This window comes from Bombus fervidus, chromosome 19 (assembly GCF_041682495.2).
Source record: "Bombus fervidus isolate BK054 chromosome 19, iyBomFerv1, whole genome shotgun sequence".
NCBI classification, from domain to species: domain Eukaryota; kingdom Metazoa; phylum Arthropoda; class Insecta; order Hymenoptera; family Apidae; genus Bombus; species Bombus fervidus.
Window position 1 is genome coordinate 2,597,430 of NC_091535.2, and position 108,868 is coordinate 2,706,297.

General features: G+C 37.2%; 1 protein-coding gene and 2 long non-coding RNA genes across 3 annotated transcripts; 2 read left to right on the top strand and 1 right to left on the bottom strand.

Annotated features, from left to right (window-relative positions):
* Positions 1-3,940: 3,940 nt before the first annotated feature.
* LOC139996870 (uncharacterized) lies at positions 3,941-4,947 on the bottom strand. The gene is made up of 2 exons (XR_011802430.1): positions 4,529-4,947; positions 3,941-4,318 (listed from the first exon to the last, which is right to left on the bottom strand). It is a non-coding gene; the product is annotated as an uncharacterized lncRNA (long non-coding RNA).
* Positions 4,948-22,453: 17,506 nt separating this feature from the next.
* Positions 22,454-24,779, top strand: LOC139996919 (uncharacterized). Its single transcript, XR_011802447.1, has 3 exons — positions 22,454-22,676; positions 23,743-24,296; positions 24,594-24,779. It is a non-coding gene; the product is annotated as an uncharacterized lncRNA (long non-coding RNA).
* Positions 24,780-30,753: 5,974 nt separating this feature from the next.
* LOC139996864 (uncharacterized) lies at positions 30,754-105,802 on the top strand. The gene is made up of 3 exons (XM_072021374.1): positions 30,754-32,033; positions 101,384-101,526; positions 101,619-105,802. Exons 1-3 carry the CDS (start codon positions 31,505-31,507, stop codon positions 103,494-103,496), a joined length of 2,550 nt encoding a protein of 849 aa, XP_071877475.1. The 5' UTR covers positions 30,754-31,504; the 3' UTR covers positions 103,497-105,802.
* Positions 105,803-108,868: the final 3,066 nt, after the last annotated feature.

Below are 108,868 nucleotides of genomic sequence, written 5' to 3' on the forward strand. Positions count from 1 at the left end.
AAGTTTTCAAAGATATGAGAGATCTGCAGAATTTCTCGTTTCATTGTTAAATGCATTGATACTTTGTGAGATTGTTGGAATAACTTTCCTCGTTACAAAGGAAATGTTGAAGTAATTGCTTCAAGAAAAGCTATACATCTTTTTCTTTTGTATTGCAGGGACCTGAAGATCGCTGTTATGAAGAGAACAGAATTTAGTGTTACAAGAATTCAAAACAAGCAGAGGTTCATATTATTGTGGCCTTGAAGGTAAATATTGTTTTGGGCTACAAGGTGTAGGAACAAAACAGCTATAAGTAGATTTCTATTGTTGTTTCTTGTAGTCCTCAGCTAGAGTTACACACCAAGATTAACATTTTGCTAATGTGCTTTGCTATAAATATATAAACAAGCTACCTATTCCATTCTTTTGTATTGCAACACTGAAAGAGTGATGATGTAGGTATAGTCATAAATTATACCTGTACTTATATCAATATATTTTTCTATTACAAATTCATCCTCTTGTTCCTCTATCAGTCAACCTCAACAATATCATGTATTAAATTAATAAATAATGATAACAATTTATTTAATTTTGACCTCATACATTATGTCTGTACTTATACTTATTTCAATATATTTTTATATTACAAATTCATCCATTGATTCCTCTATCAGTCAACCTCAACAATATCACACATTAAATTAATAAATAATGATAACAATTTATTTGATTTTGACCTCATACACTATACTTGTACTTGTACTTATTTTAATATATTTTTCTATACAAATTCATCCACTGGTTCCTTTATTAGTCAACCTCAACAATATCATATATTAAATTAATAAATAATGATAACAATTTACTTGATTTTGGCCTCATACTCTATAACTGTACTTTTACTTATTTAAATATATTTTTCTATTACAAATTAATCCACTGGTTCCTCTATTAGTCAACCTCAACAATATCATGTATTAAATTAATAAATAATGATAACAATTTATTTGATTTTGACCTCATACACTATACCTGTACTTTTACTTATTTCAATATATTTTTCTATACAAATTCATCCACTGGTTCCTCTATTAGTCAACCTCAACAATATCATATATTAAATTAATAAATAATGATAACAATTTACTTGATTTTGGTCTCATACTCTATAACCGTACTTTTACTTATTTCAATATATTTTTCTATTGCAAATTCATCCACTGGTTCCTCCATCAGCCAACCTCACCAGGAGACAATAGTAACGTAAGTCAATGCACTGTCATTTCTCAGAAAATAATATCCTGCTTTTAGAATAATATTAGGTTGTCCCAAAAGTTTCTTTCGTTTCATAAGTGAAATAATAGATGCACAACATTTTTTATTTTATATTATTTTATGGATTTATGTGTGATCCATTTTGTAGTAATAGAATAAAGTGAATTAAACGTAATTGAATAAAATAATATAAAACAAAGAACGTTGTGCATCTACTATTTCCTTATAAAACGAAAGGAACTTTTGGGATAACCTAATTTATAAAAATTCATTGCATTTCGTTGGAATCATGAAAACGTATCAAGCTAAAAAATAAAGAAATGTAACTTAAGTAAATATGGAACAATACTTTTGACTTGTACTATTATAACTACCAGCTCGTTATAAATTTATGCATCCGAAAAAAAGGACTGAAAATTCCTATAATCGCATATATGTATCAATGGAAAGAATTTTTTCTCTTTAATAGAGAAGATAATGTACTTTGACCTCGAAGAAACGAACGCCCTTAAAAGTCCTTTAATCATAGATGTCTATCAAGAACCACCTAATTCCCTTCTAACCAATAAAACGTCCTTTATCTTCCTAATATCCAGCCAAACGCATTATCATTATCCTATTAATTTCAAACCGAATTAATCACTAGTACCATACCAGTGGAGAATCAACTTTCGTTGCCGTAGAAAATTAAAAGCATCGATAAGAACAGGCGATAACGGTAGGGAACAAGGTGACACCCATTTTGCTATCGAGCCGGAATCGAGGAAAAATTTGTCGATTTGGCGATTAGGCGCGATCGTTAACACCGACGAACGACATTTTCGACGATCTTGACGCGAGAAATAGGGTGGAAAAAGGGGGGGCGAGTGGGAAGGCGAGTCGGAAGCGGTGTCCTTAAAGCTCCACCGCGAGAAAAGAAGCGCGTGCACACGCGAAAGCGCACTTAGCGTCACGAATTGATATCGAGTCGCGGGTCACGTGACTGGAAACATCAAAGCTGCACGCCGTGTATACTTTGTATCGGGGTTGCCTCTGAAAGCCGATTGGTCGAGCCGGCGATTCGCGTAGCGTATCACGTGGCACGCCTTCTGGTCACGCGAGTCGTCTTTGTTTCAACTTGGAAAGGGGGTAAAAAGTTTCGCGCGAGCCAAGCTACGTCCCACACCCCTACTCTCGAAGCATGGTTACACGGGGTGGGCGATCGATTTACCCTCCAACTTGACAATTATTGAATTTCAAAATTCATTTGAAAATTGGGCAACATGGTTTCCTACTTTTCTCTTTTTCATAAGATATTTCAAATGTTTTCATCATTCTGAATCGAACACAGGGTTCTATTGGTCTATTTTTTCACAATAAGCAACTCTCTTGGAGGGAGTCAATTTTCAAAAATTATTGGAAATTATCAAGCATTGGGCAATGAAATAAGAAATGACGAATGCTCGTTAACACTTTGACTGCCACGTGGGTCATATATGAACCGCCATGATTCTCTTGTGACGTCACAGTGGTCATTGGTGACCGGAGCGCTTCAAATTGAATTAAAGTTTACAATTAGGGCATTTTGAATATAACCGATGAATAGAAGATACTTTGAAATAAAAAAGTGTCCCATTGAACAATTAAACGTTTTTATTAGAACACCAATAAAAAAAGATGATAACAAATCTTGCATCTAACGGTGCACTGTGTTTGCATCCATATCTTTGATGGGTAATCTACGAATATTATTATAAACACACCTTAGAAAATAATTGCGAATGCTGCTTTATAATCATATAATTGAGGTTAGAAGTATGAACATACTTTATTGTTATATATAGAATGAACAAATACTGTTTACTAATACCTTCTACACGTTTCAACAATATATTCTGCACGTTTTGCTTGCGACGAAACAACGAATGCGAATGGTTTGTTGAAATAAACGAAGCCTTGTCATAATATGTCGCTATCAGCTGTTACCAAGGCGCCACGGTGGTCATCCATGGCCACCAATAAGATAAACGGTCCATTGGGGAAGAATGGTGTCTTACATCATCAATTTATTATTATTTTGCCATTATATGCTTTGAATAATAAAAATACTTCCGTGGCGTCCTCACCGAAACATGTGATTTCAGTGTTAAATTATTTCGATTGCTACTGAAGGTTTTGAAAAGTTACTGACGCTACATACGACGTCATTGCAAAGTTATCTTCAATTCGTCTTGATGTCGCTTAAGACATCATATACATAACATAAGAAATAGATATTGACAAGCAAAACTGAATTGATGGCCTTGAAATTATCTTCAAGGTATTCTCACAGATACTTTGTAGGTAAGTCAGATGCTGAATTTAAGCAAAACCCGGTATATCAATACGTGAACAAGACAAGCATAATATTGTCTAAGATCAGAGCAACCGATAATTACTAAAGCAGTACGTTTGTCCTTTTATATCCGCTTACCTCAAATCCTTTTCATAAATCACGAAAGCACATTGCTTCGTACAAAATCGATGCGGAAATCCAAATACAATTGGTAGGCGATTTTCACATTTACTGCAGTCAAAGTGTTAAATGAAACGATGCAACTCTATTCTTCTCTGGTCTGATCTCTCTGTATGAACTTCGACGCCTAAGATTCCTAACCTCAAAGAAATTACAGAATTCTGGAAAGTGACATAGTCGTCACTATGAATGGATACCTTTGAATAAACATTTATTTGGAAAAGTATAAGAATTACAGAAATGCTACTATACTAATTATTCCAATACCTTCAAGTCCCTCTTGTTATATTTATTTATATTGCGAAGATCACACCTACCTGAAGATTATAAATGTAACAATAAACAGTAATTTAAACTATCGTTTTTCCAACCATTCAGGCACCTTCGATATCCTAACGGTAGGGAAGATACCAATGCCAAACAAACCTTTCACGCGGAAACACTGACTAAACTGAATTATACAAGCCATTGCAATTAATTAGCCTTAACAAGATTTATAGGAAGAATCGCAATTGTAAGAGACGTTAGCTGCACCGACCAAGGGTGTAATTTTCTTCCTGCTCCCTGCAGCAAAAGAAAAAGGAATAAAAAACAGAAAGTCCAAAATGTTAAGAAAATTCGTTGAAAAATTCGGTAGAACGTTGTAAAAAAAAAAAAAAAGAAGCATCGTGTTTGTATTTCTAGTGGCAATTGTATCGTGTCCGAGTGCCTTAAAAATATTCCTTCGCCGCCTCTTTCAACGACTGTAACGTATTCGACGAATATTCGACGAACCTTGTTATTAGCTGATATCGCAATCTCGTGATCGAGTGTGCGTCGGTTGGTCCTCGATGGGCTGAAATTGCTCGAATAACAAGCAGCGTAGCTCGTTTCCGTGGCCGAATGGGCTTCCACATATAAAACAAGCCTGGGACGATAGACGCGTAATTATATAGCGACCAACGTCCCACCCCGTCGTATGTATTACGCGTGCGATTCCGAAAAACAGATATTAGAAAAACGGCTGGCTCGCGATTCTAGATAGCCGGCCAGCACCGTTGACAGCTCGACTTTGTTTCACCCGATATATCTAGCTTCTCATTATCGAGCTTCTTCCATTTTGATATTGATATCTAAAATTTCCTTGTTTCATTCAACGATAATACAATTTTCTGTTTATTAAATTTGTCCATTTGAAGATCATAGGAAGAAAACACGATTAGCACATTTTTGTAGATTTAGTTTAATGTCACCTTGTAGTTGAGCAACGTTAAAAGATGTAAGTTTTTTAAAGGTAGCTGACAAGTTGGTGAAGCTTCGTGTAACGTTATAACGAGGCAAAAATGTATTTGAATATTGAGAATTTTGGATCTTAATAGCCGAAATAATGGTATAGGAACACTAAATTTACACTTAGAATTTATATCACGATAGTTATATATTTATTTGATAAACGATTTCAAAGATATTCATCGATACACACTTGCACGCGCCTAACCTTCTTCCATACCGGACCGTTAACTGAACAGTTTACACTTTGTTTTCGAGATGCTACGCACACACATACTCCCATACACTACCACTATACATACAAGTATCACTACCGCGCAGCTAACCTAGTCACATAAAATTCTACATATCTCAATATTGAAACTTTGAAGGGAATGAAAAGACACATGTTCAGCTTCAAAATCAAATATAAAGACAATTTTACTAACGTTGCATTGGTTGATGATATACAGAATCTTAAAACCGTTTGCTTCTAAAAAAAATAGAAAATGTGACTTATCGTGTTCTTTCCTCGTAGCCTACATTTATCACAGATTTACATTTAAACGGGGAGAGATAATAGTTAATCGATGGTGGAGTTTTCTTGGAAACATATTAATTCAAAGAGTAGCTATATCATAAATGATAATGCATGAAAAGATATACAGGTGAATTTAAATGGAAGAAAATATTGCATCGTGTCACGCTTGAACTGTGAGACTTGCATCTGCTTGCAATTTTTTCTGCAGAACCCGTGCTTAAGCAGTCGATTTATGCAGGGTTGGATGCTTTCAACGTGGCCGTGCTCCGGACGGCTCTCATCAGGGCAGATGTCTTCATTTTTCTGGCCAAAGGCTATTCTTATATCGACGTTATAATCACGAATTTCGTCGCTGAACGACGCTGAACTTTTAATGTGCGCATCTGCCCTCTTGATTGTATAATCACCTGGTTATAAATCGGCCGCGAGCACGTATCATCACAATTTCAGGCTGCGTGTAACTCAAAAACATTACGACGAATTTATTCCCCTTTATAATCTTTGGGGTTGAGAAACCTTCAAATTGATATTTCTTCCAAGAACAATGATTTTCAATTACACGTCAATAGAATTCTGAACTCCTAGACAACACCAAACCTATGAATTTTAAATAAATGTTGTTCAATTGTCGAAGAGATTCAAGGTTTTACAAATTAAAATAAGAATTTGCAAGTGTCAACAACGACTCTTTCATATGTTTCTCAGACATAACAAACTTTTTTAGGTTAGAAAAACACCCAAAGAATGCGTTACAATTAGAAAAGAAAGTCCCATAGAAGACAAATCTTCCCCTCAAATTTAAAGAAAAATATCGCACGAGATCTATCCAAGAAACTCTTTGATATTTAAAATTCCTTCCAAAGACACTTAAATTTCTTAACGATAGGAAACCACCTGTTTTATTTCCCATAAAAAGAATTTCCTAAATCTACATTTTTCTACACTCTGTCCAAACCACCTGCAAATAGAATCAGAAATAATAGCAAAAATTGGTGAAAAAAGGTCAATCAGAGACACAAAGAGCAGAGAAAATTCCGTTAGCCTGGAGCAAGGACGATAACACGGAGGCGGCTGACGGGGATGGTCGGTGAAAAATACTGAAACCGTTTGGAAACGATACGTTTCTCGTGCACAGCGCTCGTACGGCCAAAGTAGAACTTATCTTTCCGCGGGCTAATAGAATAGCGAGCAGTGTACCTTTTGCAAGGGGTGGGATCGACGCGTTCTCGCGGCAAGGCGAGCACCGGCTGGGGCTTCTTCGCCGCGGTTTCCCGTCCCCGTTTTGTGGCATTCGAATTGCAAATACCAGAATGTTTGCATGTTGTTGTCACCGCATCGGTACCCGGAGGGGACACGGAGAGAAGCGGCATACAGAAAGAGGAGGGTAGGAGGAGGAAGAAGAAGAAGAGGGAGGCTGAGAAGGAGGAAGAACTCCTCAAGAGGAAATGGAGAGGAACCGACTCAAGTCTCAGATAAAGACGAATAAAAATAGGCGAGTGAGCGGAGAGATAGAGGGTGCAGGATGGAGACGGTGTTTCCTGCCCGAGGAACATTAGCGCCCTCGATACTCACCCCCCAAACTCTCCCTCTCCGTTCCGCCACCCACGCCCGCAGGACCAAGCTCCTCTGCCCAACCGTGTGCCTCTCTTTTCGTCCGCTTGACAGATGCACGGCCATCCTCTCGATCCTTAGATTGTTCTATTTATTTCTCTACCTTCTTCTGTATTTTATTTCTGTATATTTGTTTTCTCTCGGTAATGAAGAAGCTGCACTTGTTTCTTTTAGTATTTCTTTTTTTCCGAAGGATGTAGAGTCGCAGGATTTAACTGTGATTTTAAGTACGTTCGTTTGCGGTAGATCAGAGAACAGACGATAGTAGGAGAAATAAGTAACATTGTTTTAGATTGAGGTTAGGTTGTTTAGGTTAAGTTTCTTTCGTTTTGGAAGGTGATAATAGATGAACAATTTCTGTTTTGTATTATTTTATCCAATTTGTTATATTTTTATTATTATGCTCGTGCATAATTCAATAAACTAAAACAAGAAACATTGTGCGTCTATTATTTGCTTTAGAACGAAAGAAACTTTTCGGACAATCTAGTGATTGATAAATACGAATGTTTATGTAGATTTGTGATTTTATCGAAATGATTCAAACGAATGGATTGACACGTAAATAGAGAATATTTCATATAGTTTTCAATGTTATGTTCAGTATTTATTCTGCAGCCATAAATAAATAATCATCCAATAATTTATTCATTAATATTTGTTGGAAAGAGTGATTTACCATAACGAGGATCTTTGAAAATTATCACACGGCTCTGGTATAGAAATAAATATACTTTTGATTGATAGAGACACTTCCATAGTAGTTTGAAAGTATTTGGTATCCATTTTTCTAAAATACACAATACCGTAATGTACACGTATTTTTCAGTGATTTAGGCTGCTTGTTTGAAGCTCCATTGATAAAAAAAAAAAAAAAAAAAATATAAAACAATAATTTTATATTTTTATCTTCCCTTGAAAATTGGAGTATTTCCTTCGAATTTCTTTTTTCACCCAACAACAGTTCATCGTGTTTGGCTGAATGAAATATTTGTGCAATGTCTTTACTTATCTCGGCTATAGTGAAATCGCCTGTCATTACTGGAGAATCGATAGAGAGGAAGCTAGTTTTTAGCGAACTTAGCCATCGCTAAGTAGAAACGAAACCATGTTACAACCTCTAAACACCAAAGTCACTAAACACCAAAAATCTTCACTTTTTATCACTGAAGAATCCATAGACTCTTTTTTAGAAATCGTAAATATGAACGATAGTAAATATAACATTTCTGAAAACCATAAATTTTATGCTTTCTCGTTTGACGAATACCAGAGAAAGAGAGAGAGAGAGAGAGAGAGAGAGAGAGAGAGAGAGAGAGAGAGAGAGAACAGTGGAGGGTGTCGGCCAAGGAAACCGGATGTCTCGCGAGATCCAGTCGCACGATTTGTTTCGCTGTTGCTCGTAGCCAAGTTATAAAGTTCCCCCTATCTGCCAGAGAAGATACGTCTTTCCTCTTTGCCTGGGGAGCGTTTATCGCGCGATTCCATATTGAAAAGCGCGGATACGGCAGGAAGGATCTCGCACCAAGTCTCTTTGAACTTCTTCGCGACTACTTATTGGGAGATCTAGATGTCGTATTTGAACAGACTCGTGCTCGTTTTTTACGAGATTCGCCGTATGTTCCTCTTCTCTGTATATAAATAAAAATATATATGTGTATATATATGTGTGTGTGTGTGTGCGTGTGTATTTCAGAAATATTCTCTCCATTCTTGAATAAATCATTATATACAAAACTACGTGATACAAAAAGACAGCATTCTTTGTTTCTTTGATCCTTTTTGTTTAGGTTAGGTGGGGTTTGATCCTTTGTTATTACGATGTTCGTACAGACAGCTGAGAATATTGGGAAATATTTTCTCTATGCTTGGAACCATTACGCATAAAAATGCTACGTGATAAAAGACATTTTTTGCCTCTTTCGACCTTTTGTTATCGCGATATGAAATAAAACAGTCAGGAACCTTAAGTCCCCATCGCATGAACTCACAAACAGACCTATCAAAGCAAAAGTTGGCCGATTAAACGAAGCGAGTATACGAGGCACGGAATTCTTTCTAAAATTTCAGTAAAATTCCCGGTCGTGGCACGATAATCGCACGGACAGGATGCTGCGAGGTAAACGCCGGATATCTGGCGTCTGTCCCTATTATGGCAGCCATTTCGCTGGCCCCGGACATGCTGGTCGCCGCATTACAGTAATACAGCCTAATAATAGAGTGGCTAAGAAACGAGAAAGATGGAAACAGGGGAAAAAGAGAGAGAGTGGAACTATGTCGTGAAAGAAGAGAGGCCCCGATTGGATGCCCCAGGCCCGTAATTGCGGCCGTACGATGATTATTGGTGGCGGAGGGGCTCCGATCACGATCGAGAGACTCCGCAAGCTTGGATCTCGGCCGATCGTTCCTTCCAACCGTCCCTTTCCAAACGTGCACGACCGGCTAAACACACCCATTACACTGAAAATGCGACTTTGATGATTGGGTGCGAGCCTCTCCTTCGCGTGTTCCCTTCATGGCGGACGCTTTATCGCCGATTCAAACCGGCGATCGCTGTCGTTCACTGTTACTCTTTTGGTACCGTGTTGATGATTCCTCGGTGGACGTGGGAGGGCTCTCGGTGAATTGTTTCACCACCATGGTGGTATGGCATTTTTCTTAATGCTTTTTACCTCGTGACGTAATCGGTGGATCATTGACTGGCAGAGGGAGCCAGAGGATCGCGTTTGTTCGACGAGTGCTACGTCTGTTTGATGAGCTCGCTAGATAGTAGAAATTACACAGCTTCGGGGGAAAATGCGTGGAATGGGTTTGTAGACTTTTCTCCGAGTCGCCGCTTTTTCTACTTTGTGACGTAACTGTTGTGGTATTAGGTAGTAGGAGGAACGATTGAGTCATAATTCGGTGGAACGATCGTTATTATGGAGAATCAATTTTTTATGTTCTTCCATAGAATATAGAAAGATACATTGAATAGAAGTTTCTTTCTTTAGGATATTTAAAACTTTAACCGGCGTTCTAACGTACACGCGATTTCGCTCTGCCATTTGTTGCCGGTCGTCCTCGCGTTTACGTCATTTTAGCTTTTTTTCTTTCAATTTACTTGACGCTTAAGCGTTTCACGTTCTATTGAAGTGAAACGATTTACAAATACAGTGAAAAGACCGGCAATTTGTGAATCTAAAGGTGAGTCAATGGTGAAGAAATGATCATAATCCTGATTTCTGCAACTGTATAGGGCAATCAGAAGATAAATAAATAAATTCATATCATGCATAAGCTGTTGAGGAAAATATTAGGTTGGTATGATCACTAGTTCCTACATGCAAAGTTGGTACGACTTCTAACGACGCTTTTTTGTTTTGGTGTCCGCCACATGTTAATTATCTGAGAGTATTCGGTATATTCATATGGCTGTACATGATGGTGAAATACAGAATCTACAAAACTAGATCTGTGTGAATCAATTAAATATCGAACTTCAAAACCTATTTAATAACATAAGCGTACAAAATAAATTAGAATAATATGATAAAGATATAATAGTTGTGGTGGATACAATGCAATTTTGCCAAAAAGTGTATCGTAATTATAAAATAATAGACTGAGTGAAAAGTGCTTATGAGTTATAATTATAACAAATACTATTTATAAACCTAAATTTTAATTTTAGGAATTACACTAATGTGTTTTCATCAAACTTCAAAATTATTGAATGCTATAAATTTCCAGCAAAAATGCCACTTACCTTGGTGACGCTGAGGGTCAGTTACCTTTCGGTTTTCGTCGCCTTAACGTTATTTTAACATTTGTCCGCACAACAGGCCAGTTGCTGCAAGTTCTTGCTTTTATTACAGGTCACACGGAAGCGCGCGGTCAACCTGCAATTAATTTCAATTATAAAAATATCATTGCCTTTTATGACAGTGGCAGGTGCTTAGCGGTCAGAGGTTAGCTTTTTGCTTGAACCGTTCTCATGGTTTCCGTGTGTCTTTGCCGAAATCACGCTCGAGAACTCGTTCTCGTTGCTGAGATTAATTTCGCACGGGTTGTTCCCAGAAAAGACGACTACTTTCCCAGTAAGTTTGCTTTTTCTCGAAAATATTTCACTGGGAAATCCTTATGTTTTATTGATAATAAGAAAATTTCTAGATCGTGTTGGCTGACATTTCGAGGGAGATTCTGAACACGTTACGATAATTGTTAAGATAAGAGAAAATTGATGGATTAAGGCAAAACGTATTTTACATTTACATTTTATGCTTACAATTCATATTTTCATACAATATTTATATCTTGTACATAATATAATTTATATTCAAAATTACATTTAGTTATTGTACTAAAAGTTTCTTTTGTTTTATAAGGAAATAATAGATGTACAACATTTTTTGTTTTGTATTATTTTATTGAATTGTGTATGATCCTTTTTGTTCCAATAGAACTTTAATCACTCACCAATACAATAAAATGGATCATATATTATTCAATAAAATAATAGAAAACAAAGAATGTTGTGCATCTATTATTTCCTCATAAAACAAAAAAGAAACTTTTGGGACAACCTAATGTGTTCTGTGTATATTACAATTCACAGAACAACTGTTTACGTTTTCTAAATGAAAGTTACATTTTTCTAGAATTTCAATGAATTTCTAAAGTGAAAATATTTGTTAATGCTCGATTGAGGTTAGGTTAAATAAATTTCACGTTCGGATGTGAACTGATTATTTTAATGAGAAATCGTAGCCAGGGAGAAGAAGGAACGAATTGCTATTAAGACGAACTCCAGATACCTGAACTAATTATCCTCATTCCACTATAATTAATACAGTTCTGCAGTTATTTCTGTATTCTAAATATCGCCAACATGCTTGGAAGAAAATTAAATTACGAATCTCCGCCACTTTTTACACCCTCGTCCTTTCAACCCCTTCGCAACGATGCTTTAAACCAATCTACACCTCGGATCGTAGTCAGCAGTACACTCCCTAACTGAAACTCGGTGAACAGTTACTTTTTCCTGGCTTTCAAAGCGAAACAGACGAAAGCAAGACGGCAAATTAACCGCTTAAAGTCCGTTTGCTACAATCGCTTGGGGGTTTCCAGTGAACTGGCGTTACATCGATCCCATTGTCGTCGAAAGACGGCCCTCACCGGCAAGAAAAAGGCTCCATTGTTCCGCCGCTAATAGTCCGTTAATTCCCGGCGTACATTGTGCGCGATATTCCTCGGCGGCTCTGGGGATCGGTTAAATCGAATCATAAAAGAATCATAATTAACCGGTCTTTTGTTGCCGCGGTAGAGACGCCGAGACGAGAAACCGCTTCGCGTTGCCGCTCTCTCTCCTCTTCTTCGTCCGCCAAATTGCCACTTCCGACTTTCGCTGGCCCGCTAATTTTGAATAATATCTCGCGCGGTCACCCGTACCGGATGTAGATTTATAATCATAAGCGGCTGATCTGCGGTTGGACTACGACGGAATTGATGGACACCTTACGACAATCTTTTCATCTTTGTTTCTTACTTGTACTCCATATTCGCCTTCTCATGTTCTGTAACCTTATTTCGATATTCCTAACCTATATCTTCTATCCTGATTGCCATAACCTGTATCTCCATTTTACATCTAACACTTGAAAATTCCATGTTCCTTATCCAATATTCATTATCTGTTAGCACTGGAGCTACCACGTCAGTCAAATTAACTGGTGTTACCATTTTACTTTAAAGTTCCTACTTTATGTTATATTTTTTTCCGCAATGATGTAATGACTTTCGCATAACTAAAAGAATAATATAATGGATTTTATGTTGTTTTTTATGTATTCAAACTGAAAATAATTTTGTGTCAAGGTTACTTATACCAATACTAGTCAAAATGATTGGTCCTACAATTTTATAAATGTGGCAACCCTCGTTCAGTGATGATGATCCTAGATGGATCAATAATACCAGAAATGTATTACATAACATTCTAGTAACGTTCTAGTGTTAGACTATAATGGGTGAATTTGAAGAAATTTTCCATCGTAAAAGAACTAACAAATTCACAACTAGTTCACGTCATTTCCAATTTCCTCTGATTTCTCCAACTATTTATTTACGTAATTATTTATTAACGAATCTTTCCATGAAACTTTTATAAATGATCCGAAGAAGGCAAAATGAACGACCACGCATTCTATTCGAAGAATATTCTGTCCAAATAACGGTATATATTTTCTTACTTCCGCAGCAGCACTGGAAAGCAACTGCGTACAAAACTGCGCTCTAAAAAGAACGAACAGAGAGAGAGAGAGAGAAAGAGATAGAACGAGGCTGATCGAAATAAATCCGAGGCACGTATCGTTGAACCCGCAGCGTCTGTACTTTAAAACAACTAAAAGAGGAAAGCGGTCGCGAAGCTCCGGGGCCCATTTAAATCTGTTGAATGGCTGGAAGGAGCAGAGCAACCTTCTCTTTCAGCGCGGGGATTCGGCAACAAAGGCAGAGGTTTTACTTTTAAATTTAGTACACGCCTGGCTTCCTCCGCCCCTCCGCGGCGCTCGCTGCTCCACCGTAGCCTTGCGACCGGTTGGTAAGTAAAATAGGGATTTAGATCCTGCTCGAGTTTATTACTCGAACTTAGTCTGCCGGTTGAATACGATAAATCAGCTTTCGGTAAATTGTCCGCCATGATCCAGGCATGAATCACGATCAGCCTTGTCATTGTTTTTAACCTGAAGATCAACAAATTATGCGTACCCTACGGAAAAATAACGAGATAAATAGCCTACACCTTCTTATTTTTCAAGAATTAATTAAATAATTAGTGAAGTATTAAGGGTTCATTTTGGTATGGTGTGTACAAAGATCTGGTTTTATATTGGAAAATTTGGTGTTGTTTTACGCAAAGTTTTTTCGCAAGGAATGGAACTAGTGTCTCTTTGATTTCAATTTCGTATCTGTAAATTTCATCTGTTAAATTTAATTAACGAGAACACTACAATTGGAATTTTGTAGGTTACAGTACAGAAATCTGTACATTTCATATACAGTGGGTACAAAATGTATTTGTACATAGTCTTATTTCCAATGAGACATCCTTCCATCAAGTTCTTTTCATTTTCATGGCAACAAATTTTTGTAGTGATATAAAAGTACTGCTAAATGATGCAGGATTTAATATACGTGAATGTATATTAATTAAAATTAGTATGTGGATGCTATAGTAAATATGATGATATGCAAATACATTTTGCAATCACTATATGTGTAATTTTTATGTTTCAACTACATGTGTATATAACAATACCAGTGACACTGATAAATGGGAAAAGTTAATTAACAAGAATACTACAATGGGAATTTTGTAAGTTTTGATTTAAAAATTGAGAAATAATAATTACTAGAAATATATTTCTCTACTGACACAATGATAAGTAAATAAACTAAAAATTGACCACATACACTATACCTGTACTTATACTTATACCTATACCTATTTCAATATATCCTTTTATTACAAATTCATCCACTGGTTCCTCTATCAGTCAACCTCAACAATATCATGTACTAAATTAATAAATAATGATAAGAATTTATTTGATTTTGGCCTCATACACTATTTCTGCACTATACTTATACCTATACTTGTTTCAATATATTTTTCTCTTACAAATTCATCCACTGGTTCCTCCATCAGTCAATCTTAACAATATCATGTATTAAATTAACAAATAATGATAACAATTTATTTAATTTTGACCTCATCCATTATGTCTGTACTTATACCTATACCTATTTCAATATATTTTTCTATACAAATTCTTCCACTGGTTTCTCCATCAGTTAACCTTAACAATATCATGTATTAAATTAACAAATAATGATAACAATTTATTTAATTTTGACCTCATCCATTATGTCTGTACTTATACTTATACCTATACCTATTTCAATATATTTTTCTATACAAATTATTCCACTGGTTCCTCCATCAGTCAACCTTAACAATATCATGTATTAAATTAACAAATAATGATAACAATTTACTTGACTTTGACCTCATACACTATATCTGTACTTATACCTATACCTATTTCAATATATTTTTGTGTACAAATTCATCCACTGGTTCCTCCATCAGTCAACCTTAACAATATCATGTATTAAATTAATAAATAATGATAACAATTTCTTTGATTTTGACCTCATACACTGTACCTGTACTTATACCTATACCTATTTCAATATATCTTTCTGTTACAAATTCATCCACTGGTTCCTCTATCAGTTAACCTCAAGAATATCATGTATTAAATTAATAAATAATGATAACAACTTATTTGATTTTGATCTCATACACTATATCTTCACTTATACCTATACTTATTTCAATATATTTTTCTATTACAAATTAATCCACTGGTTCCTCTATCAGTCAACCTCAACAGAATATGAAACTAATACTGACTAATCTTTGAGCAACTTCAAGAAGCTAAATGTAAACTTCAGTGCGTTGCACGATACAAGAATGGATCCTAAGATTATGTTAAACAACACATCCTTGTCCTTGACGAAACAGAGCAGGGTTTATCCTAAATGTGGCCCCAAATACATTATCCTAATGAATTAGAAGCCGGCCGGGCCGATTCGAGCTACGGCCGAAGTTCAATTAACTTTAAGAATCAGGTGACATATTTAATTTCCTCGGAATAATGAGAGTGGATTCGGGAAGGGTGAGCAGGCGAGATAGAGCGAACAGGAGTGCCGGAAGGAGACGCCCGGTCCTTCATGCCGCTGTGTTGGCTGGAAAGAGAACAGCTGGAAACTTATCGTCGTGCAGGAAGAAACCCTGCGAGACTTATTTAGAAAATGGGAAACGCTCCTGTTAATCGGGCCGCCGTTGTTACTTCGTCAAACCGACCAGTCGTTCAATGCGAGAATTTGTAGATTAAAATGGAGCTCGAGATCAGTTGAAAAATATTATAGACAATTATAAAGAATTGTTTCCGGAAACGTTCACTGTGCACAGGTGGTTTTGAAATTTTCATTAGGACTAAAACTGAAATTAAAAATAAGTTTTGCAAGCTTTTTCGAATGATTAAATATTGCACTAAAATAAAATTCTTTGTAAATTAATATTTATAAATTTGCTCATAAAAGTCTTCTTATATATCATAAAAAAATCATTTTCGTTCGCATAAAATGATGCAGAATTTGACTGCTAAGTTAGTGCATTCTATTGGGTTGGCAGCTAAGTGATTGCGGACTTTGTCAATACCACTTAATGGCAAAATCCGCAATCACTTAGTTGCCAAGCCAATATTTCAAGACGATCAAAAGCAGCTGCATTCTGTCTTTATGTGTCAAGAAAAAAATACAGTGCTTAGAAAGTCTTACACCTGCTTTATTTGAACTAAAATGACCTCTTTACAAGATATGGCAAAGACTTTCGTGTTTCACTGTATATACACGTCCACGATTTACCTAACCTGAATTAAAATTTCAGTCTGCGTAACTTCAGTCTAAAATACTATCTTTTAAACATTCTATAATTCCCTATTCACAATACACTAGAGAGAAAAGGGCAATTTGACCAGTTGAAACTCCCGGCGGAAAGTCAGAGCTGTTTTTGTTCCAGATGGAAGTTCGAGTCGTAAACTTTTTTGCGGGACGATTAGTCGCGGGAGAGAAGCAACACGGTCGGGACGGCGGGATCCGCTGTCACAGCAGGATTTTGTCAGGAAGCTTTTATCCCTTCGCAAGGAGTAAATCGTGCGGTCGCCGCGTACATCTATTTGTCACTTGGCCCGCCTCGTGGACGTCACGACGTGGAAGACGGCAGTGGCGAGGGCCAAACACCACGTAACCTTCCTCTAGGAGGCTCGCCCTCACCCCCTGGGACCACTCCATCTTTCCTCCTCCGGTTCGATCCTCCAGCAAGAGGAATTGGTAACCTTTCGTTAAAGAGGTAATTTGTGCCAACGTCGATCGACCGTCTTCACCAAACTTTTGTACACCTTCGTTCTACCTTGTTTCTCGTCCAAGACGTTACCTGGTCAGTGACTGGCTGTGTATCCAAATTATTTATACAAATCCATTTTGTTTATGAATATGAATTTTATATGCAGGAAGATGTGAAGGTATGAAAATGCACGTAATATGTAAAAATTTGTAAGAATAGTACTTTCTGTATGTCTTTTGGTTTATATATTTTATTAATTAATAATAAAGTATATGTATTTGAATGATTAATTTTTAGGTTAAATTCAGTAAAGTTTAATTTTATTTTAGTAATTAGTTTTAAGTTAATAATATTTATGTTTCTGGTAATATTCTGGTAATATAAATAATAAATATTTGATTAATCGATTTTATTATTTAATATTGTTATTTTTAATATCAATAACTTTTTCCTTTTTAAGACCTAATTAACTTTATTATTAGGACGAGACGGTTTAGCTTTAATTTCTTATTGTTTAATTATTTATTATGAAAAAGTAAAGTCATTTAATTCTGGAATATTAATAGTTATTTTAAATCCATTGGGAGATTCAAGTTTATTAACAATTATTTCTCTTATAATAATTTTTGCTAGATGAAATCTCATATCTATCAGATAAAGTTTCTATCTAGATTTCATCTTTTTAATTATGCGCATGAAAATATGAATTTGCATAAATATCCATACTCTGTTTATCAACGTAAAAAGCGTGTTAAATGTAATAAAGAGTATTCCACTTTGGACAACTTGTATTGTAGGCTTTCTACGTGCTTTGTTTCAGAAACTAGCCATAAAACCACTCGTTAAACTTCATTCTATGTGCAAACGATGGTTAAATATATGTAAATCTTAATCCTTTTACATGAATTGCCCCAGCTTTCATTTACATTCTTTTTTTTTTTATTTGCATTTATTTATTACATTTACATTCTCTGTCTATCTTTATTTATTCTTTACTCTTGTCACTTATTTATATCAATTTTATTCCATCGTGCAATCCACTTGGCGAAATCTCAAATTGAACAGTGCAAGATTAACAATAGGAAAGTACATTCTACAATTGACGATTTTATTTTCCAAAGCATAGACAAATGGACCTGTGAATCGGGTGAACAACGTGAACGCGTGGACCAAGGGGCGATATATCGACGCCACCCTGATGCCAAGTCACGAGCGTGCAAGTCACCAAGCTCCATGAAGGGATGATGAGACGACTAAAGTAGAGCCGCACTGCTGGGGCCGCTCATGGATAACTTGATACACCTAAACGCGCCAACACGATCATGATTGCGTGTATCTGACAATCGATTTGGAAAACGACTGTTCGAGGGTGGCCAACTGTGATGGACGAAAGCAAAGAAGAAATCTAATATTTTGGATTTTATTTTTTTGGAAGAATTTTATAATCAATTCTCATTAAGAATTATAAGCAAATTATTCTGGCGTGGTACTATGATAATAAATGAATAATAAATAATTATCGTATGTTTGGTTCTAGCTGAATCTAGTGTTTAAATCTATAGGGTGATGTCTCTTTAGCCTGCGGATCTGATCCGTCGTGTCATGTAATTGAGTAATTAGTGGATTTTCGTGTTTGTTAATTCTTATGTTATATTTATCGCTGAATTTGGATATTTCTTCTTTAACTGTGGGTATCTTAAGGTCGCGATGTATTGTTTCGTTGGTAACATACCAAGGTGCATCTATTGAGGATCTTATAGTTTTTTATTGGAGAATTTGGTTGGAATTGAAGAATTTCTATGTTGGTATTACTCGCTGTTCCCCATAGTTGACTGTGGATTCTTGTTCGATAAGTAAACAATTTTTTATCTAAGTGTCTTTGGTAATAATAAACAGTAATTTGGTAGTATTAAGAGGAATTTACACTTTTGTTAATATCACGTCAGGTAATATATATCAGGTAGTCACGTCTTTGTTCTATGTCATAACTTACTTCAAAATTTTATGATAGTTACATTCTTTGTTATTTTTCTTTCAATGGTCTTATTAACTTTATGGTTCTCTTAAAAACTTTCAATGATCAACAACTTTGTAATTACGTACAATATCCCTTCGTGGACGAGTGTTGGTAAATAGCCGCCCAAGTCTTTTTACCGTTGCGGACGAAATTTGTTTACAGTTGAGCACGTTTATTATGAGGCGACTGACCTACGTCTATTTTTTTGAGCGATAATCTTATGCGTGTTTATTTATATTATTTATAGTAATCTAAACAATATTATGTTTCTGATGAAAGAGAATTGGAGATCTTTAGCGAAGAAGTCTTATTTTACGTTTAACCTAAACTCTACTGATGGTGGAGCCAGAACCAAGTTCAGTCTTTCAATGACACTACCAGACGAATCAGCAAGCTTTTACATTTTACATACACATACATTTACATTACATAGCTTTTATATTTTATATATTTTTTGTAATACTTTAAACACGATGCCTAAAAGATGCAAAAAATACATGTTAGATAGCGATAGTATTGTCGACGAATATTATTTTGAATCTATTGGGTTGGCAACTAATAATCCAATACCACCTATTGACAAAATTCGCACTCACTCAGTTACCAACCCAATAACAAGATAGAAGACCAGACCAGTGTACGGCTACATACTGTTTTATGCGAAAGTGGCAAAACTGGTGGAGAAAATTATTTGTTTGGGACTTGGAAATATCAACCATATGTTCTTACCTATTGTATAACGCAAACCAGGAGAAACAGAATAAAAAGAAAATAACGCATTTAGCATCGTTTAGTTGATCAATTAGTTGGAGATTTTATATCTCCATCAATTTTTGAAACAGTAGAAAGGCTTCTACACATTGAGATGATACAGAAAGGATAAAGACTGTGTGGTATGTTGCAATCGAAAAATCAAATGTGAAAGAAGCTGATCAACGTACCACTGTGCTACACGTTCGGTTAAACCGGCCTTGCAAATAGACGACTGTTTCGAGAGATACCACACGATGCAGGAATATAAAACGAATCGTACATTCACTTTATCGAAACTAAATACGTTTTCTTGGATATTTTTTTAGTATTTGTAATATATACATACACGCTTTCTAATCCTTTCTGATCTTCAATGAAGCATGACTCTCTAAAAATTGGTCATTTCATATGCTACAACCTAAAATTTGCAATTCTAGCCGTTGATTGCAAAGGAAATTGGCTAGTGTCCCGCAGAACGCGAAATGCATTTCCATGGAAGGATCATGCAAGCCAAGTGCGGGTTGGTTCAGTCGCGGCATAAAGGATTCATTGGATTCGAGGAACGGATTATCGAGGCCACAGCGAGTCCCGCGGGCTGAATATACAAATTTCCACAATTATTCGTCGACTTACGACGTCATTATATTGCAATCTGGGAACACCAACGTGGATAGACCGGCGAGTGATTTCGCCTAATATCAAGCAGCCCCCACCGCACTTTCTGATACCCCGGTATACCACTTCCATTCGTGGCTCGAACAGCACGTTGCAATCGACGGAACTTGCTAATCGTACTGCTTCGAACTATGCTTGCATGAATTCTTAAATAACCTGCGAACTATTCTGAGCGTTAGTTGAAATTTTCTCAAAATGCAGAAATTGTCGTACATCGTCGTCAATTTTCAGAGACATTATTGTCATCATCAGAGATTCTATGCAAAGTAATCTATTAGGTTGTCCGAAAAGTGTCTTTCTTTCGCAAACGTGTCTTTTACAACAGTGCACCTTCGTACAAACGTGAAACCAAGTCTGTGAAATATCGCGGTGTTTATCTCAATAGGAAATGAATCGTAGCGTAATTCGACAAAATAATATAAAAGAAAAAACATTGTGCGTCTATTATGCACCATCCCTATTTGTCAAGTCATTATGACAGTAAGGTTATGTTATGTTTCGGAACGTAACGATTTCTATACTGCAATGTATCTTGAATAAATGTGTTTTCTGTCAGAATCGAATCGAAGACTTTGTTAATTGTATCGTTGATTTATTTTCAATGAATTGTTCAACTGATAGAAGTGAGAAAAATTCGTTTTTGAAAAATTAATTAATTAAGATTGTTGGGTTGGTAGTTGGTAGTTTCTTTGTTTTCTTTTTTCTTCATATTGGGTTGGCAACTAAGTGATTGCGGATTTTGTCATTGGGTGGTATTGACAAAATCCACAATCACTTAGTTGCCAACCCAATACGAAGAAAAAAGAAAACAAAGGAACAATTGCGAAGAATAAATACAAAACGGTATTGAATCGAAACCATTAATTACCCTTGCTCATCACCGGCTATCGAGTTCCATTAGCCGGTGCCTGGTCGACGTAATCGCTCGCAATTTATTTAATCGAATAAAGAAGGGTTTCTCGGGTTCTCGAGTTCCGGGAATGCGACACGGTATTCGCATTACGCAACACCAGCCTCCGGCCACGTTCCTTCGAGCGACAAGTGCGCGCACGTTACGGTTAAGGTGGCCGGTTAAGGACAAAAGGGTTTCGAGGGATTCAGTGACCACTGAAGAACGGGTTGAAAACTGTACAGAGGGTTGAGTAGCAAGGAAACATTCTGCAATCTCGTGACAGCATTTGCTTCTGAATAAGTTCAATTTTGCAAACGTTTTATCTTCATTCTTAATTTGTTAATTAAGTGAATTCGTTATTTTGATTATCTTAATTCGAATTTCTGTAAATGTTAATGCAAGTGAGAGAAAATTGAAACTTTTCACGAAGGAAAATAGAAATTTAATTGGATAGAATTAACTTGCAGTGTAAATTAAATTCACATCGAATAGGATAAAACTTAATTAGAAGAAAATTTTTGAAAATTGAACTATCAATTACGTCTTATAAGGTAAATCATCGAATCTAAATACGAATAATACAATTCCATCTCACCCTTCGACCGCTTCTCAATAAGTACCGACAACCAGAACCCCTACATTAATCTCGTGCAATAAAAGTGATTCGGGCAAATTGAAGATGGAGCTGGAAACACCATCATCGATGTCTCATCAGCGTGCATGTAGCACTTATGAGGAACTAGCTGGTCACAGTTAGAAACGAACGAGGCGACACGCGCGGCGTGGCAAGAGAAATACCAAAAAGGTTTCGGGATGTGCGGCGTGTCGAGGGTTTACGAGAGGAACGCGGCCACCGCAACACACGCGGTGGCCGAGAGCAAACCAAACCAAAGATTAATGCACTACACTTACTGGGGCAATTTGCGCCAAGTGTCGGCCCTAGACCTGCCCTGTATACCTCCGGGGTAGATTTGTTCCAGGGTGGCGTTCTCGCGGGGAGATCCCTCTCTCTTTTGTAACAGTCACCCCTGAGAAGATTCTCCGATGGACCGTTTCTTTCTTTCCAATGAGGAACCACGAGACTTGCTGAATCGATCACTATATCGTCGATCGAAAATGTTTACAAGAATGTTAGTGTAGTGGCACATGAGTCAATGGAAGATTCGAGTCGCGAGAGACTCGTATTGTTGTGCTTTGGAGTGGCAACGTTGTTTTGGTTTGCTGGATTCAAAGGTAAACGAACTCCGGACAAAATATTATCGCCGTTTTTATGATACCATCGATCGATACAAATATTGGGTTGGCAATTAAGTGTTTGCGGATTTTGTCATTAGGTGGTATTGCTAAAACCCGTAATCACTTAGTTGTCAACCTAATATTTCGCAGATTTTCAGCGTAGACGATTGAAAGAACGTTTGTTTAGAAATGAGGAAAGTGAAATAATATATTTGACGAAGATTATAGTTAAAGTGTAGATGTCCATATATTTATTCACTAGAATTCAATATAAACGTAGCGTTTTTCTGGAACAATGTCGTTTCTTGAATATTGGGTTGACAACTAAGTGATTGCGGAGTTTGTCATTAGGTGGTATTGACAAAACCTGCAATCACTTAGTTGCCAACCTAATAAATGTACGTGCTCTGTAGTACAATCAGTATAGCGAGTCATACAGTCGAACAGTAGCATTGAGCGAGCGACGATTACGACGTATACTATCTTTGTACTTGTACTGAAAGTGATTTTAATATAATCGTCTATTACTTTATTATTATTTTATAACTGGTGTCTTTAATAAACCAACACGTATAATTAACCACTTCATTAATATGACAATTTATTTGGGAGTGGTAATTACGTGGATAATATAAGTAGATTGCTGATATTTATGCGATTATGAGAAATTGAAATATACGAAATGTGTATAATAATGAAAATATATAAAGTGAAATATTAACCTGTAACATTCAGAGGATGAAACGAATTTCTATTTGTATTCTATCGTTTCAGTTACATTTATGAAAATATTTATGATATATTAGAATTTTAAAAATATTACAATTTATAAAAATATATTGCAGGATTAAACATTATATTAATTCATGTTCAATAAAATATTTCACAAGCAAAGATTTTTGTAAATATTCTGTATTAATTTGAAATAAGAATTCTAACAATCTTGAACAAATATATTCTGCATTAGAATCAAGTTAACCTCATGTCACTAAATCAAAGCTTCTAGACAGCATTGTAAACGAGGCTGCTAACGTCACCAACCAACCGTTTTTCTCAATTTCAGCTTGGAAATCGAAGCTCGTATACCCAATCGACGAAGTCTGGCATGGAAAAGAGAGGAAAACACGTGATGGAAGGACGAAGACGAGGGACAGAAAGACAGAGGAGGACCCCGGTTGAACGGGAGTGGCAGTTCTTGCGATTAGCGAGCGACTAGGGGAAGCTCGGTGCCAGAGTCTGAGGTTTTAATTAAGCATTCACTGCGGATGATATCGCATGCCTCTTTATACTTCATAGCGGCCAGATGTTGCTACGAGGACCTTCCTCGCCTTAGGTCCTCCGTGCCCCGCCGCCGCGCCACGCAAGGAACGTCGCTATTTCGTTTTAATTATGCATGTTTAATTTGCTTATATCCTGGCCGCCGCTGATACGCGGCGCGACTAGACGTTTCTGCCCGAGTTTCGCCACAGTTTCTCCTTGCAACCCTACTGACAAAGATTTCTCGTGACCTGATGATTCATGGTAGCTGCTCCACGTTGCACCGTATTTTAGGAAAATTTGCAATCGAAATTTCTAGGCAATTACATGGAAAATTACGTTGTATAATTTATTATTGATGTGAGTACTTTCCAAATTGTTTAATATAATTTACTATTGCTACGTTATAGATACTTTTTAATTTTATACTATTAGACATATTTTTTTTAATATTTTAATGATGACCAGATTACGAACGTTTTCGAAAGCGGAGAAATATACAAATTTCGTGTAATATGCAAAAATATATATAATATTCATATTGATGTATCATATCGATGAACACATATATGCGTTCTCACACAACCATTCAATTTAGGTTATGCACGCATATATACATTCTCACATAACCTAACATTTTTATCATAACAATTTTAGGCTAAAAGTGGCGTGATAAAAGGGACGTATGGATTCTGACATTCTGATGATTTCGTTGAAACGAAAAAAATTAATTATCAAACCAAAGCGAAAAGCAAAGTGTGTAGTGGACTACGATGCCTTGACGAGCGCAGTTGATAAAATCGATGCGATTTTGACTTCACTTCGCTGCGTTCGAAGAAGCGCAAAACGGTATAAAATATATTTTTTCCACCTCTTAGACCTCGCTATATATAAAGCACATATTCTTTACAAACGCGCTAATAATAAAACTGGAACATTAGAAAATTTTCATCTGCTTCTCGTAAAAAATATTTTGCAGAAATACCCATCGCGCAGAGTGGAGGCTAAAGGAGGAAGGGTTCATTCGGACGACCTTCCATTTCGGTTAACGGAGAGGCATTTCCCTACATCCTGCGTAACTAAAGAAAATAATAAACGTTCTCCACGGCGAAGATGCGTTGTTTGCACTAAACATAATCGCAGAACTGACTCGCGTTACCAACGCAAAAAATGTAACATTGGCTTATGTATGGAACTCTGCTTTGAGATTTACCATACAATAGGGAATTATTAAGTTTTCAATTTAAAAGATATAATTTCAAACTTTGATATTGTTCATGTTATTATTGCTTAATGAAGTAAATGGTTATTAAGGCTTCTAAGGTCAATATATAATTCATTTTAGTTACAATCAATATATTTTGCAATGAAAATTCAGTCTGCTCAACTTGCTCAACGGTGTGCTTCTTTGTAAAGAGTGGAGCGTCCATGGCGCACGCTTAACGTCGGACAACGCAGCGCTCAAAGGGTTAAGGTCTGTTGTTTCAGTCGTATACTAATTACAATTTTCAAAATGTTATTCATTGACGATAAAAATCATATAATTTTAGAAAGTGAAGTGGAGAAGAAACATGAAATACGATTCTATTTCATTTGAACGTTTTTAACGCTTATTCACAAGCTCACATAGGATAACTAAAACACATTGGCCGTGCACCCTGAAAGGGAAAGGAATGACAATTCCACGAAGTTCGGACGTGGAGAGCAACTGAAACGTTTGCTGCGGCCTGCGAGCGAGAAAGGAGGGGTAGAGAAAAAAGGACGATTTTATTTGGAGTCTTTAACGAGTTCGCTTTTACCTCGAATGTCGAAGAGGAAAAAGTTAGAAAGGATGGCGGGGTGTCGTGTTTCGTGAACGAAGGGCGAAAGTTTCCCTTGCGAAGAGGACTCGTTTCAGCGATCCGGTGATTGACAGATCGAACCCCGCTGGCAGACCATGCTAAAATGGCGACGAAAGATGGTTTATTTTTAATGGCGGATGTGAACCACATTGAAAACTGTCTTTTAAGACCGGCGATTGTGATGCCGACTAAGTCGAAACAAAGCATCCAATTCTGTCCTTAATAATTCCTAATTAATTAATTAATTGTCGTAAAGAAAGAAATAGTTCAAAATTAAAATTGTAAATTTAATAGATATAATAACTAAACACTCAAATAAATAAAATAATATTAATAATCTAAATTCAAAACATTCTTAAATTTCAAATATTCAAGCTTCTCAGAAAGAATTTTGTAGCAAAAGTAAACTAAAATATCAATCACTAAAAAATCAGTTCTTTAGGAAACGAGTTGGATAAATTCAAAAGTGTGTAGATAAAGGAAACAAAACCGAAATGAAATTCCATGTACACAAAATAGTTTGTAAGTCGAAGCACAGCATCCGATTCTGTCCTTAATAATTCCTAATTAATTAATTAATTGTCGTAAAGAAAGAAATAATTTAAAATTAGAATTGGCAATTTAATAGATATAATAAATAAACACTCGAATAATTAAAATAATATTAATAATCTAAATTCAAAACATTCTTAAATTTCAAATATTCAAGCTTCTCAGAAAGAATTTTGTAGCAAAAGTAAACTAAAATATCAATCACTAAAAAATCAGTTCTTTAGGAAACGAGTTGGAAAAATTCAAAAGTGTGTAGATAAAGGAAAGATCGAAATGAAATTCCATGTACGCAAAATAGTTTCAGAGTACAAGGTTTTCACTAGGCAAACCCACTGAAAGAGCTGCTTGAACATAGTACATGGGTCTCTTTATGCCACTCGATAGCCTATATATTAGGCGTCTTGGCGGAAGGTATGGCGGTGTCAATATATATGCAAACGCCGACATAACGATCTATCGGTACGTAAATATATAAGGGGTGCGAGGAGCAGAGTGGAAGAGGTAGGGAAAAAAGAGGGGCGAAGGGGGTGAGCGAGCGCGAGAGCCGAGAAAGGGAGAAGACGAAGGAAGGAAAAGGGAAGAAGAAAGAGGAAAGTCGAAGCTTAATATAAAACTTCATTTCGCAATCGGTGGCAGCCGGAGGAAACGGAGAGAACTGACAGACAGAAATTCCAGTACCGTAAAAAGGGGCCTCGCTTGGAATCTCCCATTTTTCTAGTATTAAGCTTGCCCGAGATAAGATAAGCGCGAACGTTCGTGGATTCGAGCACGCGGCGTAACTGCGAAAAAAGAGGAAATTTCTCAGCTGAAATAGAATGGCGGAACGGTGTCGATGAAAATTCTTTTCGATCTACGTTTTCGAAAAAAAAAGAAGCCTGGCAATAAGATGAACCTTGAATCTCGGTAAAAAATATTCGCAATTATTCCACTATCTAAGAATTTGTTTAATTCTACGTCTATTTTTCATACTACTCTAATACACGGTTTGCAATAAAATTTTAAAATATTACATATAAATTTAAGACAAACACTCACAATCTACCTACCATAACCTACCACTATGCCTCGATATTATATGGCAAGGGATTAAAAGGGATATAAATATAAAGCCATAGAAAACAGGATAATTGAAATAAAAAAGGACATTCATCAGCTACTACCTCCAAAAAGCAATAAAATATGATACGTAGTTTAAAAATGCAATTTAAAATATAAAGGCGAAGCACCGTTTTACGAAGCGAGATATCGACGCACGTAAGGAATCGAAGTTTCGAATCGATCGCAAGAAGAAAGATCCTCAGAGTGCCGGGAGACTCGGAGATCTGCCACCCCTTGCATCCTCCGTATTTCTCCTTTGGAGAACTTTTCGTTCGTATATTTCGAGCATCCTTGCTATATTCTTTCGGTGCGCAGCAGAAAGAAGGGGTCGAAACGGAGCGGCACGGTGCGCGCGATGAAACTTTTAATAAATGGCGGAGTCGATATGAAGTATAGGACTTTGACATATCGTGTGTCTGTAATGTATAGTTAAATCTGGCGGCAGATGTGGCGGCTGCTCGCCTCCCTCTCTCTCTCGCGCTCTCTCGCTCTCCTTCTCCGCTCTGAGCCATCCGCGCCCTCGTTCGCGTTACGACTCGGCTGTCGCCCTTTCAATCTCACTCTTTCTCGCTCTCTCCGTGGCGAAAATTCCCGATTCTAACCCGCTGCTGCATACGTCTCGATACATATTCAAAGCATACGTTTCATAGGTCAGCCTTTCCGAGTACACAAGCATCAATTTTCTGGACAACTGCTTATTTACAATAAATAAATATAAATATAAATTTATGTTGTTATTTCTATATTCAGAGGTAGGATCACAATAGTTATTACTATATTGTACGGATAAATCTAACACACCGTTCTAAGCCGAAAAACCTTTATTGAACACACTTACATGAACTAGGGGAAAAAAGAGAAATAAAAGGACATCTTAAAACTATCGATCGAGTCTATCGATTGTATCTAGAACGATCTTCTAGTTACTGTTTTTTTGTAACTAGTGCATCTGCATATGGAAAGCGAGCACGAATTCACGTTGTCATTTTCAACAATTTACAATCTACCGATAAAATGAAATTTCTCTGATATCTAGAAGATTAATTGGAAGGGTAAATTTTACTGGAATTCGAATATTCATTTACCAGACGTTTCGTTTAGAAAGTTTGATCACACAGTCGTGAAATTAGGTTAGGAAGAGTAGAAACGAAAATAATTTCCTTTGCTATCATCTATCATTTTTTTTCCCCACGTAATAAAAGATTTCTGTAGCTACCTGAATTTACAGTATGTTCTGCTCCACCCTGAGAAAACGCTTATTATTCCATGGTATCTTCAACGCAACAGAAGCAGAGAAAAAAAGGAAGTGGCAAGCAATTCATCTGCATCGTGCAACGAGGGTAGTGGCACGAATTTTTTGTTCCTGCAAAACGGTGGCAAAGTTTTCGATCAAACCGGCTGTCTAAATGAGAGCTTCTCCACAAAGCGGATCAGGGTAATCTGTCATCAAAACTGCCCCATGGCAAGTCGCCGTAACACCAGCCGGTGCCCCCAGCGGCCGGAAACCGTGGCGACAACGTCGAATCTACACCGTTCCATCCCTCAATCTACTATCGAATTTACTACCCTCGTAAAATTCTCAACGATTTTCTCGTCACTTTTAGCGATTGCAGCAATGTTTTCACAGTGTTAAACGTCAGACGATCGCATTCCAAATTCTCGATCGACTGTTCTGCATAGGGTCTTTCCCTATGATTATTTACCATTCAAATAATACCATTGCGAGATAGAATTCATTATTGTTGTACGAGAATTGGTTCAAACGAATTATCACACGTCCTTGTTTCGGAAAATACAAAGACAGGCAAGTAAAAAATTAGACTTGTTGAAACCCATTTTGCGAAAAGCCGCTGGTTGTTTGGGTTATTTATCAAAGCAATTAACGTTACAGGCGAATGAAGAAATACGTGATGTTAAGCACATCACTAGGTGGTCAGAGATGCAGGGGAAGGGAGAAAAAGTAATTAGTGAAAGCACGCTTGATGGAAAGAGGACATAATGAAAACAAAAGTAGGGTACTACAGGTAGCGACGGATGCTGAAAACCAGGAACAAATACACGGCACTTGCGGCCAATCAGTGGAACATTACAGAAGTAATAAAGCGATAAACCTCTGCGTTTAAGAAAAGAAAAAATGTTTGAAACCAAGCAAATGTGTTTACAATACAAACGGCCGTCGTATGTTTAGGTAAGGTTAAGTGAGGTTAGGTTAGGCGAAAGCCTCGACGGATTTCCAACTTTATTGCCGCAATAGCACAGTTACCTCTGCACGAGTTCACGAAACAATTTTACCGCTACTAATTATGTCGTATGAAACGTACAAACTGGAAAGAAAGTAAAAAGCTCATAGCTGATAATTAACTTCCATGAAAATAGGCCGATCGTTGGATTCTTGCGATGGAGGTTAGAAAATCGACTGTGGAAAAATCATATGGAATTCTTTCGGAGAAACATATTGCAAAACGTTCCACAAGCTTTACCACTCACAATACTCATCCGCATGCCAAGAATCCATTTCACGGAACGAAGAGCCGATGGCCATCCTTCGACAGTCGGATCTTTACCTTCTCCTCGGCCGTTCCCCCGAAGGAAGTGGAACCGCGTGGTCGAGCACGTGATAATTTCCCCTCCACGTCGCGTGTCGACGGAAGTGGCGCGCTCGCGCGTCCCGCCCACAGTTGCGCCGGAATCCATGACCGCCCAAGTCGGCCTCGTGGTCGTGGCAGCGAACAGCGGAGAGTCGTTCGGCCACACTGCCGCGTCGAGGCGAGCAGAGAGGTACAGCTACGCAGTGTCTGTTCGTTGTACCCTGGCGGTTCCGTGCCCTCGGACCTCGATACGGCCAGCCCGCCTACGACGCCGGAGGGCTGTGCCTCCGCCGCTGCGATACCGCCATCCCATTGGTCGATCCGTTCTACTGGCACCCGGTCACGTGTCTCTCCCACAAGCACGGTGGCACACAGCGGCGAGAAAGAGTCGACGCTCGACGACGCGAAGAACCCTTGGGCCACCAACCGCCGAGGCCCCCTGCTCCACGGAGGAAACGAGACAGCAGTAACAACAGAGACACGCCACGGAGAACATTGGAGAAGCGAAAAAGGCCGCGGTGGAATTCGTCAGGGTGCTAGCCTCGAGTGGAAGTCACCGAGAGAGTCGCAATCTCCCCCCGTCCCCTCTACACCCCTCGTGTACCCTTTGCTTCCGCCACCATCGAACTCGATCCTCCAAGGCGACTCCTACCCATCCTTTTTCTCCCTCCATTTCGCTCTCTCTTCAGTTCTCCCTCTCCCCCTCCCTCCTTCGCTCTCTACCTTCTCTGTCGGCTACGGTTCACCTCTCCGGCGTTGCCCTTCTCGAACCCCTCCACCTCCGCTTCTTTCTCCTCCTCCATCACGTCACTCGGCAAGTGTACATTGCGCTCGCTGGCTCGCCTGCCTAGCCAGCTAGCCAGCCTGCCTGCCTGCCTGCCTGCCTGCCTGCCTGCTTGCCTGGGTTCCGGGCGATCGGAACGCTCCTGGCAGCCGTAGTGTCTGCGATCGAGTGCGCGCCAGTCTCAGTGCTGCCGATTTAGCGTAACGTCTGTTTATCGATGCAGCGATTTCCTCTGTGAAAGTGTGCTTTCGCGTTATGTGGTTCAGCCGCACGGACCAGGTTATGTGATGCTACGAGGTGTGATAGCTACGGGGTGAGTTTTCGCGGACATGCGAGTGTTCTGTGTGCCGTCGTGCTTCGATCTGCAGTGAACTCGACCGAGGAATGGGCCCGTGAATGCACCGAGTGGGAGCAGCTGTCGTGAACGACGGGTTGGACCTGGCCAGGGTCCTTCTGTTTCCATCACCGGCGATATATTGCTCGTGCTAAGTGAACGCGCGATTATCACTCGTGGTGTATGCTGAAACTGCAGTGCGAAGGATTCTTTCAGGATGTAATATCATTCTCGTGTTTCTGATGGCACAGCTCGACCAAGCTCGTCAGTTACAGTGAAGATACAGACAATAAAAGATATAGCTCAACCAGACTGCCCCATTGTCCTTACGCAAGCAAGGAAGAACATAAAAACAAAGTGCATCCTCGTCTATGCAAGGCAAACAACAATTGTCGTCGCGTGAGCAAGAGAACTGCGAGGATCCAACGCAGCTGGACGGTTGCGGCAGCGTGCAGCCAGCCGGAAGGCAGCTCGAGGCGTTGGTCCACGCGGGCAAGGAGATCGCGAGCGTGAAGACGAGGCCGACGACACCCGTCCTGGCGAACGACGGAGGGGGTGGCTTCTGGCTGGCCACGGTGGCCGCGGGGGCAGGTGCCCCGGCCGGGCTGCCCCCGCACGGGACACATCACCCAGCCATGGATCCGACATGCGGCTCCGCGGAGACAGGCTTCATCAACAGCCAACCCTCCATGGCGGAGTTCATGACCGCGTTGCCCCAGCTGGCTGGCGACGCGAGCCTTCAACACTCTCCAGGAACCGGAGGATCCATCAGCCCTGGATCCCATCATCCTGGCTACCACGCTATGATGGACCCTCATGGGGTCGCCGATCCGTCCGTCAACGTGCCCGAGTACCCGTGGATGAAAGAGAAGAAGACTACGAGGAAAAGCAACCAACAAGGTAAGCAAGTGAGAATGGTGAAAATTGGAAATGGTCTTGGAAAATGGCGGACTTTTGTCATCACGAGATTTTCGAGCTTCTCGTCAGAAACAGTTGAAAAGCAGGAGCATAGGCTTGTAATTCGATCGTAAGAGTATTTCATTGCGTAGGTGTTGTTACAGTAGTCCTGACTTATTTCATGGAAAGAGATTCAGAACAGAGACGTATATTGGTAATTCGATAGTATCTAGAGGATAAAGTAGAGCAGAGTTCAATTCTAAATGAGTGCCACATGATGATACAATGTTGCACGTTGAGATGAATGGACCTAAAAGGCACCCCACTTGTAATTCGACAGACACGATTACTGTGTACCATGTAAGTTACAGTATCAATTACGAGGGTCCTACAGGACGTTTCAGGGGATCGTTTGGTCCAAGTGTCGTAGCGGAGAATCGATGAACGTTCGAGTCAATTAACGCGAGCCCATAGGATTACCATTCTTACTGCACGCGGCTTTGCAACCCCAGAAATCCCTCATTTGTGACCCAAAGAGCCTTACAATTATCCTTAATATTCCTCCACTTTCCCATCGTTATTACAACTGTTATATATTAATCTTGAATCAGACCACTGGAACATAAAACCACCCCTTTTTATACATTAACGAACGTGTCATTGTTCAGCACGAACGTTCATTGAAGAAAGATCAGCGACTCGTCATTCGTCAACAGCTATCAACCTTCTGTTCACTTCGGACAGGACATTTAATGGTGTGCAGTTGTAGGGTTAAATCAATTACAGAAGAGAGCTCGTAAACACAAGTGGAAATAGTCTTCTAGATCCTGCGTTCGCTACCCCTAACAGACCTCCGATCGGACCGAAAGCTACTCCATTTAACCGGGCAATTACCAACACCCACAAACGTCACCATAACAGTTCATGGGGTAATTGAACCATCGACCAGGCAACGATGAATATACCGCGAATGTTCATGCACTTTTAGGAAACTTAGGAGTACGAATATAGTCAGTGGAAGTATAGTCAATATTTATAGTAAATAGATTATTTATTAAAAATTTATTTTTGTTACATTAAATAATAAGTAATATTTAATGAAACTTCCTTAGTATCTGTCCGCTAATTTCTCCACCCAACTGTATATAAAGTGTGTTGAACAGGGAATTAATAGCAATTAGTAGAAACGAATTTCTATTCGGATATCATTTTTTTTAATTACATTGGTGAAAATATAAAATTGCATAAATATCCGCAGTCCACTGATGAAGCTACCGCACTGCCAGTCAATTAACGCCATGATTCCTGTAGCGCATGTATGTGGAACGTCTGTCCGGCGACACGTTGCGGCTCACCACGGGGTGCCCGTTGTCCGACGGCTAATGACAGCCAGCAGCCACTCCTTTTCTCGACGGGACGGCATCTGGACCTCGTCACGTGCGAAAACCGCGCGTTTCCCAAGCATTCGTAAACATTCGCCGGCAAATTATGATGTATCGTTGGGCGAAACGTGAGCCTGCCGCACAGACAATCGATAGACCGATGGCTAACACATGCGGGCCTTCTGAAAACTCTTTCAATTGAGGGTGAATTATTGCCTTCCGGAACGAGAATCCACATGCTGCGCAGAATTTCGAATCTTCGACCACTGTGTCATTCGTTCTGGTTTGCTGGATCTTTCGGTCCAGGTCGAGGCATTAGCATTTTCATCTGGTTGTCTTCAACATTTGTCGATGGTTTGATGATAATGAAGTGTGGTGTACCTTGGTCACGGTTGTTAAATTTCTTACAAAGTTAGCATGTGTTTTTTGTTGGGTCTAACTGCTGCGTGTTGATTAGCATCTTTGTTCGAAAGGTTTAAAACCTGAGGAAAAATTGTTATCGAGGTCGTTGTATTTGAGGTTAACGCAATTTCCTGTGTTGTTAGCAATCGTCGTCTTCAAATTGTGCAACAGGAAACGCTGTAATTCCGAAGGATCGTGTTACGAATGAGCATCGATAGCGGTGTAATTGACTTATTGTTTGTGCCAGCCTGACCTTCTGGTTAATTAATGGAATTGCGAAACGTGCGATTTTTGATCGCACGATTCCGTGAACTTTCTTCTCGAAACATCGAAAAAGTTGTTAAAGTCTGTGCTTTCTTCAAATTCTTCGGACGAAATTATAGCAAATATGAAAGATAAACGCTGCTTTGGATGGTCAATCTTCACTATTATTCCCAATAAACTTCAATTATTTGAAATTATTAATATCTCAAAATATAGCAATATTTTTAAAAAATCCCAGGTGCCTCCCATCTCCGTGAAATACACGTAAAATGCACCTAATTATACGTACCATATCAGAACATGTTCTGATTTCCAAGAGTCGTAAGAAACAACATAACAACAGTAATTTCTTTGTGGTACAAAATTGATAGAATTGAACAATGCAGGTTGTCGCGGAAGAAATCTCGAATTCTTATCACAAGAATATAACAACAATCACTGTTTCGCAATTGCAACATGTGCTTGATAGAATTGAATAACGTGAATTGATTTAAAGTAACATTTCGTCCAGTTGACGTAATATCAACATCCTGATTTCCCAGATTCATAAGAAACAACATAACAACAGTAATTTCTTCGTGGTACAAAATTGATAGAATTGAACAATGCAGGTTGGCCCGGAAGAAATTTCGAATTCTTATCACAAGAACATAACAACAATCACTGCTTCACAATCGCAACATGTGATTAATAGAATTGAATAATGTGAATTGATTTAGTAATTGATTTGTTAAAATTTCATCCAGTTGACGTAATATTAACATCCTGATTTCTAAAATTCATAAGAAACAACATAACAACAGTGACTTCTTTGCGGTACAAAATTGATAGAATTGAACAATGCAGGTTGTCGCGGAAGAAATCTCGAATTCTTATCACAAGAATATAACAACAATCACTGTTTCGCAATTGCAACACGTGCTTGATAGAATTGAATAATAAAAATTAATTAAAGAGGTTCTTATTTAGTGAAAGTAAAATTTCATCCAGTTGACGTAGTATCAACGTCCTGATTTCTAAGATTCATAAGAAACAACATAACAACAGTGACTCCTTTGCGGTACAAAATTGATAGAATTGAACAATGCAGGTTGTCGCGGAAGAAATCTCGAATTCTTATCACAAGAATATAACAACAATCACTGTTTCGCAATTGCAACACGTGCTTGATAGAATTGAATAATAAAAATTGATTAAAGAGGTTCTTATTTAGTGAAAGTAAAATTTCACCCAGTTGACGTAGTATCAACATCTTGATTTCTAAAATTCATAAGAAACAACATAACAACAGTAATTTCTTCGTGGTACAAAATTGATAGAATTGAACAGTGCAGGTTGTCCCGAAAGAAATATCAAATTCATATCACAAGAATATAACAACAATCACTGCTTCACAATCGCAACATGTGCTTAATAGAATTGAATAATGTGAATTGATTTAGTAACTGATTTGTTAAAATTTCATCCAGTTGACGTAATATTAACATCCTGATTTCTAAGATTCATAAGAAACAACATAACAACAGTAATTTCTTCGTGGTACAAAATTGATAGAATTGAACAGTGCAGGTTGTCCCTGAAGGAATTTCAAATTCTTATCACAAGAACATAACAACAATCACTGCTTCACAATCGCAACATGTGCTTAATAGAATTGAATAATGTGAATTGATTTAGTAACTGATTTGTTAAAATTTCATCCAGTTGACGTAATATTAACATCCTGATTTCTAAAATTCATAAGAAACAACATAACAACAGTAATTTCTTCGTGGTACAAAATTGATAGAATTGAACAATGCAGGTTGTCCCTGAAGGAATTTCAAATTCTTATAACAAGAACATAACAACAATCACTGCTTCACAATTGCAACATGTGCTTGATAGAATTGAATAACGTAAATTGATTTAGTACAAGTAAAATTTTGTCCAGTTGACGTAGCATCAACGTAAACAGGAGGCAGAGTAGGACCACGATCCATTTTCCAGCAACTTGTTGGCTATTGTCGTCCCATCGAGGACCAATAAATCTACGCCGGAGGACCCCGACGCGGTCGTTCGACGCAAGGTCGCGCACCGCCACCGCGATCAAAGGGGTGGCCAGTAGTTTATGGGCCAAACGGAGCCAAAACAGGCACCGTGTTCTGTTTCCATTTATCTCGAGGCCATTGCTCTGTCGTCGGCTCGGTTATCCGTGGAAAGTCGCGGGCCGATTCGGTCGCGGGACACGTCGGAAGATTAAGTGTTCGGCAGGAAGGTTAACCAGTCGTTGGCCAGGCGGTAACACGCGGAATCATCTGTAAATTGAGCCCAGGGCCAACGGGAGAGAGCGTCGGGACGGCCATAACTCACGGGGCCTGCTCTCTGCCACCGATCCTCTCTTCGTCGTCTCTATCTACCTCTTCTCCCTTTCTCTGTCACTCTATTTGCCTCCCCCTGGTCGCGTTTTGCCTTCCAACCCTCTCTTGCTGGACCTTATCGTTACGCTGGACGACACCCCTTCGCGATGACCCGACCTTCTATGTGGAAATTTTAAGATGTAAAATGTTTGGCACAGAGACGAAGTCGATTACAAGCGGGCTACTGGTTCTTACGCGTTTGTGGGAAATTCAGGTGTAGAAAAGTGTGAAGAATACTCGCAAGATGTAAAAATGTACAAAATGTCCAGGGTAGTGTATTTGTTGTAATATCGTTAGAGGATTGGATTTCTCTTACCTGATGTAGTTTCTTTTTTTATTAATAATTTGATTACAAAATACTGTTAAATTATGTTTTATGATACTCTGTTTATTGTAAGTTTTAGGTAGAATATTGTTGGAGGATTGGGTTTCTCTTACCTGATGTAGTTCTTTATTAATAATTTGATCACAAGATACTGTTAAAGAATTTTTATGACACTCTGTTTATTGCAAGTTCTAGGTAGAATATTGTTAGAGGATTGGGTTTCTCTTCCCTGATGTAATTCTTTATTAATAATTTGATCACAAGATAGTGTTAAAAAATTTTTATGACACTCTCTTCATTGTAAGTTTTAGGTAGAATATTGTTAGAGTTTTCCCTTACCTGATGTAGTTCTTTATTAATAATTTGATCACAAGATACTGTTAAAGAATTTTTATGACACTCTGTTTATTGCAAGTTTTAGGTAGAATATTGTTAGAGGATTGGGTTTCTCTTCCCTGATGTAATTCTTTATTAATAATTTGATCACAAGACTCTGCAAAATGATTTTTATGACACTCTGCTTATTATAAGTTTTAGGTAAAATATTGTTAGAGTTTTCTTTTACCTGATGTAGTTTTTTATTAATAATTTGATCATAAGACACTAGAAAGTAATTTTTATGACACTCTCTTCATTGTAAGTTTCAGATAGAATTTTGTTAGAGCATTTCTCTTACCTGACATAATTTTTTATTAATAATTTGATCAGAAGATACTGCAAAATAATATTTATAACACTCTCTTCATTGTAAATTTCGGATAGAATTTTGTTAGAGCATTTCTCTTACCTGACATAATTTTTTATTAATAATTTGTTCACAAGATACTGTTGAAGAATTTTTATGACATTCTCTTCATTGCAAGTTTCAGATAGAATTTTGTTAGAGCATTTCTCTTACCTGACATAATTCTTTATTAATAATTTGATCACAAGACTCTGCAAAATGATTTTTATGACACTCTGCTTATTATAAGTTTTAGGTAAAATATTGTTAGAGTTTTCTTTTACCTGATGTAGTTTTTTATTAATAATTTGATCATAAGACACTAGAAAGTAATTTTTATGACACTCTCTTCATTGTAAGTTTCAGATAGAATTTTGTTAGAGCATTTCTCTTACCTGACATAATTTTTTATTAATAATTGGATCACAAGACACTGTTAAATAATTTTTATGACATTCTCATCATTGTAAGTTTCAGATACAATTTTGTTAGAGCATTTCTCTTACCTGACATAATTTTTTATTAATAATTTGTTCACAAGACACTGTTAAATAATTTTTTATGACATTCTTTTCATTGTAAGTTTCAAATAGAATTTTGTTAGAGCATTTCTCTTACCTGACATAATATTTTATTAATAATTTGATCAGAAGATACTGCAAAATAATATTTATAACACTCTCTTCATTGTGAGTTTCAGATAGCATTTTGTTAGAGCATTTCTCTTACCTGATGTAATTTTTTATTAATAATTGGATCACAACAACATTGGCTATTTCTTCTATTCGATCAAAGAAAAAATATTTTGAATACTACGACGCAGATTCCATTTGATATCTCACACTATAACTATCAGATAGTCTTAATATTATTTTACGAACAAAATGAATCTCAGGTTAGGTTAGTTTCATTTAGAAGAATCAAAGGAGTGGCCAATGGTTTACGAACGAAACAGAATCAGGTAGGTTAGATCAGTTAGGTTAGTTACATTTGAAAATTCGTTAATTACTGACCCAGTAGAGAAAAATTGTGAAATAAGATGAAATAAGTTTGTTAGGATTTTATAATAAAAACTAATAAATAATAATAAAATGGGTTTTATAATAGTTGAATCGAAAAAGATTTGTTATTTCTGTATAGGGGAAAGGCTCTCTGTTTGATCCTTTCAGAGAGGCTCATTTGATTCTGCACTTTCCCGTTTCTTTCTGCCAGACTTTCCCTCGTTAGTACATTTTCATTGTTTCTATGTACTTCATTGTCATGGACTTTGTAATTAGGCAACAAAGTTAGATCGTGAAGATGCGATGAAATGTCAAGCAATGCGTTTATGGCTCCTAACAACCTGGAAATCTAACTAAAGAATTATACCCAGTTTCTTCGCGTTTTTTCCGTTGTTAATCGGATCACAATTTCGATCGCCGTTCATTTAATTAGACTTTTGAAAATTCACACTTCGTAAAAAATTTCACTTCAAATAATAATAAATAGTAAAAACTTGTATCTAAACAATTTACGAATGTTAAACAATTGTGGAAAATTTGAGGACTCAAAATTGCACAGAATGCGTGTAAAACAATATGCAATGCAACATGAAACACATCTCTGTTGAAGCTTTCTTCAATTTCTTCAATTTCTTCAACTTCTTCAATTTCTTCAATTTCTTCAATTTCTTCAATTTCTTCAATTTCTTCAACTTCTTCAATTTCTTCAATTATTTCTTCAATTTCTTCAACTTCTTCAATTATTTCTTCAACTTCTTCAATTATTTCTTCAATTTCTTCAACTTCTTCAATTATTTCTTCAACTTCTTCAATTATTTCTTCAACTTCTTCAACTTCTTCAATTATTTCTTCAACTTCTTCAATTATTTCTTCAATTTTTTCGACTTCTTCAATTATTTCTTCAACTTCTTCAATTATTTCTTCAATTTCTTCAACTTCTTCAATTATTTCTTCACTTCTGCTCATAGATTTACCGATATCATTTAAAATAGAAGATTTCATCAGCATCATTAATCATCGTTTCTCATAACTATTATATACATTTCATAGGAAAACTAACCGAACATACGCACATTCATCAAAATCCACTGCTTCCAAAAGCATCTCCTGAACCTCGCCACTAGCTGTCAAATTCTTCTTCGAAGAGATTCTTCGAACTATCACACGACACTCGAATAGGCCTCTCGGAACAATCGCGAGAACACGGCGAGTATCGCGACGATATTAATTGCAAAGGGGTGACGACGAGTGGCTTGTCTGTTTGCCACGAAGACAACATCTCCGTCGGCGTAGGAGGAAGATACCGTGTCTCATCGGCGGGGTGGCACATCCTTGCAAGGAGATAGCAAGGAGGGTAATGATAATCCAGCCTCTAGCCTAGTCGTATCCCGGGGGATGCAGGGATTAATTGACACATCGGCGTTTCGAAGGAGAGTCTTGTGGGCTGGCGCCTCCGCTTTGCTAGCCGGCGACGTGACTGATGAGACGCCTCGAACAAGCCATCGTGAAAAACACCGTTGGATCCGTGGCCTTTTTTGCCAGCCATGGATCCGGCAAGAATTACCGAGCAAAGCATCATCGGTTGGCTGCTCCTCTCGCGCCCCCAGCCGAATAACTCGTCTAATCAGACGTCGTCCACCCTTCCCATTTTCTTCGAACGTAGCCTGAAGCGTGGAAACGAACGCACGTCGATGTTACAGATTGGAATTTAATGCGAGCACAGTGACGCACACCGAAAGCAAACTAGGGTTGTCTTTAGAAGAGAACGTGTCTTCAGGAAGAGTCCTCCAGGAACAGCCGGCGAGGCTTCTAATTGAAATTTTCCGATGAAGATTTGCAGGCGGATGAGTTGGTGTTAGGATATTCGGTTGGGGGTTGTGGTGGTTGACGATGCCACGGAGGCAGATCTTTTTTTTGTAAATTTCAAATGCCTGGAAGGGAGAACAGATGTCCATTCGCAGCTGGGATTGTGGGTTTAGTTTTTAGATTTCAGATGGAAAACGAGGAAGGATGTTGCTATGATTATGTACGATTGAAGGAAATTTGAGATTGAAAAGGAAGAAGGATATTTGGAATTGTCTGTTTTAATGTTTAAATCTTGCGTACGGTTATTGAGGAATTTTCTTAAATCTGAGATCAGAAAGGAAGTCAGACGTTTGGGATCGGTGCTGTTATATTGGGTTGGCAACTATGTGATTGTGGATTTTGTCGTTAGGTGGTATTGACAAATTCCGCAGTCACTTAGTTGCCAAGTAATAGTTTGAGTATTTAGATCTTAGAAGTATCGAGTGTTACTTTTGAATGTGATATCGAAGAGAAAGAGAGAGCTGCTCTGATTGTCGTTTCAGAGTCTGAATTTTACGTATGGTGAATATTTCTGGAAGATTTAAAATCGAATAAGGAAGGATACTTACAACTACTATTACGGTCTTATTGTCAGTGTATTGAAATTTTAAGAAAGTAAAAATTCTTTTCTTCTTTTTGGATTGGTGAAGATAAAAATGTTCATCAACAAAATTTTATTGAAAGTCACATGCAAAATAAATATGTTAGGAGACTGACAGTGCACTGTATGTAACCAGAAAAGTTATAGGGAAATTGACATCAAAATGAGTAGAAATTATTTTCTTCTTTTAGAAATGATGAAGATAAAAATGTTCATCAACAAAATTTTATTGAAAATCACGTACAAAATAAATATGTTAAGATACTGACAGTGCACTGTACGTAACTAGTAGACATACAGGGAAATCAGCATCGCAATAAGAAGAAATTCTTTTCTTCTTTTAGAAATGATGAAAATAAATATGTTCATCAACAATATTTTGTTGAAAGTCACATGCAAAATAAATATGTTAAGAGACTGTACGTAATGAGTAGACTTACACGGAAATCAGTATTAAAATAAGTAGAAATTCTTTTCTTCTTTTTGGATCAATGAAGATAAAAATATTCATCAACAAAATTTTGTTGAAAATCATATACAAAATAAATATGTTAAGATACTGACAGTGCACTGTACGTAACTAGTAGACATACAGGGAAATCAGCATCGCAATAAGAAGAAATTCTTTTCTTCTTTTAGAAATGATGAAAATAAATATGTTCATCAACAATATTTTGTTGAAAGTCACATGCAAATTAAATATGTTAGGAGACTGACAGTGCACTGTACGTAACCAGAAAACTTATAGGGAAATTGACATCAAAATGAGTAGAAATTATTTTCTTCTTTTAGAAATGATGAAGATAAAAATGTTCATCAACAAAATTTTGTTGAAAATCACATACAAAATAAATATGTTAGGAGACTAACAGTGCACTGTATGTAACCAATAAACTTATAGGGAAATCAGCATCGAAATAAGAAGAAATTCTTTTCTTCTTTTTTGAAATAATGAAAATAAATATGTTCATCAACAAAATTTTGTTGAAAATCATATACAAAATAAATATGTTAGGAGACTGACAGTGTACTGTATGTAACCAGAAAAGTTATAGGGAAATTGACATCAAAATGAGTAGAAATTATTTTCTTCTTTTAGAAATGATGAAGATAAAAATGTTCATCAACAATATTTTGTTGAAAGTCACATGCAAAATAAATATGTTAAGAGACTGTACGTAATGAGTAGACTTACACGGAAATCAGTATTAAAATAAGTAGAAATTCTTTTCTTCTTTTTGGATCAATGAAGATAAAAATATTCATCAACGAAATTTTGTTGAAAGTCACATGCAAAATAAATATATTAAAATACTGACAGTGCACTGTATGTAACCAGTAAACTTATAATGAAATCAACATCAAAATGAGTAAAAATTATTTTCTTCTTTTAGAAATGATGAAGATAAAAATGTTCATCAACAATATTTTGTTGAAAGTCACATGCAAATTAAATATGTTAGGAGACTGACAGTGCACTGTACGTAACCAGTAAACTTATAGGGAAATCGGCATCAAAATGAGCAGAAATTATTTTCTTCTTTTAGAAATGATGAAGATAAAAATGTTCATCAACAATATTTTGTTGAAAGTCACATACAAAATAAATATGTTAGGAGACTGACAGTGCACTGTACGTAATCAGTAGATTTACAGAAAAACCGGCATCAAAATAAGTAGAAATTCTTTTCTTCTTTTAAAAATGATGAAGATAAAAATGTTCATCAACAAAATTTTATTGAAAATCACATGCAAATTAAATATGTTAAGAGACTGACAGTGCACTGTACGTAACTAGCAGACATACAGGGAAATCAGCATCGCAATAAGAAGAAATTCTTTTCTTCTTTTAGAAATGATGAAGATAAAAATGTTCATCAACAATATTTTGTTGAAAGTCACATACAAAGTAAATATATTAAAATACTGACAGTGCACTGTACGTAACCGGTAGACTTCCAGGGAAATCAGCATCGAAATAAGAAGCACGTGAAATCGAAGGGAAGAGATATTAGCGAAAGAAGGTAGCCGAGGTTTCAGTCGATTCGGTGATAAAGGTGATTGAACGATTAGGAGTCTCGGAAAGAGGAAAGCACTGGTGAAAGAGAGAGGAGCATCTAATTTAAAGATTCATTGGCAAGTAAATCCGCGGCGAATTAAAGATAACTCTCCTAGGAAATCCCAGCAAGCTCCTTAGAAGCCACTGCGTTTGCTCGACGAAAAAGAAAAAGAAGAAAGATGAAAGGGAAGCAGAGGGGTGGTCTTAAGACTATGATATCACGCAGAACGTATTTAACCGAGGGATAAAGCACGCGTTTGAAAAGGTACATTCTTCGGAATTTCTTCAAAAGTTGTTCAACACATAATTAAAGAAACCATAATTTAAGAAAATATAGCGATTTCATTCAACCGAAAATGAAGATACTCGTCGTTTCGTTATACCAAAGAAAAGAAGACGATGGTTTCTGTGAAATTCGATTTTTCTAAATTTCGAAAGATCGTGGGTGGCTGAATCGTCGAAAACAGAAGGCCAGGGTAGTAGATTCGGTCATAAAATCGAACGATAGTTCAATCCTTCGACGTAAATCCTCGTGAGCTCTTCTTATCAGCTGCTCTACAATGCTGTACAAAGTAGAATGGAAAAGTTTCAGAGGGGAGATTTCTTCCGCGTTCTTGTTGTCGATTTAAATTCCTGCTGTTCCAAATTAATTCAGTAAAAAATGCCATTCGACCTTGTCAGAATATTACTGTGAAGTGTTTCTTCGGATGTGCAACTTTGTTAAAATTTATTGTACATTCAAATTCTGTAAAATTATATACCAAAATAATTTCTATAGAATTCAATGGAATCTTGCAACCTGACATTCTGAAAATCTTCCAACTAGAGAAATAAAAAAGCAACACTCAACTTTATCGAACATGAAACCACTTGACAAAATAACAGGCTGTACCGTGAATCTGCAACAAATAAAATTACAGCATACGCCCTATAAGAAGAAGGAACACCCTAACAAATTTACGATAACAGTTACCGCAGTCCTAACACTTGGCAAACGTCCGTAAAAACGGGAATCGACAACGTATAGATAGCACGTTACAACGAGGAACTGCACATCTGCGTGGAACCGGTGCTTGAATAATAAACACGGTATAACAAATTGATAATCCGGAACCCCATAATCGTGCGCATATTTCGGCTCGGGGAATCTGTGGACCGACACTAAAAGAACTTTCCACGCTCGTTGTTGCGCCAAATGGGCCGCTATAAAAGCGTGGGGCGCCCATGGCAGCCCTCTTCCTTCCCGATTCCGTTTCACCCTCGTCGTCTCCGTTTCCGTCTCGTCTCGTGCCGCTTTCTGCTAGCGTCGCGTGGATCAAAGTGTCCGGCATACGATTCTCGCCTTCTCGTCCTCAGTTTGTTCATTTTATTGTCCGTCGCTCGGTTCCGATGAACGTTCTTCGATAAAAATGTTTCGACAACCCCTGTCGAAGATTGATGAATGGCGGAAAAGTGGCGGAAATCTGATCAGAAGGGATGGCTAGTGAGATGTAAATAATAGCAGCGTGGATACACTGTATGGTGTTTCAAAAACAGTGTCCGATCGTTGGCTGTGTAAATCGCTCGTTTTATTCCAGATTTTCTAATGTTTCTAATCAATTCTGATTTCTAATGGTTTGATAGAGTGCAATTGAAGTTTGTAGAACCTCTGGAACAATGGTTTAAGCGAGGACCTATCAGGACGATGTGACGATATTTATGGAACGATGGTAATTTTAGGGTTCGATGGGTAAATGGGAAACTTTTTTCAATTGTTTCAAAGAATTTAATAAATACAGGAAACGATGCATAATATGCAAAAGCCTCTCGACGTCAGCAATACTCCTCTATCGACAAGATTCTAACCTCCAATGACTCGTGGACAACATTTTATTCTGCGAGGATTGTTCCTCAATTCTTCATCTTAGTTTCAAACAAAAATTGTTCTTTCTTGACAATGCAAATTGTTTGCAAATTGAGACAAACTATCGCTGGCTTTAGTAACAAGTTGATGGAAATATTCTGAGGTAACGGGGACATCAGCCATATTTTCATTCGCAGAAAATGGCCACCTGGTGAGTAATTCGTCAAGTTTTTCGTCTGACTTTACTCTAGTGATTCGTAAATCGAGGATAGATGTTCCTTAAAGAAGAATTGTCATAACGGGGAAAATTTCCCTTGTGTATACTTAAAAGAAATTTGTGTTCGTCTTGTAAATTTTTCGAAGAAACAGAATTTCGAAACGTTGCAATAGGACAGATTCGAGGACATATTAAACGGCGCTTGATTTTCTATGCTTCTCTCTTAATTACACGCTGCTATTCACACTTTCGCTGAATTTCACCGATTAGATCGGGTTCCACGAGTGGTGTGAATTATGCTTTCGCGATGGTAACTTGCATACAATTTTCATCTATCTATTCGAAATCGTTGGATTGTAATGGAATATACAATGGCAGAATTTTGTCATATACGGAAGGGAATTTAATAGAAATCTGCATGCAATTAGTGGACTGTGGATGTTTATGCACTTATGGGACATTTAAAGTTGTAAAGACTGCATATAATGTGCCACAATATGCACAATGTGCAAAGTATAATTCGTTGGAGGGTGAATTAGTAGCAAAGAAATCTAGCAAAGCCATCTCTTCTGTTAATTTCTTCTATTTATTGGGTTGGCAACTGATTTTATTATTGGATGGTATTGAAAAATCCGCAATCACTTAGTTGCAAGGCCAATAAATATTTAAATAAGGTAATTGTACCTCTTGGTACCTTATTTTGAAAATATTTTGTTAAGAAGAAATTAAAGTGTTGCATTTGAGTGGGACAAGTTTGAGAAGTGTAAAAGGGAGAAGAATAAGGAAGGGGTGCACTTATGGGATATTTAAAGTTGCAAAGACTGCATATAATGTGCCAAAATATGCACAATGTGCAAAGTATAATTCGTTGGAGGGTGAATTAGTAGCAAAGAAATCTAGCAAAGCCATCTCTTCTGTTAATTTCTTCTCTTTATTAGGTTGGCAACTGATTTTGTCATTGAATGGTATTGAAAAATCCGCAATCACTTAATTGCAAGGCCAATAAATATTTAAATAAGGTAATTGTACCTCTTGGTACCTTATTTTGAAAATATTTTGTTAGGAAGAAATTAAAGTGTTGCATTTGAGTGGGACAAGTTTGAGAAGTGTAAAAGGGAGAAGAATAAGGAAGGGGTGCACTTATGGGACATTTAAAGTTATAAAGACTGCATATAATGTGCAAAATATGTACAATATGCAAAGTATAAGTCGTTGGAGGATGAATTAGTAGCAAAGAAATCTAGCAAAGCCATCTCTTCTGTTAATTTCTTCTATTTATTAGGTTGGCAACTGATTTTATCATTGGATGGTATTGAAAAATCCGCAATCACTTAGTTGCAAGGCCAATAAATATTTAAATAAGGTAATTGTACCTTTTGGTACCCTATTTTGAAAATATTTTGTTAGGAAGAAATTAAAGTGTTGCATTTGAATGGGACAAATTTGAGAAGTGTAAAAGGAAGAAGGTTAGGTTTGATGTAATTACTCATTGCTTGATATTGTTTCATTGTTTGTTGTAAAGCAGGAATTGTTTTAATTCAAGTGCCTATTTGTATTGGCTTGGCAACTAAGCGTCGTTAATTAAAAAACAATTGATTATGCTACCTTTGTACAGTTAATTATACTGCAGCCATTAAATTTTCATCATTGGGCAGATAAACCTAAAATTAAAGTCATTAAGCCATATTCTTGTTAGACAGGTGAACATATTTAATTTTCCTAATTCCTTATATATATTAAAACTTATTTATTTAACAAAAAGTATTACTAATCTAATCATTATATTTAATTGAAATAAATTACAAATTATTTTCTTAATAAATATATATATATATATAAATTCATTAATAATTTAAACAAAAATTAAATCTTTAATATTTTAATCAACTAATATTTAATATTGTCATCACCTAATGACTAAATCAGCAATCACTTAATTACCAACCCAATATATACACAAATTACATTATTTATATACATAACACAATTATGTACACGAATCACATATTATTAGGTTATCCCAAAAGATTTTTTCGTTTCACAAGGTGATAATAAATGAACAACAATTTCTGCTTTATATTATTTCGTGCATAATTCCATAAACTAATGTAAAACAAAAAACATTATAGCAATAAGAAAAATATTTCATTTATTTCATCTAAATTACATAACGTAGACAAAGAGGGGGGTGGGACATAAGGCACGCGAGCGCATTTTTCGTGTTGGTTTTGAGCAACATCCAGCTAATAAATCGCCGGACCGCCACTGTTTATAAACCGTTTAACCGTTGGCAGGTTAAAGTTAGCAGGGAAAAGCTCAGGCGAAAAAGTGGGAGAAACGCGTGGAAAGTTAGCGAAGCAAAGGGAACGAGAACTATGATGGATGAGAGTGGACGACGAGCCCAAAACTCGTCTCGGTCTCATGTGACAATGGAAACAAATTATTAATTGTTTACTTAGCTACACTTTCGGTTCAATGTTAATTACCGCAAATCTGATAATTTTTCAATTTAGAATTTCGATCTGAGTGTTCAAGGTAGTTTCTATAGTATTAGGTTGCCCGATAAATTTCTTTCGTTTCATAAGGTGTCAATAGATGAACAACAATTTCTGTTTTATATTATTGTAGTATCGTAAACTATTATAATTAGTTTATTAATGATAAATGGATTAAATAGAAAACAATGGTTATTCAACATGAACTAATTGTAACAAATTAATTAACAGTTCTCGTCAACGCAAATTCAACTGTCTCTTAACACTCTTTGACTTCTCAACTCATACTGCTATTAATTCGTTTATTATCCCCTAGCAACTCCTTGTCTTTTATCTTAACCTCACTACGCACATGCTCAGCAATCGCTTGTTTATAATTCGCACCTTAGCAACCGCTTGTTTACAATCCGCACAACACCCCTCGTCCACGATACTACATTATTTATTTTATATTATTATATTTTATTATCATTATATATGTAAACTCCCTAGAGTTCAAGTGTGATAGGGACTTTCTCTGTTTACTGACGCACGACTTTCTTTGTTTCATGGACAGAGCGACTTTCTTTTGTTTTACGGACAACCATTTTGAGAGACACTGATTTCCCAAACGGACGGACAGAGAGCAATATCAGAGATAGACAAGATTACAGAAGAAAGAATAATTATTTAAAACACTGAAGATTGACGGAGAAAGATCGGTAGCTCAGGACGTTGAAAATCGATTCTCGATTTTCAGGTAGACATTGCACTGAACTTGTTATTTATTGTTTACTGTTATAGATTAGTATTAATTAAGTATTTTCACAATAAACTTGATTTTCAGACTCCAGAATCGATCACCTGAATTACCCCGAGATTTACGATATTACATATATGTCGGAGATGAAAGGACATCGGGGTCTTTCTTTTAGAATGTTTGGGAAGGTCCCCAATACTTTCGTCCAGACATTTTATTATAGCTGTATTTAAATAATAAAACTGAGAAATAGTTTATGATTTAATCCGAGTATGGGTGCCCGAGATTAATGACACTGGGCTTAGACTCGATGTTACGACCGTTCGCGGAGACGCGGTCGCGAGGAAAACGCGTCAGCGAGAGACGTAAATTCTCGCTACGATTCGGATAATCGACGCCGCGAATTAGTCGTTCCCCTGTTTCGGTTAAGATAACAGAGGTAGTTGAAATGAGTTTAACACTAAATTAACAGGGTTAATATAAACTTATATATTTAACAATATTCACTATTATAATGCAGACGTCACAAATTATTTAGCGATGAATACAATTAATGTGTTACAGAAATTCGACCCGACTTTAGGATATTTCTCGATATATTCGTTATACTAAGCGACTTTAATTTTATTCGTCAGAACCTCTCGATGCATGCCGTCTGAATCTTCAAATGAGACTGATTGCCCTTCGATCTTTTCTTTGTCTTCTCTGGGAGACGACCCCCACTACGCTCGCGTCACGCCACCGTTCGCGCCTATGATCACGTATGCCACCTTCTTTGTGTGGATAAAGTAACGGACCGAAATCGACGTTTCTGGAACTCGATGCTTGATGACAAATATGCGCTTGCCGTTACATTGTATACATTTCGCCGGTCATGTAAGACGATCTATCTGCGACACTGTAGTACCACGAGCGACGGTTAGGAATACGGCCTATGGTAAGCCTCGTGGCGTAACACTCGAAGTGACATAATGGGTCGCTGAACGTAGCTACGGTCACGGGAGGGACGTGTACCTAACAGAGGTATGGAGTAATTAAATAGCTCGCCTTAAAAACAAAGATTGACCCGAGGGGTACAGAGAGGTACGGAGAGGAGTACATAAAAGCAGTTCTACTTGGACTGAGAGTCAGTCAGATAAGTTTTACGTGTACCGTGGACAAATACGTTGAGTCACACCCGAATCGTGGATCAGTAAGTTGAGTTCGACTTAGACTGTGGGAGAAATCGCATTCGTCATCTCGTTGACCGTGGATTCGTTATTGAATCTAAGATCATTGACATTCACATCCCGAGTATTTAATTGCCACGGTTACTTGTCAAATTCTGTCGTAATCATAATTGTACTAGTAAATATCTTCACTCTTGCATAATATGTCTAATCCAAAGAAAGATTCGTTACACGCCCCTAACCTTAATGACAACCCGACGTATATTTATATATTTTATATTATTACATTCGTGCATAATTCAATAAATTAATATAAAACAAAAAAACATTGTGCGTCTAATGTTTCCTTATAAAACGGAAGAAACTTTTCGGATAACCTAATAATTTCTGCTTCGATGGTTTCTGCATCAGAGTGTCGACAGATTTGCGTCGTTACATGTCGACGAGAAATAGATGTAATAATGTCCCTTTGTCATTACGTTTATTACACTATACACATTATATACATTTACAATTAGGCGTTTCTAATTATATCATCGTTTTATGATCTCGCTTGTATATTTTTCTTTTAAATTATACTTTTGTCACTACACTCTGTTCATATTGTTCCTATTGTTCTTGTGTTTCCATTATATTCAGGTTACTCTGTTCTTTTTCAAAAATACACAGATCCTCTTCGTGTACCGTTTTTTCACTTCTTCCCCCACCTTAGTGTATTTTTTAACATAGGTATTTTGTATACAACTCTTGAATTCGTTACTTTTTAATTTTTTAAGTAAAAACAGAGATTCCAAGCTATAAACATTGTCCTCTAATTTTTAATTTCCACCACTTAGTGACAACAAAAGCGCAGCTCACAGAAAAAACAACTGAATCTTGGTACTTTTTAACTTATCACTGCTTGCCTGTTTTTCATTTGCTTTAAACGAAAATACATCTACCAAATCATCGTGCAAAACAATCATCGTAGTTCTAATTTTCTAACGTCCACTTTCTTCGTCACTACAAAAACAAACGCTATCTTCCTACAGTAAACAGTGGAATAACGACGATTAAACTAGCGGCTATCGATTTCCAAATCGTCCCCCGTCGATTCTACGAGGGAGATCGGAGAGAGCAGCGCGCGTGGATCGTGGAGTTCCACCCTCTGTTCGACCTCCCCGAGCGCGATTCGACGTAGCCGGTGCTACCGGGGGAAAATAATGCATCAGAAATTCAGATGACCGACGGAGAAGATCGTAGCGCGATTTATCAAATAAAAGTGCCGCTACAGTCGAATGCCCGTCTGCGTTGGTCGTTGGAAGCGACAGTTCATTTTTAATATAAAACGAGACTCGCGCGAACGAACGGGAATAGAAAAGAAGATTCCTCGGCGTGACGGCAAAAAGGCCGGGGCTGATATCGTTGCCGATGTTCGCCAGGCGACTTTCTCAAGGAAAAAACCGTGATTCTCAGCGGAGATTACGACTCCCGACGATTTCTCGAGCTCGCGGCTCGTTTGGTCGATACTGGACCATGAACGGTATTGTTTTTCTTTAACGACGATTATGGAAGATGTCCTCTGCACTTTTGGTGGTCTCATGGTGGCAAGGCTCTGATGTTTCTTCGCTAATCACGCAGCAATGGAAAAAACAGTCTTTTTCGCCAGCTAACGTTCCGATGTATACGCCGGAGAGTAGCTACAGCTGTTCATAAAACTATTCGAATATTTGCAAATATTCTTTTTGGTTATAGCATTGCGTGTCTTATAGGAAACGTTAAAAAATTTAATTAGCGCTGTAATGACACTCCACTATTATGATTATATTGGTAGAGTTTGAAGTATACTGAAAATATATGTCTACAAGATATTTAATACTCAAAACAATTGTAGGGTGGCTTTCCATGTAACCTGGACTTTTATACTCGTTCCTTATGTTAATATAATTTTACTTTTAATGTGTGCCTTTAAACAAAAATCATGTCAATCTATCAAGGTTATAGGACATTCTGTCTTTCATTTGTTTAATTGATAGAATAGAGCCATTGGTAATTGCAATTCTCTAATTGTATTCAGCAGTATATTGAAGTGTAACAAAAATAGTATACCTTATACAAGGTGAAATATTATTACTTGACCACATACAAAATACACTTTGGAAATAATTAATATATGTTTACAGGATATTGAATACTCAAAATAATTAGAGGATTGTTTTCCATGTAACCTGGCCTTTTATACTCGTTCCTTATGTTAATATAATTTTACTTTTAATGTGTGTCTTTAAACAAAAATCATGTCAATCTATCAAGGTTATAGGACATTCTGTCTTTCATTTGTTTAATTGATAGAATAGAGCCATTGGTAATTGAAATTCTCTAATTGTATTCAGCAGTATATTGAAGTGTAACAAAAATAGTATACCTTATACAAGGTGAAATATTATTACTTGACCACATACAAAATACACTTTGGAAATAATTAATATATGTCTACAGGATATTTAATACTCAAAATAATTGTAGGGTGGCTTTCCATGTAACCTGGACTTTTATACTCATTCCTTATGTTAATTTAATTTTAGTTTTAATGTGTGTCTTTAAACAAAAATCATGTTAATCTATCAAGGTTATAGGACATTCTGTCTTTCATTTGTTTAATTAATAGAATAGAACCATTGGTAATTGCAATTCTCTAATTGTATTCAGCAGTATATTGAATTGTAACAAACCTAGTATACCTTATACAAGGTGAAATATTATTACTTGACCACATACAAAGTACACTTTGGAAATAATGAATATATGTTTACAGGATATTGAATACTCAAAATAATTAGAGGATTGTTTTCCATGTAACCTGGCCTTTTATACTCGTTCCTTATGTTAATATAATTTTACTTTTAATGTGTGTCTTTAAACCAAAATCATGTCAATCTATCAAGGTTATAGGACATTCTGTCTTTCATTTGTTTAATTGATAGAATAGAACCATTGGTAATTGCAATTCTCTAATTCTATTCAGCAGTTTATTAAAATGTAACAAACTTAGTATACCTTATACAAGGTGAAATATTATTATTTGACCACATACAAAGTACACTTTGGAAATAATGAATATATGTCTACAGGATATTTAATACACAAAATAATTGTAGGGTGGCTTTCCATGTAACCTGGACTTTTATACTCGTTCCTTATGTTAATATAATTTTACTTTTAATGTGTGTCTTTAAACAAAAATCATGTCAATCTATCAAGGTTATAGGACATTCTGTCTTTCATTTGTTTAATTGATAGAATAGAGCCATTGGTAATTGCAATTCTCTAATTGTATTCAGCAGTTTATTAAAATGTAACAAACCTAATATACCTTATACAAGGTGAAATATTATTACTCGGCGACGTACAAAGTACACTTTGGAAAATCAACAAATCATTTTCCTGATACAAAATACAAAACTAGCTGAAACCCAAACAGCCAAATGGCATCATTCGCATATGATTGGAACTCTGCCAGTTATTCAAGCGTCAACCTCAACGAGAGAGTAGCAAACGTAGAAGTTCCGGTAGAGTACACATCAACCAAAGTTCGCTTCCAAAAGTGCAGCGCATCTGAAAACACACTAAGAAGTAACCGTTAAGCGTCGCTGTTTATAAAGACGGTGTTCCTGTTATATTCAAAGCTATAACAATCTTTAGTGCAATAGGTTGGTTAGAGGTGCGCTTAAAGCAGAATAATCGAGAAACTAGCGTGTCCCTGAGGATCGTGCAAAACCTGTTGCCCGCGACGGGCCTCACAACGCGATAAAAAGTTGACTTCGCGGGAGCTTAGTCCGCGCGCTTCTTCGACGCGAACAGTTTAGCTTCATAATGCAAAGTCGCCAGTCATTCACCGATCAAAGTGTTAAGCCCCTTCCTCTGACCGCCTTCGCTCGACAGCGCCGCTTTCAAAGGCCCTGCCTGCTCTGATGGCCGTTTGATTCGTCGTTGGTTCTGCGCGCAGGACGTTGACACGAGGAAACAACGAGCGAAAGAGGACGGAGGTCCACGAGCGATAGCGGCGATTCCTTTTGTCAAATCTGAATAGGGATGCAGAGGTCGCAGCGAGGCAGGAAGTCGAGCCAAAAGAGAGCAGAAGACAGTTTTTGTGGATGTAGAAATCTGGCTTGCAAGATTCTTTCTCACACAGTTTATTTCAGTTTAGTTTTTTATTTAAAGTTCACGATATATTCAAATTGTCACTCAAACTGTGCTTCTCTCTGATACTGAAAACCATACACTGATACGTCGAAAAATAAACTGACATTTTGGATGAGTACGAGCGATCACCAGATTGAGAGTGTTTGCGCCATCTGTTAGGTTAAAAACTAAGTGATTGCGAATTTTGTCATTAGATGGCAAGCCAATATAACATGATTTACGTAACATACAATGTATTTATCGAAAATTTAGAGAATCAGACAAACGTCTGCTCAAGTCCTATTTCTGCATAGTTGCATTTAAGAAAATAGGAATTGTATCGACTTTGCTTATTTATTATTTAATATACAAAATATCCGAAACGAAGTGAAATTTGTAAGACAAATATTTTTCTTTAAATCCCATTTTTTAATTGCATTTATAAAAATATACAAGTTGCGTGAATATTCGCCATCTATGTAAGTTCGTGACCACGTAACATCTGTCACTTGTTTATCTAAGAACGGTGAAGTTCTCTAAAGAATATCACAGAAAAGAAACTACGAAAAAATTACAAAATACAAAGATCAGTATAAAGGGGAATCCTTAAATGAGAAAGTACCGTATGTATAACTATTTCGGTCTTCTTCACGCAGTTCAAGATAAATACAAATGACAAGAGGCTGATAAAAGCCCGAGACAATTTGTGATTCCTCTGAAAGCAAGCGAACAATAGGAAGAATCGAGCGTGGCGTGGAATAGGTGGCTTTAAAATCAACTTAGCAGCGATCGTCGGCAACGCTACAAGCGGCTACTATTATAAGCACTTTACTTTTAAGGAACATTAGCCGCGCTCCCTTCTTACGCGTCTTTTCTTTCGCGGAAACTGCGCCACGCTGCGAACGCCGCCGCCTCTAGGGAGAAACGGAGACGAGTACCATGGCCATGGGGGTGGGTGACAGTTGCAGGAGAGGGGATTGTCTGGGGTAATTAGCCGATGGTTGCGTTGAAAGATCTCCTAGCGGTTGGCTCGGCTTGTCGTGACGGGTCATGTCCAGAATACCGAGCCATTCTGTTTAGAAAATGTCAGGCCACCGATAAAAAGTCATGCAACATGAACCATCCAGAGAGAGTATAAAAAAGGGGAGCGAGGGAGTTTCGTAATTTAATTATCGAAGCGTGATCACCTTGAAGGTCCCTGCGTTTGATATGATGGCGTTTTGAAAGAGGATTCTCGAAGAGTAAAGTTGCTTGAGAGTAGGATGAGAGCCGATGATATACAATGTAGAGGAAGGTTACTTTTTTCTTGGAAGATGTGTCATTCGACATTGTGTGTGTGTGTTTTTTTTTTCCTTTTAAATAGAAAATGTGGTGGAAAATTGTTAAAGTCACCGAATTTTCGATTTGTAATTATAAATTAATTTATGTAAAACATAGTCGTATTATATACAGATCAGGATATTGATAAAGGTTTATGTTGCTGAGAATATTTGAGGACTGAGAAAATTATAATTCCTTTTGATTGGTAGTGCAACCACGTAAAAGCTCGGATTTGTAATTATAAATTAATTTATATAAAGAACAGCCGTATGATATACAGATCAGGATATTGATAAAGGTTTATGCTGCTGGAAATATTTGAGGACTGAGAAAATTATAATTCGTTGTGATTGATAGTGCAACCACGTAAAAGCTCGGATTTGTAATTATAAATTAATTTATGTAAAGCAAAATCGTATTATATACAGATCGGTATATTGATAAAGGATATTGTTTATGTTGTTTGGAATATCTAAAGACTGAGAAAATTATAATTCGTTGTGATTGATAGTGCAATCACGTAAAAGCTCGGATTTGTAATTACAAATTAATTTATGTAAAGCAAAATCGTATTATATAGACATCAGGATATTGATAAAGGTTTATGTTGCTGGGAATATTTGAGGACTGAGAAAATTATAATTTGTTCAAATTGGTAGTGCAACCACGTAAAAGCTCGGATTTGTAGTTATGAATTAATTTATCTAAAGCAAAGTCGTATTATATAGAGATCAGGCTATTGATAGAGCTTTATGTTGTTTGAAATATCCGAAGACTGAGAAAATTATAATTCATTTTGATTGCTAATGCAACCACGTAAAAGCTCGGATTTGTAATTACAAATTAATTTATGTAAAGCAAAATCGTATTATATAGAGATCAGGATATTGATAAAGGTTTATGTTGCTGGGAATATTTGAGGACTGAGAAAATTATAATTCATTTTGATTGGTAATGCAACCACGTAAAAGCTCGGATTTGTAATTACAAATTAATTTATGTAAAGCAAAATCGTATTATATAGAGATCAGGATATTGATAAAGGTTTATGTTGCTGGGAATATTTGAGGACTGAGAAAATTATAATTCATTTTGATTGGTAGTGCAACCACGTAAAAGCTCGGATTTGTAATTATAAATTAATTTATGTAAAGAACAGCCGTATGATATACAGATCGGTATATTGATAAAGGATATTGTTTATGTTGTTTGGAATATCTGAGAACTGAGAAAATTATAATTCATTTTGATTGGTAGTGCAACCACGTAAAAGTTCGGATTTATAATTATAAATTAATTTATGTAAAGAACAGCCGTATGATATACAGATCTGGATATTGATAGAGCTTTTTGTTGTTTGAAATATCCGAAGACTGAGAAAATTATAATTCGTTCAAATTGGTAGTGCAACCACGTAAAAGCTCGGATTTGTAATTACAAATTAATTTATGTAAAGCAAAATCGTATTATATAGAGATCAGGATATTGATAAAGGTTTATGTTGCTGGGAATATTTGAGGACTGAGAAAATTATAATTCATTTTGATTGGTAGTGCAACCACGTAAAAGCTCGGATTTGTAATTATAAATTAATTTATGTAAAGAACAGCCGTATGATATACAGATCGGTATATTGATAAAGGATATTGTTTATGTTGTTTGGAATATCTAAAGACTGAGAAAATTATAATTCGTTGTGATTGATAGTGCAATCACGTAAAAGCTCGGATTTGTAATTATAAATTAATTTGTGTAAAGAACAACCGTATGATATATAGATCGGTATATTGATAAAGGATATTGTTTATGTTGTTTGGAATATCTAAAGACTGAGAAAATTATAATTCGTTGTGATTGATAGTGCAATCACGTAAAAGCTCGGATTTGTAATTATAAATTAATTTGTGTAAAGAACAACCGTATGATATATAGATCGGTATATTGATAAAGGATATTGTTTATGTTGTTTGGAATATCTAAAGACTGAGAAAATTATAATTCGTTGTGATTGATAGTGCAATCACGTAAAAGCTCGGATTTGTAATTATAAATTAATTTATGTAAACTAAAGTCGTATTATATACAGATCAAGATATTGATAGAGCTTTATGTTGCTTGAAATATCCGAGAACTGAGAAAATTGTAATTCATTTATATTGGTAGTACAACCACGTAAAAGCTCGGTCAAATCTAACACTAACAAAAGTATAATCTGTAGATCCATGTATTACTACCAATACCTATCACAAATTAGAAACAACTAAGCATCAAGATGAACCATTCACAAAGTGCCATTCAAAGATCAACAGTAATCTTAATCAATTTTTACAAGTGTGAAACACATAAAAACCGAATAGAACTTCAGGAAACCGCAATCCTCTACACAAACTTGAAATTTGAATAGCTGAACGACGCGATAGGATGAAACACACGATTGCACCTAAAGCAATATACAAATCCAACTCTGAAACAACGTAAAACCTTCGCAACTCGAACTTCCCCTAACCCATCTCCGTCTCCCTCTTTGTTCACCGACACATAGGAAAAGAAGAAGCGGAGGAGCGTAGGTTAGCGGCACGGATCGATTGTCAGGGGCCCCGGTAGTCGAAGCATGACTCGCGGATTCGTAGGTAGATGCGTTCCTCGCGCGAAACTCCGTACGCGTTGGACGTGGCTGACCAGCCGACCAACCGACGGACGGCTGACTGCCTTTCTGATTGATGATCGCTACCGGACTCTCCGCCGCCATGCATACCCTATCCTCGACCTCCACCTACGCTGCTCACCATCCCACGAGTCAACCCTTCGCTCGGCCAAGCGGAGAAATGCCGGCCGATTCGTTCGCAGAATCTCGCACCTCCACCCCCTGCCGCCGCTCTTCTGTTTTTCGTTGTTTTCGTCGTTACACGAATTCGAGGCTTGTTTTCCAACCCGACTAAACGCGCCGTTTCGTGAATCTAATCGAGGATTTTCCGGTTCTGGGAAACGCGTCGCTAAGCACCTGTCATGAGTTTACTGGGAAACGATCGCAGTTCGTGAGAGCTTCGTGAAATTGCTGGAAAAGGGAGGAAATCTTTGCGGCAGATTACCGACGCTTTCGTTGCTCACGAAAAGTGTAGAAGGTATTTCTGTATGGTGTAGCACAGTATAGTGTTGGGTTGGCAACTGAATCACTTAGTTTATATATATAGCGAGAGTGTAGAAAACATTGGAAGTCTGAGAATAGTTTGAAGTATGAAATATCTGAAGGAAATCGTTTACTGAGATTTTTATTGGTGAGATAATTGCTGCAAGTCCTTGAAACATTTTCATTTTCCAGCTAGTTCCTTAGTTTTCTTGTTGGTCCATAAGAATTGGGATGGAAATGATATTTCTAGAGTAGAAAGTGAATCATTAAAAAATGTCGAGATTCTTGGGTTTTCAAGGAAATTTTTACTCTAATTGTTAATTTGTAATTAGTCCATAAGAAACAAAATTGGAACAATTTTTCTAGGATGGGTATACTATGAAAAAAATGTCAAATAATTGAAGATATTAGAAGAATGTATTTTATAAAATAAAATTGTCCATGTAGTAGAGTCTCCAGATTTTTAAACAAATTTGTTGACTTCTTGTTATTCCATAAGAGATAAAATAGGAATAATTTTTCCAAAGTATAATCAGGGAGAAGCTATGGAAAGAATTGAAAGTTTGAAAGCAGTCGATATTCCGTGGAATGTTATTGTTAAAAAAAATTCCAGAAGATTCTGCGTGAAAATTAATTAAAAGTTGAATCTATTCGAAGACACCACTGTCATGAAGAAATTAGAATCCTTTGGAATCTCTTTTGAGATGCAATGAATAATTGGAAACTTTAATTGAAGAAACTTTCTAAAAATGTTGTGGAAGCAACGAATGTTAAACGTTCGTATAATTACCTGAACAGTCCATTATTGATTATCGTTGGCAATGCTGTGATATCATCGGATCGATGTTAAAATAATGAATTGGAATAAGCAACGAAAGATGGGACACGATAGTGATAGTGATGAAACGTGACTGGACGAAAATCGAACTTCCATCGTGTTTTCCTAGCTAACAGCCCTGTACGTCATGATATAACAATTTCCACTCCTGTACTTCCACTGTAACCATCGATTCTTTAACAATACTACACGTTGAACCACTTAAAAACACGTTTTGAAAAAAAATGTCCCCAACCATGTCGATTTATCATCTACCAACTTCAAATTCCGTCAGTTTAAATCAGTTGAACGAAAAGCTATTGAAGAAATCTGTTTACATTTCTAAACATTATCTTTTTATAGATATTTTATCATTTTTATATCGAATTTCTCAAAAACAATTGGAATAAATTACCAAATTCAGCAGTTTGTTATTTAGCAAATCTATTGGGTTGGCAACTATACCTAGTGACAAAATCCGCAATCACTTAGTCGCCAACCTAATATATCGTTCACACGAATAATTCTCGTTTGGTATTATATTTATTATTTGGCATTGGAAAATGGTGAATAAATTTCAAGCTGTAACGAGGATGATGAGTGGAAGTTTGTTTTTGAATTGCAGAAATATTCCCCGGAATTTCATGTAATATTTAGTGCCATTGTGTTTTATGTCCGTTTCTATATATTATGTTCAATCTGTTGGGTTGGCAATTAAGTGATTGCAACCACCTAACGACAAAATCCGCAATCACTTAGTTGCCAACCTAATATATCGTTCACACGAATAATTCTCGTTTGGTATTATATTTATTATTTGGCATTGGAAAATGGTGAATAAATTTCAAGCTGTAACGAGGATGATGAGTGGAATTTTGTTTTTGAATTGCAGAAATATTCCCTGGAATTTCATGTAATATTTAGTGCCATTGTGTTTTATGTCCGTTTCTATATATTATGTTCAATCTGTTGGATTGGCAACTAAGTGATTGCGGATTTTGTCAATGCCACCTGATGGCAAAATCTGCAATCACTTAGTTACCAACCCAATAAATATTTGAATAAGGTAATTGCATTATTATTTTAATTGGTAAATTACACTACAAAAATAAGTGTCTTGGCCGTGATTATAAAGAAGTCAAGGTTTTCATTCATCGACTGGAAGAAAATTAGTCAACTCGTTAATCGGAATCCCAATCTCTTAAGTATAATATTATAATTATGTACCTGTTGTAGAACCGATTTTCTAATTAAGAGTTAACTCGATCAACAGATTAACAAACATGATGCAGATGTAGAAAATACATTAGCTTGACACTAATTCGGTATCGTAAATAATATTAGGTTGGCAACTAGGTTATTGCGGATTAGATGGTATTGTCTTTAGACGGATTATCATTAGATGGTATTGACAAATCCGCAATCACTAGTTGCCAAGCCAATAAATCCACTGAAGAAAACTGTAAACTCAACAATTTTTACTTTCATAATCATCGATTCGTTAAAAATATTTTCTTATTCCAACACATTACCAAATTCACGCACCGGATGTAAAATTCCTTCGTTCTGAGGACTGAATTTTCGACTGAAAAAAAGTTTAAGAAATCCAAAAATCATAAACGCATAAGATGCAGCATATGATGAACCGAGATGAAAGGTACAAGTTCCATAGGAAAGAGAAACACAGGGCGCTATTTGTTGAGGAAACTATTAGGTTGGTATGATCACTAGTTCCTACATGCAAAGTTGGTACTACTTCTAACGACGCTCTTTTGTTTTTGGCGTTTTTGACGTGTTAATTGTTAGAGAGTATTCGGTGTGTTTTAGTGGCTGTACATGGTGGTGAAATATATAATATACAAAATTGAATCTGTGTGATCAATTAAATATCGAAGTCTAAAACCTATTTAATAACACTATTTAACTGCTAATCGAGCAGAATGCGTACACGGATGACCTGGCACGACCTAGTCGAAGAAGAAGAGCGGTTACGAGGAAAAAGAATCCGCTTCCTCCCCCGGGGACCGAGCGTTGCTCGATCCTCTTCGTTCGCCTACTTCCTTTCATTCGGGGCAATATTTCTTTTCGCGAGTCCCCTCACAGTGTCCTTTATCTAACAAGGAGCAAATCATTTCCCTATTATTTGCTCGCTATCGCGCTCTCACTCCTCCGAGGCTTCCTGGTCCGGCCTCGTTTCGCTTTACCGTTCGAGTGTTCCAGGCTGACTCGTTTCTCTCGTTACGAGAGCCAAGCTTCCTCTCTCTTCTTTCTTTCTTATTCCATTTCTTTCTAGCGCGCTCTCTATCGCCCCCGTTCTTGTCTCGCTATATTTTTTGGAGGCCGTCCAAAGTCTATTCATCGCGTTTCATGTTCGCCTTCGAGCACGAGATACAAGACTCGCGCTCTTATTCTTTTTTTTTGCCTTTCTATTATTTTTCGATTTAGTCTACGACGATATCTTTACGTACTTTCTCAGTTTCAAGTTTATGAGACACGATATTTCTCTTGATTTTTATTCTTGAGCAGGTAAAATATTTAATAGAAAAAGAATGATTAGTGTTGAATATCGCAATGTAGTGAGTGATGATATTGATTGACGTGATCGTAAGTGATATTGTATATGATATTGACATGAATATAGGACACGAAACAAAACACGTGAAATTGTCTACAAATATTCCATAACGATTTGTAGCAAACATACATCTGTGTATAGTTTTACAATATGGAGATAAATATCGAATGGAAGTTATTTGCTAATAAATAGCATTAAACGTAATGAATAACTACGAATGGAGAATTTATGGTTAGGTTTATTGGGAGATTTAAAGGTGCAGAAATACATAGAATTCGCGCAATAATTAAAAAAATATATCAGGTTATCCGAAAAGTGTCTTTCTTTTGCAAAAGTGTTTTTTACAAAAGTGCAGCTTTATACAAACGTGAAACCAGGTCTGTGAAACGTCACGGTGTTTATCTCAACAGAGCAGAATACATCGTACGTAATTTGGCAAAATAATATAAAACAGAAAACGTTGTGCGGCTATTGTCTCCTCATAAAACGAAAGAAACTTTTCGGACAATCTAATATATGTATCACTAATAGTGTTACTAACCATAATTAAAGAAATTTCAAAATGTGTTATCTAGCACATACAATATAGACATAAAACTTTTCTATAGCAAATATTCAAATACTATTGTGAGCCTCTATAGGGATATTTACTTTCAAAATATGAATTTGCAGAAATGTACGAGATGTATCACTAATAGTGTTATTAATCATAACTAAAGAAATTTAAAGATGTGTTATCTAGCAAATACAATATAGACATAAAACTTTTCTATAGCAAATATTCAAATACTATTGTGAGCCTCTATAGGGATATTTACTTTCAAAATATGAATTTGCAGAAATGTACGAGATGTATCACTAATAGTGTTATTAATCATAACTAAAGAAATTTAAAGATGTGTTATCTAGCAAATACAATATAGACATAAAACTTTTCTATAGCAAATATTCAAATACTATCGTGAGTATCACTAATAGTGTTACTAACCATGTCTCATTACTAAAGAAATTTCAAAATGTATTATCTATTTAGCACATACTATACAGACATAAAACTTTTCCATAGCAAATATTCAAATTCTATCTTGAACTCCTATAGGCATATTTACTCTGAATATGAATATGAATTTGCAGAAATGTACGAAATGTATCACTAATAGTGTTACTAACCATAACTAAAGAAATTTCAAAATGTGTTATCTAGCACATGCGATACAGAAATAAAACTTTTCCACAGCAAATACTCAAATACTATCGTGTGCTTCTATAGGCATATTTACCTTCAAAATATGAATTTGCAGAAATGTACGATATATCACTATATATCACTAATAGTGTTAGTAACCATGTCTCACTACTAAAGAAATTTCAAAATGTGTCTCTATAGGCATATTTACTCTGAATATGAATATGAATTTGCAGAAATGTACGAAATATATCACTAATAGTGTTACTAACCATAACTAAAGAAATTTCAAAATGTGTTATCTAGCACATACAGTACACATAAAACTTTTCCACAGCAAATATTCAAATTCTATCTTGAACCCCTACAAGCATATATATTTTCAAAATACGAATTTGTAAAAATGTATGATATGTATCACTAATAGTGTTACTAACCATGTCTCACTACTAAAGAAATTTCAAAATGTATCTCTATAGGTATATTTACACTGAATATGAATATGAATTTGCAAAAATGTACGAAATGTATCACTAATAGTGTTACTAACCATGTCTCACTACTAAAGAAATTTCAAAATGTGTTATCTAGCACATACAATACACATAAAACTTTTCCACAGCAAATATTCAAATACCATTGTGAGTCTCTATAAGCATGTATATTTTCAAAATATGAATTTGCAGAAATGTACGAAATGTATCACTAATAGTGTTACTAACCATGTCTCACTACTAAAGAAATTTCAAAATGTGTTATCTAGCACATACAATACACATAAAACTTTTCCACAGCAAATATTCAAATATTATCGCGAGTTTCTATAAGCATGTATATTTTCAAAATATGAATTTGCAGAAATGTATGATATGTATCACTAATAGTGTTACTAACCATGTCTCACTACTAAAAAATTTCAAAATGTGTCTCTATAGGTATATTTACTCTGAATATAAATATGAATTTGCAGAAATGTACGAGATGTATCACTAATAGTGTTACTAACCATAACTAAAGGAATTTCAATTATGAACGAGATGTATCACTAATAGTGTTACTAACCATGTCTCACTACTAAAGAAATTTCAAAATGTGCTTCTATAGGTATATTTACTCTGAATATGAATACGAACTTGCAGAAATGTACGTGACGTATCACTAATAGTGTTACTAACCATGTCTCACTACTAAGGAAATTCCAAAATGTGTCTCTATAGGCATATTCACTCTGAAAATATGAAATTGCAGAAATGTACGAAATGTAATGGTAGAGAAGAAGGAAGAAAGTTTTCTGAAAGAATTTCTGTAACCGCGACGGGACGAGCAAGACCAGCGTCCACCTTTCGGCGATTTATTATCGGGCGTAGCGCCTGCCTTCGAAGTTCGCCACGGGTTTTAAGGGGAGTAATTTAATCGTAATTAAGTACCTACACGCTTGCCTCTAAGTACATAAAGTTTATACACGAACGCGCGACGCCCGGAGCGACCGGCCTCGGTCCTTTCTGCTAAAAGGGGTGGCCAGTGGTCGGTTTAAACAATTATCACAAGGGTTGCAGCTTGCACGAGTTGACAAGGGTGATAAGTTATAGCGCGTGTGGGGTTGCTTAGGAAATGCTGCGTGGTCAAGTGCCGCCGGCCACGATGAATTACATCTATTACGGTAATGCAACTCTCTTTCTCTTTTTCCTACTCTTCTTTCTTGTCTTTGATGCGAGCTTTTCCATTTAATCCGAACGAAATGACGCCTCGCATAATTTACTGTAGGCCACGCTGTGGTGCGGCCAATTAGCCTGGAAAATGAAATTCTCGCGAAACCGCGCCCCCTCCCTTTCTTTCTTGCTAAACCTTTTGCTGTGTTCAACAGCCGCGAACCGATCTCTATATACCGTCAGTGACTGTGAGCTAGCCGTCAAGGTCTTCTTGTATTATGGCCGACTATGCTCGAAATGAGCACGAAACAGGGCGTTCATACTTTCTTAGACAATTTACGGTGAAGGACACAGGAACACATGTTACTTTGAATTATCGCGCTAGATATACTGGCCTCTTTAGTTGAAGTATGCTATCTAACATTGTTTTCATTTTTCATGATAATTTGAATTATTTGAAGCTCTCTGTATTTCTTAACTGAAGTTAGTTTTCTTTTTAAGTAAAGTTATATTGTACAGGCTGTTACGATATAACGGTAAAATATTTTTAATCGAGTGAAGAAAAATAGAGATAGTACAGAGAAGGTAATAAAATTTAAAATTTTCTGATAAAATTGTTAAGAGAAATTGTTATTAAAGTGTTTCTTTACTATTATTGATTATTATACAACTTGATTATTGTAATGTAAAAACGAGCAGAGACACTGTCAGCGCAGCTGCATGCTACAGTAGCAACGTTCATTGTAGTCAGACTAGACAAAACTGGCATCAAGTCTCAGAATCTTTGTGGTTGGAAAATAATCTTGTTTTATAAGTATTGTTTCTTAGCTCTAATTTTAGATGTACGTAAAATAAACTATTTTGGGAACAACTAATGCTTCCAGGAACTTGTATATTATCAAAATTGTATCCATAAGTAAATTACGATACCCAATCATCAATTACAAATGTTTGAATTGCTTTTCAAAATGAATTGCTGCGGATGCTTGTGCATTCTGTGGAGAATTTAAATACGTAAAGGTGTACAAATTTCATACAGTGTACGAAAACATGTAAAATATCCAGTTTCAAGAACCTGTTACAACATCTACACTAGAAGCTCCCTGAAATTGAAACTTTACAACAATACGTAATAGTGTACAGATTTCACACAATGTACGAAAACATGTAAAATATCCAGTTTCAAGTACCTGTTATAACATCTACACTATGATCACTATTTAAATTCCATTTCTTCGGTTGTATTCATAAAAATGTAAATTTACATATGTGTGCACATTATACACACAATTACAAATAGTTAGAAGCTTCCTGAAATTGAAACTTTACAGCAATACGTAAAAGTGTACAGATTTCACACAATGTACGAAAACATGTAACATATCCAGATTCAACTACCTGCTACAATATCTACACTAGAAGCTTCCTGAAATTGAAAAAGCATGTAACATATCCAGATTCAAGTACCTGTTACAATATCTACACTAGAAGCTTCCTGAAATTGAAAAAGCATGTAACATATCCAGATTCAAGTACCTGTTACAATATCTACACTAGAAGCTTCCGGAAATTGAAAAAACGTGTAACATATCCAGATTCAAGTACCTGTTACAATATCTACACTAAAAGCTTGCTGAAATTGAAACTTTACAACAATACGTAAAAGTGTACAAATTTCACACAATGTACAAAAACATGTAACATATTCAGATTCAATTACCTGTTACAATATGTACACTAGAAGCTTCATGAAATTGAAACTTTACAACAATACGTAAAAGTGTACAAATTTCACACAATGTACAAAAACATGTAAAGTGTTCCTATTCAAATACTTGTTACAACATCTACACTAAAAGCTACCTGAAATTGAAAAAACATGTAACATATCCAGATTCAAGTACCTGTTACAATATCTACACTAAAAGCTACCTGAAATTGAAAAAACATGTAACATATCCAGATTCAAGTACCTGTTACAATATCTACACTAGAAGCTTCCTGAAATTGAAACTTTACAACAATACGTAAAAGTGTACAAATTTCACACAATGTACAAAAACATGTAAAGTGTTCCTATTCAAGTACTTGTCACAACATCTACACTAGAAGCTTCCTGAAATTGAAACTTCACATCAATACGTAAAAGTGTACAAATTTCACACAATGTACGAAGCCATATAAAATATTTCTATTCACGTACCTGTCACAACATCTACACTCGAAGCTTGCTGAAATTGAAAAAACAAGTAAAATATTGAGATTCAAGTACCTGTTACAATATCTACACTAAAAGCTTCCTGAAATTGAAAAAACAACATCTACACTAAAAGCTACCTGAAATTGAAAAAACATGTAACATATCCAGATTCAAGTACCCGTTACAATATCTACACTAGAAGCTTCCTGAAATTGAAACTTCACATCAATACGTAAAAGTGTACAAATTTCACACAATGTACAAAACCATATAGAATATTCCTATTCAAGTACCTGTCACAACATCTACACTCGAAGCTTGCTGAAATTGAAACTTCACATCAATACGTAAAAGTGTACAAATTTCACGCAATGTACAAAAACATGTAACATATTCAGATTCAATTACCTGTTACAATATGTACACTAGAAGCTTCCTAAAATTGAAAAAAATATGTGAAGTATCCAGATTCAAGTACCTGTTAGAACATCTCTACACTAAAAGCTTCCTGAAATTGAAAAAAACATGTAACATATCCAGATTCAAGTACCTGTTACAATATCTACACTAGAAGCTTCCTGAAATTGAAACTTCACATCAATACGTAAAAGTGTACAGATTTCACACAATGTACAAAACCATATAGAATATTCCTATTCAAGTACCTGTTACAACATCTACACTATTTAAATTCCATTTTTTCTGTTGTATTTACAAAAATATAAATTTACATAATCACCCCATCCTACACGCAATTACAAGTAGCTAGAAGCTTCGTAAAATTGAACTTCGCAACAATTAGCTTAACACATCGCTGTCACACGACATCAACATTCCAATAAAACACTGCTAACTAAAATCCTTTATCCTCCAAACACTATGAGAAATGTCTATAATTTCGTGCAGGTCGAATGGAAAGAGAAACTCTTCTCGAAGGATCACAAATTTTCCGGAGAAAACTGCGAGAGGGTAGGCGATTCAAATAATATTTTCATTCATAAGCGATCCGCAGGCGGCTTGCACCCTCCGTGTCATGCTGAGGAGCGTTACATAAGAATCGGGCGCGGAAAGGAGCCATCGTAAATCTGGTCGTGCCGCTCGTGGGGGTGCGAGACACGGGCCGAGTGTCCTTTATAGCATTGTTAACAACTAATGTATGCGGCCCTCGAAACCCTCGCACATTTAACATTCTTTAACATTATTATACACATGGCGACCGTCTGAGCCGCTTGCCATCGGCCGGTGTCTTCGTGCCTTGCTATCCAAAAACGACCCTTTACGCCCTCCCCGGGGAAGATTTTTGTCGGTTTTATTTAACTGCAACCTCGGAACCCTTTTCCATCCTCCTTCTGTAAGTCTGCTACCATTCCCCCTCCCCTTCATTTTTTCCCCTCCGTTCTCTCTTTTTTTCTCTTTCACTCTTCCTCTCCTCTCCGTTCGAAGGTTCAAGTTTCTGTCGTTTGGAATCTGGTCACGTTTTAAGACTTACGATCGGCACTGTAATTTCGAAGAACAAGTGCCGCTTACTACTTTCTGATACGACTTAAGAGAGGATGTAGGGGTAAAAACGACGCGTGCAAGTGCGTCCTGGACCGAGTGTGATCCAGGTGTACAAGCAAAGGCTGAATTGAAGACAAGTGAAATGGATCGTGGAAAATATTTCATAACTGGATGCACGCTGTTAGTTCGAAGTTAGTTACTTTGGTCTTCTGCTTGACCTACTGTGATAATTTTCCAATTACTTGCGACTAATTTCTTTTTGGGTTAATTTATAATTACTTCTGTTCTATCGTGGATATATCGGGTGAGCCATAATCAATGTCGCGAGAAAAAATGTTGCCAAAAGGGTCTGGAAACTTCAATAGACCGAGCCGGTTCTTCGGTCGAATAATTACGCGGGAAAAGGCCTAGTGAACATGGCGGCGGAAGAAGGAAGAATTAACAGTCAGTAGTTAGCTGAGAAATTGTGAATTAATTATTTAGTTATCTTAATTATAGCACGTTACCGTATTTATTTCACGTTAAATAATCGTTTTCTGTTTAATCCATTGAAAATAGATCAATATCCTACACTTTCATGAAAATAGAAACAAATAGAAGGAAGGTGTTGTACCTTACCTAACCTTAAATTCCGCTTAATTTTAAATGGACTATAATTTCATAGATTTTGTGAGTTAACCATCGGCATTATAATATACCAAATAATTTGGTGGAAAGAAATTCCAGTAATCAATAATTACGCGGGAAAAGGCCTAGTGAACATGGCGGCGGAAGAAGGAAGAATTAACAGTCAGTAGTTAGCTGAGAAATTGTGAATTAATTATTTAGTTATCTTAATTATAGCACGTTACCGTATTTATTTCACGTTAAATAATCGTTTTCTGTTTAATCCATTGAAAATAGATCAATATCCTACACTTTCATGAAAATAGAAACAAATAGAAGGAAGGTTTTGTACCTTACCTAACCTTAAATTCCGCTTAATTTTAAATGAACTATAATTTCATAGATTTTGTGAGTTAATCATCGGTATTATAATATACGAAATAATTTGGTGGAAAGAAATTCCAGTAATCAATAACGAGGACATGGAAGAGAAAGCTGGATGGCGTGCGAGGATCGAAACCCAATTAAAAATAATTAGTTTACGTCTCGGAACGTTAAGTACGATATTAGTTCATGTATCACGATGTACGATAGACTCGTACTTAGAATAGACATCGCAGTCCCGCTTTTCCTCGCCGGAATCATCCGAAGGATTTATTACTGCGAACGCAATAATTCAGCGTAACGCGATTAATGAAGCATACCGTGAACCTTGTTTTGTCACGTATACTCCCCTTTCTCCGTGTATCGTTCTTAGTATGAATTCTATATAGTAACATTCTACCTACCTCAGGAATCGTAGCTAACTAAATATTCGATGGGTGGGGAGATATCCAAACATCCAATTTTCCATATTTTCCAACGAAATTGGACCCCATTTTTCTATTTCTTCCACCCATGTGTCACAATCGATAAGCAAAACTATACTAACATTTGGAAGCTCTAATGCATACTTGAAACTTTCTGCACAAATTTCTTTATTTTGAGCATGTACATTGTGGCTTAAAATTAAAAGTATATTAAGAAAATACACGAGGCTTAATTCCATTTATCATTCGCCAGTAATAACAAACTTCTATGTAAGATATTTACACGTCAGCCAATTCATTGGCGCTCGCACCTGCTCCATTTGAAGTGTAACGATACAACCGAAACTTTAATAAACACTGAGCCTGCCTTTTGGCATAATCATCAGCATGTTTCTAGCATGGAAATTACGCAGACATAAGGAGATAACGATCTTCGGATATTACTTCGATGACCTTATTGGAACACAAGATAATAAGCGTTCAATTGGCACAGACATTGAAACTAATACGTTGTCTGTCAGGTCTCTGCTAGTCGCAGCGAAAGGCTGGCCAGCTGACGAACGCCTAATTGCGTGAATATCGATCGATCTGACGCGGTACGGGACATCACTTTCTCGCTGACGACACGTGAGAATCTGTCAGATAATAAGACGCGCGTGTAATTTGCAACGAGATGAACGTGGCGACAGAGAGCGACGAGTGTGTTGGCGCGATGATTACGCAGCTTGGACGATTGCTCATCGAGGCGGTGGGAAACGCTCGGACGATTAGCGACGATTACCGTCATGACTATCGAAACGACGCTCTTTGAACGATCTTCGATCGATCGATGATGCAGCGGTGAGCTATTACGTGGAATATCGTAGGAGTTGGTTTGATGTAATACGTAAGATCGTGAGAAAATGAGAGGAAAGGAAGGACTAACCTTGGTATCTCTTGGATACCTCATTTTGAAAATAGTTTGTTAAGAGGAAATTAAAGTGTTGCATTCGAGTGAGACAAGTTTCAGAAGTGTGAAAGGATGAAGGATAAGCAAGGGATGCACTTATGGGACATTTAAGGATGCAGGGATGCAAGGACTGCATATAATGTGGCAAAATATGTACAATGTGCAAAGTATAATACTCGTTAGAGAATGAATCAGTAGCAAAGAAATCTAGCGAAGCCATCTCTTCTATTAATTTCTTCTATTTATTGGGTTGGCAACTAAGTGATTACGGATTTTGTCATCAGATGGTATTGAAAAATCCGCAATCACTTAGTTGCTAATCTAATAGAATTGGAAGATGACCAACGGTAAGTTTGATGTTGTTGCTGCAGTAAAACAGGTGGAGGAGTTGTACGAAGAATTATCGAAATTCAAGTAACAAGTTTTGTTGTTATTTAAGACAGTCAAAGACATGTTTGATATTGTTGCTACAACAACACAGACAGAGGAATTGTATTAGAAATTGCTATAATTCAAGTGACAACTTTTGTTATTATTTAAGACAGCTAAAGACATGTTTGGTATCGTTGCTACAATAATACAGACAGTGGAATTGTATGAGAAATTGCTACAATTCAAGTGACAAGTTTTGTTGTTATTTAAGACAGTCAAAGACATGTTTGATGTAGTTGCTGCTATAAAACAGGCGGAGGAATTGCACAAAGAATTATCGAAATTCAAGTGACAAGTTTTTTTATTATTTAAGACAGCTAAAGATAAGTTTGATATTGTTGCTACAACAACACAGACAGAGGAATTGTATTAGAAATTGCTATAATTCAAGTGACAAGTTTTGTTGTTATTTAAGACAGTCAAAGACATGTTTGATATTGTTGCTACAATAGCAGAGACAGAGGAATTGTATTGGAAATTGCTACAATTCAAGTGACAAGTTTTGTTGTTATTTAAAACAGTCAGAGACATGTTTGATGTAGTTGCTGCTATAAAACAGGTGGAGGAATTGCACAAAGAATTATAGAAATTCAAGTAACAAGTTACAGAATTGTAAGATGATCAAAGATAAGTTTGATATTGTTGCTACAATAACACAGACAGAGGAATTGCTACAATTCTAGTGACAAATTTTGTTATTATTTAAGACAGCCAAAGACATGTTTGATATTGGTGCAGTAAAACAGGTGGTGGAATTGTACAAGGAATCGTCTTTTCCACAAGCTGGAGAAAAAGTTTCAAGGCGATATCGGAGAGGTACAAGCTAAAAAGACGCGAGATTTGCAGGGACGAAAGAGAGTGGAGGGGTGGGACCGTTCGAGGGGCGGTCGATCTTATTTCCCGTCGTGACACTTTGCACCGCTGCCGGGAGGGCCGCAGAGGACTTAAAATTTGTATAGATTAAAATAAACTTTTTATCCGACTACGAGTTTCCGATGTTCAGGGTGGAGCGAAGGAAACGACAGGGGATGTCGTGAGCGAGACACAAACTTTGAGAACGAAACCTGGATGCAACATTGTTGAAACGGTTAAGAACTTACGAAGCGCTCTCCTTTCTTTGCATACCTGTTTCACCTGTTTTCTTTCATTTCTTAAATTACAAATCGACTTTTAAATGTTCAATTATAATTGTTTTTTTAAATGAAACACGTCTAACCCTCTGACAGATGAAGGATTCACAATGAACGATTTAGAAAATAATTGTTTCTTTGCTGTCAAGATTTCCTACGTTTCTGACACCAGGTATAAAAAATATGCGCTTTTAACTTCCTATGGAAGATAAATATTAATAATATGAATTACATATGATGAAATTTATGGTGTGTTTCTGATATATTTGACAATTCCCTCGAATCTCATTTGTGCTACGCAGTGGAATAATCAAAGAATAACAAAAAACATTAATAACACTCCGCTATTATCTGATTAGTTTTATTATCCGAAGATAATAAAACCTTGAAATCAATAAAGCCCAATCAAACCCTTTTTTTCCGATTTTCTTCAAGCGCAACGGTAGACTTTTGACAAAAGAAAAGAACACAGGAAGGAAAACAAAAAAACATGCTCGCGTTGATGTCACGGCGGGATAAAAAATCGAACAGCGTGAAGACTGATTAATAATCGTTCGGAAAGTGTGCGAGCGATTATCCGCTCGCTAAGGGGAAGGCTTATTTTTCTATGGACGCCGCAGCGCGGTCTTAATGGTATTACGGGGATGAAGCTCGTCCGAAATTGGCCGGCCCTTTGTATTTTGATTATCGTCGGATTATTTTAATCACATTAGCGATCTGCGCGGTAACGCCGATCCGCCTGTTACAGTAAGGAGCTTCTCGCAAAATCAATCTCGCGTCTAATGGGAAGATGGCGCTTTTCATCCCCCAGAGACCACTCCCGTTTTGCGTACCGACTACCCTTCGTCTCCAGAATCGTTTTCCACCACCCCCTACTTCCTCGATACAACGATATCTCCGAATGTTCGAACGGTATCTCCTAAATGTTATCAATTAGAATAGCTTCTCCTAACTTTGGACGATTAGAAAAATGTGCATATTTAGATTTCTTTTTTTCTTTTTTTTTTTTTAAATCATTTTGAAAAATATGGATTTGTTTATGTTAGTAATAAAGTATACGTTTATTATAAACGACAAATGAAATTTGTCTTTTTGACCAAATAGCTATACATAATATGAATAACTATAAGTAGCTATACATATTTTCCACATACACACGTGTACATTTATTCTACAGCCGAACATAATCGCTGTTATTGACGCGTACGCGCGTTATCAGAAGTACCTCCATTTACTACGCAGTTTTTGGCCTCTCGAGGTTATGCGTTCCAACAAAAATGGTGTCTTGTTATGGCTATTGACAGAAACTGTACGAATACGAAAACTACACGTAACATTGTATCAATCATCTTCAAAAACTGAGAACGATCATGCTAAAACGTGACACATTATCAAACAGCGGTGTAGAATACAGATTCAAAGAGTCCGGTCCAAAAGTACAGTACTCCTGTACTTTTCTCATCCTCCTCTCTTAAAGTCCAGCCACGTATGACTCGATTCACTTGTATAGGAGGATCAAGCGACACTGTATTCGCTTCAAACTATCATACTCAACCCACCACTTCCGCAATAATCGTCAACAATTTCAATATTCAGCAGGAACGTCGATGACAAATGTACGAACTGCCATCGAAACGGAGAATTCGCAACGCGGAAGCAATAACGGTGTTCGACTGGTCGACCACGTTCCAAGGTACAAGGTGTACGTACAATCTAGCGGACAACTGAACGATTTGAAAAAAAGAAGGAAAAATAAAAGAAACGAACGCGAAATTGATCGCGGCGCGTTCCGACGTCCCTGCTGGCGGCTGCGATTAGAATATGCCGCGTGTACCTGTAATTAGATAGCAGCTCGAGGACGACTCGTACAAATCGCCAGGATTACGGGTGAGCAGTGTTTCTAGCTGTGTATCCGCGGGTATTAACCGGCGCCTCTATCTCGAAATACCGCAAAAATTCTGACGGATGGCCACGATCGGTCATCCGTCCGCACGCTTTCTTCCCAGCCGGCCGAACCTTCCTATTAGCGTGCCTTGGTCATTTGCTTATTCTACCGGTGTCGCGAATGTTTCTTGCGTCACGAATCTATTTGCTGGGAATCGCAGTTTGTTTCACAGTTCACTTCGTACAGGTGTTGTTCCTTCATGGAGAATATTAATGATCGTTTGATTTTTATTTTGTCTTCTCTTCGATGAACAGTGTTCGTTGTTGAGTGGATAAGTTGGTACGGATTGGTTAAGAGGGTCATGTTCGTCGATGATCCTGTGGTGTCGTTTGGCTGAGTTGGGGAATCTGATGAAAGTTGTTGGAGCATTGTAACGGTTCCAGTCATAGTTTGTGAATTGTTGTTTGACGTAGCTGTGCTTGATACTTGATGAAGGAGCACTCATCTTAGACCTCGTATCGTGTTTAGCAGCAATATACGAAGCAGCGTAAGCAGACTGTGCGTGCTCTGATCGATTGATGACTGCTCTTCTCCTGCTCCCTCTATTGACTCTCGTAATACTGTAACGGTATGAACTTTACAGTAGATTTTGCTATCCAAAAACCTGATACACTATCGATCAGTACCTTTTGTACTGTGACAAACCATCGGTAAATTTGTATCTCCTCTTAGATCCCACTCATCTGAATATTCCAAATTAATGAAACTAGCCCACACAAGGATATCAGGTAGTGTCCAGTCAGGCTAGATATAAGAATATTATTTACTGTTGAAGTAACTACTTCAAGCATGTATATCCGTGTCCTGGAGACTGCTATTACACAAAAATATTCTAAATGAGGAGTGCTGCATATTATTGTACCCTTGAGTATACATTATGTTTTGGGTTGCAAGGTCTAGGAACAAAGAAACTAATAAACAGATTTCTATTTATGTTCTGTGTACCCTCTAGCCAAAGCTATAAGCTTCACTTTTTTGGAAATATCCTTTTGCTGTAAATATATGAACGTGCTCTCTATCATTCTACTGTCTAGTGACACTAAGAGAGTAAGGATCTGAATCAGCATAAATTTATACTTATACTTATACCTTTACTTATTTCAATATACTTTTCTATTACAAATTCATCCACTTGTTCTTCAATCAGTCAACCTTAATCTCAACATTTACCACACACAAGTATAAATGAAGTATATTTCCTCAATGCATAAATATATCTGTTATCTACTTTTAAGATTTGAAGACTATTGACCAACAACATATTATCAATCTGCATAAAGGGATCAAGTATTAATAAATACTTATTAATACTTATTAATAAATACTTATTAACAAAATACACTGAAGAATAGGTTTGATGTAGTTACTCATTGCTTGATATTGTTTTACTGTTTGTTGTAAAACAGCTAGAGAAATTGTAGGTGGAATTGTTTTAATTCAAGTGACTATTTGTTTTAGCTTGGCAACTAAGTGATTGTGGATTTTGTTAACACTACCTACTGACAAAATCCACAATCACTTAGTTACCAAGCTAATACAAATAGTCACTTGAACTAAAACAATTCCACCTACAATTTCTCTACTAAGTGATTGTGGATTTTGTCAACACCACCTACTGACAATATCCACAATCATTTAGTTACCAAGCCAATATATATTTAAATAAGGTAATTGTACCTCTTGGTACCCTGTTTTGAAAATATTTTATCAGGAGGAAATTAAAGTGTTGCATTCCAGTGAGACAAATTTCAGAAGTGTCAAAGGATGAAGGATGGGTATGATGTAGTTACTCATTGCTTGATATTATTTTACTGTTTGTTGTAAAACAGCTGGAGAAATTGTAGGTGGAATTGTTTTAATTCAAGTGACTATTTGTATTAGCTTGGCAACTAAGTGATTGTGGATTTTGTCAGTAGGTGGTGTTAACAAAATTCACAATCACTCAGTTTCCAAGCTAATACAAATAGTCACTTGAATTAAAACAATTCCACCTGGAATTGTGGAATTTTAGTTCAAGTGACTATTCGTATTAGCTTGGTAACTAAGTGATTGTGGATTTTTTCAGTAGGTGGTGTTAACAAAACAAGCTGGAGAAATTGTAGGTGGAATTGTTTTAATTCAAGTGACTATTTGTATTAGCTTGGTAACTAAGTGATTGTGGATTTTTTCAGTAGGTGGTATTAACAAAATCCACAATCACTTAGTAGAGAAATTGTAGGTGGAATTGTTTTAGTTCAAGTGACTATTTGTATTAGCTTGGCAACTAAGTGATTGTGAATTTTGTCGGTAGGTGGTGTTAATAAAACAAGCTGGAGAAATTGTAGGTGGAATTGTTTTAATTCAAGTGACTATTTGTATTAGCTTGGTAACTAAGTGATTGCGGATTTTGTCAGTAGGTGGTGTTGACAAAATCCACAATCACTTAGTAGAGAAATTGTAGGTGGAATTGTTTTAGTTCAAGTGACTATTCGTATTAGCTTGGCAACTAAGTGATTGTGGATTTTTCAGTAGGTGGTGTTAACAAAACAAGCTGGAGAAATTGTAGGTGGAATTGTTTTAATTCAAGTGACTATTTGTATCAGCTTGGCAACTAAGTGATTGTGGATTTTGTTAACACCACCTAATGACCAGCGCAATAGCATCTATGCAGACTCACTCGATCCACAATTTTGAGAATAGAAGCAAAGATGGTGAACCCTCCAAACCGCATCCAACGAACTGAAGCCTGGCCAACTCAGAAAACACCAACGACTGCAACGATCCGACAAACCACCGCGTGCAAAGCTTTCAAACCAGCGCCACGCCACAACTTGCCCCACACGTTGGTATATCAAGGATCAAAGAGCAGCGATGAATTATTAGTGAGTGGTCTGCGTTTGCGGTGTCGTGACGTTTATCTCGACCGGTGGTGCACGGCGTGGTATAGTAATTTCAGAGGCGTGCAGAGTCGATCGTGAGCCACGGCTGGTAGCGGTCGTGCAACCAGGCAGCTGTCCTGGGTCGCGGTTTCGTTGCGATTTGCCGGTGGTGGTTCGCGTGATCAGCCGAGGGATCCTCGTGCATAACGTTGGCTGCGACGCCGCCGGTGCCGCGAGCACAGATTTGTTATCGCGACGATGCAGATAGAATCGAAAAAATGAAACGGCCGCCGTGTAACCGGCAATTCTCCGAGCTGCCGGCAATGAATCAAAGCGACGTGGCAGCGCGGCGCGGCGTTCAGATCCGCTTCCTCGACGCGTGCATTTTCCCCGATCCCTGGGTCCGCTTGAAAACCCGCGATCCACATCGATATATCCTTTACTCGTAATTAGCGCGGCCTCGGCTACAAGGTCTCTGAAACACGTTCATACATTTTTATAAGAACCTACAGTTACTTGGTTGATGAACCGAGTTGCAGGCGGAAGAGGGTGGTTTCTTCCACCAGTCGTTTGCATTTCTTTCCTCGCTCCGTTGCTTAAGAGGAAGCCTGATCAAATTGCAGGTACATGCTAGTTTTTGGCTGAACATTACGATGGATTTCATCGTTTCCACAGGAATCTTTTCTAATATTCCCAGCACATTTTTATAATATTTAACCTAACGATGAAAGTATAGCATCGGATTATCAGAGCATAGAATCATAACACAAATTTCCACCTGGTCGATTAAGAATCTTGTACTTGGCTCAAGTGCCATTAACTTTGAAACCATCCTGTATATTTAAAATCTTAATGTCAGATCGGCAAACGTTCTACACGAAGAGATGCCATATACATAAACATAGTGTTGCAATCTCTCGCAAATACGTAGCTTCTCATTCCCGTAAGAAAACAAATGATCTGCCAAAATACAGTATCCGAAAACCAATCTGCTCGGTATCCTTGGAAGAACACGTCCGGCCCCACCCAACGAAGAAGAGGCCCCGGGAACATCTCATCCGAAAAACCGAATGCCCATGCACGGCCTCCTCCAACCCTATCATCAATTGCCGCATCCCTCGTATCAAAGCATTGCCTTGGAAAAAGAATGCGGTTCGCGTTACGAAGGACAAGGATCGCGCAGCCACGAAACGAAATTCGAAAAGAAGGAGGGACGGCAGCTCGGAGGAAGGTGGCTGGTGGAAAGAGTTGTGGTGAAGGAGCCGAGAGAGGCACTCACGGAGATGCACGCACGGGTCGAAGGTGGTCGCTCCACCCCGATGATTGCAGGTTGCATCGGCACGCCTTCGGACTCGGCTTGGCCAGTGTGGTTCGCGCGCGCGCGCTCTGCCGCACACACGTCCCCTTCGCGGTCTCCGGCTCTCTCTTTCTTCGGTGCATCCAATTTTCTTGCAGGAAGAAGGGCCTGTACTCGTCCGCGGCCACCATAATCACGTTGCACGCGGCCAACATGGCCGCCGTAGCGTGGCAGCGCCAGCTGCAGCGCCGCGCTCCTCCTGGCTCCGCGCCTTTTTTCCCTGTTTTCGCCTTTTCTGCCCTTTCATTAATTTTTCGTCGCGGTTTTCCTCTTTCTCGGCCCTCCTCTTGCCTCGTTTCGATACGTGTGTTTCAACGTTGCTTCTTTCTCGTTTCTTTTCTCTTCCCCCTCCCCCCCCTCCCCCCGCCCACCTCCTCTTGCCTTCTTTCTTCCTAATATTTTTCTCTCTTCTTTCATTCCTGTTATCTCGCGATTCCTCTTGCCGGTTCGTTCTTACTAACCGCGTTTTTGCGTCACTCGTACTAGAACGAAACGAACAAAGCGACGGAGGAGAAGTTATGCTAATGCGAGCTTCGAGTTCTCGGAAGAAGCCTCGGTTTCGCGAAAAATGCGATGGCCACACGGACACGCGAGAGGGCCGTTGCGGTCGTAGTCGAGCGCAGGAAGCAGGTAATAACAAGGTGCGCCCTGTCGTTACGTGCTTCTTGCATATGGTTTAGAGCGGATTACGAGCAGCGCGAGGACATCACGCGTGTGCTTCGACTGAACTTGCTCTAATGAACGAAAGGACTTCCCCCATCCTGTCTAATGAAAGCGGCCGTCTGCACGTAAACCTCCGCTGGGTAAACGAAACGCCATTCGTATCTTCCCCCTCGATACTCGCGCTACAATTTCTTCATCGTTTTCACCGGCTCGACCTGTTCCCTGATCTCCTGCTTTCGTCAAGAGCTGATGGTGGTGGGGGAAGCTGGAATGTTCCATGGAATGGACCATCAGGGTTATTCGAACTCGAAGTCATGAATCTACATAGGAAACTTTATGTCGATGTCACTTCAGCGTGTAGATACTTTGACAAGATAAGTTTAGGATGAACCGAGTTTCTTCGGTTTTCTTCTTGCGAATTTTTTTTTTTTTTCTTTTTTGAACTCTTTCAACTTTGTTGATATTGAACTATTTCGCAATGTTAGTCTTATTCGCTTTAAAAAGGTACACTGTGCTAAAAAAATTGCAGAATTGTGACCTGTGTTAATTCTTGTAATAATTCTTACGTCTGTGTTTTAATAATAATTTTTCAAATATTCTGAAAGTATTTTCTTAAAATTTCAAAATGAAGATTAATTAATCTCTACCACAATATTGTATAACCTAACATGTCTACAAAACAGTAGTCTAGTTTTCTTTTCGTAATCAGTTCCATAGAACCAATCGTAATTAACCGTCTTGTCAATCCTCTAATTGTTTACAACAGTATTTTTCAAATTCTTCCAAATTCTTTTTCAAATTCACTGATCCACTAACCTATAATAATATATGGCGGCATTCGATAACAAATATCACTAGATGACGGCAGCGCAGTGGTTAGTGCCTTAAGTTACGAAAGTTGGGGACCTGGGTTCAAATCCCGGCGACCATAGTCCGATTTTTCTTCCGCGAAAAATACAAAAATGAGAAGAAAAGCGCACAGTACCCCAGCAAAACGATTTTACACCCGCAGCAGAACCTATCTTGGCCTGTACACCAGCAGTTTAGCGCGCACTATCACTACAATCATACCACCTCAAATATAATATTGTTTATATTAATTATAATATAATTGTTATAACATAATATTTGTTATGATGATATAATTGTTTGCAAAAAATAAGAGAAGTCGTTGATATACTGTACGGAAACTACTCTACTATCAGGGAAAATTGTACAAAGATCGTTTACCATCGACAAGAATCGCGATATGACCTGAAAGAGGGAAACAGTCGGAGAGTGGTTGGAAACTGGAGCAGCAAAGTGGGAAATATTCTGCGGACTGCGGTGGCCAAGCGTGGTTCTTGCCTGGCTTGCCGTTAATTGATTATAGCTCGTACGGGCCGCGAACCCCAAAAAGCAAAGCGACCATCGCGGCCATTCCGGGTAGCGCGCCACCCTTCGCGTTTAGTTTTGTTCGTTTCCCTTCCCGTTTCCAGGCTACGCCTTCGTATAAATCTGTAATGAGCCACAGTTTACGACGATTCCACCCCCACACTCCCCTTTTCTACCCCATGCGTTTCCTTCGGCGATTTATCCGCCACAAATTACCCGATCGCCCGTACACCCCGTCATCAGCCAATGAATAATTTTTCGATTGTTAGATCAAGTTTCTCCAACTACTTCTCACAGTCAATAATTGTCTGTTTGATCGTCAGAGTTTTTGGTGATTAATCTACGTTTCTTTCTTTTCTACTCTTTTTTTTTTATTATTATTATTATTGCAATGGAGTATTTGATCAGGAGAAAATGAATTACTTTTATGGAAATTAGAATTCTCTTGCAAGATATCATTTATGATGATGAGTTTTGGAAATTAGAGATTACAAGTGACGAGATTGCCGATAAAAGAATTAAATTCTACCAGCAAATCTTACAGGTTATTAGTTACGATATTCGATTGAGCGTAGAACTTTGAAATTGAAAATGAAAAATCTAGGTCACTTTCCTAACATTGTTAGACTGAATTATTGAATTTTATTATTAGAACGAAAATTATTGTACATGAGGTCGCTGAAGAGAAGGCTGGTCTGGCAATTACGTTCGGTAAACACGTAATCACTTGAACCATTCAGAAGCCAGGTTGTTCACTTGCTTTGTTTTTTAAAAACGTCTCAATTTTAGTATCAGAATGGCTGATTGTATAATAAGCACTTCAGAGACCAGCCGATTAATCTTGACGAAGCTGGTCCATTCGGCTTCCGTGTAACTGATTTGCGCTTTTGATGCCGAGGGGAAAGTTATGCTCTTTTCAACGACTAGCTACGCCGTATTACTTAAATTTTTTCGAAATGTCCATCTATAAAACATCAATATCAAAAGATCAGAAAGACCTGAAGAAAGTTTCTCGGCTAAGCTTATTTCAACTTTCACGTTTCAAATTAACGAAAAATGTAATTTCTAGATAATTTCATCGCCATATACGAAATCGAAAGATGAACCTATAGAGTTCAATAAACCGGCCACTGTGAGAGTTAATGGAGAACAGGCGATGGCGAGATTTCACGCTGACCCGAAGCGGTCTAGAATTTCGAGGAGTCGAGATGATCGAGGGGTTATCGATTAACTGCGGACGGGCCGCGTGCTATCGGTTCTCTACCTGTTTCGGACACGGAACCGGCTGTCTCCTCGTTTGTTTCCAAGTCTCGTCACTCATTTTTCATGCGTTTACGCGGTCCTCGACGTCGAAAGGAACAGAGCAAGAGAGATATACTAAAGCAAGAGGAAAAGGAAGCGGCTCTGTTGTTCGCGTCAGTCGATAGAGCGGCTCTTTCCGTCCTTTGTTCTAGCCCGCAAGTTTTCTTCCTGCGGGCCAAGGGGAAACAAAAGACAAATTACAAAGACGGCCATCATGTGACCCTTCCCACCTGTCTATAGGCAACTGGCCCGACCAACGAGCCGAACCAGATACGAAGAATTCCAAGCAGGACCACTTTCTCCATTCGTATTCTTCTCTCGTTTTCACCTATTTTTTAATACTGTGAACAAAAAATCCGTCGATATGACGAGTTTAGAAATTAATAAGCAAAATTCTGATTTGACACGGTACGGTAAAGTTTTAGAGTGGAACGGATCATTGTCCGGTTTCAGGCATCTTTTCTCAACATTTTCACGGCTACTGTGAAAGATGGAAACGTTTGCAACAAGTACTATGATTTAACCCTTGCGCGTTAACACAGTGCGTATGGCGCTGTGCGCGCTCAGCGCGCTCCCAGCACCCGCACTTTTTTGAACGCTGCAGGAGCACGTTTGGTTAGCAATGGGATGCATATGTGCAGATTTTTAATTCGCATTTGGTTATTATATTTTTTATTCGGTATTCTTCTATGTCTGATCGCATCGCTTAATCCAAGAACGTTGCTGCTATCACTGAATTCATTTTCGTCGCAGGCGTTGTTCGCTGCATCGGGAAAATCGTCGAACAACGATTCACTTTGGCTTTCGTGTTCTTTACATCTGTGTGTCGTTTTGCTACTTTTGTAGAGTTAGGGTCTATTTCATAGAGTAATTTTTGTTAGAAATTATCGGTAACAGATTGAACATGGAAATGGTTTTTAGAAAGCTGTTTCCTTAGAAATTAAAACGCGGACTTTGAAATAACAAAATGTACAGCGATGAAACACTGTATAAGGTGCGGCAGACGATCGGCACAGATCTACCGATGTGCTGGCTACACTGACTGGTTGTTTTTCCATGCTTGGAATGTCAACATTCGGTTGTTTTGCTAATCGTTTGTCAGAAGAATGCGCGAGGCTTCATTACCCTGGTAACGTAACAAAAACAGTTGTCTCTGGTTGCTTAAGTCGTCGATTCAGTGGAAAAAACGCGAAAACGAGATATCTCGTAACCCGGTCACATCGTTCCGCTTGCTAAAAACCAGACATCTCGTGACTCGTACGCAATGTGTTAATATATGTGCCCTTATTTACTTTATTATATTCATTACATTATTATAACCATACTAATATATATTTAGAAATATACATATTACAAATTGATAATTTCAGTGTTTCAAAACACCTGCATTGCAACATAGTCGTATGGATTTTAAATTGAAGAATTGTTTTTTGGGACAGTTACAGTGAACCGTATTATTAGGTTGGCAACTAAATGACTGCGGATTTTGCAATACCATCTAATGGCAAAATCCGCAGTCACTTTGTTGCCAACCCAATGTGTTGTATTTTTTAGAAAATTTAATTTCCGAGGAAAAGTGAATTTTCCTTCGTATCATAATCGCAAAGTTCCCAATTTTTTGACCCATTTAGACGAAATCTTTGGACACTCGGTAAGCACATATAAATCTTCTAAGAGAAGGAGGAGAAGAGATAAAAATGGTCCGATGAATGGTGACGTAGAAATTCTGATTTTCGTGAAGGAGCGTGTTATTTTGTTTTGCTCAAAGGAAACTGCAACTGAACTGCTCAAAGGAGAATGTGCGAAGCGACGGCCGACGGCCCGTACTCGCTCGATGAATGACGAAGACCGCTTTAACAAGACCACAGTTATTTTAATACAGCTGTCTGAAATTCTTTTCGATGTCATTTACCGTCATTATTTTTCAATCGTCAAGTTTCCATCTCGAAGACGCTGCTGCCTTTGCAAATCGTGTTACATAATTTTTTTGTGTTATAATTAGAAATTCCAGCCACTCCATGAGCTTGTCAATGTATAAAACATTTACTATAGCATAAATAGGTATATTGTAATACATAAATTTATTATAATCATAGGTAACAAAATTCTAGCTGTAACTTCAGAAATTTAAAATTTGGAACATTTTATCCTGCAAATTCAATTTCTCTAAATTCTATGTTACATTCGAACGAATGTTCTGGATATCAAACCCCTGGGCAATTTTCACGAGAAATCAAAGGCAGCAAATTTTTCCTGTAAGGTGTTGGAGGAAAACACAGAGAGAGAGAGAGAGAGAGAGAGAGAGAGAGAGAGAGAGAGAGAGAAGCATTTTCGAAAGCGTGTCACAGTATTTCGAAATATAAATTCTATTTCTGTGGCATGTGTTGCTCCACGTTTCACCGTTCACGTGTCACTCGCCACTGTTCATTCTGAGAACCAAAACCTGACAGTCCGTCATCCCCTTGGCCACTCAAGACGAGAATGAGACTCGACGCTATCGACCATGGTATTTTTGCTGCCACCGAAAGTAGCCATTCCGGCTGCTATTTCTGTAGGCAGACGAATGGTCAAAGCTCTATCAAAACTTTGCCTGCCGCTTTGTGAATCGTCAAGAAACTTCCTTAATTTTCTTCCTCTTCTTATTGACATTTCAAGCTTGACAAATTTGAAATTGCAAATTCTATGTAATTTTTTAAATAGAACTCAAATTCTGTATATATTGGGTTGGCAACTCAACAATTTAGGATATTTGAATATTTTTATATATTATAACTCAAATTCTGCATTTATTGGGTTAGGTTGGGGTTATGTTATGTAATGGGGTTAGGTTAGGTAATGACAAAATCACCAATCACTTAGTTGCCAACCAAGTAATTTAGGATATTTGAATATTCTTATATAATATAACTCAAATTTTATATTATAACTCAAATTCTCCATATATTGGGATAGGTTGGAGTTAGGTTAGGTAATGGCAAAATCCCCAATCACTTAGTTGCCAACCAAGTAATTTTGGATATTTGAATGTTTTTATATATTATAACTCAAATTCTGCATATATGGGGTTAGGTTATGTAATGGGGTTAGGTTAGGTAATGAAAAAATCCCCAATCACTTAGTTGTCAATCAAGTAATTTGGGATATTTGAATATTTTTATGTATTATAACTCAAATTGTGCATATATTGGGTTAGGTTAGGTAATGACAAAATCTGCAATCACTTAGTTGCCAACCCGATGTTCCATTTGGCTTCAGTTGGTTTTCTTTTATATTTTCGTAGAAGGAATTTTGTAGAATAATTTGGAAATGGTGTACGCAACTTTTTGCTGCATTTCAGTTTGATTCGCTTCCTTTCTTGTTTTTATCCAGAGTTGAATTTTCTACAGTGAGTTTAGTATTTGGGTATTTATTGCTCGCTGAAAATTATGTTAAGGAAAGATAATGCGGGTGAAACAGGATGTGAGATGCTGATGGCTGATAGATTTGTGTGTGATAAGAATTGTTTGCTACAAATAACATTGTTTTAAGCGTTCCTTATTATAATTATTGCCTAGACAACATTAGGTGGTATTGACACTCTCCGCAATCACTTAGTTGCCAGCCCACTAATTAGCATATTTGAATATTTTTTCCAAACGTATGACTCCCACGAACCAATAACATTGGTATTCTGTTAATCAATAGGTGTTTAGAATTGATATTTATTGATTCACTCGGATTTACTTTGTATATTCCATATTTCACTTCTAGTACAAAACGTGCGAACACACCAGATACACAGAGATAATTAACATGGCCGACATCTAAGACAAAAGAGCGTCGTTAAAAGTCGTACCAACTTAGGTTAGGAACTAGTGATCATACCAACCCACTATTTCCCCAACATGTTCTACCATTTATTTTATATATATATATATATATAACAACTAGAAAATCATTGCTATAAATAATCCTATCATATCAACGAAACAAATAAAAATCGTGGATGTTAAATAGGACCACACAGGTTGTGATGAAGTGCAGAAATGAGAAAATTCCCATGCTCTGATATATCAGCTCACGAGTGAAAATTCAGTCGAGATTACCAGAGATTTACACGACTTTCGAGATCCACTGTTACATCACCGGCGAATCAAAAGACGTGTTCAATACAGAATAACCTCCGACATGCCATCAGCAACAAAAGAGGCAGCAAGTGCCGTCCGACAGAAATCATTCGAAACCGTCTTAGCGAGGAGAAAAAAAAATCAGACGTCCGAACGGCGACGAGCGATAAATCACGTCTTTTGTACCGACTTCTTATTTTCATTCCTTACGGACACTTACGTCATCGATGACTAATATATTCCCTGGGTGGTACGCGAGGAAAGAATCACTTAGTGAGGCGGCTCTCCCCGCACGTTATTTGTTATCGCGCGATTTAGGACGCGTTTCGTTCCATCGGTTGCAACAAAGGTTCGCGTGCGACGCGTTTTCTGTCCGTCTAATACATCTCGATGGCATGGCGTCGTGTTTCGCGGACACACACCGCGCCAAACCGTCATTTATTTCTAGTGTGTGAAAAACCGCGCTCGGTGCAAAAGGTTAATAGCTTTCGCCTCGGTAGTTTATATCAGTAATTTCTTGTCCATCGTTTCGTCATTATCCACCAGGTTTCCTCTTTCGTCGCGAGCCGCCTCTCGTTTCTTTCTGAACTTTTCCACACGTGTTCACGCAATACCTGGGCAAAACCACGACATCTCGCGGCCCTTTAGGCTAGTTTCAATCTAACTGGCACAGTTTGCAAAGATCTTCGATTATAATGTTTATGGCGAGAGATATTTTGTAATTTTCAAAGAATCAGAGAAGTTCGTGCTTAGTTCCGTGTCTAAATACGAAGACAATTTTGGTAATATCACGCTTGACGATGCAGTGAATCTTAAAATTGCAAAAAAAAAAAAAAAAAGAAATTAATAGGAAATATCTTGTAAAAAATGGGAAATATGGCGCGTGTTCTTTTGCTACAGTCTTCGAATGAAATATAACATAACCTAGAAAAATAAAAAATTGTAATATTAAAATTTCAACTATCGATATCCATAAATTGTTGCTTTGATAGTTGCACAACTGAAAACATTTGAAATTTGCTTTTACCGAATAGAAGATCTGTCACGTTTATATTTTTATCATGTAAAACGGTATATTTATAAATCCATCAGTTTTGCGTTAGAGAGCAAAATTATTATTTACGTGGCTATCAACTTGGCCTTAGTTTTACAACAACACCGGCTCACCTTCAGTGGTTTTGCGACGCCACAAGTGGAAGGTCGTACTGCTTTCGCGAATAATGGCATATCTTACGTTAAGTCAGCCTTTATAATGTCTTTGCAATGACTCATCGGCACATTTCTTTGTAAATTCTAAAACCTCTCTGCTCTGAAGTTTACATTTTTTCAATTGTCCTACCATCGAATCAGAGTAACGATATATTGAAAATGTGAAGAATTTTTATGGAAATTAAATAACCAAAATGGCACAAAGATTCGGCTGAACGGTGGTACAAACGTTTGCAAAAGGGAGCACAGAGTAGCACGAGACACAACCAATAGGCGTGGAATATCGGCTGATTGACAGGTTCGTCCAGCCAATCGCGAGACCGAAATGCTGATGAGGCCCACGTCAATCACGCGATACTTCCATCTCGCCCGGCACGCACCCCTCTAACCACCCTTATCCTCTGAAAAGCCCACGCGCGGGATTTGCCGAGTTTCGAGCACGCCACCCTCTCTTTTCTGCACGCTCTCGTTCTTCCACCATCGCCCCTCTACCCTCGGCCACAGCCATTCGGTTTCAATAATTATGGTTCGTGCGGTTCCAACCAAGACAAGCTGCGATTTCGCGTTCAAAATGTCGATCGAAGATTGTTCTTTACAATCGACGAACTTCTGTAGAATAAAATGGAGGATCGAGGTATTAGGTTGTCATTAGGTGGTATTGATATTATTTTTATATATTATAACTCAAATTCTGCATTTATTGTGTTAGGTTGGGGTTAGGTTATGTAATGGGATTAGGTTAGGTAATGACAAAATCCCCAATCACTTAGTTGCCAACCAAGTAATTTAGGATATTTGAATATTTTTATATATTATAACTCAAATTTTATATTAGAACTCAACTTCTCCATATATTGGGTTAGGTTGGGGTTAGGTTATGTAATGGGATTAGGTTAGGTAATGACAAAATCCCCGATCACTTAGTTGCCAACCAAGTAATTTAGGGTATTTGAATATTTTTATACATTATAACTCAAATTTTATATTATAACTCAAATTCTCCATATATTGGGTTAGGTCGTGGTTAGGTTATGTAATGGGATTAGGTTAGGTAATGACAAAATCCCCAATCACTTAATTACCAACCAAGTAATTTAGGATATTTGAATATTTTTATATATTATAAATCAAATTCTCCATATATTGGGTTAGGTTGGGGTTAGGTTATGTAATGGGGTTAGGCTAGGTAATGATAAAATCCCCGATCACTTAGTTGCCAACCAAGTAATTTAGGATGTTTGAATATTTTTATATATTATAAATCAAATTCTCCATATATTGGGTTAGGTTGGGGTTAGGTTATGTAATGGGATTAGGTTAGGTAATGACAAAATCCCCAATCACTTAGTTGCCAACCCAATAATTTAGGATATTTGAATATTTTTATATATTATAACTCAATTTCTGCATATATTGGGTTAGGTTGGGATTAGGTTAGGTAATGACAAAATTCGCAATTACTTAGTTGCCAAGCTAATACTTCAAAAGCGCAAAATTGAGGTTAGATTGTGGTTAGGTTGGACGTAGAATTGGACGTAGGCAGTAGGGAAGGTCGAATAGGTGAATTTAGGTCTGCTATGTTTTATGGATCATTCTAAACTTTCGATCGTGTTATTTTTTTATTGTTAAGAAATGTTAATCATTAATATTAACACATAGAACGCTGCTACTGCTAATATTTATTTAATATTCATATTCGATTTATTATAAATCTGCTATCTTAATCTTATCACGTGTTACTTCCAGTAAGATATCTAGCGAATAAAATAAAATTGGTAAACATTTTCTAACAAATGGAATAAATAGATGTGTTGATCACAAGTATCAATATTTGTTGACACTTGTGATCAACACATCTATTTATATGCAAAGATTGACAATATAGAAACAGGTATTGTATAAAAATAACCGTAGGTAATAAAAATCAGATCCGCCACAAACGTGTTAGAGTGGATAGTAGGGGCAAGTTAATTGAGATTGTAATTATTTATACAGGAAATGAAGACATTATAGAGCTGGTAGTACGGTTTAATGATTATTATCAGTTTCATGTTCTCTGAGAACCATGCGGTAGGACGATTACGAGATACACTGATAATATCAATTGTCAGAAAGAATATTATACCAGTAATGGCAGGAGTCTAATTATACAGCGGTATTTTTTACCGTAAGAAGTCAGTGTACTTGTTAATTTACTACGCTACCACACTTCTTGCCGTGAAAAGGTTGGTCGAAAAAAATATCACAAAGAACGTGTTTAACCAAAAAAGGTATCCTTCACGCCTGATCATCAACGATTAACCCAGATACGCCTATCATGCTTACAAAAGAATTATTGCAAGCTACCTAATTTTATTTTACTCAACACTGATCAATAATCCTTCAGAAATTAGCCAACAATAATCAAAGACTTAATTCGTACATTGTATTTAAAAACCAAAATCGAACTATTTTGAAAAATATCACAAACAAAATTCAAGCTTATCTGATCGAAAAATAATTCTTTATTTTCCTTTGTATTATATTTCTCAACAAAAAATTGACTTAGTGCTATCCTATAACCTCTCAGAAATTAGCCAACAATAACCAAGAACTTAATTCGTACATTGTATTTAAAAACCAAAATGGAACTATTTTAAAAAATATCAGAAACAAAATTCAAGCTTACTTAACCTAAAGATATTTCTTTATTTTCCTTTGTATTATATTTCTCAACAAAAAATTGACTTAGCACTATCCTATAACCTTTCAGAAATTAGCCAACAATAATCAAAGACTTAATTCGTACATTGTATTTAAAAACTAAAATCAAACTATTTTGAAAAATATCACAAACAAAATTCAAGCTTATCTGCTCGAAAAATAATTCTCTATTTTCCTTTGTATTATATTGTTTAACAAAAAATTGACTTAGCACTGTCCTATAAGCTCTCAGAAATTAGCCAACAATAACCAAGAACTTAATTCGTACATTGTATTTAAAAACTAAAATCAAACTATTTTGAAAAATATCACAAACAAAATTCAAGCTTATTTGATCGAAAAATAATTCTCTATTTTCCTTTGTATTATATTGTTTAACAAAAAATTGACTTAGCACTGTCCTATAACCTTTCAGAAATTGGCCAACAATAATCAAGGACATAATTCGTACATTATATTTAAGAACCAAAATCGAACTACTTTGAAAAATATCACAAACAAAATTCAACCTTATCTGATCGAAAAATAATTCTCTATTTTCCTTTGTATTATATTGTTTAACAAAAAATTGACTCAGCACTGTCCTATAACCTTTCAGAAATTAGCCAACAATAATCAAGGACTTAATTCGTACATTGTATTTAAGAACCAAAATCGAACTACTTTGAAAAATATCACAAACAAAATTCAAGCTTATCTGATCAAAAAATAATTCTTTATTTTCCTTTGTATTATATTTCTCAACAAAAAATTGACTTAGCACTGTCATATAACCTCTCAGAAATTAGCCAACAATAATCAAAAACTTAATTCGTACATTGTATTTAAAAACCAAAATCGAACTATTTTGAAAAATATCACAAACAAAATTCAAGCTTACTTAACCTAAAGATATTTCTTTATTTTCCTTTGTATTATATTTCTCAACAAAAAATTCCATGGCAGTTATACGTCGCAGAAGCTAAAACTAACCTACCTCGAATTAATCGTTCTTTATTAACTGTTGTTAATTCTAAAATCCTAGAAGCTTTGATTACGAACCGGTGGGTTGATAAATGATATCGGGTGGACAAAAAGCAAAGACGTTTCTTTTAAAAAAATTCTACTTCGTGACCACGATCCACGCCTTTACTATTTAGCAATGAATACAAAAATTTCCACGCTATTACGGATCGTTTCCCGGAATCTCTGGCGCGTTATCGTCGTTCGAGCAATATCGAACCGCGTTCCGATGCGAGTCGCGATAACGATGCCGCGTGATACTTAATGGGACGAGAAAACGCGATCGATTCACGACTGTGGAACATCGAAAAACGAGAAAACGAAGGAGGAGGTAAAAATAGAAAGAAGGAAAAAGAGAGAAGAGCGAAATGGAGAGCACAGAGAAATCAGTGAAGCGTGCCGCGTTAAGTCAGACTTCACCTAAAGCTCGTTTTATCGGAGTTCTATAAATTCTGGCCGCGCGGCGCGTAGGCTCCGCCAGTGAATTCGCACGAAAACAGTGCTGCTAATTTCATAGGAGCTCGGATGATTTATGGTCGGCTGCAGCGTTCCGTTATTGCACCGGCCCGATGGAACAAGGATACGTCTCCGGCGCTGAACGTAAATGTCGGCTGGTGACGCGTTAATAGGCAGCTCGACCTTGACTTTTAAGCAGCGTAATTAACGAATCCGCGACACGCTGTGAAAGAAGAGGAAGGATCACGTTGCTCGATGGGATCTCCGATTCGTTGCTAATTTACTGGCCTGTGTATTTTGCCATGTGATTAGCTATATTAGAATTTTCATGTTACAGCAGAACGTATACTTTCGTTTATAGGTTAGGATTTATGATTTCTAGCAGATTTGATAATATATATTGCTAAAAGTAATAATTAGAATCGGTAATTACAGATTTGAAAAATGAGACAGTATTATGAAGGATACTATTGCATCAACCAAGACACCAGAAATGAGAAAGTCTGACAAACTACCAACTTTGTATCTACCAAGATTATTATGATATTAAGAAAATGTAGAAATAACAAAACGTAATACGCGATGCTGCAATTATTTCGACCAGTTTATATAGAAGGCGAGAAATTTGTTATTAACGCAAGCTGCCTGGTGTAAGATAAAAAGCAAGTAAAAGATTCTGATGACAATGATTACACTAGAAAAGAGACACTGACAAGGTAATCCTACTTACATTGAATTCACCCCTTAAAACCACAATTGAGGAAGGTAATGGATACCCTTTATAACCATTACACACTATACTTCATCCCCACAAATTCATCCTTCAGGATAGTAATATATCACAGAGAAATACCTACTCCTGTAACAACTTGGATATCGTTAGACCATGGCATGCACCGTATTACAATTGATGCGTGTTCTGACGAATGGAACGTCTGAAGAATGACACAGCTACCCTCGTAGAAATCTGTACGTTTGATTGTTCGTTGGAACGTTAGTTTCTTCAGAATCTGGTATTAGGTTGTCCGGAAAGTGTCTTTCTTTCGCAATTTGTGAATTACGTAAATATGTCTAAAAATTTTTAAGGCTTTCGGATCTTACAGATTTAGTAAATTTCTGGATTAAGTAAACACGAAAGTTAATTTGTAAATTTACAAATAAATTTGTATATTATTTCAAATTTATCTTCGAAGAGATTATTTGGAATTTTTTTAGCTTCCTAAAATTCTAATATTTTAGGTTATCCGGAAAGTATCCTTCTTTCGCGGACATGTTGTTTACAACAGTGCAGCTTCGTACAAACGTGAAACCAAGTCTGTGAAATGTGTTTATCTCAACAGAATAAAATGCAACGTACGTAACTCGACAAAATAATATAAAACAGAAAACGTGCGTCTATTATTTCCTCACAAAATGAAAGAAACTTTTCGGAAAACCTAATATCTAAGAGGTTAGGTACTAATATCGTATAATTAGTGGTTTCACGAAGTAACAATTGCCTGATGCAATATTTAAACGATAAAACAAACATTAATTTAGTTTCCATTTCTTTGGTTACGTTCATAAAAATTCATAATTAATTTGTGCACTTCTGTTGTACAATTTTATAAAATGTTTTATAAATTGTCTAGACACGCACAAACGATAATTTGCTAACTAATATTATTAACGAATTAACAAATTGTATATTGTAGATAGACTGTTGAGAAATCACGCTATATACAAAGATATACAAATTTTTAGGTTATCCGGAAAGTATCCTTCTTTCGCGGACATGTTGTTTACAACAGTGCAGCTTCGTACAAACGTGAAACCAAGTCTGTGAAATGTGTTTATCTCAACAGAACAAAATGCAACGTACGTAACTCGACAAAATAATATAAAACAGAAAACGTGCGTCTATTATTTCCTCATAAAATGAAAGAAACTTTTCGGACAACCTAATATCTAAGAGGTTAGGTACTAATATCGTATAATTAGTGGTTTCACGAAGTAACAATTGCCTGATGCAATATTTAAACGATAAAACAAACATTAATTTAGTTTCCATTTCTTTGGTTACGTTCATAAAAATTCATAACTAATTTGTGCACTTCTGTTGTACAATTTTATAAAATGTTTTATAAATTGTCTAGACACGCACAAACGATAGTTTGCTAACTAATATTATTAACGAATTAACAAATTGTATATTGTAGATAGACTGTTGAGAAATCACGCTATATACAAAGATATACAAATTTTTAGGTTATCCGGAAGGTATCCTTCTTTCGCGGACATGTTGTTTACAACAGTGCAGCTTCGTACAAACATGAAACCAAGTCTGCGAAATGTGTTTATCTCAACAGAACAAAATGCAACGTACGTAACTCGACAAAATAATATAAAACAGAAAACGTGCGTCTATTATTTCCTCATAAAATGAAAGAAACTTTTCGGACAACCTAATATCTAAGAGGTTAGGTACTAATATCGTATAATTAGTGGTTTCACGAAGTAACAATTGCCTGATGCAATATTTAAACGATAAAACAAACATTAATTTAGTTTCCATTTCTTTGGTTACGTTCATAAAAATTCATAACTAATTTGTGCACTTCTGTTGTACAATTTTATAAAATGTTTTATAAATTGTCTAGACACGCACAAACGATAGTTTGCTAACTAATATTATTAACGAATGAACAAATTGTATATTGTAGATAGACTGTTGAGAAATCACGCTATATACAAAGATATACAAATTTTTAGGTTATCCGGAAGGTATCCTTCTTTCGCGGACATGTTGTTTACAACAGTGCAGCTTCGTACAAACGTGAAACCAAGTCTGTGAAATGTGTTTATCTCAACAGAACAAAATGCAACGTACGTAACTCGACAAAATAATATAAAACAGAAAACGTGCGTCTATTATTTCCTCATAAAATGAAAGAAACTTTTCGGACAACCTAATATCTAAGAGGTTAGGTACTAATATCGTATAATTAGTGGTTTCACAAAGTAACAATTGCCTGATGCAATATTTAAACGATAAAACAAACATTAATTTAGTTTGCATTTCTTTGGTTACGTTCATAAAAATTCATAATTAATTTGTGCACTTCTGTTGTACAATTTTATAAATTGTCTAGACACGCACAAACGATAATTTGCTAACTAATATTATTAACGAATTAACAAATTGTATATTGTAGATAGACTGTTGAGAAATCACGCTATATACAAAGATATACAAATTTTTAGGTTATCCGGAAGGTATCCTTCTTTCGCAGACATGTTGTTTACAACAGTGCAGTTTCGTACAAACATGAATCCAAGTCCGTGAAATGTGTTTATCTCGACAGAACAAAATGCAACGTACGTAACTCGACAAAATAATATAAAACAGAAAACGTGCGTCTATTATTTCCTCATAAAATGAAAGAAACTTTTCTGACAACCTAATACAATGATAACGTTATTCGATCATAAACTAGAAAATTACCATCTGTTGGAAACATACATAAAAGGTGTGCATACAAGGCAAACACAAACAGTGTCTTGAAAGCGATCAGATAGAAGTATCGACGGTTCGCCACGGCAAATCCCAAGATGGAAATATCGATAAGGGCCGTGTCACTCACGCGACGCTTCCACCCCTACTCTCGGTTACTCTATGAAAACTCCACGTGCAGACTTAGCTGCACCCACCCCTTCGCGGCGTCCATCCTTCACCCTCCGCAAGCTCTTCTTTTTTATCTGGCTCGTCCCTTTCTCGGTCTCTCCTTCGACCCCTGACGACTCATCGCGGCGCGGAACCACCCTTCGCCCGCCGATCCACTTGCACGCCATGGGGTAGTTTAGCATCTCAGCCCTGCGAAACGGAACACCCCTCTGCACCCTCCTACAGCGTCACGTCGTACGCTAGTTCTTCGTCCCTTTTTCCTTCTTCTGCTTTTTTATTCTGTCTTTTACCTCCGTCATTTTTGAGAAAACAAACTCGTGTAATAATTGCGAAATACTGGGATTGTGGCAGCGAGATGTTAGGTCGTTCAGGTGATCGGTTATGTCTCGTACAGAAACGTCGACTAGATGGAAAATTCGTTTTGCGATCGAACCGTTCGTTTGTATCGTAGGAGGATGATGGGTTTGATTACTTGACGAAGAGCAATGCTATCGAAGGATGACTGATACGACGTTTGGAAGGACGACAATCAGAAGAAATTAGTTTCCATAAAAGACTGTACAGTACTACTGTACAGTCGCGTTTCCTCCGGCTGTAGCAGAGAATGAAATTGTAATTGAATTAATCATGAAACTGAGGGAATAATACTTCGAAGTACCTGACGAAATTCGAATTCTCAGAATCTTGCCTTGCGCTACTATAATTTTCAGCCCGCCATTTGTTAACGCGAATCGTTCGATAGGTATAATCACTTGAGGATTGAATTCTTAGAAGAGGAACGTAAAATACTCGAACGTTAGACATCCATCGTATCAGAGATACTGCAAAGTCTCATATCCTTTGAATTTATCAGGCCTGTAAGTATGAAACCGGAATTTGCCTATAAATGGCCCTAGCTGATAATGTAGTTATCGCTAAACTGCGTCATTGATGCCAAAAGTCTTTTTCGACTCGGAACAATACAAGTTTCATACAACAGCATAGTTTGCAGTAGCGTTGAACATGTCGAATTTTGTGCCTGGAAACTACGATTTGCGGACAGCATTGATTTTCCGTTACCATTTGAAGGAAACTGCCGCAGAATCGCATCGAATGCTTGTCGAAGCTTACGGCGAGCATGCTCTTGGTAAATCACAGTGCTTTGAGTGGTTTAAAAAATTCAGAAGTGGCAATTTTGACGCGAGGAACGAAGAACGTGGAAGGCCACCGAAAAAGTTTCAAGACAGAGAATTGCAAGCATCGTTGGACGAGGATGACGCTCAAACGCAACAACAGCTCGCTGATCGATTAAACGTGACGCGAGAAGCCGTCTCCGTACGTTCGAAAGCCACGGGAAAGATGCAGAAGGTGGGAAAATGGATTCCACATGAACCGAACGAAAGACAGCAGGAAAACCGAAAAACCACTTGCGAAATGCTGCTCGCCAGATACAAAAGAAAGTCGTTTCTCCACCGAATTGTGACTGGCGATGAAAAGTGGATATATTTTGAGAATCCTAAGCTCCAGGCGAACCACCGACGTCGACTACGAGACCAAATCGCTATGGACGGAAGACGATGCTCTGTGTTTGGTGGGATCAGAGGGGTATGATCTACTACGAGCTGTTAAAACCTGGCGAAACCGTTAATACTGAGCGCTACCGACGACAAACGATCGATTTGAATCAAGCTTTGCGTGAAAACCGACCAGAATATCAAAAAAGGCAACGCAAAGTAATTTTGCTTCGTGATAATGCACCATCGCGTACAGCAAAACCGGTCAAGGAAACGATCGAAGCGTTCAGTTGGGAAATACTTTCGCACGTGGCTTACTCACCAGACTTGGCTCCGTCCGATTACCATTTATTTGTATCGATGGGACACGCACTTTTTGACCAGCACTTCGCCTCTTACGAAAATGTACGAAAACGGCTCGATGACTGGTTTGCCTCAAAAGAGCGACAGTTTTCTTGGCGTGGCATCCACCAATTGCCAGACTAGGTGGGGAAAATGTATAGCTAGCGATGGGCAATACTTCGAATAAAATATTTTTAATCATTTTCGTACAATAAACGTGTATTTTCCATACAGAAATTCCGGTTTCATATTTACATAGCATCCTGCAGCATAGCAATCGAAGATCCTATCGCTTCTCGGACACGATATGACGAAAAAAAGGAAGGGGAAAAATAGCGTTCTGAGAAAGGAACGATTGAATTACTCTGGCGACAGTGAACAATCGTAAACGCTCTAAACGTCGTGTCCAAGGCGAGCCACTTCTAGCCAGCTCGATTTTCATACAAAGCGTACCGGCGACTGTTACGCGATTGCTATTTCGTCATCGTCAAAGAAAAAGGAATTCCAGGCGAAAAGGATGGGAAAAAAGCCACACAAGCAGGAAGAGAAAAAAAAAAAACAGCGAGAAAAATCGTCCTGTTGCTGTTACAACGTGGATCATGTGGATCACGTTGATGGAGATGGAAAAATCGATTTCAGCGAACGCGTTCAGTTAATTGCCGTTGCTTTATCGGCCACACGCTTTCCCAGCTGAATTTTGCATTAAGCCGTGCGTCGGCCATTTAAATATTCCCTCCTTCGCGAGGTTCTCCAGGTTGGCTGTATGGACGCGCGAATGTGCAAGCATATAGACTTTGATTGAAATATTACCCGCGTGTCAGCCGCCTGGTAAAATCCTGTAATTACGATAGCGGACTATTAATGATTGTTTACATCGTTGCAGCACGTAAATTACTATACGCCCTTAACCAGGAAGAGCAACATAGAGCCGTAATAAACGTTGCTTCTTACTTTGAAACCCTTTTCAGACGATCGCGAACCGTACGTGACTTCCTCTTCCTTCGTCGCGAAGCTTCCCTCGTTATCTTACGACAAGTTTCTTACCAGATAATAATTACCAGAGATGTTTCGCATCGACATGGAATACCACCGGCTGAGAACTTAGCCGAAAGTTGCCAAGGAACGATGAAACTCGATGGAACGTCGAGCGAAACAGTGGTGGCGTCTACTACATGGGGCGTCTTCAACTAGCGCATTGTTCGCGCCATCGGTTTCCGCCGTCGCCCCTCGCTCACACGCCTAAATAATCATTAATTAAGCTGCCGTTTGAGTGTGTCGTAATCGAGCAAAAAGCGAACGTTCGCTTTTACTGGATGCTATGATGTTAACGTTCAATGGATGTTCAGGGGTGACGATGTTTACGGAGCTCGTTTGCAGCTTCATCCTTTGACTCTACTCTGCAGGGATGGAAAGAAGTCGTGTGATATAGCACAGGGACAAGGACTGTGTTTTGCTTTACTTTAATTCTTTCATCATTTTGGTGTGTGTTGAAATATTTGAAATTAACCGTATTTCTTATGTCGTAGATAAAGTTAAATGAAGGATATATGGGAAGAATATAACTGTTGAGAATTTTGGATCTTAATAGCAGAAATATTGGTATAGGAACACTAAATTTACATTTAGAATTTAGAATAGAATAGTTATATATTTATTTGATAAGCGATTTCAAAGATATTCATCGATACACAGTTGCACGCGCCTCAGCACTTTCTTTCATTTGTTTCGAGACGCCGCGCACACACATACTACCACACACTGATATTCACATACAAGTATTACTACTACGCAGCTGACCTAGTCTAGCACATACAATTATACATATTTCAATAATAAGAGGTTCATTTCTGTTGAGTTTCTGACTTTTATGTCAGTCGATTATCAAAGAAGAGAATCTTGTAATGGTACGCGACTAAAAACAATTAGTTAGGGAAGGAGAAAATAGTCTGATCATTTCGGAATGTATTGAAATATTTTCAATTCCCCGTATCTCTTATCTCGTAGATAAATTTAAATGAAGGATATATGGGAAGAATATAACTGTTGAGAATTTTGGATCTTAATAGTAGAAATATTGGTATAGGAACACTAAATTTACATTTAGAATTTAGAATAGAATAGTTATATATTTATTTGATAAGCGATTTCAAAGATATTCATCGATACACACTTGCACGCGCCTCAGCACTTTCTTTCATTTGTTTCGAGACGCCGCGCACACACATTCTACCGCACACTGATATTCACATACAAGTATTACTACTACGCAGCTAACCTAGTCTAGCACATACAATTATACATATTTCAATAATTAGAAGTTCATTTTTGTTGGGTTTCTCACTTTTATGTCAGTCGATTATCAAAGAAGAGAATTTCATAGTGGTACGAAATAGTTGAAGAAAATATTCACGCGACTATAAACTATTAGTTAGGGAAGAAGACGATAGTCTGATCATTTCGGAATGTGTTGATATATTTTCAATTCCTCGTATTTCTTATCTCGTAAATAAAGATAAATGAAGAATACATGGGAAGAATATAACAAATTCATTTTTGTTGGGTTTCTGACTTTTATGTCAATCGATTATCAAAGAAGAGAATCTTGTAATGGTACGCGACTACAAACAATTCGTTAGGGAAGAAGACGATAGTCTGATCATTTCGGAATGTGTTGATATATTTTCAATTCCTCGTATTTCTTATCTCGTAAATAAAGATAAATGAAGAATACATGGGAAGAATATAACAAATTCATTTTTGTTGGGTTTCTGACTTTTATGTGAAACAATTATCAAAGAAGAGAATTTTATAATGGTACAACATGATTGAAGAAAATTTTCATACGACTACAAACAATTAGTTAAGGAAGAAGACGATAGTCTGATCATTTCGGAATGTGTTGATATATTTTCAATTTCCCTTATTTCTTATCTCGTAAATAAAGTTAAATGAAGAATACATGGGAAGAATATAACAAGTTCATTTTTGTTGGGTTTCTGACTTTTATATCAGTCGATTACCAAAGAAGAGAATTTCATAGTGGTACGAAATAGTTGAAGAAAATATTCTCGCGACTACAAACAATTAGTTAGGGAAGAAGACGATAGTCTGATCATTTCGGAATGTGTTGAAATATTTTCAATTTCCCTTATTTCTTATCTCGTAAATGAAGATAAATGAAGAATACATGGGAAGAATATAACAAGTTCATTTTTGTTGGGTTTCTGACTTTTATATCAGTCGATTATCAAAGAAGAGAATTTCATAGTGGTACGAAATAGTTGAAGAAAATATTCACGCGACTACAAACAATTAGTTAGGGAAGAAGACGATAGTCTGATCATTTCGGAATGTGTTGAAATATTTTCAATTTCCCTTATTTCTTATCTCGTAAATAAAGATAAATGAAGAATACATGGGAAGAATATAACAAATTCATTTTTGTTGGGTTTCTGACTTTTATATCAGTCGCTTATCAAAGAAGAGAATTTCATAGTGGTACGAAATAGTTGAAGAAAATATTCATACGACTATAAACAATTAGTTAAGGAGGAAGACGATAGTCTGATCATTTCGGAATGTGTTGATATATTTTCAATTTCCTTTATTTCTTATCTCGTAAATACAGTTAAATGAAGAATACATGAGAAGAATATAAGTTCATTTTTGTTGGGTTTCTGACTTTTATATCAGTCGATTATCAAAGAAGAGAATTTCTTAGTGATACAACATGACTGAGGAAAATATTCATACGACTATAAACAATTACTTAGGGAAGAAGAAGATAGTCTGATCATTTCGGAATGTGTTGATATATTTTCAATTTCCCTTATTTCTTATCTCGTAAATAAAGTTAAATGAAGAATACATGGGAAGAATATAACAAGTTTATTTATGTTGGGTTTCTGACTTTTATGTGAAACAATTATCAAAGAAGAGAATTTTATAATGGTACAACATGATTGAAGAAAATTTTCATACGACTACAAACAATTAGTTAAGGAAGAAGACGATAGTCTGATCATTTCGGAATGTGTTGATATATTTTCAATTTCCCTTATTTCTTATCTCGTAAATAAAGTTAAATGAAGAATACATGGGAAGAATATAAGTCCATTTTTGTTGGGTTTCTGACTTTTATATCAGTCGACTATCAAAGAAGAGAATTTCATAGTGGTACGAAATAGTTGAAGAAAATATTCTCGCGACTACAAACAATTAGTTAGGGAAGAAGACAATAGTCTGATCATTTCGGACTGTGTTGATATATTTTCAATTTCCCTTATTTCTTATCTCGTAAATAAAGTTAAATGAAGAATACATGGGAAGAATATAACAAGTTCATTTATGTTGGGTTTCTGACTTTTATATCAGTCGATTATCAAAGAAGAGAATTTCATAGTGGTACGAAATAGTTGAAGAAAATATTCACGCGACTACAAACAATTAGTTAGGTAGAAAGACGATAATCTGATAGATTTGAAGATACATATAAATCTTCTAAAAGTGGGCGATGTTAAGTAATCGAAATCTGATGATCGTAGACGAAAAGAATGATTAGATGATGATAAAAATAATGACAGATTGTCGAGAAATGTAAAGGTGAATCCTTCCGACGTTGAAAATGAAAGAATCGTGTTTTCCCCGAAAGATCCGCATAGATTTGTTAACGCACGACGAGCATGGAATGCAATTACAATTCCTAAGCAATTCCCATTAACATAGCGATTAGATGACTAATTAGCAAATCCGAATGTTCCCTTTATTATTAGACCGCGTCACTTATCCGACGCGACGTACACGTGTCAAACGATCTAAGATTTACAACTCGATAACGAGCTTTATACTCAGCAGAATATTTACGCTCTGGTAAAGTGCTCTCCCATTTTACAAAATGCGAAAATATTGCAGAAGAATAAAAGAAATAAAAGAGACAACTTTGTTACGTTGCAGAAAATGGCCTGCCAAGAAGATTACGGACGGCGTACACGAACACACAGCTGCTCGAGCTAGAAAAAGAATTCCATTTTAACAAGTACCTGTGTAGACCGCGAAGAATCGAGATTGCCGCATCCTTGGACCTGACGGAAAGGCAGGTAAGAATGATTAAAAAGAAATCCCCGATGAGCAGCCTTTCTGTATCAACTGGCTTCTAGCGTAAGCAAACGGTTCATTCCACTGATTACAGGTGAAAGTTTGGTTTCAAAACAGAAGAATGAAACACAAACGTCAAACGCTAAGTAAGGAGGACGGTGACGAGAAGGATGGCTCGACGTCCGACGGAATGGAGAAGTCGAAGGGCGAGAAAATGCTGGCGATAGACAGCGACGAGAAGAAGAGCTGCCACAACTGTGATATATCTGGCGTGAGCGACGTGGGCAGCACACTGTCTGGTGACGTGACCGAACTGAGCTCGTCGGGTCGGCGAAACAGCAGTACCAATAATAACACACCCACAGCAACAAACAACAACAGCAATCCAGCTTTCAACGCGAACAGCAATGGAGCCAGCAGCGTTGGTAGCACGAACAGCGTGTCCAGTTCGTTCGAGAAGATGATAGCAGACGATGACTCGAGATCACAAGACGGTAGTGAAGTGACATCGCCGAGCGTGGCTACGAAGAAATTGTCCAGCGATGTCAGAGTGAAAGTGGAGAGCGGCCACAAGAGTCCGAATCCGGGCAAGCAGCAAATTTCCGTCAGCAAGAAGTCTCCATCGGCGAATACCAAGGAACTGTGCTCGGTAAACAGCAATGGTGTCTTATTAGCAATGCCCGATTCGACTGTCAGCACGCCTGTACTGCCTGGTCAAAATTCTACCAGAAGTCTCACACCGTCTTCGACACCTGGGACGCCAGTGTCTGTTCAGTTGCAGCAGGGAAGTCCTCTGGGGATTCAAGCTACACACGCAGCATACATGCAAAGACCAAGAAGTTCTCCTTCGTCTACCAGCTCCGTGGCTACTCCCATGATGCATGGGTCGACGAACGCGGGTACGATGTCTCCTCACGGCGGCAGGAACATCAGCAACAATCAACAAACGCACTTCCCACAACAAAGCGTGTACCAATCGACATCTGCCATCGAATATAGAAACGGAGTACCTAGTAGACAAACTGTTCCAGCAGCCGCGCAACAAACTCAATCGCAAAATAATTATTGCTCCAGGGATACCTATCAACAACCTCGGATCTCCTACCCAGGTGAGGTTCATCCGCTGTACGCCAGACAAAACCAAGTCCTAGGATCCCGAGTGGGTCATCACGTGCGTGCGACTACGGGCGCAGCTTCCAGGACGATGTACAACTCCAGCATGCAGTTTCATCAGCAACAAAACCAATACGCCAACGCTGCAGGGGAGTACAACGGTTATACACAAGCAGGCCCACCCTATCATGCGCCCTATCATCGAACCATGCAAGGTAGCAACGCCTACAACACCAGCCAAGGTTACTCAGCTCAACACGACCAAACAACTGAAAACTACATGACACCGGGTAATTACGGCTACCCTAACAGCGGGAACTATCACGCCAGTAGTGAGAATCTTGCCTCTCACGGCCACGCTGCTGTATCTGTTCAAACTGCGCAACATTATTACAACGACATCCAACAGCAGCAACAACATCAACAGCAACACACGGCAGAAGGTTACGTCACGCATCAGCCTCCCATGCATCCAAGTTCCGCGGACTATCGAGCAGGCACCAAGTGCCACCCAAACGCTTACTACGAGCAAACCAGTCAACTGCACGTCCATCAGGGCGGCGAAGCGTCCAACATTCCCAACAGTTACGTGTCTTCACCAGATCCGTTTCCAGCGCCAGGGATGACCACTACGGCAACCGCGATCGCCGCAGCCACTGCCGCTGTCATCACTCCGCCAGGAAGCGCCACCCAAGCGGAGGGCAACGCCGATTCCTACAATTACGGCAACTTTTACGCGGAACCAGTGCACACATCTGCCCCGCCACAATCCGCGGACAATAGCAACAGTTCGTCAGACTTCAACTTCCTGACGAACCTGGCCAACGACTTTGCGCCGGAATATTATCAACTCAGCTGAGTTCACGAGACCGAGAACCCTTGTCAGTTGGACTGGAGCGACGAGCAGTGTCTCCTGAACGCGTTGTATTGATGGCGCTCCCTGTGATCGTTGCAAGTGTTGCATTAGTAGGCAGTGGCCGTTGAGGAAGATTCGGATTTGAATGTAGATGGATTAGAACGACGTGAAACGGAGACAGCCGTGGGATATGTGAACGTTGCGTTGGTGATGGAAGTGAATTTCTGCGAGTTAGAAATTACCATAGTCGAAGATGTAGCAATGAAGATTGTTTCTTCCTGTTTGTTTTGTTGAAAGAAATTTGAAGAATGATTAAAATTGATTGAAAGCTGAGATTTTCTGTAATAAACCGAGCGACTAATTCATTATAAATATTTCCCTAAATAGAATCGATAGGCTATGATCGTGTAAATAGGGTTTCAGGATCAGAAACAATTTCTTGTAGCCGTGACATGGGCTTTTGTTTCTTCGATCGGAATCGAAGTTTATGTGTGATGGACCTTCTAGATATAAATGAAACCATGATAATTTGAAAATGTAAATAATATTTGGTAGATACGATGGATCCAGAGTTTCTAACACAAGACTCGATTTAAACAGGTGCAAATAGAAACGCGGAGAGAGCATTTGACTGGAAAATTCGATAATGAATTTCAATAGAGAGGAAATGGAGCGATTTCAATGATCTTCGTACCGGGCACTTCAATCATTTCCGTCCGTATCAATGATTGCTTCACCTGTACCGACGATCAACTGGAAGAAGTTGAAAACGCGTCGAGAAGACCGACAGGTGATTTTCAAACAGTGCGATTTCAGGTTCATGTGGCAGAGTGTGTGTAAATAAATTAGAAATTTAGAAAAATAGAAAAAATAACCAGGTGCAAGTGCAATCTTTCTAACTTAAAACAAACACGATTTCTATCATGTAATAGATAATTCCATGATGATCGCGCGGGTCTCCAATCATTCGAGTTCGCGTGTGCTTAACGCGACACCATATCGTCGCGCAAGCGAGGCAACAACCGTATCGATGATGCTATTTCCTTATAGTAACCTGTTCGTCTGACGGTTAAAAGGAAAACGCGAAAGATATTTGAAATACTATAAAATATTTGGGAAAGTGAATCAGCAATTCACGAGCAATAATTCTTAGTGAAATAACGCGTGTACATATAGGAAGCTAGTGCGAGGTGAAGATTAATTTAACCAGAAGATTCCAGAAAATGAAATAAGAAAGAGAAGATCGATAGTGTGGGTCGTGACACTAACAAAGGACAGAAAACACTAATCGTGGAAGCGTAAACGCTTTAGAGGATGATGAAAGGTGTACTCGTAGTTTTTCATGCAGGTTAAGAACGTTTCGTGAAAAAAAAAAATGGCGGAACTTTATCGGAAGTTCGTTTTGCTGCTCGACATCGTTCACACATCTTTCAAGAATTTTTATTTCCACATTAAACGTCACGAAAGAGTTTGAACGATCCGTCGAACGTCGACGAAGTTTTAGTTGCACGCAGTTATACTCTTTCGACGTTTATTTTCAATTGTACAAGGAAAGACAGATTTTTCGTTGCTTCTGGTTTTAGGTTATGCGATGTGAACGCCACGAAACTTGATCGTTTCTTCGCCAGGATCATCCATCTATTTCGTCGTAATTTCTACTAGACTCTACAGATGTAAGCGAACCAAATAAAGGGACTCGCGTCGTTATCGGAGAAACAATAGCATAAAACGGTTACGAGATTAGATCACGTAGCTAGCGACGCGTGAAACCTTGATTTTCACCTCGACTCGACAGTGGAAAATATTTAATAGTGCGCCAGTCGTCGTATCTGGTTTGTATAAAAAGAAAAAAAAAAAAAGAAAAATTAAATAACAAATGGCATTTAAGGAGCCACGATCGTTTACACGAGGACTTCTTTGTACATAGCGCGCTTACGATAATCGTACACACGAACACATGTACACACGGACACGTACACGCATATACATAGATACATGAGAAATACACATTGTTTATTCGATTCTGAATGTATGAATAACCACGCGATCCGAAGATTCCATCTTCTGAACGTGAAACGGAGAAAAGAAAAATGGAAAAGCGATAAAAAAAAAAAAAAGAGATAACTGTAAATGGAAGGCGATCATTGTGTACATTCGTTCATACAAACTTATAAAACAGAGAGAATTGTTTCATCCTATTCTGACCGCTCGCGATTTCGTTTAACCCCTTTCGACGGATTAAGCACTAAAGCAGATGATAAGTGGACATGGAAATGGATGATAATAAAAAATATCATTATAAAATTAAATAGGATTCGTCTTCGTTTCCTTTATTCTTCCCCCCCTTCTTCCATCTTGTCTTTGTTCAATTTTGTCGATAATATAAATAAAGCGAAAACTGTATTACCATCTATGGGATATTATGTCAGTGATTAATTGCTTAAAAGAGCGACCGCTTCGAAAGTAAATACATTTCGCTTACTACTTAACGCAGCAGTTTACGAATGGTTATGATCAAAAGAAAAATTCCACGCTTGATTCCTCTTATGAGAAAATAATTACTTATACCTTCGTTTTAGCTTACGTTACAGGAATTTACTTTTAATACACATGTTCGAGGAGTATACACTGGTCCGACGTTTTCGTATCGAGGAAACAGACGAGTCTCGCGTCAGGAAACTACAGACGACTGGCCAAAGAACACGATATACGAAGACAGCGCGCAATTTGCGCGCGCGAATCAATTTTAATAGGGTGATAAATGCGGCGCATCGCCTTGGTAAAATATGGATCGTGCACGCCGCTCCAGAGAGCCGCGCTAAAAATAATATTTCAGTTCGATTGCTCTGATATTTCGAGTCATCCATCATCGTCGCTCCCTTCGCTGACACGGAGCTCGCAGGAAACGCCGATCCGAATACATACATTTCGGCCTGCTCCTCCTTCCGCCAGTACAGCTAAGGGATCCTCGAAATTCAGACGTTCCTCCAGGCATCCTATGCGCAATCTTGTGATCATCGTATCAGTGATAATTGAAGGGGGTATGGTCAAAAGTAATCATTCATTGGATATAATGTTTTGTGTTTGAAATTGAAGCTTGTCGAGAATATTGAAATAAAAATTAATATAATTTTCATTTTCTGTGTTGTAAGCATTGTGATACAATGTCTTCTGTTTGTAATATCAACTTTTAGAAAATATTGAAGCAAAGATTGGTATAAATTTCATTCTGTGTCTTGCATTTTACGATCTTTTCACTTGTATTATGTCATATTCGCTGTTTCGATAGTATTAGGTTATCCGGAAAGTTTCTTTCCTTTCAGAAGGCGATAATAGATGAACAATTTTTGTTTTATATTCGTTGAGAATTTTAGACCTTAATAGCCGAAATAATGATGTAGGAACATTAAATTTACACTTAGAATTCATATTAGAATAGTTATATATTTATTTGACGAGTGATTTCAAAGATATTCATCGATACACATTTGCACGGGTCTCAGCACTTTCTTCCCACTGAACAGTTTACATTCGTTTGTTTTTGAAACGCCGCGGACACACATACTTCCAAACACTGATATTCACATACAAGTATCATTACTACGCATCTAACCTAGTCTAGCACATAAAATTATACATATCACAATAATATTATTTTATTGAATTAGGTATGACCCTTAAGGCTTAATAAGTAATCATTCATTGGATATAATGTCTTGTGTTTGAAATTGAAGCTTGTCGAGAATATTGAAATAAAAATTAATATAATTTTCATTTTCTGTGTTGTAAGCATTGCGATACAATGTCTTCTGTTTGTAATATCAACTTTTAGAAAATATTGAAGCAAAGATTGGTATAAATTTCATTCTGTCTTGCATTTTACGATCTTTGCACTTGTATTATGTCATATTCGCTGTTTCGATAGTATTAGGTTATCCAGAAAGTTCCTTTCCTTTCAGATGGCGATAATAGATTAACAATTTTTGTTTTATATTCGTTGAGAATTTTAGATCTTAATAGCCGAAATAATGATGTAGGAACACTAAATTTACACTTAGAATTCATATTAGAATAGTTATATATTTATTTGACGAGTGATTTCAAAGATATTCATCGATACACATTTGCACGGGTCTCAGCACTTTCTTCCCATTGAACAGTTTACATTCGTTTGTTTTTGAAACGCCGCGGACACACATACTTCCAAACACTGATATTCACATACAAGTATCATTACTACGCATCTAACCTAGTCTAGCACATAAAATTATACATATCACAATAATATTATTTTATTGAATTAGGTATGACCCTTAAGGCTTAATAAGTAATCATTCATTGGATATAATGTCTTGTGTTTGAAATTGAAGCTTGTCGAGAATATTGAAATAAAAATTAATATAATTTTCATTTTCTGTGTTGTAAGCATTGCGATACAATGTCTTCTGTTTGTAATATCAACTTTTAGAAAATATTGAAGCAAAGATTGGTATAAATTTCATTCTGTGTCTTGCATTTTACGATCTTTGCACTTGTATTATGTTATATTCGCTGTTTCGATAGTATTAGGTTATCCAGAAAGTTTCTTTCGGTTCACAAGGTGATAATAGATAAACAACAATTTCTGTATTACATTATTTTATTTTATTTTATTTTATTTTATTGAATTATTTCTATTATTATGTCCGTGCATAATTCAATAAACTAATATAAAACAAAAAACATCGTGCGTCTATTATTTCCTTATAAAACAAAAGAAACATTTCGGATAACCTAATATCATACACAATTTGTATTCGGCAATCCACAGTCTTCTAGAATTAACGTCAAAGCTAAAATTAAACTTAGATAGAAGTACAGGTGCTATTTGTATTTGGTTCTTGATTCCTGATAAATCTTACACTAAATTATAGGGTTAAGATCTTTCTTTCCTCAAGAATAAGCAGAATAAAACCCAACGCCGAAACTTGATTGATTACAATCTTAATACATAATACCTTACCTAGTTTCCAAACATCCTTCAAATACAATCTACATCCTTATTTCTAATTCTTCTACTGTATTAGCCCCATAATCCAATTCTATTTTTACTAGAATAAACTTTCTACTTCGAAATTTACTAGAACCACATCTCTAGTCTACTTAAAGGCTCGTTTACACGCAGACTTCTCAGGACCTTTGTCTTCCATTGAAATAAGAAACAACAGACAGTACCTTTGAATATTTGCGGAAACGTATCTGTGAACAATTGTTTGTGAGTTTTGACAAGCCTAAAACATATACTTACAAACATTAATTAACAGACACATAAATATACACAAAAGATCTACAATTATCTAGTTCTACAACATATGCAGTGCTCAAAATAATTACTC

Excerpts from the sequence above, each read along its gene's own strand:
- LOC139996864 (XM_072021374.1), top strand. The coding sequence starts at position 31,505 with ATGCAAGGCAAACAACAATTGTCGTCGCGTGAGCAAGAGAACTGCGAG. Across the intron at positions 32,034-101,383 it reads GAGGAAAAGCAACCAACAAG|AAAATGGCCTGCCAAGAAGA; the intron begins GTAAGCAAGTGA and ends GTTACGTTGCAG. Across the intron at positions 101,527-101,618 it reads TGGACCTGACGGAAAGGCAG|GTGAAAGTTTGGTTTCAAAA; the intron begins GTAAGAATGATT and ends CACTGATTACAG.